Below are 144,179 nucleotides of genomic sequence, written 5' to 3'. Positions count from 1 at the left end.
ACTACTGTAGTACATGTCTGTTAGTAGTACTATTGTAATACATCACTGTTAGTCGCACTACTGTAATACATGTCTGTTAGTAGTACTACTGTAGTACATGTCTGTTAATAGTACTACTGTCGTACATGGGTGTTGGTAGTACTACTGTAGTACATGTCTGTGAGTAGTACTACTGTGGTACATGTCTGTTAGTAGTACGACTGTAGTACATGTCTATTAGTAGTACTACTGTAGTACATTTCTGTTAGTAGTAATACTGTAATACATGACTGTTAGTATTACTACTGTAGTGCATGTCTGTTAGTAGTAAAACTGTAATACATGTCTGTTAGTAGTACTACTGTAGTATGTGACTGTTAGTAGTTCTACTGTAGTCCATGTCTGTTAGTAGTACTACTGTAGTACATGCCTGTTTGTAGTACTACTGTATTACATGTCTGTTAGTAGTGCTACCGTTTTACATGTCTGTTACTAGTACTACCGTAGTAAATGTCTGTTAGTAGTACTACTGTGGTACATGACTTTTAGTAGTACTACTGTAGTACATGTGTGTTTGTAGTACTACTGTCGTACATGTCTGTTAGTAGTACTACTGTAATACATGAGTGTTAGTAGTCCTACTGTAGTACTGCTCTTTTAGTACTACTACTGTAGTAAATTTCTGTTAGTAGTACAATTGTAGTACTGCTCTGTTAGTGGTACTACTGTAGTACATGACTGTTAGTAGTCCTACTGTAGTATGTGACTGTTAGTAGTACTACTGTAGTACATGTATGTTAGTAGTCCTACATTAGTACATGTCTATTCGTAGTACTACTGTAGTACATGTCTGTTAGTAGTACTACTGTTGTACATGACTGTTAGTAGTACTACTTTAGTACATGTGTGTTAGTAGTACTACTGTAGTGCATGTCTGTTAGTAGTACTACTATAGTACATGTCTGTTAGTAGTACTACTGTAGTACATGTCTGTTTGTAGTACTATTGTAGTAACTGTCTGTTAGCAGTACTACTGTAGTAATTATATATTGGTAGTACTACTGTAGTGCATGTCTGTTAGTAGTACAACTGTAGTAAATGTCTTTTAGTAGTACTACTGTAGTAAATGTCTGTTAGTAGTACTACTATAGTACATGACTGTTAGTAGTACTACTGTAGTACATGTCTGTTAGTAGTACTACTGTACTACATGACTGTTAGTAGTAATACTGTAGTACATGTCTGTTAGTATTACTACTGTAGTAAATGGCTGTTAATAGTACTACTGTCGTACATGCCTGTCAGTAGTACTACTTTAGTACATGACTGTTAGTAGTACTACTGTAGTACAAGTTTGTTAGTAGTACTATTGTAGTACATGTCTGTTAATAGTACTACTGTAGTACTGCTCTGTTAGTAGTACTACTGTGGTACCTGACTGTTAATGGTAATACTGCAGTACATGTCTGTTAATAGTACTACTGTAGTACATGTCTGTTAATAGTACTACTGTACTACATGACTGTTAGTATTACTACTGTAGTATTGCTCTTTTAGTAGTACTACATTAGTACATGACTGTTAGTAGTACCACTGTAGCACATGACTATTAGTAGTACTACTTTAGTACATGTGTGTTAGTAGTACTACTGTAGTGCATGCCTTTTAGTAGTACTACTATAGTACATGTCTGTTAGTAGTACTACTGTAGTAAAGGACTGATAGCAGTACTACTGTAGTACATGTCTTTGAGTAGTACTACTGTGGTACATGTCTGTTAGTAGTACTACTGTAGTACGTGACTGTTAGTCTTACTACTGTAGTACATGTCTGTTAGTAGTCCTACATTTGTACATTAGTTAGTAGCACTACTGTAGTACATGTCTGTTAGTAGTACTACTGTGGTACATGTGTGCTAGTAGTACTACTGTAGTACATGTCTGTTAGTAGTACTACTGTAGTAATTATATGTTGGTAGTACTACTGTAGTGCATGTCTGTTAGTAGTACAACTGTAGTAAATGTCTTTTAGTAGTACTACTGTAGTACATGTCTGTTAGTAGTACAATTGTAGTACTGCTCTGTTAGTAGTACTACTGTACTACATGACTGTTAGTAGTAATACTGTAGTACATGTCTGTTAGTATTACTACTGTAGTAAATGGCTAGTAGTACTACTGTCGTACAAGCCTGTTAGTAGTACTACTTTAGTACATGACTGGTAGTAGTACTACTGTAGTACAAGTTTGTTAGTAGTACTATTGTAGTACATGTCTGTTAATAGTACTACTGTAGTTCTGCTCTGTTAGTAGTACTACTGTGGTACCTGACTGTCAATGGTAATACTGCAGTACATGTCTGTTAATAGTACTACTGTAGTACATGTCTGTTAATAGTACTACTGTACTACATGACTGTTAGTATTACTACTGTAGTATTGCTCTTTTAGTAGTACTACATTAGTACATGACTGTTAGTAGTACCACTGTAGCACATGACTGTTAGTAGTACTACTTTAGTACATGTGTGTTAGTAGTACTACTGTAGTGCATGCCTTTTAGTAGTACTACTATAGTACATGTCTGTTAGTAGTACTACTGTAGTAAATGACTGATAGCAGTACTACTGTAGTACATGTCTGTGAGTAGTACTACTGTGGTACATGTCTGTTAGTAGTACTACTGTAGTACGTGACTGTTAGTCTTACTACTGTAGTACATGTCTGTTAGTAGTCCTACATTTGTACATTAGTTAGTAGCACTACTGTAGTACATGTCTGTTAGTAGTACTACTGTGGTACATGTGTGCTAGTAGTACTACTGTAGTACATGTCTGTTAGTAGTACTACTGTAGTAATTATATGTTGGTAGTACTACTGTAGTGCATGTCTGTTAGTAGTACAACTGTAGTAAATGTCTTTTAGTAGTACTACTGTAGTACATGACTGTAAGTAGTCCTACTGTAGTACTGGTCTGTTAGTAGTACTACTGTAGTACATGTCTGTGAGTAGTACTACTGTGGTACATGTCTGTTAGTAGTACTACTGTAGTAATTGTCTGTTAGTAGTACTACTGTAGTACATGTCTGTTAGTACTACTATTGTAGTAACTGTCTGTTAGCAGTACTACTGTAGTACATGTCTGTTAGTAGTACTACTGTAGTACATGTCTGTTAGTACTACTATTGTAGTAACTGTCTGTTAGCAGTACTACTGTAGTACATGTCTGTTAGTAGTACCACTGTAGTAACTTTCTCTGAGTAGTACAACTTTAGTACGTGGCTGTTAGTAGTACTACTGTGGAACATGACTGTTAGTATTACTATTGTAGTACATGTCTGTTAGTAGTACTACTGTAGTATATGACTGTTAGTGGTACTACTGTAGTACATGACTGTTGGTAGTACAATGGTAGTACATGTCTGTTAGTATTACTACTGTCCTAAATGACTGTTAATAGTACTATTGTAGTACATGACTGTTAGTAGTACTACTGTAGTACATGTCTGTTCGTAGTACAACTGTAGTACATGACTGTTAGTAGTACTACATTAGTACATGTCTGTTAGTAGTACTACTGTTGTACATGACTGTTAGTAGTACTACTGTAGTACATGTCTGTTAGTAGTACTACCTTAGTACATGACTGTTAGTAGTACAACTGTAGTACTGCTCTGTCAGTAGTACTACTGTAGTCCATGACTGTTAGTAGTACTACTGCAGTACATGACTTTTAGTAGTACTACTGTAATACATGACTGTTAGTATTACTACTGTAGTGCATGTCTGTTAGTAGTACTACTGTAGTATGTGACTGTTAGTAGTACTACTGTAGTACATGTATGTTAGTAGTCCTACATTAGTACAAGTCTGTTAGTAGTACTACTGTAGTACATGTCTGTTAGTAGTACTACTGTAGTACATGACTGTTAGTAGTACTACTGTAGTCCATGTCTGTTAGTAGTACTACTGTAGTACATGCCTGTTTGTAGTACTACTGTAATACATGTCTGTTAGTAGTACTACCGTTTTACATGTCTGTTACTAGTACTACCGTAGTAAATGTCTGTTAGTAGTACTACTGTGGTACATGACTTTTAGTAGTACTACTGTAGTACATGTCTGTTAGTAGTACTACTGTAGTACATGTCTGTTTGTAGTACTACTGTAGTACATGTCTGTTAGTAGTACCACTGTAATACATGAGTGTTAGAAGTCCTACTGTAGTACTGCTCTGTTAATACTACTACTGTAGTACATGTCTGTTAGTAGTACAATTGTAGTACTGCTCTGTTAGTAGTACTACTGTAGTACATGACTGTTAGTAGTCCTACTTTAGTATGTGACTGTTAGTAGTACTACTGTAGTACATGTATGTTAGTAGTCCTACATTAGTACATGTCTATTCGTAGTACTACTGTAGTACATGTCTGTTAGTAGTACTACTGTTGTACATGACTGTTAGTAGTACTACTTTAGTACATGTGTGTTAGTAGTACTACTGTAGTGCATGCCTTTTAGTAGTACTACTATAGTACATGTCTGTAAGTAGTACTACTGTAGTAAATGACTGAAAGCAGTACTACTGTAGTACATGTCGGTGAGTAGTACTACTGTATTACGTGACTGTTAGTCTTACTACTGTAGTACATGTCTGTTAGTAGTCCTACATTTGTACATTAGTTAGTAGCACTACTGTAGTACATGTCTGTTAGTAGTACTACTGTGGTACATGTGTGCTAGCAGTACTACTGTAGTACATGTCTGTTAGTAGTACTACTGTAGTAATTATATGTTGGTAGTACTACTGTAGTACATGTATGTTAGTAGTCCTACATTTGTACATGTCTATTCGTAGTACTACTGTAGTACATGTCTGTTAGTAGTACTACTGTTGTACATGACTGTTAGTAGTACTACTTTAGTACATGTGTTTTAGTAGTACTACTGTAGTGCATGTCTGTTAGTAGTACTACTATAGTACATGTCTGTTAGTAGTACTACTGTAGTACATGTCTGTTAGTAGTACTATTGTAGTAACTGTCTGTTAGCAGTACTACTGTAGTACATGACTGTTAGTAGTACTATTGTAATACATGTCTGTTAGTAGTACTACTGTAGTATGTGACTGTTAGTAGTACTACTGTAGTCCATGTCTGTTAGTAGTACTACTGTGGTACATGTGTGCTAGCAGTACTACTGTAGTACATGTCTGTTAGTAGTACTACTGTAGTAATTATATGTTGGTAGTACTACTGTAGTACATGTATGTTAGTAGTCCTACATTAGTACATGTCTATTCGTAGTACTACTGTAGTACATGTCTGTTAGTAGTACTACTGTTGTACATGACTGTTAGTAGTACTACTTTAGTACATGTGTGTTAGTAGTACTACTGTAGTGCATGTCTGTTAGTAGTACTACTATAGTACATGTCTGTTAGTAGTACTACTGTAGTACATGTCTGTTAGTAGTACTATTGTAGTAACTGTCTGTTAGCAGTACTACTGTAGTCCATGTCTGTTAGTAGTACTACTGTAGTACATGCCTGTTTGCAGTACTACTGTAATACATGTCTGTTAGTAGTACTACCGTTTTACATGTCTGTTACTAGTACTACCGTAGTAAATGTCAGTTAGTAGTACTACTGTGGTGCATGACTTTTAGTAGTACTACTGTAGTACATGTCTGTTAGTAGTACTACTGTAGTACATGTCTGTTTGTAGTACTACTGTAGTACATGTCTGTTAGTAGTACTACTGTAATACATGAGTGTTAGTAGTACTATTGTAGTAACTGTCTGTTAGCAGTACTACTGTAGTACATGACTGTTAGTAGTACTACTGTAGTGCATGTCTGTTAGTAGTAAAACTGTAGTACATGTCTGTTAGTAGTACTACTGTAGTACATGTCTGATAGTAGTGCTACTGTAGTACATGACTAATAGTAGTACTACTGCAGTACATATCTGTTAGTAGTACCACTGTAGTACATGTCTGTTAGTAGTACTACTGCAGTACATGACTGTTAGTAGTACTACTGTAATACATGACTGTTAGTAGTACTACTGCAATACATGTCTGTTAGTAGCACTACTGTAGTACATGTCTGTTAGTAGTACTACTGTAGTACATGTTTGTTAGTAGTACTATTGTAGTACATGTCTGTTAATAGTACTACTGTAGTACTGCTCTGTTAGTAGTACTACTGTGGTACCTGACTGTTAATGGTAATACTGCAGTACATGTCTGTTAATAGTAATACTGTAGTACATGTCTGTTAATAGTACTACTGTACTACATGACTGTTAGTATTACTACTGTAGTACTGCTCTTTTAGTAGTACTACATTAGTACATGACTGTTAGTAGTGCCACTGTAGCACATGACTGTTAGTAGTACTACTTTAGTACATGTCTGCTAGTAGTGCTACTGTAGTACATGACAAAAAGTAGTACTACTGTAGTACATGTCTGTTAGTAGTACTACTGTAGTACATTTCGGTTAGTAGTACTATTGTAATACATGTCTGTTAGTAGTACTACTGTAATACATGTCTGTTAGTAGTACTGCCGTAGTACATGTCTGTTACTAGTACTACCGTAGTAAATGTCTGTTAGTAGTACTACTGTGGTACATGACTGTTAGTAGTACTACTGTAGTATGTGTCTGTTAGTAGTACTACTATAGTACATGTCTGTTTGTGGTACTACAGTAGTACATGTCTGTTAGTAGTACTACTGTAATACATGTCTGTTATTAGTACTACTGTAGTGCATGTCTGTTATTAGTACTACTGTAGTGCATGTCTGTTAGTAGTACTACTGTAGTACGTGGCTGTTAGTAGTACTACTGTAGTACATGACTGTTAGTTGTACTACTTTAGCACATGACTGTTAGTAGTACTACTGTAGTATGTGATTGTTAATAGTACTACTGTAGTACATGTCTGTTAGTAGTATTACATTAGTACATGTCTGTTAGTAGTACTACTGTAGTACATGACTGTTAGTAGTACTACTGTAGTACATGTCTGTGAGTAGTACTACATTAGTACATGACTGTTAGTAGTACTACTGTAGTACATGTCTGTTAGTAGTACTACTGCAGTACATGACTGTTAGTAGTACTACTGTAATACATGACTGTTAGTAGTACTACTGCAATACATGTCTGTTAGTAGCACTACTGTAGTACATGTCTGTTAGTAGTACTACTGTAGTACATGTTTGTTAGTAGTACTACTGTAGTACATGTCTGTTAATAGTACTACTGTAGTACTGCACTGTTAGTAGTACTACTGTAGTACCTGACTGTTAATGGTAATACTGCAGTACATGTCTGTTAGTAGTACTACTGTAATACATGACTGTTAGTAGTACTACTGTAGTCCATGTCTGTTATTAGTACTACTGTAGTGCATGTCTGTTAGTAGTACTACTGTAGTACGTGGCTGTTAGTAGTACTACTGTAGTACATGACTGTTAGTTGTACTACTTTAGCACATGACTGTTAGTAGTACTACTGTAGTATGTGACTGTTAATAGTACTACTGTAGTACATGTCTGTTAGTAGTATTACATTAGTACATGTCTGTTAGTAGTACTACTGTAGTACATGACTGTTAGTACTACTACTGTAGTACATGTCTGTGAGTAGTACTACATTAGTACATGACTGTTAGTAGTACTACTGTAGTACATGTCTGTTAGTAGTACTACTGCAGTACATGACTGTTAGTAGTACTACTGTAATACATGACTGATAGTAGTACTACTGCAATACATGTCTGTTAGTAGCACTACTGTAGTACATGTCTGTTAGTAGTACTACTGTAGTACATGTTTGTTAGTAGTACTATTGTAGTACATGTCTGTTAATAGTACTACTGTAGTACTGCACTGTTAGTAGTACTACTGTAGTACCTGACTGTTAATGGTAATACTGCAGTACATGTCTGTTAGTAGTACTACTGTAGTACATGTCTGTTAGTAGTACTTCTGTACTACATGACTGCTACTAGCGCTACTGTAGTACATGACTGTTAGTATTACTACTGTAGTAAATGGCTGTTAATAGTATTACTGTAGTACATGTCTGTTAGTAGTACTACTGTAGTACATGACTGTTAGTAGTACAACTGTAGTACATGTCTTTTAGTAGTACTACTGTAATACATGACTGTTAGTAGTACTACTGCAATACATGTCTGTTAGTAGTACTACTGCAATACATGTCTGTTAGTAGTACTACTGTAGTACATGTCTGTTAGTGATACTACTGTAGTACATGTCTGTTCGTAGTACAACTGTAGTACATGACTGTTAGTAGTACTACATTAGTACATGTCTGTTAGTAGTACTACTGTTGTACATGACTGTTAGTAGTACTACATTAGTACATGTCTGTTAGTAGTACTACTGTTGTACATGACTGTTAGTAGTACTACTGTAGTACATGTCTGTTAGTAGTGCTACTGTAGTACATGTCTTTTAGTAGTACTACTGTAGTACATGTCTGTTAGTAGTACTACTGTAGTACATGTCTGTTAGTAGTACAACTGTAGTACTGCTCTGTCAGTAGTACTACTGTAGTACATGACTGTTAGTAGTACTACTGTAGTAAATGTCTATTAGTAGTACTACTGTAGTACATGACTGATAGTAGTACTACTGTAGTACATGTCTGTTAGTAGTACTACTGTAGTCCATGACTGTTAGTAGTACTACTGCAGTACATGACTTTTAGTAGTACTACTGTAATACATGACTGTTAGTATTACTACTGTAGTGCATGTCTGTTAGTAGTACTACTGTAGTATGTGACTGTTAGTAGTACTACTGTAGTACATGTATGTTAGTAGTCCTACATTAGTACAAGTCTGTTAGTAGTACTACTGTAGTACATGTCTGTTAGTAGTACTACTGTAGTACATGACTGTTAGTAGTACTACTGTAGTCCATGTCTGTTAGTAGTACTACTGTAGTACATGCCTGTTTGTAGTACTACTGTAATACATGTCTGTTAGTAGTACTACCGTTTTACATGTCTGTTACTAGTACTACCGTAGTAAATGTCTGTTAGTAGTACTACTGTGGTACATGACTTTTAGTAGTACTACTGTAGTACATGTCTGTTAGTAGTACTACTGTAGTACATGTCTGTTTGTAGTACTACTGTAGTACATGTCTGTTAGTAGTACTACTGTAATACATGAGTGTTAGTAGTCCTACTGTAGTACTGCTCTGTTAATACTACTACTGTAGTACATGTCTGTTAGTAGTACAATTGTAGTACTGCTCTGTTAGTAGTACTACTATAGTACATGACTGTTAGTAGTCCTACTGTAGTATGTGACTGTTAGTAGTACTACTGTAGTACATGTATGTTAGTAGTCCTACATTAGTACATGTCTATTCGTAGTACTACTGTAGTACATGTCTGTTAGTAGTACTACTGTTGTACATGACTGTTAGTAGTACTACTTTAGTACATGTGTGTTAGTAGTACTACTGTAGTGCATGCCCTTTAGTAGTACTACTATAGTACATGTCTGTAAGTAGTACTACTGTAGTAAATGACTGAAAGCAGTACTACTGTAGTACATGTCGGTGAGTAGTACTACTGTGGTACATGTCTGTTAGTAGTACTACTGTAGTACGTGACTGTTAGTCTTACTACTGTAGTACATGTCTGTTAGTAGTCCTACATTTGCACATTAGTTAGTAGCACTACTGTAGTACATGTCTGTTAGTAGTACTACTGTGGTACATGTGTGCTAGCAGTACTACTGTAGTACATGTCTGTTAGTAGTACTACTGTAGTAATTATATGTTGGTAGTACTACTGTAGTACATGTATGTTAGTAGTCCTACATTAGTACATGTCTATTCGTAGTACTACTGTAGTACATGTCTGTTAGTAGTACTACTGTTGTACATGACTGTTAGTAGTACTACTTTAGTACATGTGTGTTAGTAGTACTACTGTAGTGCATGTCTGTTAGTAGTACTACTATAGTACATGTCTGTTAGTAGTACTACTGTAGTACATGTCTGTTAGTAGTACTATTGTAGTAACTGTCTGTTAGCAGTACTACTGTAGTACATGACTGTTAGTAGTACTATTGTAATACATGTCTGTTAGTAGTACTACTGTAGTATGTGACTGTTAGTAGTACTACTGTAGTCCATGTTTGTTAGTAGTACTACTGTAGTACATGCCTGTTTGCAGTACTACTGTAGTACATGACTGTTAGTAGTACTACTGTAGTGCATGTCTGTTAGTAGTAAAACTGTAGTACATGTCTGTTAGTAGTACTGCTGTAGTACATGTCTGATAGTAGTGCTACTGTAGTACATGACTAATAGTAGTACTACTGCAGTACATATCTGTTAGTAGTACCACTGTAGTACATGTCTGTTAGTAGTACTACTGCAGTACATGACTGTTAGTAGTACTACTGTAATACATGACTGTTAGTAGTACTACTGCAATACATGTCTGTTAGTAGCACTACTGTAGAACATGTCTGTTAGTAGTACTACTGTAGTACATGTTTGTTAGTAGTACTATTGTAGTACATGTCTGTTAATAGTACTACTGTAGTACTGCTCTGTTAGTAGTACTACTGTGGTACCAGACTGTTAATGGTAATACTGCAGTACATGTCTGTTAATAGTAATACTGTAGTACATGTCTGTTAAAAGTACTACTGTACTACATGACTGTTAGTATTACTACTGTAGTACTGCTCTTTTAGTAGTACTACATTAGTACATGACTGTTAGTAGTGCCACTGTAGCACATGACTGTTAGTAGTACTACTTTAGTACATGTGTGTTAGAAGTACTACTGTAGTGCATGCCTTTTAGTAGTACTACTGTAGTACATGTCTGTAAGTAGTACTACTGTAGTAAATGACTGATAGCAGTACTACTGTAGTACATGTCGGTGAGTAGTACAACTGTGGTACATGTCCACTAGTAGTGCTACTGTAGTACATGACAAAAAGTAGTACTACTGTAGTACATGTCTGTTAGTAGTACTACTGTAGTACATTTCGGTTAGTAGTACTATTGTAATACATGTCTGTTAGTAGTACTACTGTAATACATGTCTGTTAGTAGTACTACCGTAGTACATGTCTGTTACTAGTACTACCGTAGTAAATGTCTGTTAGTAATACTACTGTAGTACATGTCTGTTAGTAGTACTACTGTTGTACATGACTGTTAGTAGTACTACTTTAGTACATGTGTGTTAGTAGTACTACTGTAGTGCATGCCTTTTAGTAGTACTACTATAGTACATGTCTGTAAGTAGTACTACTGTAGTAAATGACTGAAAGCAGTACTACTGTAGTACATGTCGGTGAGTAGTACTACTGTGGTACATGTCTGTTAGTAGTACTACTGTATTACGTGACTGTTAGTCTTACTACTGTAGTACATGTCTGTTAGTAGTCCTACATTTGTACATTAGTTAGTAGCACTACTGTAGTACATGTCTGTCAGTAGTACTACTGTGGTACATGTGTGCTAGCAGTACTACTGTAGTACATGTCTGTTAGTAGTACTACTGTAGTAATTATATGTTGGTAGTACTACTGTAGTACATGTATGTTAATAGTCCTACATTAGTACATGTCTATTCGTAGTACTACTGTAGTACATGTCTGTTAGTAGTACTACTGTTGAACATGACTGTTAGTAGTACTACTTTAGTACATGTGTGTTAGTAGTACTACTGTAGTGCATGTCTGTTAGTAGTACTACTATAGTACATGTCTGTTAGTAGTACTACTGTAGTACATGTCTGTTAGTAGTACTATTGTAGTAACTGTCTGTTAGCAGTACTACTGTAGTACATGACTGTTAGTAGTACTATTGTAATACATGTCTGTTAGTAGTACTACTGTAGTATGTGACTGTTAGTAGTACTACTGTAGTCCATGTCTGCGAGTAGTACTACTGTAGTACATGCCTGTTTGCAGTACTACTGTAATACATGTCTGTTAGTAGTACTACCGTTTTACATGTCTGTTACTAGTACTACCGTAGTAAATGTCAGTTAGTAGTACTACTGTGGTACATGACTTTTAGTAGTACTACTGTAGTACATGTCTGTTAGTAGTACTACTGTAGTACATGTCTGTTTGTAGTACTACTGTAGTACATGTCTGTTAGTAGTACTACTGTAATACATGAGTGTTAGTAGTACTATTGTAGTAACTGTCTGTTAGCAGTACTACTGTAGTACATGACTGTTAGTAGTACTACTGTAGTGCATGTCTGTTAGTAGTAAAACTGTAGTACATGTCTGTTAGTAGTACTACTGTAGTACATGTCTGATAGTAGTGCTACTGTAGTACATGACTAATAGTAGTACTACTGCAGTACATATCTGTTAGTAGTACCACTGTAGTACATGTCTGTTAGTAGTACTACTGCAGTACATGACTGTTAGTAGTACTACTGTAATACATGACTGTTAGTAGTACTACTGCAATACATGTCTGTTAGTAGCACTACTGTAGAACATGTCTGTTAGTAGTACTACTGTAGTACATGTTTGTTAGTAGTACTATTGTAGTACATGTCTGTTAATAGTACTACTGTAGTACTGCTCTGTTAGTAGTACTACTGTGGTACCTGACTGTTAATGGTAATACTGCAGTACATGTCTGTTAATAGTAATACTGTAGTACATGTCTGTTAATAGTACTACTGTACTACATGACTGTTAGTATTACTACTGTAGTACTGCTCTTTTAGTAGTACTACATTAGTACATGACTGTTAGTAGTGCCACTGTAGCACATGACTGTTAGTAGTACTACTTTAGTACATGTGTGTTAGAAGTACTACTGTAGTGCATGCCTTTTAGTAGTACTACTGTAGTACATGTCTGTAAGTAGTACTACTGTAGTAAATGACTGATAGCAGTACTACTGTAGTACATGTCGGTGAGTAGTACTACTGTGGTACATGTCCACTAGTAGTGCTACTGTAGTACATGACAAAAAGTAGTACTACTGTAGTACATGTCTGTTAGTAGTACTACTGTAGTACATTTCGGTTAGTAGTACTATTGTAATACATGTCTGTTAGTAGTACTACCGTAGTACATGTCTGTTACTAGTACTACCGTAGTAAATGTCTGTTAGTAGTACTACTGTGGTACATGACTGTTAGTAGTACTACTGTAGTATGTGTCTGTTAGTAGTACTACTATAGTACATGTCTGTTTGTGGTACTACAGTAGTACATGTCTGTTAGTAGTACTACTGTAATACATGACTGTTAGTAGTACTACTGTAGTCCATGTCTGTTATTAGTACTACTGTAGTGCATGTCTGTTAGTAGTACTACTGTAGTACGTGGCTGTTAGTAGTACTACTGTAGTACATGACTGTTAGTTGTACTACTGTAGCACATGACTGTTAGTAGTACTACTGTAGTATGTGAATGTTAATAGTACTACTGTAGTACATGTCTGTTAGTAGTATTACATTAGTACATGTCTGTTAGTAGTACTACTGTAGTACATGACTGTTAGTAGTACTACTGTAGTACATGTCTGTGAGTAGTACTACATTAGTACATGACTGTTAGTAGTACTACTGTAGTACATGTCTGTTAGTAGTACTACTGCAGTACATGACTGTTAGTAGTACTACTGTAATACATGACTGTTAGTAGTACTACTGCAATACATGTCTGTTAGTAGCACTACTGTAGTACATGTCTGTTAGTAGTACTACTGTAGTACATGTTTGTTAGTAGTACTATTGTAGTACATGTCTGTTAATAGTACTACTGTAGTACTGCACTGTTAGTAGTACTACTGTAGTACCTGACTGTTAATGGTAATACTGCAGTACATGTCTGTTAGTAGTACTACTGTAGTACATGTCTGTTAGTAGTACTTCTGTACTACATGACTGCTACTAGTGCTACTGTAGTACATGACTGTTAGTATTACTACTGTAGTAAATGGCTGTTAATAGTATTACTGTAGTACATGTCTGTTAGTAGTACTACTGTAGTACATGACTGTTAGTAGTACTACTGTAGTGCATGTCTTTTAGTAGTACAACTGTAGTACATGTCTTTTAGTAGTACTACTGTAATACATGACTGTTAGTAGTACTACTGCAATACATGTCTGTTAGTAGTACTACTGCAATACATGTCTGTTAGTAGTACTACTGTAGTACATGTCTGTTAGTAATACTACTGTAGTACATGTCTGTGAGTAGTACTACTGTGGTACATGTCTGTTACTGGTACTACTGTAGTACGTGACTGTTAGTCTTACTACTGTAGTACATGTCTGTTAGTAGTCCCACATTTGTACATTAGTTAGTAGCACTACTGTAGTACATGTGTGTTAGTAGTACTACTGTAGTAATTATATGTTGGTAGTACTACTGTAGTGCATGTCTGTTAGTAGTACTACAGTAGTAAATGTCTGCTAGTAGTGCTACTGTGGTACATGACTGTTAGTAGCACTACTGTAGTACATGTCTGTTAGTAGTACTACTGTAGTACATGTCTGTTAGTAGTACTACTATAGTACATGACTGTTAGTAGTACTACTGTAGTACATGTCTGTTAGTAGTACTACTGTACTACATGACTGTTAGTAGTACTACTGTAGTACATGTCTGTTAGTATTACTACTGTATTAAATGGCTGTTAATAGTACTACTGTCGTACATGCCTGTTAGTAGTACTACTGTAGTACATGACTGATAGTAGTACTACTGTAGTACATGTTTGTTAGTAGTACTATTGTAGTACATGTCAGTTAATAGTACTACTGTAGTACTGCTCTGTTAGTAGTACTACTGTGGTACCTGACTGTTAATGGTAATACTGCAGTACATGTCTGTTAATAGTACTACTGTAGTACATGTCTGTTAATAGTACTACTGTACTACATGACTGTTAGTATTACTACTGTAGTATTGCTCTTTTAGTAGTACTACATTAGTACATGACTGTTAGTAGTACCACTGTAGCACATGACTGTTAGTAGTACTACTTTAGTACATGTGTGTTAGTAGTACTACTTTAGTGCATGCCTTTTAGTAGTACTACTGTAGAACATGTCTGTTAGTAGTACTATTGTAGTAACTGTCTGTTAGCAGTACTACTGTAGTACATGTCTGTGAGTAGTACAACTTTATTACGTGACTGTTAGTACTTCTACTGTGGAACATGACTGTTAGTAGGACTACTCTAGTAACTGTCTATTAGCAGTACTACTGTAGTACGTGACTGTTAGTTGTACTACTGTAGTACATGTCTGTTAATAGTCCTACATTAGTACATGTCTGTTAGTAGTACAACTGTAGTAAATGTCTATTAGTAGTACTACTGTAGTAAATGTCTGCTAGTAGTACTACTGTAGTACTGCTCTGTTAGTAGTACTACTGTAGTACATGTCTGTTAGTAGTACTACTGTAGTACATGTCTGTTAGTTGTACTACTGCAGTACATGTTTGTTAGTAGTACTGCTGTAGTACATGTCTGTTAGTGGTACTACTGTAGTACATGACTGTGAGTAGTACAACTTTAGTACGTGGCTGTTAGTAGTGCTACTGTGGAACATGACTGTTAGTATTACTACTGTAGTACATGTCTGTTAGTAGTACTACTGTAGTACATGACTGTTAGTAGTACTACTGTAGTACATGACTGTTAGTTGTACTACTGTAGCACATGACTGTTAGTAGTACTACTGTAGTATGTGACTGTTAATAGTACTACTGTAGTACATGTCTGTTAGTAGTATTACATTAGTACATGTCTGTTAGTAGTACTACTGTAGTACATGACTGTTAGTAGTACTACTGTAGTACATGTCTGTGAGTAGTACTACATTAGTACATGACTGTTAGTAGTACTACTGTAGTACATGTCTGTTAGTAGTACTACTGCAGTACATGACTGTTAGTAGTACTACTGTAATACATGACTGTTAGTAGTACTACTGCAATACATGTCTGTTAGTAGCACTACTGTAGTACATGTCTGTTAGTAGTACTACTGTAGTACATGTTTGTTAGTAGTACTATTGTAGTACATGTCTGTTAATAGTACTACTGTAGTACTGCACTGTTAGTAGTACTACTGTAGTACCTGACTGTTAATGGTAATACTGCAGTACATGTCTGTTAGTAGTACTACTGTAGTACATGTCTGTTAGTAGTACTTCTGTACTACATGACTGCTACTAGTGCTACTGTAGTACATGACTGTTAGTATTACTACTGTAGTACATGGCTGTTAATAGTATTACTGTAGTACATGTCTGTTAGTAGTACTACTGTAGTACATGACTGTTAGTAGTACTACTGTAGTGCATGTCTTTTAGTAGTACAACTGTAGTACATGTCTTTTAGTAGTACTACTGTAATACATGACTGTTAGTAGTACTACTGCAATACATGTCTGTTAGTAGTACTACTGCAATACATGTCTGTTAGTAGTACTACTGTAGTACATGTCTGTTAGTAATACTACTGTAGTACATGTCTGTGAGTAGTACTACTGTGGTACATGTCTGTTACTGGTACTACTGTAGTACGTGACTGTTAGTCTTACTACTGTAGTACATGTCTGTTAGTAGTCCCACATTTGTACATTAGTTAGTAGCACTACTGTAGTACATGTGTGTTAGTAGTACTACTGTAGTAATTATATGTTGGTAGTACTACTGTAGTGCATGTCTGTTAGTAGTATAACTGTAGTAAATGTCTTTTAGTAGTACTACAGTAGTAAATGTCTGCTAGTAGTGCTACTGTGGTACATGACTGTTAGTAGCACTACTGTAGTACATGTCTGTTAGTAGTACTACTGTAGTACATGTCTGTTAGTAGTACTACTATAGTACATGACTGTTAGTAGTACTACTGTAGTACATGTCTGTTAGTAGTACTACTGTACTACATGACTGTTAGTAGTACTACTGTAGTACATGTCTGTTAGTATTACTACTGTATTAAATGGCTGTTAATAGTACTACTGTCGTACATGCCTGTTAGTAGTACTACTGTAGTACATGACTGATAGTAGTACTACTGTAGTACATGTTTGTTAGTAGTACTATTGTAGTACATGTCAGTTAATAGTACTACTGTAGTACTGCTCTGTTAGTAGTACTACTGTGGTACCTGACTGTTAATGGTAATACTGCAGTACATGTCTGTTAATAGTACTACTGTAGTACATGTCTGTTAATAGTACTACTGTACTACATGACTGTTAGTATTACTACTGTAGTATTGCTCTTTTAGTAGTACTACATTAGTACATGACTGTTAGTAGTACCACTGTAGCACATGACTGTTAGTAGTACTACTTTAGTACATGTGTGTTAGTAGTACTACTTTAGTGCATGCCTTTTAGTAGTACTACTGTAGAACATGTCTGTTAGTAGTACTATTGTAGTAACTGTCTGTTAGCAGTACTACTGTAGTACATGTCTGTGAGTAGTACAACTTTATTACGTGACTGTTAGTACTTCTACTGTGGAACATGACTGTTAGTAGGACTACTCTAGTAACTGTCTATTAGCAGTACTACTGTAGTACGTGACTGTTAGTTGTACTACTGTAGTACATGTCTGTTAATAGTCCTACATTAGTACATGTCTGTTAGTAGTACAACTGTAGTAAATGTCTATTAGTAGTACTACTGTAGTAAATGTCTGCTAGTAGTACTACTGTAGTACTGCTCTGTTAGTAGTACTACTGTAGTACATGTCTGTTAGTAGTACTACTGTAGTACATGTCTGTTAGTTGTACTACTGCAGTACATGTTTGTTAGTAGTACTGCTGTAGTACATGTCTGTTAGTGGTACTACTGTAGTACATGACTGTGAGTAGTACAACTTTAGTACGTGGCTGTTAGTAGTGCTACTGTGGAACATGACTGTTAGTATTACTACTGTAGTACATGTCTGTTAGTAGTACTACTGTAGTACATGACTGTTAGTAGTAGTACTGTAGTACATGACTGTTAGTAGTACAAGTGTAGTACATGTCTGTTAGTATTACTACTGTACTAAATGACTGTTAATAGTACTACTGTAGTACATGACTGTTAGTAGTACTATTGTAATACATGTCTGTTAGTAGTACTACCGTAGTACATGTCTGTTAGTAGTACTACTGTAGTACATGTCTGTTAGTAGTACGACTGTAGTACATGACTGTTAGTAGTACAACTGTAGTACATGTCTGTTAGTTGTACTACTGTAGTACATGTCTGTTAGTAGTACTACTGTAGTACATGTCTGTTAGTAGTACAACTGTAGTACTGCTCTTTTAGTAGTACTTCTGTAGTACATGACTGTTAATAGTACTACTGCAGTACATGGCTGTTTGTAGTACTACTGTAGTACATGTCTGTTCGTAGTACTACTGTAGTACATGTCTGTTTGTAGTACTACTGTAGTACATGACTGTTAGTAGTACTGCTGTGGTACATGACTGGTAGTAGTACTACTGTAATACATGTCTGTTAGTAGTACTACTGCAGTACATGACTTTTAGCAGTACTACTGTAGTACATGTCTTTTAGCAGTACTACTGTAGTACATGTCTGTTAGCAGTACTACAGTAGTACTTGTCTGTTAGCAGTACTACTGTAGTACATGACTGTTAGCAGTACTACTGTAGTACATGTCTGTTAGCAGTACTACTGTAGTACATGTCTTTTAGCAGTACTACTGTAGTACATGACTGTTAGCAGTACTACTGTAGTACATGTCTTTTAGCAGTACTACTGTAGTACATGACTGTTAGCAGTACTACTATAGTACATGTCTGTTAGTAGTACTACTGTAGTACATGACAGTTAGCAGTACTACTGTAGTACATGACTGTTAGTAGTACTACTGTAGTACATGTCTGTTAGCAGTACTACTGTAGTACATGTCTGTTAGCAGTACTACTGTAGTACATGTCTTTTAGCAGTACTACTGTAGTACATGACTGTTAGCAGTACTACTGTAGTACATGTCTGTTAGTAGTACTACTGTAGTACATGACTGTTAGTATTACTACTGTAGTAAATGACTGTTAATAGTACTACTGTAGTACATGTCTGTTAGTAGTACTACTGCAGTACATAGCTGTTAGTAGTACTACTGTAGTACATGACTGTTAGCAGTACTACTGTAGTACATGTCTGTTAGCAGTACTACTGTAGTACATGACTGTTAGTAGTACAACTGTAGTACATGTCTGTTAGTTGTACTACTGTAGTACATGTCTGTTAGTAGTACTACTGTAGTACATGTCTGTTAGTAGTACAACTGTAGTACTGCTCTTTTAGTAGTACTTCTGTAGTACATGACTGTTAATAGTACTACTGCAGTACATGGCTGTTTGTAGTACTACTGTAGTACATGTCTGTTCGTAGTACTACTGTAGTACATGTCTGTTTGTAGTACTACTGTAGTACATGACTGTTAGTAGTACTGCTGTGGTACATGACTGGTAGTAGTACTACTGTAATACATGTCTGTTAGTAGTACTACTGCAGTACATAGCTGTTAGTAGTACTACTGTAGTACATGACTGTTAGTAGTACATGACTTTTAGTAGTACTATTGTAATACATGTCTGTTATTTGTACTACTGTAGTACATGTCTGTTAGCAGTACTACTGTAGTACGTGACTGTTAGTTGTACTACTGTAGTACATGTCTGTTAATAGTCCTACATTAGTACATGTCTATTAGTAGTACTACTGTAGTAAATGTCTGCTAGTAGTACTACTGTAGTACTGCTCTGTTAGTAGTACTACTGTAGTACATGTCTGTTAGTAGTACTACTGTAGTACATGTCTGTTAGTTGTACTACTGTAGTACATGTTTGTTAGTAGTACTGCTGTAGTACATGTCTGTTAGTGGTACTACTGTAGTACATGACTGTGAGTAGTACAACTTTAGTACGTGGCTGTTAGTAGTACTACTGTGGAACATGACTGTTAGTATTACTACTGTAGTACATGTCTGTTAGTAGTACTACTGTAGTACATGACTGTTAGTAGTACTACTGTAGTACATGACTGTTAGTAGTACAAGTGTAGTACATGTCTGTTAGTATTACTACTGTACTAAATGACTGTTAATAGTACTACTGTAGTACATGACTGTTAGTAGTACTATTGTAATACATGTCTGTTAGTAGTACTACCGTAGTACATGTCTGTTAGTAGTACTACTGTAGTACATGTCTGTTAGTAGTACGACTGTAGTACATGACTGTTAGTAGTACAACTGTAGTACATGTCTGTTAGTTGTACTACTGTAGTACATGTCTGTTAGTAGTACTACTGTAGTACATGTCTGTTAGTAGTACAACTGTAGTACTGCTCTTTTAGTAGTACTTCTGTAGTACATGACTGTTAATAGTACTACTGCAGTACATGGCTGTTTGTAGTACTACTGTAGTACATGTCTGTTCGTAGTACTACTGTAGTACATGTCTGTTTGTAGTACTACTGTAGTACATGACTGTTAGTAGTACTGCTGTGGTACATGACTGGTAGTAGTACTACTGTAATACATGTCTGTTAGTAGTACTACTGCAGTACATAGCTGTTAGTAGTACTACTGTAGTACATGACTGTTAGTAGTACATGACTTTTAGTAGTACTATTGTAATACATGTCTGTTATTTGTACTACTGTAGTACATGACTGTTAGCAGTACTACTGTAGTACATGACTGTTAGCAGTACTACTGTAGTACATGTCTTTTAGCAGTACTACTGTAGTACATGTCTGTTAGCAGTACTACAGTAGTACTTGTCTGTTAGCAGTACTACTGTAGTACATGACTGTTAGCAGTACTACTGTAGTACATGTCTGTTAGCAGTACTACTGTAGTACATGTCTTTTAGCAGTACTACTGTAGTACATGACTGTTAGCAGTACTACTGTAGTACATGTCTTTTAGCAGTACTACTGTAGTACATGACTGTTAGCAGTACTACTGTAGTACATGTCTGTTAGTAGTACTACTGTAGTACATGACAGTTAGCAGTACTACTGTAGTACATGACTGTTAGTAGTACTACTGTAGTACATGTCTGTTAGCAGTACTACTGTAGTACATGTCTGTTAGCAGTACTACTGTAGTACATGTCTGTTAGCAGTACTACTGTAGTACATGTCTTTTAGCAGTACTACTGTAGTACATGACTGTTAGCAGTACTACTGTAGTACATGTCTGTTAGTAGTACTACTGTAGTACATGACTGTTAGCAGTACTACTGTAGTAAATGACTGTTAATAGTACTACTGTAGTACAATGTCTGTTAGTAGTACTACTGTAGTACATGACTGTTAGTATTACTACTGTAGTAAATGACTGTTAATAGTACTACTGTAGTACATGTCTGTTAGTAGTACTACTGCAGTACATAGCTGTTAGTAGTACTACTGTAGTACATGACTGTTAGCAGTACTACTGTAGTACATGTCTGTTAGCAGTACTACTGTAGTACATGACTGTTAGCAGTACTACTGTAGTACATGTCTGTTAGCAGTACTACTGTAGTACATGCCTTTTAGCAGTACTACTGTAGTACATGACTGTTAGCAGTACTACTGTAGTACATGTCTGTTAGTAGTACTACTGTAGTACATGACTGTTAGCAGTACTACTGTAGTACATGACTGTTAGTAGTACTACTGTAGTACATGACTGTTAGTCGTACTACTGTAGTATATGACTGTTAGTAGTACTACTGTAGTACATGTCTTTTAGCAGTACTACTGTAGTAAATGACTGTTAATAGTACTACTGTAGTACATGTCTGTTAGTAGTACTACTGTAGTACATGACTGTTAGTATTACTACTGTAGTAAATGACTGTTAATAGTACTACTGTAGTACATGTCTGTTAGTAGTACTACTGCAGTACATAGCTGTTAGTAGTACTACTGTAGTACATGACTGTTAGTAGTACATGACTTTTAGTAGTACTATTGTAATACATGTCTGTTAGTAGTACTACTGTAGTACATGACAGTTAGCAGTACTACTGTAGTACATGACTGTTAGTAGTACTACTGTAGTACATGTCTGTTAGCAGTACTACTGTAGTACATGTCTGTTAGCAGTACTACTGTAGTACATGTCTGTTAGCAGTACTACTGTAGTACATGTCTTTTAGCAGTACTACTGTAGTACATGATTGTTAGCATGACTGTTAGTACATGCTAACAGTCATGTACTACTGTAGTACATGACTGTTAGCAGTACTACTGTAGTACATGTCTGTTAGCAGTACTACTGTAGTACATGTCTTTTAGCAGTACTACTGTAGTACATGACTGTTAGCAGTACTACTGTAGTACATGTCTGTTAGTAGTACTACTGTAGTACATGACTGTTAGCAGTACTACTGTAGTACATGACTGTTAGTAGTACTACTGTAGTACATGTCTGTTAGCAGTACTACTGTAGTACATGACTGTTAGCAGTACTACTGTAGTACATGTCTGTTAGCAGTACTACTGTAGTACATGTCTTTTAGCAGTACTACTGTAGTACATGACTGTTAGCAGTACTACTGTAGTACATGTCTGTTAGTAGTACTACTGTAGTACATGACTGTTAGCAGTACTACTGTAGTAAATGACTGTTAATAGTACTACTGTAGTACAATGTCTGTTAGTAGTACTACTGTAGTACATGACTGTTAGTATTACTACTGTAGTAAATGACTGTTAATAGTACTACTGTAGTACATGTCTGTTAGTAGTACTACTGCAGTACATAGCTGTTAGTAGTACTAATGTAGTACATGACTGTTAGCAGTACTACTGTAGTACATGTCTGTTAGCAGTACTACTGTAGTACATGCCTTTTAGCAGTACTACTGTAGTACATGACTGTTAGCAGTACTACTGTAGTACATGTCTGTTAGTAGCACTACTGTAGTACATGACTGTTAGCAGTACTACTGTAGTACATGACTGTTAGTAGTACTACTGTAGTACATGACTGTTAGTCGTACTACTATAGTATCTGACTGTTAGTAGTACTACTGTAGTACATGTCTTTTAGCAGTACTACTGTAGTAAATGACTGTTAATAGTACTACTGTAGTACATGTCTGTTAGTAGTACTACTGCAGTACATAGCTGTTAGTAGTACTACTGTAGTACATGACTGTTAGTAGTACATGACTTTTAGTTGTACTATTGTAATACATGTCTGTTAGTAGTACTACCGTAGTACATGTCTGTTAGCAGTACTACTGTAGTACATGTCTGTTAGCAGTACTACTGTAGTACATGACTGTTAGCAGTACTACTGTAGTACATGTCTGTTAGCAGTACTACTGTAGTACATGTCTTTTAGCAGTACTACTGTAGTACATGACTGTTAGCAGTACTACTGTAGTACATGTCTGTTAGTAGTACTACTGTAGTACATGACTGTTAGCAGTACTACTGTAGTATATGACTGTTAGTAGTACTACTGTAGTACATGACTGTTAGTCGTACTACTGTAGTATATGACTGTTAGTCGTACTACTGTAGTATATGACTGTTAGTAGTACTACCGTAGTACATGTCTGTTAGCAGTACTACTGTAGTACATGACTGTTAGCAGTACTACTGTAGTACATGACTGTGAGTAGTACTACTGTAGTAAATGTCTGTCTGACACGTGGGTTACAGCAAGCACCGTGCGTTTAAACAGAATTAAGACATTTCTTTTGAGGCGACTTTATTAAAATAAACAAATAAGCTGTAATATGTGGTGAAGTCGTAGAAGGGTATACTGGTTGCTGAAGAAAGCCGGTAAAAGTCCTGGTATGCGCCATACACTTGAAAAAAAAAAAAAAAAAGTCCCGGTCTGCAAAGGAATAGAATTTAAAAGTTACTTAAAAGTCACTTCAAGCGCTGATATGGAGACTTAAAGGTTAAAACACTAATTCATTTTGCCACGAGGGACTCTGCAGATCTAAGGCTCCACCAGAGGGCGCCAACTCCTCCCACAACTTCCCGCACCCTGTAAACATCCCCTCCGTTCAAAGCACAACACTTTGTAGGAAAGAAACATGCAAAGAAAAAAAAAGTAAACCACTGCAAGAAAAACCCACTCAACATGCACAGAAAAACCTGTTAAAACATCCAACATTAAAGGAAGGCAAGATATTACTGCTAGTGGAAGTCTTTAGGAGTGGCTTGTCCTTTGGCTGCAGCCAGAGCCAGCACGTTAAAACACATGAAAAAAAACTGGTACTGGTCGGACTGCCTCCCTCCGACCAGTGCAATTATAAAAAAAATTTTTTTTTTAAAAAGTCTATGACAAGCATGAGGGTGATTTCACTCCGCTTATAGGAACCCCTGATGACGCCACTGCTACAGAGGAATACGGCACCACAGCATTTCAGGGTCTCAACCCACATCACCGCCATCCTCCGTTGGCCCTTAGATGGTTGCGGGAAACTGTGGGGTGTAAAACAGCAGCAACAAGCTTTCAGCGATGGCCAACCTTGCTATTCAGCCATCAGGGCGACATGTCCCTTTAGAGTTCACAGCTGCAGGGACTAATGAGTCCACCGTACTCAGGCTTACACACACAGAACATACAATATGCCATCTTGTCAATCCCCCCCCCCCCCCCCCCCCCCCCCCCCCCCCGTGACATGTCTACCTGAATATTCAAATTGCATTATGAGCAGAGACATCCACAACCCCAATTTCACAATCAGTGATTCAGCGGGGAACCGAGTGTAATTTCTGTAGGGTGAAGGAACCTCCAAGCACTTGGCCAGTGTCGAGGATGGGGTTTATTTAGCAAAGTATCTTTTATTTCTAGTCTGACTAGTTGTATCCAACTTGAGATTAAGTGTCACATTGAGGTCTCCACCACACACCAATCCCTTCAATCTCAAAAGCTACTGTATTTAAAATGATTTATCGCTGTTCTGAGGTGCATATACACTAAGCATTTACTGTGGCGAGGGTAGAGGAGAGGACCGAGTTCAACAACGGTAACTAAGGGTGACTCCGTAGTACTTGGTCAACAAGGCCACAAATTCAATAAAAGTCTTGGACAGTGATTGTGGATTTCACAATAAGACATGGTTTATTCAAACACTCAAATAGTTAAAAGTCTCTAAATTCTGACACCTATAAAAAACCTATGAGTCAACAGCCTGGAGATGGGCACCAGGATGGGCCTGCAGATAGGGGAGCAACCTGCCAACACAAAACATACAAATGGCGAAGCAAAATCACCACCAGAAACAAATATAAAAAACTTAAACCATGCAAAATGTTTGAAGGCAGGTTGCCTTCAAACATTTTGAGCAGCAATGGTTAGATGTCGACGAAACCACAGCTGCAGAGAAGAATCTCTCCACTGGGTGAAGCAGGTCAGGTCCAATGCTTACTGTGAGCTAGACAAGAAAGCAGCACCGCCTAGGGACCTGGAGCAATGGCATGTGTGCGGTACACACCTCACCAGTATTCCTGAAAAGAGAGTTAATTAACTGGCATAATTCAAGTCAACTTTATTTGTACAGCGCAACTTCACAACAATGTTGTCACAGGGCACTTTACATACACATCATTTCGAGCCGATTCATACATATCCTATAATAGAAACCAACTGATTGCATCGAGTCATGACTTGGATCCAATCCTCCATCCTGAGCTGCACGAGGCGACAGTGGGAAGGAAAAAACTCCCCTTTAACAGGAAGAAAACCTCCGGCAGAACCCGGCTCAGGGAGGGCAGCCATCTGCCTCGACTGGTTGGGGTGGAGAGGACAGGAAAGACAGATCAACATGTACAACTGCACTTATTCAGGAAGACCTGCGGAAAAAAGGAGAAATATGTTAGAGACGGCAATATTGGCATATATTTATACATTAATATATTAGAGAAATAGAGCGAGGTACTTCTCAGTGCATCAGGTAACATCCCCATTGCTACATAAGTAATGGATGGCTAGACTACCCATAGCTATAAGAGCAATGAGCAAAACCTGGAACCTAATTTTTGTAATATTATGCAGGTGGAAGAAGGCCGTTCTAGAAACCTGTTTTACATGTGAGCTAAAAGACAAATCCTGGTCAATAATGACTCCAAGATTCCTCACAGTGGTACTGGAGGCCAGATTAATGCCATCCAGATTAATTACATAACTGGATAATTTAGTTCTAAGTTTTTCAGCCCGAAGATAACGACCTCTGTCTTGTCTGAGTTTAAAAGGAGAAAATTCAGAGTTATCCAGGTCTTGATGTCTGTAAGACATCTTTGTAATCTAAGAAACTGATTGGTTTCATCTGGCTTCATGGAGAGGTAGATCTGAGTGTCATCCGCATAGCAATGAAAATTTATACCATGCTGCCTGATGATATTTCCTAAGGGAAGCATGTATAATGTGAGAAGTATTGGTTCAAGTACAGAACCCTGAGGAACTCCATGACTTAGCCTGGTGTGTGAGGAAGACTCATCATTTACATTTACAAACTGAAATCTATCAGATAAATCTGACTGGAACCAGTCTAATGCGGTCCCTTTAATCCCAATAACATGTTCCAGCCTCTGTAGCAGAATATTGTGATCAATAGTGTCGAATGCAGAACTGAGATCTAAAAGAATGAGTCCAGACAGAAGTCCTTTATCTGAGGCCATGAGAAGATCATTAGACTTTCACCAGTGCTGTCTCTGTGCTATGATGAGCTCTAAATCCTGACTGGAACTCTTCAGATTGTTTCTGCTCAGATAGGAACATAGTTGGGTTGAAACTGAGAACTTTAGACCAGAAGGGGAGATTAGATATTGGTCTATAATTAGCTAAAACTCCTGGATCCAGAGTTGGTTTTTTAAGCAACAGTTTAATTACTGTCTTAAAATATTGAGGTACATATCCTATTAATAGAGATGTATTGATCAGGTCCAGTACGGATGTATTGATTCAGAAACATATTTGAATAATCTGGTTGGGATGGGGTCTAAAACACAGGCTGAAGGTTTAGATGAAGCCATTATGTTGGTTAACTCGGAGAGCTGTACAGGCAAGAAACGGTCCAAATGACAATCAGCTTCTAAAGACGTCTCTAAGGCTGCTGCAGATGAAATAGCACTAGTAGTGTTAAGGTTATTACTGATTTCCTTCCTGATAGAAACTATTTTGTTGACAAGGAAACTCATAAAGTCGTCACAGCTGAGGTTGAAAGGAATAGATGGCTCAACGGCACTATGGCTCTTAGTCGGTCTGGTTCCAGTGCTGAAGAGAAACCTGGGGTTGTTCTTCTTCTCCTCTATCAATGATGAATAATAAGCTGTTCTAGCCACACACAAGGCTTTTTATACACTATTAAACTTTCTTTCCAGACTATGAGACACTCTTCTAAGCCAGATGAACGCCATTTTCTTTCCAAACGTCTTGATGTCTGTTTTAAAGCTTGAAGCTGGGAATTAAACCACCGGGCCGCTTCTTCTGACTGGTTCTCTTCTTCTTTAGAGGTGCAACATTATCTAGTGTTATACGCATTAAAGCTGTTATTCTAGCAACACATTCATGGACCTGTGTTGGAGTAAAGCTTGGATGGGTGTTTCCTGTCAGGTTAACACATGGTGTTGGAGGAAATACTGCTGAAATAGACTTCTTAAATTTGTTAACAACACTATCTGACAAACATCGACTAGAATGAATTTTCTTCTCAGCCCTTGTGTAGTCAAGTAAAGTAAACTCAAAAGTTATTAAATGATCAGACAGAACAGGGTTATGAGGAAAAACTGTTAGTTGATACTTCTGATGCCACATGTCAGAAGAAGATCCAGAGTGTGACGATGAGAATGAGTCGGTCTGTGGACATTTTGGGAAAATCCAATTGGACTTAATATAGAGTTAAAGGCAATGGTTAAACTGTCCTGTTCATCATCAAGATGAATGTTAAAATCCCCCAGAACAATAACGTTATCAGTATTCAGCACTAAGTCTGATAAGAGGTCTGAGAAGTCAGTTAGGAACTGTGAGGAAGATCCAGGTGGACGGTAGACTACTACTAGGAGAAGTGGCTTCTCTCATTTCCATCTTGGGTGGGATAGACTAAGAGTCAGGTGTTCAAAGCTATTGGAACTATTTTTATGTTTAGGACTAATCAATAGTTCTGATTTAAAGATAGCTGCCAGACCTCCTCCTCGACCTGTAGTTCTGGGAACATGAACATTTAGACAATCTGGTGGAGTCGATTCATTAATACTAACATGATCCTCCTGCTGCAGCAGGTTTCCGTGAGACAGAATAGATCAATATGATGGGGGGGGGCAGATACCATCATTATGGGTTGTGGGGGGGCAGATACCATCATTATGGGTTTTGGGGAGGGCGGCGACATGTGAGACTACAACTCTGCTTCCTAGTCTCAGTCCTGAACAGTCATGGGTTTAACTGACTAATAAAATGATCCATGCTCCTAGAAATGAGAGCTGCTCCATCCACTGTGGGATGAATCCCGTCTCTCCTAATAAGACCAGGTTTTCCCCAGAAGCTTTTCCAGTTATCTATAAAGCCCACATTTTGTTCTGGGCACCACCTGGACAGCCAGCGGTTAAAGGATGACAAACGGCTAAACATTTCATCGCTGGTCAGGTCTGGCAGGGGTCCGGAGAAACTACGGAGTCTGACATGGTTTTAGCAAAGTCACACACTGAGGCAACGTTTACTTTGGTGATCTCTGATTGGTGTAACCGGGTGTCATTTACCCCAACATGAATAATAATCTGGAGTATTCTATGGAGCGCAATCTTACATTTCTCACAACTGAGTCTCCAATTATCAGAGTCGTTGGAGAAGAGTGTGACGGAGGCTTTACCCGAGGTGGTGGTGTTGATGTAGCGGGGCAGGCAGCGCGGCGGGTGGAGGTCCGTTTTGGAGCCAAGGTAAAGGACGGCACTGACCTGTGAGCCTAACTGCGGAGTTCCGGCACGGGGGCGGGGAAGCACCGTGGTACCGGTGAGCTTTAAACAAGCCTTGTAAATGTATGAGTATCCTACCTGGAGGCGAAGTGCAGCCTACCCACAGAAACAGATTCACAGCCAAACAGATGCTGGGAAGGTTTGATGGCCCAGCTCACCTGGCAGCCCAACGGCAACCACAGCTGACATTATTCTAAGCTTTTGTGACTGTCTTCACATTATAAAACAAAATGGTCCTCCTCCACAAGCCTCCGAAACAAAAAACAGATAAGAACAAGAACAATATACCTCATGAAAAGAAAAAGGGTTACAAACCAACTTAAATAAACAGTTACACGCTCTGGGACTCAAGTCCCAATAACTGACGGGGAAAGCCTTACGCTAACTCAGGGCCCCCTCCTAGAATTAGTGAATTCCTTGCCACAAGCTTCCCTCATCCCAGTTCGAGTAGATGCCTAACTGACATAGAGCAGTCACATTATTCTGGATGTATTATAACTTTAGCACAGTACAAAAATTAAATGGACTACACGCTAATTGTGCGTCCTGTTGTAGAAGCGAAGAGTACTTATTGTAGCTCCAGCAGATCTGACCGTGTTGCGCTGCAACTCCTGAAGCCTCTCGCGCACTCGTTTGACGGTGCCCTCATCATCACGCTGTTTGACGCGTTCTCATGGTGATGTACCGTCCATCTACCTCAAAGCCCCGACCCTGAAGATCACGGACGGCTTCTCTCAGGCTGTTGTAGGTCCGTGGGCTCGAGTCCCAGTGGACCCTTAACTTTGTATTGGGAGACTGAAATCGGATTCCTTTTCAAATCCTTGTAGACTTGATGCTTCTGTACCACCGCCGCCGTGTAGTCGTGGTCAGAGGCCAGAGATTTGTTCTGTATTGAGATTTACTTTTTCCACGCATTTTTCAGGACTGTCTCTTTGATTTGAAACTGAAGAAAGTTGACAACGATGGACCGGGGAGGCGCACCAGCTTAGGGAGTGGTGGGCTCGCTGTATTTGGACGTCTACTCCCTCATCAATAAGCTTTTCATTTCAGATTAAACTCTCAATAAACTGGATCATAGACTCTCCCTCCTCTCCCTCTGGGACTCCATAAATGCGCATATTTTTTCTTCTTGCTCTTGATTCCAAGCCTTTATTTTGTCAATAATTTTCTGCTGTTCTAAAAATGACATGTTGGCTGCAGAAGACCACGTTTCGCATGGTCTACTGCAGCCAACATGTCTCTAAACCCTGCAGGATCTCCTGGACCGGACTTGGACACCCCTCTCTTGCACCTTTCATGTGAGAAAATTACTTTTGAAGTCAGTTCTTCAAAGAGTTTTATTCATGTTAAATGTTGTTTAATACAGTCAGAGAAGTTACGTAGAGATGTGTCATATAGAACAGTTGCCAGCAGCTTCTCGGTTAAACTGCCAACCATTGTGGAGATGTTACACCTGGAGGCAGCTGAGGCTGCTTGGAGATTCCTGTCAGCACCGTTCCCAGCAATGTCCCTTTACAAACTGGAATTCTGTCTTTCATGACATTTAGGAGGAATTGGTTTTATATTTGGAATAAAGAAGATTTGCGAAGTCCGTCTCAGATCTCTGCTGAAATGGTTGGTATGTTACTGAGTTAATCATTAGTCCAGCAGTCTGTCCTCTTCTATTTCTTCTTCTGCTGTCACGCTGCCCGCTTCACTCCTGAAACACCAAGAAGAACGCAGAGTTCAGTGTCAGCTTCCGGACAGTTTGAATGGCTGCTGAAGACCTAACAACAAAACACACCACCCAGACAGAAAAGTGTTCAGAGGGGGGATGATGCACCGCAAAGGGCCTCAGGTTGGGACCCCCGCCTGAATGAGGAGGGGAGGCCTCCAGCAGGTGGGCTACAGACCAACCCCTGAACACCACATGTGACTTTCCAAACTGGAAAACAAAGTTTTATTTCATATTTGTTTATGTTTCTACTTTTCTCTACTGAAGAAAAGTTCAGTAGATGTAAATGCATGAAAAACCAGCCTGTATGGAACTTGCAGGATAACCTTTCCTTACTCTCAAAGTGTGAGGCTTCTTGCTTTTCTTCATTGATCTATTCTATTCTATTGTGATTTAGCAGATGGTTTTGTCCAAAGTGTAGAGCGTAACTGTGGAGATGGAGTGTAGGTCTGGATGAAGGAGTGAAGGTAGACAGGAGACTGAAGACGACCCGCTCCAGTAGTGTGGACATGAACGGCACCAGTGGGACCAGTCGGTAGTTTCCAACCTGGACTGGGTTGAGTGTGGGTTTCTTCAGCAGCGGGGTGACCCGAGCTTGCTGGAAGACAGAGGGAAAGACAGCGGATTCCAGAGAGGAGATGATAATATGGGTCACTGCAGATTGATTGGAGGTAAAATGCTCTGCAGGATGTCGGTAGGGACCGGATCCAGAGGACAGCTAATGGGAACAGATGTGGTTGAACACAGTCTCGGCACATTGGGCTGGGGGAACATTTTTCTTGTGGCGCTCTGAGAAGTACTGGCTGATTGGTTGGACATTTAAGGTGGGCGTGCTAAAGACAAGAAGGCAGGAAGCAGAAAGTTCCCGCTTCCACAGTTTGGCTGATGCAGGTAAAATGGATTGTTTTAATAAAACAGCTGATCATGATGCTGAGAAAATACAAACATTTTTACAACATGTGGCATTCAGGACATGGACCCAGCCAGATACACTCAATCAGAGCCAGGACCAAATATTTCTGATCAAGTCCAAAAGGACTTTTTCACTGCTAACCCTAACCCTAACCTGTTTATTCCTGCTAAATTCTATTCTGTTTTATTGTTTCTATGTAATATATCCAAATGTAAACTGTGGGCTGAAATGTGTTATTTCTACTCTGCGTGTGTGCTATACACAACTGTTTTTGTTAAACTTGTATGTTTAACATCATGCGGGATCTACAGAAATTGATCAGTAAGTGGGTCAGGAGATGTGGGAATTGAACCTGTCAGCCTGTATTAAGTAGCTGCTTCACCAGCTGAACTAAACCCCTACATGAACATTCAGCTCCAATAAAACTGATTGTCTTTTTCCGTCTGGTATTTTAGGTCCTCCTGTGCAACTGGTTTAGAGACCATGCTGCTCTGCTCTGTTGCCTCCACTATCAAAAGGTTTCCACAGAAACAGCTGTTAAACTTTCCATCTCCGAACCAGTTTCACCCAACAGCAGCTAGCTGCAGTTAGCTTCAGGGTAAACTCCCTTTACTTCACCCAACAGCAGCTAGCTGCAGTTAGCTTCAGGGTAAACTCCCTTTACTTCACCCAACAGCAGCTAGCTGCAGTTAGCTTCAGGGTAAACTCCCTTTACTTCACCCAACAGCAGCTAGCTGCAGTTAGCTTCAGGGTAAACTCCCTTTACTTCACCCAACAGCAGCTAGCTGCAGATAGCTTCATGGTAAACTCCCTTTATTTCACCCAACAGCAGCTAGCTGCAGATAGCTTCAGGGTAAACTCCCTTTACTTCACCCAACAGCAGCTAGCTGCAGTTAGCTTCAGGGTAAACTCCCTTTACTTCACCCAACAGCAGCTAGCTGCAGATAGCTTCAGGATAAACTCCCTTCACAGCGGCCACGAAGCAGACACAGGTCTCTGCTGGAACTAGTAAAGCTGTGTGGCATTTATGTCTAAAGCTTTTAGCAAAACATTCACTGCTAAACTGGAAGTTTCTCACAGCTAACTTCATCTGCTGGCGACGCAGCTAATGTGCTGTGTCTCCCTCATCTAGCTAGACCATTCTTAAAGAGGTCAAGCTGTTCTTTTTTACAAAGTTCAGTATACAACACAACATGTGTGCATTGACAACTAACTGGCCAGATCACTTTCTCAGCAATCAAGTTTTGGCCCACGGGTCACCAGTTAGCGACCGAGGGTGTAGATACATGGAGCATCCACCTGTATATACATGCTGTCTGCATTAAGAACGATGTATTACTGTAAAATCCACCAACAGGATGAAGGAAGCTATGATGAGGTCATGCTGTGCTGCTACATACTGCTTCTAGAACTCCCTGTACACACACTGCAGGAGGGATTTTAGCCTTTCTGTAGTTTTTCCCAGGCGTACACACACTGCAGGAGGGATTTAGGTCTTTCTGTAGTTTTCCCCCAGGTGTACACACACTGCAGGAGGGATTTTAGCCTTTCTGTAGTTTTTCCCAGGCGTACACACACTGCAGGAGGGATTTAGGTCTTTCTGTAGTTTTTCCCCAGGTGTACACACACTGCAGGAGGGATTTTAGCCTTTCTGTAGTTTTTCCCAGGCGTACACACACTGCAGGAGGGATTTAGGTCTTTCTGTAGTTTTTCCCCAGGTGTACACACACTGCAGGAGGGATTTTAGCCTTTCTGTAGTTTTTCCCAGGCGTACACACACTGCAGGAGGGATTTAGGTCTTTCTGTAGTTTTTCCCCAGGTGTACACACACTGCAGGAGGGATTTAGGTCTTTCTGTAGTTTTTCCCAGGCGTACACACACTGCAGGAGGGATTTAGGTCTTTCTGTAGTTTTTCCCCAGGTGTACACACACTGCAGGAGGGATTTAGGTCTTTCTGTAGTTTTTCCCAGGCGTACACACACTGCAGGAGGGATTTAGGTCTTTCTGTAGTTTTTCCCCAGGTGTACACACACTGCAGGAGGGATTTAGGTCTTTCTGTAGTTTTTCCCCAGGTGTACACACACTGCAGGAGGGATTTAGGTCTTTCTGTAGTTTTTCCCCAGGTGTACACACACTGCAGGAGGGATTTAGGTCTTTCTGTAGTTTTTCCCCAGGTGTACACACACTGCAGGAGGGATTTAGGTCTTTCTGTAGTTTTTCCCCAGGTGTACACACACTGCAGGAGGGATTTAGGTCTTTCTGTAGTTTTTCCCAGGTGTACACACACTGCAGGAGGGATTTAGGTCTTTCTGTAGTTTTTCCCCAGGTGTACACACACTGCAGGAGGGATTTAGGTCTTTCTGTAGTTTTTCCCAGGCGTACACACACTGCAGGAGGGATTTAGGTCTTTCTGTAGTTTTTCCCAGGCGTACACACACTGCAGGAGGGATTTAGGTCTTTCTGTAGTTTTTCCCCAGGTGTACACACACTGCAGGAGGGATTTAGGTCTTTCTGTAGTTTTTCCCCAGGTGTACACACACTGCAGGAGGGATTTAGGTCTTTCTGTAGTTTTTCCCCAGGTGTACACACACTGCAGGAGGGATTTAGGTCTTTCTGTAGTTTTTCCCCAGGTGTACACACACTGCAGGAGGGATTTTGGCCTTTCTGTAGTTTGTAACGTGTTACCTCAACAACGAAGGGTGAAATAAATTACAGGCCATCCCGAACCAAAGCTTCATCTTCCTTCGAGTTTTCCTTGCTTTTGCTCTGATGTAGAAGAATGTGTCATCTTTATAGAGAAATTTCCTGTTGTTGAAGCAGCAAGTGATAAAAATCTGGATCTCCACCAGAGAACATTGTTTCAGGAGATGTTTGATGCTTCTATTTGTTTGGGTTTGTTGTCACATCAGCTGTTGTAGGCCTGGTTGGCTTCAGGAAGCAGAACCTCCCATCTGCATCTCTTCAGCAGACAGTAATGTCCATCTTTTGGACAGAGGAGAGATGGTTTGTTCAACTTTAAACATTCTGAACAGAGGAGGTGGTCTCAGGTATCGCCTTCTCAGCTCCAACTATCTACACAGTGAAGCTGCTGGCCAAAAGCGTTTTGTTCCAACAGGGGAACGACCAATCAGGGAAGTATGTGACTGGTCCTTTAATCCTGGAACTCTCCACCAACTGGTTTGACCTGAAAAAGACTCGATGATGATGATGATGACGATGACAAAGCTGGAACCAAGAAGGAGTCCACCTGGCTTTAGAAAAGCAAACCTGAAGATGAATCGCTGCGGTTTGAATCAAGCTGAACAGATTGGGTGAAACTGTGTCTTAGTCAATACAAGACACATGTCCTCCCACCAGCTGCTGCTGTCTGACAGACGGGGGATGACTGTGTTTTTCCCTCCCTGTGTTGGAGCAGATGGCCGGGAGCGTCGGAGTGGGGGAATGTGTCGGACAGACTGCTGGGAATGTGTGTGTGTGCGCTTTCAGTTCGCGTGCCTTCCCGCTGCCCTCTGCCCTTCATGGCGCCAGCTCCACTTCCCCTCCACTCTAAACATCTGGTGTCTACCGCATTCAGCGCGCACACACACACACACACACACACACACACACACACACACACACACAGGCAGCAGGAAAACACTGCTGAACAGAAAATATTTCCTCCCAAACTTTCATCCACATGTGCTGCGTCCTGCTGCAGACTGCCAGATCCAGCTCATATCAGGACTAAAATCCAGCCATAACGTACACTAACCGTTCCTGGTTAGCATCATTAGTTATCTGGGTTTTTTTTCCCTTTATTTTCAACTTTATTTTTTCTTTTATTTTCAACAGCTTGAGGCAACAGAGGTTTACTGAAACATAAATGTAAATGAGTTAAGACATGCAGACGTGATGTTTTCATGCAGACGTTTTGTCTCCACGCAGAGGTGATGTTTCAACGCAGACATAATATTTCCACGCAGACATGTTTCCATGCAGACGTGATGTTTCCACGCAGACGTGATGTTTCCATGCAGACGTGATGTTTCCACGCAGACATAATATTTCAACGCAGACATGATGTTTCCCCGGTGACGTCATGTTTCCACGCAGACGTGATGTTTCCACGGTGACGTGATGTTTCCACGTAGATGTGATATTTCCACGCAGACATGTTGTTTCCACGCAGACGTAATATTTCCACGCAGACGTGATGTTTCCACGCAGACGTAATATTTCCACGCAGACGTGATGTTTCCACACAGACGTGATGTTTCCACGCAGACATGTTGTTTCCACGCAGCCGTAATATTTCCACGCAGACGTGATGTTTCCACGCAGACGTAATATTTCCACACAGACGTGATGTTTCCACGCAGACGTGATGTTTCCACACAGACGTGATGTTTCCACGCAGACATGTTGTTTCCACGCAGACGTAATATTTCCACGCAGACGTGATGTTTCCACGCAGACGTAATATTTCCACGCAGACGTGATGTTTCCACACAGACGTGATGTTTCCACGCAGACATGTTGTTTCCACGCAGCCGTAATATTTCCACGCAGACGTGATGTTTCCACGCAGACGTAATATTTCCACACAGACGTGATGTTTCCACACAGACGTGATGTTTCCACGCAGACGTGATGTTTCCACGCAGACGTGATATTTCCACGCAGACGTAATATTTCCACGCAGACGTGATGTTTCCACGCAAACGTAATATTTCCACACAAACGTAATGTTTCCACGCAGACGTGATGTTTCCACGCAGACGTAATATTTCCACGCAGACGTGATGTTTTCATGTAGATGTGATGTTTCCACGCAGACGTGATGTTTCCACGCAGACGTAATATTTCCACGCAGACGTGATGTTTTCATGTAGACGTGATGTTTCCACGCAGACGTAATATTTCAACGCAGACATGATGTTTCTCCGGTGACGTCATATTTCCACGAAGACGTGATGTTTCCACGGTGACGTGATGTTTCCACGCAGACGTGATGTTTCCAGACAGACCTGATATTTCCACGCAGACGTGATGTTTCCACGCAGACATGATGTTTCCACGCAGACGTAATATTTCCACGCAGACGTGATGTTTCCACGCAGACATGATGTTTCCATACAGACGTGATATTTCCACGCAGACGTGATGTTTCCACGCAGACGTAATATTTCCACGCAGACGTGATGTTTCCACGCAGACATAATATTTCCACGCAGACGTGATGTTTTCATGGAGACGTGATGTTTCCACGCAGACGTGATGTTTCCACACAGACGTGATGTTTCCACGCAGACGTGATGTTTCCACACAGACGTGATGTTTCCACGCAGACGTGATGTTTCCACGCAGACGTGATGTTTTCATGTAGACGTAATATTTCCACGCAGACGTGATATTTTCATGTAGACATGATGTTTTCATGTAGACGTGATGTTTCCACGCAGACGTAATATTTCCACGTAGACGTGATGTTTGCACGCAGACGTGATGTTTTCATGTAGACGTGATATTTCCACACAGACGTAATATTTCCACGTAGACGTGATATTTGCACGCAGACGTGATGTTTCCATGCAGACGTGATGTTTCCACGCAAACGTGATGTTTCCACACAGACGTGATGTTTCCACGTAGACGTGAAATTTCCACGCAGACATGTTTCCATGCAGACGTGATGTTTCCACGCAGACGTGATGTTTCCACACAGACGTAATATTTTCACGCAGACGTGATGTTTTCATGTAGATGTGATGTTTCCACGCAGACGTGATGTTTCCACGCAAACGTAATATTTCCACACAGACATAATATTTCCACGCAGACATGTTTCCACGCAGACATAATATTTCCACGCAGACGTGATGTTTCGCAGACATGATCTTTCCACGCAGACGTAAAATTTCCACGCAGACGTGATGTTTCCACACAGACGTGATGTTTCCACGCAGACGTGATGTTTCCACGCAGACGTAATATTTCCACACAGACGTGATGTTTCCACGCAGACATGTTGTTTCCACGCAGACGTAATATTTCCACGCAGACGTGATGTTTCCACGCAGACGTAATATTTCCACGCAGACGTGATGTTTCCACACAGACGTGATGTTTCCACGCAGACATGTTGTTTCCACGCAGCCGTAATATTTCCACGCAGACGTGATGTTTCCACGCAGACGTGATGTTTCCACGCAGACGTGATGTTTCCACGCAAACGTAATATTTACACGCAGACGTGATGTTTCCACGCAGACGTAATATTTCCACACAAACGTAATGTTTCCACGCAGACGTGATGTTTCCACGCAGACGTAATATTTCCACGCAGACGTGATGTTTTCATGTAGATGTGATGTTTCCACGCAGACGTGATGTTTCCACGCAGACGTAATATTTCCACGCAGACGTGATGTTTCCACGCAGACGTGATATTTCAACGCAGACATGATGTTTCTCCGGTGACGTCATATTTCCACGAAGACGTGATGTTTCCACGGTGACGTGATGTTTGCACGCAGACGTGATGTTTTCATGTAGACGTGATATTTCCACACAGACGTAATATTTCCACGTAGACGTGATATTTCCACGCAGACATGTTTCCATGCAGACGTGATGTTTCCACGCAGACGTGATGTTTCCACACAGACGTAATATTTTAACGCAGACGTGATGTTTTCATGTAGATGTGATGTTTCCACGCAGACGTGATGTTTCCACGCAGACGTGATGTTTCCACGCAGACGTAATATTTCCACGCAGACGTGATGTTTCCACGCAGACGTAATATTTCCACGCAGACGTGATGTTTCCACACAGACGTGATGTTTCCACGCAGACATGTTGTTTCCACGCAGCCGTAATATTTCCACGCAGACGTGATGTTTCCACGCAGACGTAATATTTCCACACAGACGTGATGTTTCCACACAGACGTGATGTTTCCACGCAGACGTGATGTTTCCACGCAGACGTGATATTTCCACGCAGACGTAATATTTCCACGCAGACGTGATGTTTCCACGCAAACGTAATATTTCCACACAAACGTAATGTTTCCACGCAGACGTGATGTTTCCACGCAGACGTAATATTTCCACGCAGACGTGATGTTTTCATGTAGATGTGATGTTTCCACGCAAACGTGATGTTTCCACGCAGACGTAATATTTCCACGCAGACGTGATATTTTAACGCAGACGTGATGTTTTCATGTAGATGTGATGTTTCCACGCAGACGTGATGTTTCCACGCAGACGTGATGTTTCCACGCAGACGTAATATTTCCACGTAGACGTGATATTTCCACGCAGACATGTTTCCATGCAGACGTGATGTTTCCACGCAGACGTGATGTTTCCACACAGACGTAATATTTTAACGCAGACGTGATGTTTTCATGTAGATGTGATGTTTCCACGCAGACGTGATGTTTCCACGCAGACGTGATGTTTCCACGCAGACGTAATATTTCCACGCAGACGTGATGTTTCCACGCAGACGTGATGTTTCCACGCAGACGTGATATTTCCACGCAGACATGTTTCCATGCAGACGTGATGTTTCCACACAGACGTAATATTTTCACGCAGACGTGATGTTTTCATGTAGATGTGATGTTTCCACGCAGACGTGATGTTTCCACGCAGACGTAATATTTCCACGCAGACGTGATGTTTTCATGTAGACGTGATGTTTCCACGCAGACGTAATATTTCCACGCAGACGTGATGTTTCCACGCAGACGTGATATTTCAACGCAGACATGATGTTTCTCCGGTGACGTCATATTTCCACGAAGACGTGATGTTTCCACGGTGACGTGATGTTTCCACGCAGACGTGATGTTTCCAGACAGACGTGATATTTCCACGCAGACGTGATGTTTCCACGCAGACGTAATATTTCCACGCAGACGTGATGTTTCCACGCAGACATAATATTTCCACGCAGACGTGATGTTTTCATGGAGACGTGATGTTTCCACGCAGACGTAATATTTCCACACAGACATAATATTTCCACGCAGACGTGATGTTTCCACGCAAACGTAATATTTCCACACAGACGTAATATTTCCACGCAGACGTGATATTTTCATGTAGACATGATGTTTTCATGTAGACGTGATGTTTCCACGCAGACGTAATATTTCCACGTAGACGTGATGTTTGCACGCAGACGTGATGTTTTCATGTAGACGTGATATTTCCACACAGACGTAATATTTCCACGTAGACGTGATATTTGCACGCAGACGTGATGTTTCCATGCAGACGTGATGTTTCCACGCAAACGTGATGTTTCCACACAGACGTGATGTTTCCACGTAGACGTGATATTTCCACGCAGACATGTTTCCATGCAGACGTGATGTTTCCACGCAGACGTGATGTTTCCACACAGACGTAATATTTTCACGCAGACGTGATGTTTTCATGTAGATGTGATGTTTCCACGCAGACGTGATGTTTCCACGCAGACGTAATATTTCCACGCAGACGTGATGTTTTCATGTAGACGTGATGTTTCCACGCAGACGTAATATTTCCACGCAGACGTGATGTTTCCACGCAGACGTGATATTTCAACGCAGACATGATGTTTCTCCGGTGACGTCATATTTCCACGAAGACGTGATGTTTCCACGGTGACGTGATGTTTCCACGCAGACGTGATGTTTCCAGACAGACCTGATATTTCCACGCAGACGTGATGTTTCCACGCAGACATGATGTTTCCACGCAGACGTAATATTTCCACGCAGACGTGATGTTTCCACGCAGACATGATGTTTCCACGCAGACGTAATATTTCCACGCAGACGTGATGTTTCCACGCAGACATGATGTTTCCACGCAGACGTGATATTTCCACGCAGACGTGATGTTTCCACGCAGACGTAATATTTCCACGCAGACGTGATGTTTCCACGCAGACATAATATTTCCACGCAGACGTGATGTTTTCATGGAGACGTGATGTTTCCACGCAGACGTGATGTTTCCACACAGACGTGATGTTTCCACGCAGACGTGATGTTTCCACGCAGACGTGATGTTTTCATGTAGACGTAATATTTCCACACAGACGTAATATTTCCACGCAGACGTGATGTTTTCATGTAGATGTGATGTTTCCACGCAGACGTGATGTTTCCACGCAAACGTAATATTTCCACACAGACATAATATTTCCACGCAGACGTGATGTTTCCACACAGACGTAATATTTCCACACAGACGTGATGTTTCCACGCAGACATGATGTTTCCACGCAGACGTAATATTTCCACGCAGACGTGATGTTTCCACGCAGACATAATATTTCCACGCAGACGTGATGTTTTCATGGAGACGTGATGTTTCCACGCAGACGTAATATTTCCACACAGACATAATATTTCCACGCAGACGTGATGTTTCCACGCAAACGTAATATTTCCACACAGACGTAATATTTCCACGCAGACGTGATGTTTTCATGTAGACGTGATATTTCCACACAGACGTAATATTTCCACGTAGACGTGATATTTGCACGCAGACGTGATGTTTCCATGCAGACGTGATGTTTCCACGCAAACGTGATGTTTCCACACAGACGTGATGTTTCCACGTAGACGTGATATTTCCACGCAGACATGTTTCCATGCAGACGTGATGTTTCCACGCAGACGTGATGTTTCCACACAGACGTAATATTTTCACGCAGACGTGATGTTTTCATGTAGATGTGATGTTTCCACGCAGACGTGATGTTTCCACGCAGACGTAATATTTCCACGCAGACGTGATGTTTTCATGTAGACGTGATGTTTCCACGCAGACGTAATATTTCCACGCAGACGTGATGTTTCCACGCAGACGTGATATTTCAACGCAGACATGATGTTTATCCGGTGACGTCATATTTCCACGAAGACGTGATGTTTCCACGGTGACGTGATGTTTCCACGCAGACGTGATGTTTCCAGACAGACCTGATATTTCCACGCAGACGTGATGTTTCCACGCAGACATGATGTTTCCACGCAGACGTAATATTTCCACGCAGACGTGATGTTTCCACGCAGACATGATGTTTCCACGCAGACGTAATATTTCCACGCAGACGTGATGTTTCCACGCAGACATGATGTTTCCACGCAGACGTGATATTTCCACGCAGACGTGATGTTTCCACGCAGACGTAATATTTCCACGCAGACGTGATGTTTCCACGCAGACATAATATTTCCACGCAGACGTGATGTTTTCATGGAGACGTGATGTTTCCACGCAGACGTGATGTTTCCACACAGACGTGATGTTTCCACGCAGACGTGATGTTTCCACACAGACGTGATGTTTCCACGCAGACGTGATGTTTCCACGCAGACGTGATGTTTTCATGTAGACGTAATATTTCCACACAGACGTAATATTTCCACGCAGACGTGATGTTTTCATGTAGATGTGATGTTTCCACGCAGACGTGATGTTTCCACGCAAACGTAATATTTCCACACAGACATAATATTTCCACGCAGACGTGATGTTTCCACACAGACGTAATATTTCCACGCAAACGTGATGTTTCCACGCAGACATGATGTTTCCACGCAGACGTAATATTTCCACGCAGACGTGATGTTTCCACGCAGACATGATGTTTCCATACAGACGTGATATTTCCACGCAGACGTGATGTTTCCACGCAGACGTAATATTTCCACGCAGACGTGATGTTTCCACGCAGACATAATATTTCCACGCAGACGTGATGTTTTCATGGAGACGTGATGTTTCCACGCAGACGTGATGTTTCCACACAGACGTGATGTTTCCACGCAGACGTGATGTTTCCACACAGACGTGATGTTTCCACGCAGACGTGATGTTTCCACGCAGACGTGATGTTTTCATGTAGACGTAATATTTCCACACAGACGTAATATTTCCACGCAGACGTGATGTTTTCATGTAGATGTGATGTTTCCACGCAGACGTGATGTTTCCACGCAAACGTAATATTTCCACACAGACATATTTCCACGCAGACGTGATGTTTCCACGCAAACGTAATATTTCCACACAGACGTAATATTTCCACGCAGACGTGATATTTTCATGTAGACATGATGTTTTCATGTAGACGTGATGTTTCCACGCAGACGTAATATTTCCACGTAGACGTGATGTTTGCACGCAGACGTGATGTTTTCATGTAGACGTGATATTTCCACACAGACGTAATATTTCCACGTAGACGTGATATTTGCACGCAGACGTGATGTTTCCAGACAGACCTGATATTTCCACGCAGACGTGATGTTTCCACGCAGACATGATGTTTCCACGCAGACGTAATATTTCCACGCAGACGTGATGTTTCCACACAGACGTGATGTTTCCACGCAGACATGTTGTTTCCACGCAGCCGTAATATTTCCACGCAGACGTGATGTTTCCACGCAGACGTAATATTTCCACACAGACGTGATGTTTCCACGCAGACGTGATGTTTCCACGCAGACGTGATGTTTCCACGCAAACGTAATATTTACACGCAGACGTGATGTTTCCACGCAAACGTAATATTTCCACACAAACGTAATGTTTCCACGCAGACGTGATGTTTCCACGCAGACGTAATATTTCCACGCAGACGTGATGTTTTCATGTAGATGTGATGTTTCCACGCAGACGTGATGTTTCCACGCAGACGTAATATTTCCACGCAGACGTGATGTTTCCAAGCAGACGTGATATTTCAACGCAGACATGATGTTTCTCCGGTGACGTCATATTTCCACGAAGACGTGATGTTTCCACGGTGACGTGATGTTTGCACGCAGACGTGATGTTTTCATGTAGACGTGATATTTCCACACAGACGTAATATTTCCACGTAGACGTGATATTTCCACGCAGACATGTTTCCATGCAGACGTGATGTTTCCACGCAGACGTGATGTTTCCACACAGACGTAATATTTTAACGCAGACGTGATGTTTTCATGTAGATGTGATGTTTCCACGCAGACGTGATGTTTCCACGCAGACGTGATGTTTCCACGCAGACGTAATATTTCCACGCAGACGTGATGTTTCCACGCAGACGTGATGTTTCCACGCAGACGTGATATTTCCACGCAGACATGTTTCCATGCAGACGTGATGTTTCCACACAGACGTAATATTTTCACGCAGACGTGATGTTTTCATGTAGATGTGATGTTTCCACGCAGACGTGATGTTTCCACGCAGACGTAATATTTCCACGCAGACGTGATGTTTTCATGTAGACGTGATGTTTCCACGCAGACGTAATATTTCCACGCAGACGTGATGTTTCCACGCAGACGTAATATTTCCACGCAGACGTGATGTTTCCACGCAGACGTGATATTTCAACGCAGACATGATGTTTCTCCGGTGACGTCATATTTCCACGAAGACGTGATGTTTCCACGGTGACGTGATGTTTCCACGCAGACGTGATGTTTCCAGACAGACGTGATATTTCCACGCAGACGTGATGTTTCCACGCAGACGTAATATTTCCACGCAGACGTGATGTTTCCACGCAGACATAATATTTCCACGCAGACGTGATGTTTTCATGGAGACGTGATGTTTCCACGCAGACGTAATATTTCCACACAGACATAATATTTCCACGCAGACGTGATGTTTCCACGCAAACGTAATATTTCCACACAGACGTAATATTTCCACGCAGACGTGATATTTTCATGTAGACATGATGTTTTCATGTAGACGTGATGTTTCCACGCAGACGTAATATTTCCACGTAGACGTGATGTTTGCACGCAGACGTGATGTTTTCATGTAGACGTGATATTTCCACACAGACGTAATATTTCCACGTAGACGTGATATTTGCACGCAGACGTGATGTTTCCATGCAGACGTGATGTTTCCACGCAAACGTGATGTTTCCACACAGACGTGATGTTTCCACGTAGACGTGATATTTCCACGCAGACATGTTTCCATGCAGACGTGATGTTTCCACGCAGACGTGATGTTTCCACACAGGTGTAATATTTTCACGCAGACGTGATGTTTTCATGTAGATGTGATGTTTCCACGCAGACGTGATGTTTCCACGCAGACGTAATATTTCCACGCAGACGTGATGTTTTCATGTAGACGTGATGTTTCCACGCAGACGTAATATTTCCACGCAGACGTGATGTTTCCACGCAGACGTGATATTTCAACGCAGACATGATGTTTCTCCGGTGACGTCATATTTCCACGAAGACGTGATGTTTCCACGGTGACGTGATGTTTCCACGCAGACGTGATGTTTCCAGACAGACCTGATATTTCCACGCAGACGTGATGTTTCCACGCAGACATGATGTTTCCACGCAGACGTAATATTTCCACGCAGACGTGATGTTTCCACGCAGACATGATGTTTCCACGCAGACGTAATATTTCCACGCAGACGTGATGTTTCCACGCAGACATGATGTTTCCACGCAGACGTGATATTTCCACGCAGACGTGATGTTTCCACGCAGACGTAATATTTCCACGCAGACGTGATGTTTCCACGGTGACGTGATGTTTCCACGTAGATGTGATATTTCCACGCAGACGTGATGTTTCCACACAGACGTGATGTTTCCACGCAGACATGTTGTTTCCACGCAGACGTAATATTTCCACGCAGACGTGATGTTTCCACGCAGACGTAATATTTCCACACAGACGTGATGTTTCCACGCAGACGTGATGTTTCCACGCAGACGTGATGTTTCCATTCAGATGTGATGTTTCCACGCAGACGTGATGTTTCCACGCAAACGTAATATTTCCACACAAACGTAATGTTTCCACGCAGACGTGATGTTTCCACGCAGACGTGATGTTTTCATGTAGATGTGATGTTTCCACGCAGACGTGATGTTTCCACGCAGACGTAATATTTCCACGCAGACGTGATGTTTTCATGTAGACGTGATGTTTCCACGCAGACGTGATGTTTCCACGCAGACGTAATATTTCCACGCAGACGTAATATTTCCACGCAGACGTGATATTTTCATGTAGACATGATGTTTTCATGTAGACGTGATGTTTCCACGCAGACGTAATATTTCCACGTAGACGTGATGTTTGCACGCAGACGTGATGTTTTCATGTAGACGTGATATTTCCACACAGACGTAATATTTCCACGTAGACGTGATATTTGCACGCAGACGTGATGTTTCCATGCAGACGTGATGTTTCCACGCAAACGTGATGTTTCCACACAGACGTGATGTTTCCACGTAGACGTGATATTTCCACGCAGACATGTTTCCATGCAGACGTGATGTTTCCACGCAGACGTGATGTTTCCACACAGACGTAATATTTTCACGCAGACGTGATGTTTTCATGTAGATGTGATGTTTCCACGCAGACGTGATGTTTCGCAGACATGATCTTTCCACGCAGACGTAAAATTTCCACGCAGACGTGATGTTTCCACACAGACGTGATGTTTCCACGGTGACGTGATGTTTCCACGTAGATGTGATATTTCCACGCAGACGTGATGTTTCCACACAGACGTAATATTTCCACGCAGACATGATCTTTCCACGCAGACGTAAAATTTCCACGCAGACGTGATGTTTCCACACAGACGTGATGTTTCCACGGTGACGTGATGTTTCCACGTAGATGTGATATTTCCACGCAGACGTGATGTTTCCACACAGACGTAATATTTCCACGCAGACGTGATGTTTCCACGCAGACGTAATATTTCCACACAGACGTGATGTTTCCACGCAGACGTGATGTTTCCACGCAGACGTGATATTTCCACGCAGACGTAATATTTCCACGCAGACGTGATGTTTCCACGCAGACATAATATTTCCACGCAGACGTGATGTTTTCATGGAGACGTGATGTTTCCACGCAGACGTGATGTTTCCACACAGACGTGATGTTTCCACGCAGACGTGATGTTTCCACACAGACGTGATGTTTCCACGCAGACGTAATATTTCCACGCAGACGTGATGTTTCCACGCAGACGTGATATTTCAACGCAGACATGATGTTTATCCGGTGACGTCATATTTCCACGAAGACGTGATGTTTCCACGGTGACGTGATGTTTCCACGCAGACGTGATGTTTCCAGACAGACCTGATATTTCCACGCAGACGTGATGTTTCCACGCAGACATGATGTTTCCACGCAGACGTAATATTTCCACGCAGACGTGATGTTTCCACGCAGACATGATGTTTCCACGCAGACGTAATATTTCCACGCAGACGTGATGTTTCCACGCAGACATGATGTTTCCACGCAGACGTGATATTTCCACGCAGACGTGATGTTTCCACGCAGACGTAATATTTCCACGCAGACGTGATGTTTCCACGCAGACATAATATTTCCACGCAGACGTGATGTTTTCATGGAGACGTGATGTTTCCACGCAGACGTGATGTTTCCACACAGACGTGATGTTTCCACGCAGACGTGATGTTTCCACACAGACGTGATGTTTCCACGCAGACGTGATGTTTCCACGCAGACGTGATGTTTTCATGTAGACGTAATATTTCCACACAGACGTAATATTTCCACGCAGACGTGATGTTTTCATGTAGATGTGATGTTTCCACGCAGACGTGATGTTTCCACGCAAACGTAATATTTCCACACAGACATAATATTTCCACGCAGACGTGATGTTTCCACACAGACGTAATATTTCCACGCAAACGTGATGTTTCCACGCAGACATGATGTTTCCACGCAGACGTAATATTTCCACGCAGACGTGATGTTTCCACGCAGACATGATGTTTCCATACAGACGTGATATTTCCACGCAGACGTGATGTTTCCACGCAGACGTAATATTTCCACGCAGACGTGATGTTTCCACGCAGACATAATATTTCCACGCAGACGTGATGTTTTCATGGAGACGTGATGTTTCCACGCAGACGTGATGTTTCCACACAGACGTGATGTTTCCACGCAGACGTGATGTTTCCACACAGACGTGATGTTTCCACGCAGACGTGATGTTTCCACGCAGACGTGATGTTTTCATGTAGACGTAATATTTCCACACAGACGTAATATTTCCACGCAGACGTGATGTTTTCATGTAGATGTGATGTTTCCACGCAGACGTGATGTTTCCACGCAAACGTAATATTTCCACACAGACATATTTCCACGCAGACGTGATGTTTCCACGCAAACGTAATATTTCCACACAGACGTAATATTTCCACGCAGACGTGATATTTTCATGTAGACATGATGTTTTCATGTAGACGTGATGTTTCCACGCAGACGTAATATTTCCACGTAGACGTGATGTTTGCACGCAGACGTGATGTTTTCATGTAGACGTGATATTTCCACACAGACGTAATATTTCCACGTAGACGTGATATTTGCACGCAGACGTGATGTTTCCAGACAGACCTGATATTTCCACGCAGACGTGATGTTTCCACGCAGACATGATGTTTCCACGCAGACGTAATATTTCCACGCAGACGTGATGTTTCCACACAGACGTGATGTTTCCACGCAGACATGTTGTTTCCACGCAGCCGTAATATTTCCACGCAGACGTGATGTTTCCACGCAGACGTAATATTTCCACACAGACGTGATGTTTCCACGCAGACGTGATGTTTCCACGCAGACGTGATGTTTCCACGCAAACGTAATATTTACACGCAGACGTGATGTTTCCACGCAAACGTAATATTTCCACACAAACGTAATGTTTCCACGCAGACGTGATGTTTCCACGCAGACGTAATATTTCCACGCAGACGTGATGTTTTCATGTAGATGTGATGTTTCCACGCAGACGTGATGTTTCCACGCAGACGTAATATTTCCACGCAGACGTGATGTTTCCACGCAGACGTGATATTTCAACGCAGACATGATGTTTCTCCGGTGACGTCATATTTCCACGAAGACGTGATGTTTCCACGGTGACGTGATGTTTGCACGCAGACGTGATGTTTTCATGTAGACGTGATATTTCCACACAGACGTAATATTTCCACGTAGACGTGATATTTCCACGCAGACATGTTTCCATGCAGACGTGATGTTTCCACGCAGACGTGATGTTTCCACACAGACGTAATATTTTAACGCAGACGTGATGTTTTCATGTAGATGTGATGTTTCCACGCAGACGTGATGTTTCCACGCAGACGTGATGTTTCCACGCAGACGTAATATTTCCACGCAGACGTGATGTTTCCACGCAGACGTGATGTTTCCACGCAGACGTGATATTTCCACGCAGACATGTTTCCATGCAGACGTGATGTTTCCACACAGACGTAATATTTTCACGCAGACGTGATGTTTTCATGTAGATGTGATGTTTCCACGCAGACGTGATGTTTCCACGCAGACGTAATATTTCCACGCAGACGTGATGTTTTCATGTAGACGTGATGTTTCCACGCAGACGTAATATTTCCACGCAGACGTGATGTTTCCACGCAGACGTAATATTTCCACGCAGACGTGATGTTTCCACGCAGACGTGATATTTCAACGCAGACATGATGTTTCTCCGGTGACGTCATATTTCCACGAAGACGTGATGTTTCCACGGTGACGTGATGTTTCCACGCAGACGTGATGTTTCCAGACAGACGTGATATTTCCACGCAGACGTGATGTTTCCACGCAGACGTAATATTTCCACGCAGACGTGATGTTTCCACGCAGACATAATATTTCCACGCAGACGTGATGTTTTCATGGAGACGTGATGTTTCCACGCAGACGTAATATTTCCACACAGACATAATATTTCCACGCAGACGTGATGTTTCCACGCAAACGTAATATTTCCACACAGACGTAATATTTCCACGCAGACGTGATATTTTCATGTAGACATGATGTTTTCATGTAGACGTGATGTTTCCACGCAGACGTAATATTTCCACGTAGACGTGATGTTTGCACGCAGACGTGATGTTTTCATGTAGACGTGATATTTCCACACAGACGTAATATTTCCACGTAGACGTGATATTTGCACGCAGACGTGATGTTTCCATGCAGACGTGATGTTTCCACGCAAACGTGATGTTTCCACACAGACGTGATGTTTCCACGTAGACGTGATATTTCCACGCAGACATGTTTCCATGCAGACGTGATGTTTCCACGCAGACGTGATGTTTCCACACAGGTGTAATATTTTCACGCAGACGTGATGTTTTCATGTAGATGTGATGTTTCCACGCAGACGTGATGTTTCCACGCAGACGTGATGTTTCCACGCAAACGTAATATTTCCACGCAGACGTGATGTTTCCACGCAAACGTAATATTTCCACACAAACGTAATGTTTCCACGCAGACGTGATGTTTCCACGCAGACGTAATATTTCCACGCAGACGTGATGTTTTCATGTAGATGTGATGTTTCCACGCAGACGTGATGTTTCCACGCAGACGTAATATTTCCACGCAGACGTGATGTTTCCACGCAGACGTGATATTTCAACGCAGACATGATGTTTCTCCGGTGACGTCATATTTCCACGAAGACGTGATGTTTCCACGGTGACGTGATGTTTGCACGCAGACGTGATGTTTTCATGTAGACGTGATATTTCCACACAGACGTAATATTTCCACGTAGACGTGATATTTCCACGCAGACATGTTTCCATGCAGACGTGATGTTTCCACGCAGACGTGATGTTTCCACACAGACGTAATATTTTAACGCAGACGTGATGTTTTCATGTAGATGTGATGTTTCCACGCAGACGTGATGTTTCCACGCAGACGTGATGTTTCCACGCAGACGTAATATTTCCACGCAGACGTGATGTTTCCACGCAGACGTGATGTTTCCACGCAGACGTGATATTTCCACGCAGACATGTTTCCATGCAGACGTGATGTTTCCACACAGACGTAATATTTTCACGCAGACGTGATGTTTTCATGTAGATGTGATGTTTCCACGCAGACGTGATGTTTCCACGCAGACGTAATATTTCCACGCAGACGTGATGTTTTCATGTAGACGTGATGTTTCCACGCAGACGTAATATTTCCACGCAGACGTGATGTTTCCACGCAGACGTAATATTTCCACGCAGACGTGATGTTTCCACGCAGACGTGATATTTCAACGCAGACATGATGTTTCTCCGGTGACGTCATATTTCCACGAAGACGTGATGTTTCCACGGTGACGTGATGTTTCCACGCAGACGTGATGTTTCCAGACAGACGTGATATTTCCACGCAGACGTGATGTTTCCACGCAGACGTAATATTTCCACGCAGACGTGATGTTTCCACGCAGACATAATATTTCCACGCAGACGTGATGTTTTCATGGAGACGTGATGTTTCCACGCAGACGTAATATTTCCACACAGACATAATATTTCCACGCAGACGTGATGTTTCCACGCAAACGTAATATTTCCACACAGACGTAATATTTCCACGCAGACGTGATATTTTCATGTAGACATGATGTTTTCATGTAGACGTGATGTTTCCACGCAGACGTAATATTTCCACGTAGACGTGATGTTTGCACGCAGACGTGATGTTTTCATGTAGACGTGATATTTCCACACAGACGTAATATTTCCACGTAGACGTGATATTTGCACGCAGACGTGATGTTTCCATGCAGACGTGATGTTTCCACGCAAACGTGATGTTTCCACACAGACGTGATGTTTCCACGTAGACGTGATATTTCCACGCAGACATGTTTCCATGCAGACGTGATGTTTCCACGCAGACGTGATGTTTCCACACAGGTGTAATATTTTCACGCAGACGTGATGTTTTCATGTAGATGTGATGTTTCCACGCAGACGTGATGTTTCCACGCAGACGTAATATTTCCACGCAGACGTGATGTTTTCATGTAGACGTGATGTTTCCACGCAGACGTAATATTTCCACGCAGACGTGATGTTTCCACGCAGACGTGATATTTCAACGCAGACATGATGTTTCTCCGGTGACGTCATATTTCCACGAAGACGTGATGTTTCCACGGTGACGTGATGTTTCCACGCAGACGTGATGTTTCCAGACAGACCTGATATTTCCACGCAGACGTGATGTTTCTCCGGTGACGTCATATTTCCACGAAGACGTGATGTTTCCACGGTGACGTGATGTTTGCACGCAGACGTGATGTTTTCATGTAGACGTGATATTTCCACACAGACGTAATATTTCCACGTAGACGTGATATTTCCACGCAGACATGTTTCCATGCAGACGTGATGTTTCCACGCAGACGTGATGTTTCCACACAGACGTAATATTTTAACGCAGACGTGATGTTTTCATGTAGATGTGATGTTTCCACGCAGACGTGATGTTTCCACGCAGACGTGATGTTTCCACGCAGACGTAATATTTCCACGCAGACGTGATGTTTCCACGCAGACGTGATGTTTCCACGCAGACGTGATATTTCCACGCAGACATGTTTCCATGCAGACGTGATGTTTCCACACAGACGTAATATTTTCACGCAGACGTGATGTTTTCATGTAGATGTGATGTTTCCACGCAGACGTGATGTTTCCACGCAGACGTAATATTTCCACGCAGACGTGATGTTTTCATGTAGACGTGATGTTTCCACGCAGACGTAATATTTCCACGCAGACGTGATGTTTCCACGCAGACGTAATATTTCCACGCAGACGTGATGTTTCCACGCAGACGTGATATTTCAACGCAGACATGATGTTTCTCCGGTGACGTCATATTTCCACGAAGACGTGATGTTTCCACGGTGACGTGATGTTTCCACGCAGACGTGATGTTTCCAGACAGACGTGATATTTCCACGCAGACGTGATGTTTCCACGCAGACGTAATATTTCCACGCAGACGTGATGTTTCCACGCAGACATAATATTTCCACGCAGACGTGATGTTTTCATGGAGACGTGATGTTTCCACGCAGACGTAATATTTCCACACAGACATAATATTTCCACGCAGACGTGATGTTTCCACGCAAACGTAATATTTCCACACAGACGTAATATTTCCACGCAGACGTGATATTTTCATGTAGACATGATGTTTTCATGTAGACGTGATGTTTCCACGCAGACGTAATATTTCCACGTAGACGTGATGTTTGCACGCAGACGTGATGTTTTCATGTAGACGTGATATTTCCACACAGACGTAATATTTCCACGTAGACGTGATATTTGCACGCAGACGTGATGTTTCCATGCAGACGTGATGTTTCCACGCAAACGTGATGTTTCCACACAGACGTGATGTTTCCACGTAGACGTGATATTTCCACGCAGACATGTTTCCATGCAGACGTAATATTTCCACGTAGACGTGATATTTGCACGCAGACGTGATGTTTCCATGCAGACGTGATGTTTCCACGCAAACGTGATGTTTCCACACAGACGTGATGTTTCCACGTAGACGTGATATTTCCACGCAGACATGTTTCCATGCAGACGTGATGTTTCCACGCAGACGTGATGTTTCCACACAGGTGTAATATTTTCACGCAGACGTGATGTTTTCATGTAGATGTGATGTTTCCACGCAGACGTGATGTTTCCACGCAGACGTAATATTTCCACGCAGACGTGATGTTTTCATGTAGACGTGATGTTTCCACGCAGACGTAATATTTCCACGCAGACGTGATGTTTCCACGCAGACGTGATATTTCAACGCAGACATGATGTTTCTCCGGTGACGTCATATTTCCACGAAGACGTGATGTTTCCACGGTGACGTGATGTTTCCACGCAGACGTGATGTTTCCAGACAGACCTGATATTTCCACGCAGACGTGATGTTTCCACGCAGACGTGATATTTCAACGCAGACATGATGTTTCTCCGGTGACGTCATATTTCCACGAAGACGTGATGTTTCCACGGTGACGTGATGTTTCCACGCAGACGTGATGTTTCCAGACAGACGTGATATTTCCACGCAGACGTGATGTTTCCACGCAGACGTAATATTTCCACGCAGACGTGATGTTTCCACGCAGACATAATATTTCCACGCAGACGTGATGTTTTCATGGAGACGTGATGTTTCCACGCAGACGTAATATTTCCACACAGACATAATATTTCCACGCAGACGTGATGTTTCCACGCAAACGTAATATTTCCACACAGACGTAATATTTCCACGCAGACGTGATATTTTCATGTAGACATGATGTTTTCATGTAGACGTGATGTTTCCACGCAGACGTAATATTTCCACGTAGACGTGATGTTTGCACGCAGACGTGATGTTTTCATGTAGACGTGATATTTCCACACAGACGTAATATTTCCACGTAGACGTGATATTTGCACGCAGACGTGATGTTTCCATGCAGACGTGATGTTTCCACGCAAACGTGATGTTTCCACACAGACGTGATGTTTCCACGTAGACGTGATATTTCCACGCAGACATGTTTCCATGCAGACGTAATATTTCCACGTAGACGTGATATTTGCACGCAGACGTGATGTTTCCATGCAGACGTGATGTTTCCACGCAAACGTGATGTTTCCACACAGACGTGATGTTTCCACGTAGACGTGATATTTCCACGCAGACATGTTTCCATGCAGACGTGATGTTTCCACGCAGACGTGATGTTTCCACACAGGTGTAATATTTTCACGCAGACGTGATGTTTTCATGTAGATGTGATGTTTCCACGCAGACGTGATGTTTCCACGCAGACGTAATATTTCCACGCAGACGTGATGTTTTCATGTAGACGTGATGTTTCCACGCAGACGTAATATTTCCACGCAGACGTGATGTTTCCACGCAGACGTGATATTTCAACGCAGACATGATGTTTCTCCGGTGACGTCATATTTCCACGAAGACGTGATGTTTCCACGGTGACGTGATGTTTCCACGCAGACGTGATGTTTCCAGACAGACCTGATATTTCCACGCAGACGTGATGTTTCCACGCAGACATGATGTTTCCACGCAGACGTAATATTTCCACGCAGACGTGATGTTTCCACGCAGACATGATGTTTCCACGCAGACGTAATATTTCCACGCAGACGTGATGTTTCCACGCAGACATGATGTTTCCACGCAGACGTGATATTTCCACGCAGACGTGATGTTTCCACGCAGACGTAATATTTCCACGCAGACGTGATGTTTCCACGGTGACGTGATGTTTCCACGTAGATGTGATATTTCCACGCAGACGTGATGTTTCCACACAGACGTGATGTTTCCACGCAGACATGTTGTTTCCACGCAGACGTAATATTTCCACGCAGACGTGATGTTTCCACGCAGACGTAATATTTCCACACAGACGTGATGTTTCCACGCAGACGTGATGTTTCCACGCAGACGTGATGTTTCCATTCAGATGTGATGTTTCCACGCAGACGTGATGTTTCCACGCAAACGTAATATTTCCACACAAACGTAATGTTTCCACGCAGACGTGATGTTTCCACGCAGACGTGATGTTTTCATGTAGATGTGATGTTTCCACGCAGACGTGATGTTTCCACGCAGACGTAATATTTCCACGCAGACGTGATGTTTTCATGTAGACGTGATGTTTCCACGCAGACGTGATGTTTCCACGCAGACGTAATATTTCCACGCAGACGTAATATTTCCACGCAGACGTGATATTTTCATGTAGACATGATGTTTTCATGTAGACGTGATGTTTCCACGCAGACGTAATATTTCCACGTAGACGTGATATTTGCACGCAGACGTGATGTTTCCATGCAGACGTGATGTTTCCACGCAAACGTGATGTTTCCACACAGACGTGATGTTTCCACGTAGACGTGATATTTCCACGCAGACATGTTTCCATGCAGACGTGATGTTTCCACGCAGACGTGATGTTTCCACACAGACGTAATATTTTCACGCAGACGTGATGTTTTCATGTAGATGTGATGTTTCCACGCAGACGTGATGTTTCGCAGACATGATCTTTCCACGCAGACGTAAAATTTCCACGCAGACGTGATGTTTCCACACAGACGTGATGTTTCCACGGTGACGTGATGTTTCCACGTAGATGTGATATTTCCACGCAGACGTGATGTTTCCACACAGACGTAATATTTCCACGCAGACGTGATGTTTCCACGCAGACGTAATATTTCCACACAGACGTGATGTTTCCACGCAGACGTGATGTTTCCACGCAGACGTGATATTTCCACGCAGACGTAATATTTCCACGCAGACGTGATGTTTCCATTCAGATGTGATGTTTCCACGCAGACGTAATATTTCCACGCAGACGTGATGTTTCCACGGTGACGTGATGTTTCCACGTAGATGTGATATTTCCACGCAGACGTGATGTTTCCACACAGACGTGATGTTTCCACGCAGACATGTTGTTTCCACGCAGACGTAATATTTCCACGCAGACGTGATGTTTCCACGCAGACGTAATATTTCCACACAGACGTGATGTTTCCACGCAGACGTGATGTTTCCACGCAGACGTGATGTTTCCATTCAGATGTGATGTTTCCACGCAGACGTGATGTTTCCACGCAAACGTAATATTTCCACACAAACGTAATGTTTCCACGCAGATGTGATGTTTCCACGCAGACGTGATGTTTCCACGCAAACGTAATATTTCCACACAAATGTAATGTTTCCACGCAGACGTGATGTTTCCACGCAGACGTAATATTTCCACGCAGACGTGATGTTTTCATGTAGATGTGATGTTTCCACGCAGACGTGATGTTTCCACGCAGACGTAATATTTCCACGCAGACGTGATGTTTTCATGTAGACGTGATGTTTCCACGCAGACGTAATATTTCCACGCAGACGTGATGTTTCCACGCAGACGTGATATTTCAACGCAGACATGATGTTTCTCCGGTGACGTCATATTTCCACGAAGACGTGATGTTTCCACGGTGACGTGATGTTTCCACGCAGACGTGATGTTTCCAGACAGACCTGATATTTCCACGCAGACGTGATGTTTCCAGACAGACGTGATATTTCCACACAGACGTAATGTTTCCACGCAGACGTGATGTTTCCACGCAGACATAATATTTCCACGCAGACGTGATGTTTTCATGTAGACGTGATGTTTCCACGCAGACGTGATGTTTCCACGCAGACGTGATATTTTAACGCAGACATGATGTTTCTCCGGTGACGTCATATTTCCACGAAGACGTGATGTTTCCACACAAACGTAATGTTTCCACGCAGACGTGATGTTTCCACGCAGACGTAATATTTCCACACAGACGTGATGTTTCCACGCAGACGTGATGTTTCCACGCAGACGTGATGTTTCCATTCAGATGTGATGTTTCCACGCAGACGTGATGTTTCCACGCAAACGTAATATTTCCACACAAACGTAATGTTTCCACGCAGACGTGATGTTTCCACGCAGACGTGATGTTTTCATGTAGATGTGATGTTTCCACGCAGACGTGATGTTTCCACGCAGACGTAATATTTCCACGCAGACGTGATGTTTTCATGTAGACGTGATGTTTCCACGCAGACGTGATGTTTCCACGCAGACGTAATATTTCCACGCAGACGTAATATTTCCACGCAGACGTGATATTTTCATGTAGACATGATGTTTTCATGTAGACGTGATGTTTCCACGCAGACGTAATATTTCCACGTAGACGTGATGTTTGCACGCAGACGTGATGTTTTCATGTAGACGTGATATTTCCACACAGACGTAATATTTCCACGTAGACGTGATATTTGCACGCAGACGTGATGTTTCCATGCAGACGTGATGTTTCCACGCAAACGTGATGTTTCCACACAGACGTGATGTTTCCACGTAGACGTGATATTTCCACGCAGACATGTTTCCATGCAGACGTGATGTTTCCACGCAGACGTGATGTTTCCACACAGACGTAATATTTTCACGCAGACGTGATGTTTTCATGTAGATGTGATGTTTCCACGCAGACGTGATGTTTCGCAGACATGATCTTTCCACGCAGACGTAAAATTTCCTCGCAGACGTGATGTTTCCACACAGACGTGATGTTTCCACGGTGACGTGATGTTTCCACGTAGATGTGATATTTCCACGCAGACGTGATGTTTCCACACAGACGTAATATTTCCACGCAGACGTGATGTTTCCACGCAGACGTAATATTTCCACACAGACGTGATGTTTCCACGCAGACGTGATGTTTCCACGCAGACGTGATATTTCCACGCAGACGTAATATTTCCACGCAGACGTGATGTTTCCATTCAGATGTGATGTTTCCACGCAGACGTGATGTTTCCACGCAAACGTAATATTTCCACACAAATGTAATGTTTCCACGCAGACGTGATGTTTCCACGCAGACGTAATATTTCCACGCAGACGTGATGTTTTCATGTAGATGTGATGTTTCCACGCAGACGTGATGTTTCCACGCAGACGTAATATTTCCACGCAGACGTGATGTTTTCATGTAGACGTGATGTTTCCACGCAGACGTAATATTTCCACGCAGACGTGATGTTTCCACGCAGACGTGATATTTCAACGCAGACATGATGTTTCTCCGGTGACGTCATATTTCCACGAAGACGTGATGTTTCCACGGTGACGTGATGTTTCCACGCAGACGTGATGTTTCCAGACAGACCTGATATTTCCACGCAGACGTGATGTTTCCAGACAGACGTGATATTTCCACACAGACGTAATGTTTCCACGCAGACGTGATGTTTCCACGCAGACATAATATTTCCACGCAGACGTGATGTTTTCATGTAGACGTGATGTTTCCACGCAGACGTGATGTTTCCACGCAGACGTGATGTTTCCATTCAGATGTGATGTTTCCACGCAGACGTGATGTTTCCACGCAAACGTAATATTTCCACACAAATGTAATGTTTCCACGCAGACGTGATGTTTCCACGCAGACGTAATATTTCCACGCAGACGTGATGTTTTCATGTAGATGTGATGTTTCCACGCAGACGTGATGTTTCCACGCAGACGTAATATTTCCACGCAGACGTGATGTTTTCATGTAGACGTGATGTTTCCACGCAGACGTAATATTTCCACGCAGACGTGATGTTTCCACGCAGACGTGATATTTCAACGCAGACATGATGTTTCTCCGGTGACGTCATATTTCCACGAAGACGTGATGTTTCCACGGTGACGTGATGTTTCCACGCAGACGTGATGTTTCCAGACAGACCTGATATTTCCACGCAGACGTGATGTTTCCAGACAGACGTGATATTTCCACACAGACGTAATGTTTCCACGCAGACGTGATGTTTCCACGCAGACATAATATTTCCACGCAGACGTGATGTTTTCATGTAGACGTGATGTTTCCACGCAGACGTGATGTTTCCACGCAGACGTGATATTTTAACGCAGACATGATGTTTCTCCGGTGACGTCATATTTCCACGAAGACGTGATGTTTCCACACAAACGTAATGTTTCCACGCAGACGTGATGTTTCCACGCAGACGTAATATTTCCACACAGACGTGATGTTTCCACGCAGACGTGATGTTTCCACGCAGACGTGATGTTTCCATTCAGATGTGATGTTTCCACGCAGACGTGATGTTTCCACGCAAACGTAATATTTCCACACAAACGTAATGTTTCCACGCAGACGTGATGTTTCCACGCAGACGTGATGTTTTCATGTAGATGTGATGTTTCCACGCAGACGTGATGTTTCCACGCAGACGTAATATTTCCACGCAGACGTGATGTTTTCATGTAGACGTGATGTTTCCACGCAGACGTGATGTTTCCACGCAGACGTAATATTTCCACGCAGACGTAATATTTCCACGCAGACGTGATATTTTCATGTAGACATGATGTTTTCATGTAGACGTGATGTTTCCACGCAGACGTAATATTTCCACGTAGACGTGATGTTTGCACGCAGACGTGATGTTTTCATGTAGACGTGATATTTCCACACAGACGTAATATTTCCACGTAGACGTGATATTTGCACGCAGACGTGATGTTTCCATGCAGACGTGATGTTTCCACGCAAACGTGATGTTTCCACACAGACGTGATGTTTCCACGTAGACGTGATATTTCCACGCAGACATGTTTCCATGCAGACGTGATGTTTCCACGCAGACGTGATGTTTCCACACAGACGTAATATTTTCACGCAGACGTGATGTTTTCATGTAGATGTGATGTTTCCACGCAGACGTGATGTTTCGCAGACATGATCTTTCCACGCAGACGTAAAATTTCCACGCAGACGTGATGTTTCCACACAGACGTGATGTTTCCACGGTGACGTGATGTTTCCACGTAGATGTGATATTTCCACGCAGACGTGATGTTTCCACACAGACGTAATATTTCCACGCAGACGTGATGTTTCCACGCAGACGTAATATTTCCACACAGACGTGATGTTTCCACGCAGACGTGATGTTTCCACGCAGACGTGATATTTCCACGCAGACGTAATATTTCCACGCAGACGTGATGTTTCCATTCAGATGTGATGTTTCCACGCAGACGTGATGTTTCCACGCAAACGTAATATTTCCACACAAATGTAATGTTTCCACGCAGACGTGATGTTTCCACGCAGACGTAATATTTCCACGCAGACGTGATGTTTTCATGTAGATGTGATGTTTCCACGCAGACGTGATGTTTCCACGCAGACGTAATATTTCCACGCAGACGTGATGTTTTCATGTAGACGTGATGTTTCCACGCAGACGTAATATTTCCACGCAGACGTGATGTTTCCACGCAGACGTGATATTTCAACGCAGACATGATGTTTCTCCGGTGACGTCATATTTCCACGAAGACGTGATGTTTCCACGGTGACGTGATGTTTCCACGCAGACGTGATGTTTCCAGACAGACCTGATATTTCCACGCAGACGTGATGTTTCCAGACAGACGTGATATTTCCACACAGACGTAATGTTTCCACGCAGACGTGATGTTTCCACGCAGACATAATATTTCCACGCAGACGTGATGTTTTCATGTAGACGTGATGTTTCCACGCAGACGTGATGTTTCCACGCAGACGTGATATTTCAACGCAGACATGATGTTTCTCCGGTGACATCATATTTCCACGAAGACGTGATGTTTCCAGACAGACGTGATATTTCCACGCAGACGTGATGTTTCCACGCAGACGTGATGTTTCCACACAGACGTAATATTTTCACGCAGACGTGATGTTTTCATGTAGATGTGATGTTTCCACGCAGACGTGATGTTTCCACGCAGACGTAATATTTCCACGCAGACGTGATGTTTTCATGTAGACGTGATGTTTCCACGCAGACGTAATATTTCCACGCAGACGTGATGTTTCCACGCAGACGTAATATTTCCACGCAGACGTGATGTTTTCATGTAGACGTGATGTTTCCACGCAGACGTAATATTTCCACGCAGACGTGATGTTTCCACGCAGACGTGATATTTCAACGCAGACATGATGTTTCTCCGGTGACGTCATATTTCCACGAAGACGTGATGTTTCCACGGTGACGTGATGTTTCCACGCAGACGTGATGTTTCCAGACAGACCTGATATTTCCACGCAGACGTGATGTTTCCACGCAGACATGATGTTTCCACGCAGACGTAATATTTCCACGCAGACGTGATGTTTCCACGCAGACATGATGTTTCCACGCAGACGTAATATTTCCACGCAGACGTGATGTTTCCACGCAGACGTAATATTTCCACGCAGACGTGATGTTTCCACGCAGACATAATATTTCCACGCAGACGTGATGTTTTCATGGAGACGTGATGTTTCCACGCAGACGTGATGTTTCCACACAGACGTGATGTTTCCACGCAGACGTGATGTTTCCACACAGACGTGATGTTTCCACGCAGACGTAATATTTCCACGCAGACGTGATGTTTTCATGTAGATGTGATGTTTCCACGCAGACGTGATGTTTCCACGCAAACGTAATATTTCCACACAGACATAATATTTCCACGCAGACGTGATGTTTCCACACAGACGTAATATTTTCACGCAGACGTGATGTTTTCATGTAGATGTGATGTTTCCACGCAGACGTGATGTTTCCACGCAAACGTAATATTTCCACACAGACATAATATTTCCACGCAGACATGTTTCCACGCAGACATAATATTTCCACGCAGACGTGATGTTTCGCAGACATGATCTTTCCACGCAGACGTAAAATTTCCACGCAGACGTGATGTTTCCACACAGACGTGATGTTTCCACGCAAACGTGATGTTTCCACACAGACGTGATGTTTCCACGTAGACGTGATATTTCCACGCAGACATGTTTCCATGCAGACGTGATGTTTCCACGCAGACGTGATGTTTCCACACAGACGTGATGTTTCCACGCAGACGTAATATTTCCACGCAGACGTGATGTTTCCACACAGACGTGATGTTTCCACGCAGACATGTTGTTTCCACACAGACGTAATATTTTCACGCAGACGTGATGTTTTCATGTAGATGTGATATTTCCACACAGACGTAATATTTCCACGTAGACGTGATATTTCCACGCAGACATGTTTCCATGCAGACGTGATTTTTCCACGCAGACGTGATGTTTCCACACAGACGTAATATTTTAACGCAGACGTGATGTTTTCATGTAGATGTGATGTTTCCACGCAGACGTGATGTTTCCACGCAAACGTAATATTTCCACACAGACATAATATTTCCACGCAGACATGATGTTTCCACGCAGACATAATATTTCCACGCAGACGTGATGTTTCGCAGACATGATCTTTCCACGCAGACGTAAAATTTCCACGCAGACGTGATGTTTCCACACAGACGTGATGTTTCCACGCAGACATGTTGTTTCCACGCAGACGTAATATTTCCACGCAGACGTGATGTTTCCACGCAGACGTAATATTTCCACGCAGACGTGATGTTTCCACGCAGACGTGATATTTCAACGCAGACATGATGTTTCTCCGGTGACATCATATTTCCACGAAGACGTGATGTTTCCAGACAGACGTGATATTTCCACGCAGACGTGATGTTTCCACGCAGACGTGATGTTTCCACACAGACGTAATATTTTCACGCAGACGTGATGTTTTCATGTAGATGTGATGTTTCCACGCAGACGTGATGTTTCCACGCAGACGTAATATTTCCACGCAGACGTGATGTTTTCATGTAGACGTGATGTTTCCACGCAGACGTAATATTTCCACGCAGACGTGATGTTTCCACGCAGACGTAATATTTCCACGCAGACGTGATGTTTTCATGTAGACGTGATGTTTCCACGCAGACGTAATATTTCCACGCAGACGTGATGTTTCCACGCAGACGTGATATTTTAACGCAGACATGATGTTTCTCCGGTGACGTCATATTTCCACGAAGACGTGATGTTTCCACACAAACGTAATGTTTCCACGCAGACGTGATGTTTCCACGCAGACGTAATATTTCCACACAGACGTGATGTTTCCACGCAGACGTGATGTTTCCACGCAGACGTGATGTTTCCATTCAGATGTGATGTTTCCACGCAGACGTGATGTTTCCACGCAAACGTAATATTTCCACACAAACGTAATGTTTCCACGCAGACGTGATGTTTCCACGCAGACGTGATGTTTTCATGTAGATGTGATGTTTCCACGCAGACGTGATGTTTCCACGCAGACGTAATATTTCCACGCAGACGTGATGTTTTCATGTAGACGTGATGTTTCCACGCAGACGTGATGTTTCCACGCAGACGTAATATTTCCACGCAGACGTAATATTTCCACGCAGACGTGATATTTTCATGTAGACATGATGTTTTCATGTAGACGTGATGTTTCCACGCAGACGTAATATTTCCACGTAGACGTGATGTTTGCACGCAGACGTGATGTTTTCATGTAGACGTGATATTTCCACACAGACGTAATATTTCCACGTAGACGTGATATTTGCACGCAGACGTGATGTTTCCATGCAGACGTGATGTTTCCACGCAAACGTGATGTTTCCACACAGACGTGATGTTTCCACGTAGACGTGATATTTCCACGCAGACATGTTTCCATGCAGACGTGATGTTTCCACGCAGACGTGATGTTTCCACACAGACGTAATATTTTCACGCAGACGTGATGTTTTCATGTAGATGTGATGTTTCCACGCAGACGTGATGTTTCGCAGACATGATCTTTCCACGCAGACGTAAAATTTCCACGCAGACGTGATGTTTCCACACAGACGTGATGTTTCCACGGTGACGTGATGTTTCCACGTAGATGTGATATTTCCACGCAGACGTGATGTTTCCACACAGACGTAATATTTCCACGCAGACGTGATGTTTCCACGCAGACGTAATATTTCCACACAGACGTGATGTTTCCACGCAGACGTGATGTTTCCACGCAGACGTGATATTTCCACGCAGACGTAATATTTCCACGCAGACGTGATGTTTCCATTCAGATGTGATGTTTCCACGCAGACGTGATGTTTCCACGCAAACGTAATATTTCCACACAAATGTAATGTTTCCACGCAGACGTGATGTTTCCACGCAGACGTAATATTTCCACGCAGACGTGATGTTTTCATGTAGATGTGATGTTTCCACGCAGACGTGATGTTTCCACGCAGACGTAATATTTCCACGCAGACGTGATGTTTTCATGTAGACGTGATGTTTCCACGCAGACGTAATATTTCCACGCAGACGTGATGTTTCCACGCAGACGTGATATTTCAACGCAGACATGATGTTTCTCCGGTGACGTCATATTTCCACGAAGACGTGATGTTTCCACGGTGACGTGATGTTTCCACGCAGACGTGATGTTTCCAGACAGACCTGATATTTCCACGCAGACGTGATGTTTCCAGACAGACGTGATATTTCCACACAGACGTAATGTTTCCACGCAGACGTGATGTTTCCACGCAGACATAATATTTCCACGCAGACGTGATGTTTTCATGTAGACGTGATGTTTCCACGCAGACGTGATGTTTCCACGCAGACGTGATATTTCAACGCAGACATGATGTTTCTCCGGTGACATCATATTTCCACGAAGACGTGATGTTTCCAGACAGACGTGATATTTCCACGCAGACGTGATGTTTCCACGCAGACGTGATGTTTCCACACAGACGTAATATTTTCACGCAGACGTGATGTTTTCATGTAGATGTGATGTTTCCACGCAGACGTGATGTTTCCACGCAGACGTAATATTTCCACGCAGACGTGATGTTTTCATGTAGACGTGATGTTTCCACGCAGACGTAATATTTCCACGCAGACGTGATGTTTCCACGCAGACGTAATATTTCCACGCAGACGTGATGTTTTCATGTAGACGTGATGTTTCCACGCAGACGTAATATTTCCACGCAGACGTGATGTTTCCACGCAGACGTGATATTTCAACGCAGACATGATGTTTCTCCGGTGACGTCATATTTCCACGAAGACGTGATGTTTCCACGGTGACGTGATGTTTCCACGCAGACGTGATGTTTCCAGACAGACCTGATATTTCCACGCAGACGTGATGTTTCCACGCAGACATGATGTTTCCACGCAGACGTAATATTTCCACGCAGACGTGATGTTTCCACGCAGACATGATGTTTCCACGCAGACGTAATATTTCCACGCAGACGTGATGTTTCCACGCAGACATGATGTTTCCACGCAGACGTGATATTTCCACGCAGACGTGATGTTTCCACGCAGACGTAATATTTCCACGCAGACGTGATGTTTCCACGCAGACATAATATTTCCACGCAGACGTGATGTTTTCATGGAGACGTGATGTTTCCACGCAGACGTGATGTTTCCACACAGACGTGATGTTTCCACGCAGACGTGATGTTTCCACACAGACGTGATGTTTCCACGCAGACGTGATGTTTCCACGCAGACGTGATGTTTTCATGTAGACGTAATATTTCCACACAGACGTAATATTTCCACGCAGACGTGATGTTTTCATGTAGATGTGATGTTTCCACGCAGACGTGATGTTTCCACGCAAACGTAATATTTCCACACAGACATAATATTTCCACGCAGACGTGATGTTTCCACACAGACGTAATATTTTCACGCAGACGTGATGTTTTCATGTAGATGTGATGTTTCCACGCAGACGTGATGTTTCCACGCAAACGTAATATTTCCACACAGACATAATATTTCCACGCAGACATGTTTCCACGCAGACATAATATTTCCACGCAGACGTGATGTTTCGCAGACATGATCTTTCCACGCAGACGTAAAATTTCCACGCAGACGTGATGTTTCCACACAGACGTGATGTTTCCACGCAAACGTGATGTTTCCACACAGACGTGATGTTTCCACGTAGACGTGATATTTCCACGCAGACATGTTTCCATGCAGACGTGATGTTTCCACGCAGACGTGATGTTTCCACACAGACGTGATGTTTCCACGCAGACGTAATATTTCCACACAGACGTGATGTTTCCACACAGACGTGATGTTTCCACGCAGACATGTTGTTTCCACACAGACGTAATATTTTCACGCAGACGTGATGTTTTCATGTAGACGTGATATTTCCACACAGACGTAATATTTCCACGTAGACGTGATATTTCCACGCAGACATGTTTCCATGCAGACGTGATTTTTCCACGCAGACGTGATGTTTCCACACAGACGTAATATTTTAACGCAGACGTGATGTTTTCATGTAGATGTGATGTTTCCACGCAGACGTGATGTTTCCACGCAAACGTAATATTTCCACACAGACATAATATTTCCACGCAGACATGATGTTTCCACGCAGACATAATATTTCCACGCAGACGTGATGTTTCGCAGACATGATCTTTCCACGCAGACGTAAAATTTCCACGCAGACGTGATGTTTCCACACAGACGTGATGTTTCCACGCAGACATGTTGTTTCCACGCAGACGTAATATTTCCACGCAGACGTGATGTTTCCACGCAGACGTAATATTTCCACGCAGACGTGATGTTTCCACACAGACGTGATGTTTCCACGCAGACATGTTGTTTCCACGTAGCCGTAATATTTCCACGCAGACGTGATGTTTCCACGCAGACGTAATATTTCCACACAGACGTGATGTTTCCACGGTGACGTGATGTTTCCACGTAGATGTGATATTTCCACGCAGACGTGATGTTTCCACACAGACGTGATGTTTCCACGCAGACATGTTGTTTCCACGCAGACGTAATATTTCCACACAGACTTGATGTTTCCACGCAGACGTAATATTTCCACACAGACGTGATGTTTCCACGCAGACGTGATGTTTCCACGCAGACGTGATGTTTCCATTCAGATGTGATGTTTCCACGCAGACGTGATGTTTCCACGCAAACGTAATATTTCCACACAAACGTAATGTTTCCACGCAGACGTGATGTTTCCACGCAGACGTGATGTTTTCATGTAGATGTGATGTTTCCACGCAGACGTGATGTTTCCACGCAGACGTGATGTTTCCACACAGACGTGATGTTTCCACGCAGACGTGATGTTTCCACACAGACGTGATGTTTCCACGCAGACGTGATGTTTCCACGCAGACGTGATGTTTTCATGTAGACGTAATATTTCCACACAGACGTAATATTTCCACGCAGACGTGATGTTTTCATGTAGATGTGATGTTTCCACGCAGACGTGATGTTTCCACGCAAACGTAATATTTCCACACAGACATAATATTTCCACGCAGACGTGATGTTTCCACACAGACGTAATATTTTCACGCAGACGTGATGTTTTCATGTAGATGTGATGTTTCCACGCAGACGTGATGTTTCCACGCAAACGTAATATTTCCACACAGACATAATATTTCCACGCAGACATGTTTCCACGCAGACATAATATTTCCACGCAGACGTGATGTTTCGCAGACATGATCTTTCCACGCAGACGTAAAATTTCCACGCAGACGTGATGTTTCCACACAGACGTGATGTTTCCACGCAAACGTGATGTTTCCACACAGACGTGATGTTTCCACGTAGACGTGATATTTCCACGCAGACATGTTTCCATGCAGACGTGATGTTTCCACGCAGACGTGATGTTTCCACACAGACGTGATGTTTCCACGCAGACGTAATATTTCCACACAGACGTGATGTTTCCACACAGACGTGATGTTTCCACGCAGACATGTTGTTTCCACACAGACGTAATATTTTCACGCAGACGTGATGTTTTCATGTAGACGTGATATTTCCACACAGACGTAATATTTCCACGTAGACGTGATATTTCCACGCAGACATGTTTCCATGCAGACGTGATTTTTCCACGCAGACGTGATGTTTCCACACAGACGTAATATTTTAACGCAGACGTGATGTTTTCATGTAGATGTGATGTTTCCACGCAGACGTGATGTTTCCACGCAAACGTAATATTTCCACACAGACATAATATTTCCACGCAGACATGATGTTTCCACGCAGACATAATATTTCCACGCAGACGTGATGTTTCGCAGACATGATCTTTCCACGCAGACGTAAAATTTCCACGCAGACGTGATGTTTCCACACAGACGTGATGTTTCCACGCAGACATGTTGTTTCCACGCAGACGTAATATTTCCACGCAGACGTGATGTTTCCACGCAGACGTAATATTTCCACGCAGACGTGATGTTTCCACACAGACGTGATGTTTCCACGCAGACATGTTGTTTCCACGTAGCCGTAATATTTCCACGCAGACGTGATGTTTCCACGCAGACGTAATATTTCCACACAGACGTGATGTTTCCACGGTGACGTGATGTTTCCACGTAGATGTGATATTTCCACGCAGACGTGATGTTTCCACACAGACGTGATGTTTCCACGCAGACATGTTGTTTCCACGCAGACGTAATATTTCCACACAGACTTGATGTTTCCACGCAGACGTAATATTTCCACACAGACGTGATGTTTCCACGCAGACGTGATGTTTCCACGCAGACGTGATGTTTCCATTCAGATGTGATGTTTCCACGCAGACGTGATGTTTCCACGCAAACGTAATATTTCCACACAAACGTAATGTTTCCACGCAGACGTGATGTTTCCACGCAGACGTGATGTTTTCATGTAGATGTGATGTTTCCACGCAGACGTGATGTTTCCACGCAGACGTAATATTTCCACGCAGACGTGATATTTTCATGTAGACATGATGTTTTCATGTAGACGTGATGTTTCCACGCAGACGTAATATTTCCACGTAGACGTGATGTTTGCACGCAGACGTGATGTTTTCATGTAGACGTGATATTTCCACACAGACGTAATATTTCCACGTAGACGTGATATTTGCACGCAGACGTGATGTTTCCATGCAGACGTGATGTTTCCACGCAAACGTGATGTTTCCACACAGACGTGATGTTTCCACGTAGACGTGATATTTCCACGCAGACATGTTTCCATGCAGACGTGATGTTTCCACGCAGACGTGATGTTTCCACACAGACGTAATATTTTCACGCAGACGTGATGTTTTCATGTAGATGTGATGTTTCCACACAGACGTGATGTTTCCACGGTGACGTGATGTTTCCACGTAGATGTGATATTTCCACGCAGACGTGATGTTTCCACACAGACGTAATATTTCCACGCAGACGTGAAGTTTCCACGCAGACGTAATATTTCCACACAGACGTGATGTTTCCACGCAGACGTGATGTTTCCACGCAGACGTGATATTTCCACGCAGACGTAATATTTCCACGCAGACGTGATGTTTCCATTCAGATGTGATGTTTCCACGCAGACGTGATGTTTCCACGCAAACGTAATATTTCCACACAAATGTAATGTTTCCACGCAGACGTGATGTTTCCACGCAGACGTAATATTTCCACGCAGACGTGATGTTTTCATGTAGATGTGATGTTTCCACGCAGACGTGATGTTTCCACGCAGACGTAATATTTCCACGCAGACGTGATGTTTTCATGTAGACGTGATGTTTCCACGCAGACGTAATATTTCCACGCAGACGTGATGTTTCCACGCAGACGTGATATTTCAACGCAGACATGATGTTTCTCCGGTGACGTCATATTTCCACGAAGACGTGATGTTTCCACGGTGACGTGATGTTTCCACGCAGACGTGATGTTTCCAGACAGACCTGATATTTCCACGCAGACGTGATGTTTCCAGACAGACGTGATATTTCCACACAGACGTAATGTTTCCACGCACACGTGATGTTTCCACGCAGACATAATATTTCCACGCAGACGTGATGTTTTCATGTAGACGTGATGTTTCCACGCAGACGTGATGTTTCCACGCAGACGTGATATTTCAACGCAGACATGATGTTTCTCCGGTGACATCATATTTCCACGAAGACGTGATGTTTCCAGACAGACGTGATATTTCCACGCAGACGTGATGTTTCCACGCAGACGTGATGTTTCCACACAGACGTAATATTTTCACGCAGACGTGATGTTTTCATGTAGATGTGATGTTTCCACGCAGACGTGATGTTTCCACGCAGACGTAATATTTCCACGCAGACGTGATGTTTTCATGTAGACGTGATGTTTCCACGCAGACGTAATATTTCCACGCAGACGTGATATTTCAACGCAGACATGATGTTTCTCCGGTGACGTCATATTTCCACGAAGACGTGATGTTTCCACGGTGACGTGATGTTTCCACGCAGACGTGATGTTTCCAGACAGACGTGATATTTCCACGCAGACGTGATGTTTCCACGCAGACGTAATATTTCCACGCAGACGTGATGTTTCCACGCAGACGTAATATTTCCACGCAGACGTGATGTTTCCACGCAGACATAATATTTCCACGCAGACGTGATGTTTTCATGGAGACGTGATGTTTCCACGCAGACGTGATGTTTCCACACAGACGTGATGTTTCCACGCAGACGTAATATTTCCACGCAGACGTGATGTTTTCATGGAGACGTGATGTTTCCACGCAGACGTGATGTTTCCACACAGACGTGATGTTTCCACGCAGACGTGATGTTTCCACACAGACGTGATGTTTCCACGCAGACGTGATGTTTCCACGCAGACGTGATGTTTTCATGTAGACGTAATATTTCCACACAGACGTAATATTTCCACGCAGACGTGATGTTTTCATGTAGATGTGATGTTTCCACGCAGACGTGATGTTTCCACGCAAACGTAATATTTCCACACAGACATAATATTTCCACGCAGACGTGATGTTTCCACGCAAACGTAATATTTCCACACAGACGTAATATTTCCACGCAGACGTGATATTTTCATGTAGACATGATGTTTTCATGTAGACGTGATGTTTCCACGCAGACGTAATATTTCCACGTAGACGTGATGTTTGCACGCAGACGTGATGTTTTCATGTAGACGTGATATTTCCACACAGACGTAATATTTCCACGTAGACGTGATATTTGCACGCAGACGTGATGTTTCCATGCAGACGTGATGTTTCCACGCAAACGTGATGTTTCCACACAGACGTGATGTTTCCACGTAGACGTGATATTTCCACGCAGACATGTTTCCATGCAGACGTGATGTTTCCACGCAAACGTGATGTTTCCACACAGACGTGATGTTTCCACGTAGACGTGATATTTCCACGCAGACATGTTTCCATGCAGACGTGATGTTTCCACGCAGACGTGATGTTTCCACACAGACGTGATGTTTCCACGCAGACGTAATATTTCCACGCAGACGTGATGTTTCCACACAGACGTGATGTTTCCACGCAGACATGTTGTTTCCACACAGACGTAATATTTTCACGCAGACGTGATGTTTTCATGTAGACGTGATATTTCCACACAGACGTAATATTTCCACGTAGACGTGATATTTCCACGCAGACATGTTTCCATGCAGACGTGATTTTTCCACGCAGACGTGATGTTTCCACACAGACGTAATATTTTAACGCAGACGTGATGTTTTCATGTAGATGTGATGTTTCCACGCAGACGTGATGTTTCCACGCAAACGTAATATTTCCACACAGACATAATATTTCCACGCAGACATGATGTTTCCACGCAGACATAATATTTCCACGCAGACGTGATGTTTCGCAGACATGATCTTTCCACGCAGACGTAAAATTTCCACGCAGACGTGATGTTTCCACACAGACGTGATGTTTCCACGCAGACATGTTGTTTCCACGCAGACGTAATATTTCCACGCAGACGTGATGTTTCCACGCAGACGTAATATTTCCACGCAGACGTGATGTTTCCACACAGACGTGATGTTTCCACGCAGACATGTTGTTTCCACGTAGCCGTAATATTTCCACGCAGACGTGATGTTTCCACGCAGACGTAATATTTCCACACAGACGTGATGTTTCCACGGTGACGTGATGTTTCCACGTAGATGTGATATTTCCACGCAGACGTGATGTTTCCACACAGACGTGATGTTTCCACGCAGACATGTTGTTTCCACGCAGACGTAATATTTCCACGCAGACGTGATGTTTCCACGCAGACGTAATATTTCCACACAGACGTGATGTTTCCACGCAGACGTGATGTTTCCACGCAGACGTGATGTTTCCATTCAGATGTGATGTTTCCACGCAGACGTGATGTTTCCACGCAAACGTAATATTTCCACACAAACGTAATGTTTCCACGCAGACGTGATGTTTCCACGCAGACGTGATGTTTTCATGTAGATGTGATGTTTCCACGCAGACGTGATGTTTCCACGCAGACGTAATATTTCCACGCAGACGTGATGTTTTCACGTAGACGTGATGTTTCCACGCAGACGTGATGTTTCCACGCAGACGTAATATTTCCACGCAGACGTAATATTTCCACGCAGACGTGATATTTTCATGTAGACATGATGTTTTCATGTAGACGTGATGTTTCCACGCAGACGTAATATTTCCACGTAGACGTGATGTTTGCACGCAGACGTGATGTTTTCATGTAGACGTGATATTTCCACACAGACGTAATATTTCCACGTAGACGTGATATTTGCACGCAGACGTGATGTTTCCATGCAGACGTGATGTTTCCACGCAAACGTGATGTTTCCACACAGACGTGATGTTTCCACGTAGACGTGATATTTCCACGCAGACATGTTTCCACGCAGACGTGATGTTTTCATGGAGACGTGATGTTTCCACGCAGACGTGATGTTTCCACACAGACGTGATGTTTCCACGCAGACGTGATGTTTCCACACAGACGTGATGTTTCCACGCAGACGTGATGTTTCCACGCAGACGTGATGTTTTCATGTAGACGTAATATTTCCACACAGACGTAATATTTCCACGCAGACGTGATGTTTCCACGCAAACGTAATATTTCCACACAGACATAATATTTCCACGCAGACGTGATGTTTCCACGCAAACGTAATATTTCCACACAGACATAATATTTCCACGCAGACGTGATGTTTCCACGCAAACGTAATATTTCCACACAGACGTAATATTTCCACGCAGACGTGATATTTTCATGTAGACATGATGTTTTCATGTAGACGTGATGTTTCCACGCAGACGTAATATTTCCACGTAGACGTGATGTTTGCACGCAGACGTGATGTTTTCATGTAGACGTGATATTTCCACACAGACGTAATATTTCCACGTAGACGTGATATTTGCACGCAGACGTGATGTTTCCATGCAGACGTGATGTTTCCACGCAAACGTGATGTTTCCACACAGACGTGATGTTTCCACGTAGACGTGATATTTCCACGCAGACATGTTTCCATGCAGACGTGATGTTTCCACGCAGACGTGATGTTTCCACACAGACGTGATGTTTCCACGCAGACGTAATATTTCCACGCAGACGTGATGTTTCCACGCAGACGTAATATTTCCACGCAGACGTGATGTTTCCACACAGACGTGATGTTTCCACGCAGACGTAATATTTCCACGCAGACGTGATGTTTCCACACAGATGTGATGTTTCCACGCAGACGTGATGTTTCCACGCAAACGTAATATTTCCACACAAACGTAATGTTTCCACGCAGACGTGATGTTTCCACGCAGACGTGATGTTTTCATGTAGATGTGATGTTTCCACGCAGACGTGATGTTTCCACGCAGACGTAATATTTCCACGCAGACGTGATGTTTTCATGTAGACGTGATGTTTCCACGCAGACGTGATGTTTCCACGCAGACGTAATATTTCCACGCAGACGTAATATTTCCACGCAGACGTGATATTTTCATGTAGACATGATGTTTTCATGTAGACGTGATGTTTCCACGCAGACGTAATATTTCCACGTAGACGTGATGTTTGCACGCAGACGTGATGTTTTCATGTAGACGTGATATTTCCACACAGACGTAATATTTCCACGTAGACGTGATATTTGCACGCAGACGTGATGTTTCCATGCAGACGTGATGTTTCCACGCAAACGTGATGTTTCCACACAGACGTGATGTTTCCACGTAGACGTGATATTTCCACGCAGACATGTTTCCATGCAGACGTGATGTTTCCACGCAGACGTGATGTTTCCACACAGACGTAATATTTTCACGCAGACGTGATGTTTTCATGTAGATGTGATGTTTCCACGCAGACGTGATGTTTCGCAGACATGATCTTTCCACGCAGACGTAAAATTTCCACGCAGACGTGATGTTTCCACACAGACGTGATGTTTCCACGGTGACGTGATGTTTCCACGTAGATGTGATATTTCCACGCAGACGTGATGTTTCCACACAGACGTAATATTTCCACGCAGACGTGAAGTTTCCACGCAGACGTAATATTTCCACACAGACGTGATGTTTCCACGCAGACGTGATGTTTCCACGCAGACGTGATATTTCCACGCAGACGTAATATTTCCACGCAGACGTGATGTTTCCATTCAGATGTGATGTTTCCACGCAGACGTGATGTTTCCACGCAAACGTAATATTTCCACACAAATGTAATGTTTCCACGCAGACGTGATGTTTCCACGCAGACGTAATATTTCCACGCAGACGTGATGTTTTCATGTAGATGTGATGTTTCCACGCAGACGTGATGTTTCCACGCAGACGTAATATTTCCACGCAGACGTGATGTTTTCATGTAGACGTGATGTTTCCACGCAGACGTAATATTTCCACGCAGACGTGATGTTTTCATGTAGACGTGATGTTTCCACGCAGACGTAATATTTCCACGCAGACGTGATGTTTCCACGCAGACGTGATATTTCAACGCAGACATGATGTTTCTCCGGTGACGTCATATTTCCACGAAGACGTGATGTTTCCACGGTGACGTGATGTTTCCACGCAGACGTGATGTTTCCAGACAGACCTGATATTTCCACGCAGACGTGATGTTTCCAGACAGACGTGATATTTCCACACAGACGTAATGTTTCCACGCACACGTGATGTTTCCACGCAGACATAATATTTCCACGCAGACGTGATGTTTTCATGTAGACGTGATGTTTCCACGCAGACGTGATGTTTCCACGCAGACGTGATATTTCAACGCAGACATGATGTTTCTCCGGTGACATCATATTTCCACGAAGACGTGATGTTTCCAGACAGACGTGATATTTCCACGCAGACGTGATGTTTCCACGCAGACGTGATGTTTCCACACAGACGTAATATTTTCACGCAGACGTGATGTTTTCATGTAGATGTGATGTTTCCACGCAGACGTGATGTTTCCACGCAGACGTAATATTTCCACGCAGACGTGATGTTTTCATGTAGACGTGATGTTTCCACGCAGACGTAATATTTCCACGCAGACGTGATATTTCAACGCAGACATGATGTTTCTCCGGTGACGTCATATTTCCACGAAGACGTGATGTTTCCACGGTGACGTGATGTTTCCACGCAGACGTGATGTTTCCAGACAGACGTGATATTTCCACGCAGACGTGATGTTTCCACGCAGACGTAATATTTCCACGCAGACGTGATGTTTCCACGCAGACGTAATATTTCCACGCAGACGTGATGTTTCCACGCAGACATAATATTTCCACGCAGACGTGATGTTTTCATGGAGACGTGATGTTTCCACGCAGACGTGATGTTTCCACACAGACGTGATGTTTCCACGCAGACGTAATATTTCCACGCAGACGTGATGTTTCCACGCAGACATAATATTTCCACGCAGACGTGATGTTTTCATGGAGACGTGATGTTTCCACGCAGACGTGATGTTTCCACACAGACGTGATGTTTCCACGCAGACGTGATGTTTCCACACAGACGTGATGTTTCCACGCAGACGTGATGTTTCCACGCAGACGTGATGTTTTCATGTAGACGTAATATTTCCACACAGACGTAATATTTCCACGCAGACGTGATGTTTTCATGTAGATGTGATGTTTCCACGCAGACGTGATGTTTCCACGCAAACGTAATATTTCCACACAGACATAATATTTCCACGCAGACGTGATGTTTCCACGCAAACGTAATATTTCCACACAGACGTAATATTTCCACGCAGACGTGATATTTTCATGTAGACATGATGTTTTCATGTAGACGTGATGTTTCCACGCAGACGTAATATTTCCACGTAGACGTGATGTTTGCACGCAGACGTGATGTTTTCATGTAGACGTGATATTTCCACACAGACGTAATATTTCCACGTAGACGTGATATTTGCACGCAGACGTGATGTTTCCATGCAGACGTGATGTTTCCACGCAAACGTGATGTTTCCACACAGACGTGATGTTTCCACGTAGACGTGATATTTCCACGCAGACATGTTTCCATGCAGACGTGATGTTTCCACGCAAACGTGATGTTTCCACACAGACGTGATGTTTCCACGTAGACGTGATATTTCCACGCAGACATGTTTCCATGCAGACGTGATGTTTCCACGCAGACGTGATGTTTCCACACAGACGTGATGTTTCCACGCAGACGTAATATTTCCACGCAGACGTGATGTTTCCACACAGACGTGATGTTTCCACGCAGACATGTTGTTTCCACACAGACGTAATATTTTCACGCAGACGTGATGTTTTCATGTAGACGTGATATTTCCACACAGACGTAATATTTCCACGTAGACGTGATATTTCCACGCAGACATGTTTCCATGCAGACGTGATTTTTCCACGCAGACGTGATGTTTCCACACAGACGTAATATTTTAACGCAGACGTGATGTTTTCATGTAGATGTGATGTTTCCACGCAGACGTGATGTTTCCACGCAAACGTAATATTTCCACACAGACATAATATTTCCACGCAGACATGATGTTTCCACGCAGACATAATATTTCCACGCAGACGTGATGTTTCGCAGACATGATCTTTCCACGCAGACGTAAAATTTCCACGCAGACGTGATGTTTCCACACAGACGTGATGTTTCCACGCAGACATGTTGTTTCCACGCAGACGTAATATTTCCACGCAGACGTGATGTTTCCACGCAGACGTAATATTTCCACGCAGACGTGATGTTTCCACACAGACGTGATGTTTCCACGCAGACATGTTGTTTCCACGTAGCCGTAATATTTCCACGCAGACGTGATGTTTCCACGCAGACGTAATATTTCCACACAGACGTGATGTTTCCACGGTGACGTGATGTTTCCACGTAGATGTGATATTTCCACGCAGACGTGATGTTTCCACACAGACGTGATGTTTCCACGCAGACATGTTGTTTCCACGCAGACGTAATATTTCCACGCAGACGTGATGTTTCCACGCAGACGTAATATTTCCACACAGACGTGATGTTTCCACGCAGACGTGATGTTTCCACGCAGACGTGATGTTTCCATTCAGATGTGATGTTTCCACGCAGACGTGATGTTTCCACGCAAACGTAATATTTCCACACAAACGTAATGTTTCCACGCAGACGTGATGTTTCCACGCAGACGTGATGTTTTCATGTAGATGTGATGTTTCCACGCAGACGTGATGTTTCCACGCAGACGTAATATTTCCACGCAGACGTGATGTTTTCACGTAGACGTGATGTTTCCACGCAGACGTGATGTTTCCACGCAGACGTAATATTTCCACGCAGACGTAATATTTCCACGCAGACGTGATATTTTCATGTAGACGTGATATTTCCACACAGACGTAATATTTCCACGTAGACGTGATATTTGCACGCAGACGTGATGTTTCCATGCAGACGTGATGTTTCCACGCAAACGTGATGTTTCCACACAGACGTGATGTTTCCACGTAGACGTGATATTTCCACGCAGACATGTTTCCACGCAGACGTGATGTTTTCATGGAGACGTGATGTTTCCACGCAGACGTGATGTTTCCACACAGACGTGATGTTTCCACGCAGACGTGATGTTTCCACACAGACGTGATGTTTCCACGCAGACGTGATGTTTCCACGCAGACGTGATGTTTTCATGTAGACGTAATATTTCCACACAGACGTAATATTTCCACGCAGACGTGATGTTTCCACGCAAACGTAATATTTCCACACAGACATAATATTTCCACGCAGACGTGATGTTTCCACGCAAACGTAATATTTCCACACAGACATAATATTTCCACGCAGACGTGATGTTTCCACGCAAACGTAATATTTCCACACAGACGTAATATTTCCACGCAGACGTGATATTTTCATGTAGACATGATGTTTTCATGTAGACGTGATGTTTCCACGCAGACGTAATATTTCCACGTAGACGTGATGTTTGCACGCAGACGTGATGTTTTCATGTAGACGTGATATTTCCACACAGACGTAATATTTCCACGTAGACGTGATATTTGCACGCAGACGTGATGTTTCCATGCAGACGTGATGTTTCCACGCAAACGTGATGTTTCCACACAGACGTGATGTTTCCACGTAGACGTGATATTTCCACGCAGACATGTTTCCATGCAGACGTGATGTTTCCACGCAGACGTGATGTTTCCACACAGACGTGATGTTTCCACGCAGACGTAATATTTCCACGCAGACGTGATGTTTCCACGCAGACATGTTGTTTCCACACAGACGTAATATTTTCACGCAGACGTGATGTTTTCATGTAGACGTGATATTTCCACACAGACGTAATATTTCCACGTAGACGTGATATTTCCACGCAGACATGTTTCCATGCAGACGTGATTTTTCCACGCAGACGTGATGTTTCCACACAGACGTAATATTTTAACGCAGACGTGATGTTTTCATGTAGATGTGATGTTTCCACGCAGACGTGATGTTTCCACGCAAACGTAATATTTCCACACAGACATAATATTTCCACGCAGACATGATGTTTCCACGCAGACATAATATTTCCACGCAGACGTGATGTTTCGCAGACATGATCTTTCCACGCAGACGTAAAATTTCCACGCAGACGTGATGTTTCCACACAGACGTGATGTTTCCACGCAGACGTGATGTTTTCATGTAGACATGATGTTTTCATGTAGACGTGATGTTTCCACGCAGACGTAATATTTCCACGTAGACGTGATGTTTTCATGTAGACGTGATGTTTTCACGCAGACGTGATGTTTCCACGCAGAAGTGATGTTTCCACGCAGACGTAATATTTCCACGCAGACGTGATGTTTCCACGCAGACGTAATATTTCCACGTAGACGTGATATTTGCACGCAGACGTGATGTTTTCATGTAGACGTGATATTTCCACGCAGACGTGATGTTTCCACGCAGACGTGATGTTTCCACGCAGACGTGATATTTCCACGCAGACATAATATTTCCACGCAGACGTGATGTTTCGCAGACATGATCTTTCCACGCAGACGTAAAATTTCCACGCAGACGTGATGTTTCCACACAGACGTGATGTTTCCACGCAGACATGTTGTTTCCACGCAGACGTAATATTTCCACGCAGACGTGATGTTTCCACGCAGACGTAATATTTCCACGCAGACGTGATGTTTCCACACAGACGTGATGTTTCCACGCAGACATGTTGTTTCCACGTAGCCGTAATATTTCCACGCAGACGTGATGTTTCCACGCAGACGTAATATTTCCACACAGACGTGATGTTTCCACGGTGACGTGATGTTTCCACGTAGATGTGATATTTCCACGCAGACGTGATGTTTCCACACAGACGTGATGTTTCCACGCAGACATGTTGTTTCCACGCAGACGTAATATTTCCACGCAGACGTGATGTTTCCACGCAGACGTAATATTTCCACACAGACGTGATGTTTCCACGCAGACGTGATGTTTCCACGCAGACGTGATGTTTCCATTCAGATGTGATGTTTCCACGCAGACGTGATGTTTCCACGCAAACGTAATATTTCCACACAAACGTAATGTTTCCACGCAGACGTGATGTTTCCACGCAGACGTGATGTTTTCATGTAGATGTGATGTTTCCACGCAGACGTGATGTTTCCACGCAGACGTAATATTTCCACGCAGACGTGATGTTTTCACGTAGACGTGATGTTTCCACGCAGACGTGATGTTTCCACGCAGACGTAATATTTCCACGCAGACGTAATATTTCCACGCAGACGTGATATTTTCATGTAGACGTGATATTTCCACACAGACGTAATATTTCCACGTAGACGTGATATTTGCACGCAGACGTGATGTTTCCATGCAGACGTGATGTTTCCACGCAAACGTGATGTTTCCACACAGACGTGATGTTTCCACGTAGACGTGATATTTCCACGCAGACATGTTTCCACGCAGACGTGATGTTTTCATGGAGACGTGATGTTTCCACGCAGACGTGATGTTTCCACACAGACGTGATGTTTCCACGCAGACGTGATGTTTCCACACAGACGTGATGTTTCCACGCAGACGTGATGTTTCCACGCAGACGTGATGTTTTCATGTAGACGTAATATTTCCACACAGACGTAATATTTCCACGCAGACGTGATGTTTCCACGCAAACGTAATATTTCCACACAGACATAATATTTCCACGCAGACGTGATGTTTCCACGCAAACGTAATATTTCCACACAGACATAATATTTCCACGCAGACGTGATGTTTCCACGCAAACGTAATATTTCCACACAGACGTAATATTTCCACGCAGACGTGATATTTTCATGTAGACATGATGTTTTCATGTAGACGTGATGTTTCCACGCAGACGTAATATTTCCACGTAGACGTGATGTTTGCACGCAGACGTGATGTTTTCATGTAGACGTGATATTTCCACACAGACGTAATATTTCCACGTAGACGTGATATTTGCACGCAGACGTGATGTTTCCATGCAGACGTGATGTTTCCACGCAAACGTGATGTTTCCACACAGACGTGATGTTTCCACGTAGACGTGATATTTCCACGCAGACATGTTTCCATGCAGACGTGATGTTTCCACGCAGACGTGATGTTTCCACACAGACGTGATGTTTCCACGCAGACGTAATATTTCCACGCAGACGTGATGTTTCCACACAGACGTGATGTTTCCACGCAGACGTAATATTTCCACGCAGACGTGATGTTTCCACACAGACGTGATGTTTCCACGCAGACATGTTGTTTCCACACAGACGTAATATTTTCACGCAGACGTGATGTTTTCATGTAGACGTGATATTTCCACACAGACGTAATATTTCCACGTAGACGTGATATTTCCACGCAGACATGTTTCCATGCAGACGTGATTTTTCCACGCAGACGTGATGTTTCCACACAGACGTAATATTTTAACGCAGACGTGATGTTTTCATGTAGATGTGATGTTTCCACGCAGACGTGATGTTTCCACGCAAACGTAATATTTCCACACAGACATAATATTTCCACGCAGACATGATGTTTCCACGCAGACATAATATTTCCACGCAGACGTGATGTTTCGCAGACATGATCTTTCCACGCAGACGTAAAATTTCCACGCAGACGTGATGTTTCCACACAGACGTGATGTTTCCACGCAGACGTGATGTTTTCATGTAGACATGATGTTTTCATGTAGACGTGATGTTTCCACGCAGACGTAATATTTCCACGTAGACGTGATGTTTTCATGTAGACGTGATGTTTTCACGCAGACGTGATGTTTCCACGCAGAAGTGATGTTTCCACGCAGACGTAATATTTCCACGCAGACGTGATGTTTCCACGCAGACGTAATATTTCCACGTAGACGTGATATTTGCACGCAGACGTGATGTTTTCATGTAGACGTGATATTTCCACGCAGACGTGATGTTTCCACGCAGACGTGATGTTTCCACGCAGACGTGATGTTTCCACGTAGACGTGATATTTCCACGCAGACATGTTTCCATGCAGACGTGATGTTTCCACGCAGACGTGATGTTTCCACGCAGACGTGTTGTTTCCACGCAAACGTAATATTTCCACGCAGACGTGATGTTTTCATGTAGACGTGATGTTTTCATGTAGACGTGATGTTTCCACGCAGACGTGATGTTTCCACGCAGACGTGATGTTTCCACGCAGACGTAATATTTCCACGCAGACGTGATATTTTCATGTAGACGTGATGTTTCCACGCAGACGTGATGTTTCCACGCAGACGTAATATTTCCACGCAGACGTGATATTTTCATGTAGACGTGATGTTTCCACGCAGACGTGATGTTTCCACGCAGACGTGATGTTTCCACGCAAACGTAATATTTCCATGCAGACGTAATATTTCCATGCAGACGTGATGTTTCCACGCAGACGTGATGTTTCCACGCAGACGTAATATTTCCACGCAGATGTGATGTTTTCATGTAGACGTAATATTTCCACACAGACGTAATATTTCCACGCAGACGTGATGTTTTCATCTAGATGTGATGTTTCCACGCAGACGTGATGTTTCCACGCAAACGTAATATTTCCACACAGACATAATATTTCCACGCAGACGTGATGTTTCCACGCAAACGTAATATTTCCACACAGACGTAATATTTCCACGCAGACGTGATGTTTTCATGTAGACATGATGTTTTCATGTAGACGTGATGTTTCCACGCAGACGTAATATTTCCACGTAGACGTGATGTTTTCATGTAGACGTGATGTTTTCACGCAGACGTGATGTTTCCACGCAGAAGTGATGTTTCCACGCAGACGTAATATTTCCACGCAGACGTGATGTTTCCACGCAGACGTAATATTTCCACGTAGACGTGATATTTGCACGCAGACGTGATGTTTTCATGTAGACGTGATATTTCCACGCAGACGTGATGTTTCCACGCAGACGTGATATTTCCACGCAGACATGTTTCCATGCAGACGTGATGTTTCCACGCAGACGTGATGTTTCCACGCAAACGTAATATTTCCACACAGACATAATATTTCCACGCAGACGTGATGTTTCCACGCAAACGTAATATTTCCACACAGACGTAATATTTCCACGCAGACGTGATGTTTTCATGTAGACATGATGTTTTCATGTAGACGTGATGTTTCCACGCAGACGTAATATTTCCACGTAGACGTGATGTTTTCATGTAGACGTGATGTTTTCACGCAGACGTGATGTTTCCACGCAGAAGTGATGTTTCCACGCAGACGTAATATTTCCACGCAGACGTGATGTTTCCACGCAGACGTAATATTTCCACGTAGACGTGATATTTGCACGCAGACGTGATGTTTTCATGTAGACGTGATATTTCCACGCAGACGTGATGTTTCCACGCAGACGTGATGTTTCCACGCAGACGTGATGTTTCCACGTAGACGTGATATTTCCACGCAGACATGTTTCCATGCAGACGTGATGTTTCCACGCAGACGTGATGTTTCCACGCAGACGTGTTGTTTCCACGCAAACGTAATATTTCCACGCAGACGTGATGTTTTCATGTAGACGTGATGTTTTCATGTAGACGTGATGTTTCCACGCAGACGTGATGTTTCCACGCAGACGTGATGTTTCCACGCAGACGTAATATTTCCACGCAGACGTGATATTTTCATGTAGACATGATGTTTTCATGTAGACGTGATGTTTCCACGCAGACGTAATATTTCCACGCAGACGTGATGTTTCCACGCAAACGTAATATTTCCATGCAGACGTGATGTTTCCACGCAGACGTGATGTTTCCACGCAGACGTAATATTTCCACGCAGACGTGATGTTTCCACGCAGACGTAATATTTCCACGCAGACGTAATATTTCCACGCAGATGTGATGTTTTCATGTAGACGTAATATTTCCACACAGACGTAATATTTCCACGCAGACGTGATGTTTTCATCTAGATGTGATGTTTCCACGCAGACGTAATATTTCCACGTAGACGTGATATTTGCACGCAGACGTGATGTTTCCATGCAGACGTGATGTTTCCACGCAGACGTGATGTTTCCACGCAGACGTGTTGTTTCCACGCAAACGTAATATTTCCACGCAGACGTGATGTTTTCATGTAGACGTGATGTTTTCATGTAGACGTGATGTTTCCACGCAGACGTGATGTTTCCACGCAGACGTGATGTTTCCACGCAGACGTAATATTTCCACGCAGACGTGATATTTTCATGTAGACATGATGTTTTCATGTAGACGTGATGTTTCCACGCAGACGTAATATTTCCACGCAGACGTGATGTTTCCACGCAGACATGATGTTTCCATACAGACGTGATATTTCCACGCAGACGTGATGTTTCCACGCAGACGTAATATTTCCACGCAGACGTGATGTTTCCACGCAGACATAATATTTCCACGCAGACGTGATGTTTTCATGTAGACGTGATGTTTCCACGCAGACGTGATGTTTCCACGCAGACGTAATATTTCCACGCAGACGTGATGTTTTCATGTAGACGTAATATTTCCACACAGACGTAATATTTCCACGCAGACGTGATGTTTTCATGCAAACGTAATATTTCCACACAGACATATTATTTCCACGCAGACGTGATGTTACCACGCAAACTTAATATTTCCACACAGACGTAATATTTCCACGCAGACGTGATGTTTTCATGTAGACGTGATATTTCCACGCAGACGTGATATTTGCACGCAGACGTGATGTTTCCATGCAGACGTGATGTTTTCATGTAGACGTGATGTTTCCACGCAGACGTAATATTTCCACGCAGACGTGATGTTTCCACGCAGACGTGATGTTTCCACACAGACGTGATATTTCAACGCAGACATGATGTTTCTCCGGTGACGTCATATTTCCACGAAGACGTGATGTTTCCACGGTGACGTGATGTTTCCACGCAGACGTGATGTTTCCAGACAGACCTGATATTTCCACGCAGACGTGATGTTTCCAGACAGACGTGATATTTCCACGCAGACGTGATGTTTCCACGCAGACGTAATATTTCCACGCAGATGTGATGTTTCCACGCAGACGTAATATTTCCACGTAGACGTGATATTTGCACGCAGACGTGATGTTTTCATGTAGACGTGATATTTCCACGCAGACGTGATGTTTCCACGCAGACGTGATGTTTCCACGCAGACGTGATGTTTCCACGTAGACGTGATATTTCCACGCAGACATGTTTCCATGCAGACGTGATGTTTCCACGCAGACGTGATGTTTCCACGCAAACGTAATATTTCCACGCAGACGTGATGTTTTCATGTAGACGTGATGTTTTCATGTAGACGTGATGTTTCCACGCAGACATGTTGTTTCCACGCAGACGTAATATTTCCACGCAGACGTGATGTTTCCACGCAGACGTAATATTTCCACGCAGACGTGATGTTTCCACACAGACGTGATGTTTCCACGCAGACATGTTGTTTCCACGTAGCCGTAATATTTCCACGCAGACGTGATGTTTCCACGCAAACGTAATATTTCCACACAGACGTAATATTTCCACGCAGACGTGATGTTTTCATGTAGACATGATGTTTTCATGTAGACGTGATGTTTCCACGCAGACGTAATATTTCCACGTAGACGTGATGTTTTCATGTAGACATGATGTTTTCACGCAGACGTGATGTTTCCACGCAGAAGTGATGTTTCCACGCAGACGTAATATTTCCACGCAGACGTGATGTTTCCACGCAGACGTAATATTTCCACGTAGACGTGATATTTGCACGCAGACGTGATGTTTTCATGTAGACGTGATATTTCCACGCAGACGTGATGTTTCCACGCAGACGTGATGTTTCCACGCAGACGTGATGTTTCCACGTAGACGTGATATTTCCACGCAGACATGTTTCCATGCAGACGTGATGTTTCCACGCAGACGTGATGTTTCCACGCAGACGTGTTGTTTCCACGCAAACGTAATATTTCCACGCAGACGTGATGTTTTCATGTAGACGTGATGTTTTCATGTAGACGTGATGTTTCCACGCAGACGTGATGTTTCCACGCAGACGTGATGTTTCCACGCAGACGTAATATTTCCACGCAGACGTGATATTTTCATGTAGACGTGATGTTTCCACGCAGACGTGATGTTTCCACGCAGACGTGATGTTTCCACGCAAACGTAATATTTCCATGCAGACGTAATATTTCCATGCAGACGTGATGTTTCCACGCAGACGTGATGTTTCCACGCAGACGTAATATTTCCACGCAGATGTGATGTTTTCATGTAGACGTAATATTTCCACACAGACGTAATATTTCCACGCAGACGTGATGTTTTCATCTAGATGTGATGTTTCCACGCAGACGTGATGTTTCCACGCAAACGTAATATTTCCACACAGACATAATATTTCCACGCAGACGTGATGTTTCCACGCAAACGTAATATTTCCACACAGACGTAATATTTCCACGCAGACGTGATGTTTTCATGTAGACATGATGTTTTCATGTAGACGTGATGTTTCCACGCAGACGTAATATTTCCACGTAGACGTGATGTTTTCATGTAGACGTGATGTTTTCACGCAGACGTGATGTTTCCACGCAGAAGTGATGTTTCCACGCAGACGTAATATTTCCACGCAGACGTGATGTTTCCACGCAGACGTAATATTTCCACGTAGACGTGATATTTGCACGCAGACGTGATGTTTTCATGTAGACGTGATATTTCCACGCAGACGTGATGTTTCCACGCAGACGTGATATTTCCACGCAGACATGTTTCCATGCAGACGTGATGTTTCCACGCAGACGTGATGTTTCCACGCAAACGTAATATTTCCACACAGACATAATATTTCCACGCAGACGTGATGTTTCCACGCAAACGTAATATTTCCACACAGACGTAATATTTCCACGCAGACGTGATGTTTTCATGTAGACATGATGTTTTCATGTAGACGTGATGTTTCCACGCAGACGTGATGTTTCCACGCAGACGTAATATTTCCACGTAGACGTGATGTTTTCATGTAGACGTGATGTTTTCACGCAGACGTGATGTTTCCACGCAGACGTAATATTTCCACGCAGACGTGATGTTTCCACGCAGACGTAATATTTCCACGTAGACGTGATATTTGCACGCAGACGTGATGTTTTCATGTAGACGTGATATTTCCACGCAGACGTGATGTTTCCACGCAGACGTGATGTTTCCACGCAGACGTGATGTTTCCACGTAGACGTGATATTTCCACGCAGACATGTTTCCATGCAGACGTGATGTTTCCACGCAGACGTGATGTTTCCACGCAGACGTGTTGTTTCCACGCAAACGTAATATTTCCACGCAGACGTGATATTTTCATGTAGACATGATGTTTTCATGTAGACGTGATGTTTCCACGCAGACGTAATATTTCCACGCAGACGTGATGTTTCCACGCAGACGTAATATTTCCACGCAGACGTAATATTTCCACGCAGATGTGATGTTTTCATGTAGACGTAATATTTCCACACAGACGTAATATTTCCACGCAGACGTGATGTTTTCATCTAGATGTGATGTTTCCACGCAGACGTAATATTTCCACGTAGACGTGATATTTGCACGCAGACGTGATGTTTCCATGCAGACGTGATGTTTCCACGCAGACGTGATGTTTCCACGCAGACGTGTTGTTTCCACGCAAACGTAATATTTCCACGCAGACGTGATGTTTTCATGTAGACGTGATGTTTTCATGTAGACGTGATGTTTCCACGCAGACGTGATGTTTCCACGCAGACGTGATGTTTCCACGCAGACGTAATATTTCCACGCAGACGTGATATTTTCATGTAGACATGATGTTTTCATGTAGACGTGATGTTTCCACGCAGACGTAATATTTCCACGCAGACGTGATGTTTCCACGCAGACATGATGTTTCCATACAGACGTGATATTTCCACGCAGACGTGATGTTTCCACGCAGACGTAATATTTCCACGCAGACGTGATGTTTCCACGCAGACATAATATTTCCACGCAGACGTGATGTTTTCATGTAGACGTGATGTTTCCACGCAGACGTGATGTTTCCACGCAGACGTAATATTTCCACGCAGACGTGATGTTTTCATGTAGACGTAATATTTCCACACAGACGTAATATTTCCACGCAGACGTGATGTTTTCATGCAAACGTAATATTTCCACACAGACATATTATTTCCACGCAGACGTGATGTTACCACGCAAACTTAATATTTCCACACAGACGTAATATTTCCACGCAGACGTGATATTTGCACGCAGACGTGATGTTTCCATGCAGACGTGATGTTTTCATGTAGACGTGATGTTTCCACGCAGACGTGATATTTGCACGCAGACGTGATGTTTCCATGCAGACGTGATGTTTTCATGTAGACGTGATGTTTCCACGCAGACGTAATATTTCCACGCAGACGTGATGTTTCCACGCAGACGTGATGTTTCCACACAGACGTGATATTTCAACGCAGACATGATGTTTCTCCGGTGACGTCATATTTCCACGAAGACGTGATGTTTCCACGGTGACGTGATGTTTCCACGCAGACGTGATGTTTCCAGACAGACCTGATATTTCCACGCAGACGTGATGTTTCCAGACAGACGTGATATTTCCACGCAGACGTGATGTTTCCACGCAGACGTAATATTTCCACGCAGATGTGATGTTTCCACGCAGACGTAATATTTCCACGTAGACGTGATATTTGCACGCAGACGTGATGTTTTCATGTAGACGTGATATTTCCACGCAGACGTGATGTTTCCACGCAGACGTGATGTTTCCACGCAGACGTGATGTTTCCACGTAGACGTGATATTTCCACGCAGACATGTTTCCATGCAGACGTGATGTTTCCACGCAGACGTGATGTTTCCACGCAAACGTAATATTTCCACGCAGACGTGATGTTTTCATGTAGACGTGATGTTTTCATGTAGACGTGATGTTTCCACGCAGACGTGATGTTTCCACGCAGACGTGATATTTCCACGCAGACATGTTTCCATGCAGACGTGATGTTTCCACGCAGACGTGATGTTTCCACGCAGACGTGATGTTTCCACGCAAACGTAATATTTCCACGCAGACGTGATGTTTTCATGTAGACGTGATGTTTTCACGTAGACGTGATGTTTCCACGCAGACGTGATGTTTCCACGCAAACGTAATATTTCCACGCAGACGTGATGTTTCCACGCAGACGTAATATTTCCACGCAGACGTAATATTTCCATGCAGACGTGATGTTTCCACGCAGATGTGATGTTTTCATGTAGACGTAATATTTCCACACAGACGTAATATTTCCACGCAGACGTGATGTTTTCATCTAGATGTGATGTTTCCACGCAGACGTAATATTTCCACGCAGACGTGATGTTTCCACGCAGACGTAATATTTCCACGTAGACGTGATATTTGCACGCAGACGTGATGTTTCCATGCAGACGTGATGTTTCCACGCAGACGTGATGTTTCCACGCAGACGTGTTGTTTCCACGCAAACGTAATATTTCCACGCAGACGTGATGTTTTCATGTAGACGTGATGTTTCCACGCAGACGTGATGTTTCCACGCAGACGTGATGTTTCCACGCAGACGTAATATTTCCACGCAGACGTGATATTTTCATGTAGACATGATGTTTTCATGTAGACGTGATGTTTCCACGCAGACGTAATATTTCCACGCAGACGTGATGTTTCCACGCAGACATGATGTTTCCATACAGACGTGATATTTCCACGCAGACGTGATGTTTCCACGCAGACGTAATATTTCCACGCAGACGTGATGTTTCCACGCAGACATGATGTTTCCATACAGACGTGATATTTCCACGCAGACGTGATGTTTCCACGCAGACGTAATATTTCCACGCAGACGTGATGTTTCCACGCAGACATAATATTTCCACGCAGACGTGATGTTTTCATGTAGACGTGATGTTTCCACGCAGACGTGATGTTTCCACGCAGACGTAATATTTCCACGCAGACGTGATGTTTTCATGTAGACGTAATATTTCCACACAGACGTAATATTTCCACGCAGACGTGATGTTTTCATGCAAACGTAATATTTCCACACAGACATATTATTTCCACGCAGACGTGATGTTACCACGCAAACTTAATATTTCCACACAGACGTAATATTTCCACGCAGACGTGATGTTTTCATGTAGACGTGATATTTCCACGCAGACGTGATGTTTCCACGCAGACGTGATGTTTCCACGCAAACGTAATATTTCCACACAGACGTAATATTTCCACGTAGACGTGATATTTGCACGCAGACGTGATGTTTCCACGCAGACGTGATGTTTTCATGTAGACGTGATGTTTCCACGCAGACGTAATATTTCCACGCAGACGTGATGTTTTCATCTAGATGTGATGTTTCCACGCAGACGTAATATTTCCACGTAGACGTGATATTTGCACGCAGACGTGATGTTTCCATGCAGACGTGATGTTTCCACGCAGACGTGATGTTTCCACGCAGACGTGTTGTTTCCACGCAAACGTAATATTTCCACGCAGACGTGATGTTTTCATGTAGACGTGATGTTTTCATGTAGACGTGATGTTTCCACGCAGACGTGATGTTTCCACGCAGACGTGATGTTTCCACGCAGACGTAATATTTCCACGCAGACGTGATATTTTCATGTAGACATGATGTTTTCATGTAGACGTGATGTTTCCACGCAGACGTAATATTTCCACGCAGACGTGATGTTTCCACGCAGACATGATGTTTCCATACAGACGTGATATTTCCACGCAGACGTGATGTTTCCACGCAGACGTAATATTTCCACGCAGACGTGATGTTTCCACGCAGACGTGATGTTTTCATGTAGACGTAATATTTCCACACAGACGTAATATTTCCACGCAGACGTGATGTTTTCATGCAAACGTAATATTTCCACACAGACATATTATTTCCACGCAGACGTGATGTTACCACGCAAACTTAATATTTCCACACAGACGTAATATTTCCACGCAGACGTGATGTTTTCATGTAGACGTGATATTTCCACGCAGACGTGATGTTTCCACGCAGACGTGATGTTTCCACGCAAACGTAATATTTCCACACAGACGTAATATTTCCACGTAGACGTGATATTTGCACGCAGACGTGATGTTTCCATGCAGACGTGATGTTTTCATGTAGACGTGATGTTTCCACGCAGACGTAATATTTCCACGCAGACGTGATGTTTCCACGCAGACGTGATGTTTCCACACAGACGTGATATTTCAACGCAGACATGATGTTTCTCCGGTGACGTCATATTTCCACGAAGACGTGATGTTTCCACGGTGACGTGATGTTTCCACGCAGACGTGATGTTTCCAGACAGACCTGATATTTCCACGCAGACGTGATGTTTCCAGACAGACGTGATATTTCCACGCAGACGTGATGTTTCCACGCAGACGTAATATTTCCACGCAGATGTGATGTTTCCACGCAGACGTAATATTTCCACGTAGACGTGATATTTGCACGCAGACGTGATGTTTTCATGTAGACGTGATATTTCCACGCAGACGTGATGTTTCCACGCAGACGTGATGTTTCCACGCAGACGTGATGTTTCCACGTAGACGTGATATTTCCACGCAGACATGTTTCCATGCAGACGTGATGTTTCCACGCAGACGTGATGTTTCCACGCAAACGTAATATTTCCACGCAGACGTGATGTTTTCATGTAGACGTGATGTTTTCATGTAGACGTGATGTTTCCACGCAGACGTGATGTTTCCACGCAGACGTGATATTTCCACGCAGACATGTTTCCATGCAGACGTGATGTTTCCACGCAGACGTGATGTTTCCACGCAGACGTGATGTTTCCACGCAAACGTGATGTTTTCATGTAGACGTGATGTTTTCACGTAGACGTGATGTTTCCACGCAGACGTGATGTTTCCACGCAAACGTAATATTTCCACGCAGACGTGATGTTTCCACGCAGACGTAATATTTCCACGCAGACGTAATATTTCCATGCAGACGTGATGTTTCCACGCAGATGTGATGTTTTCATGTAGACGTAATATTTCCACACAGACGTAATATTTCCACGCAGACGTGATGTTTTCATCTAGATGTGATGTTTCCACGCAGACGTAATATTTCCACGCAGACGTGATGTTTCCACGCAGACGTAATATTTCCACGTAGACGTAATATTTGCACGCAGACGTGATGTTTCCATGCAGACGTGATGTTTCCACGCAGACGTGATGTTTCCACGCAGACGTGTTGTTTCCACGCAAACGTAATATTTCCACGCAGACGTGATGTTTTCATGTAGACGTGATGTTTCCACGCAGACGTGATGTTTCCACGCAGACGTGATGTTTCCACGCAGACGTAATATTTCCACGCAGACGTGATATTTTCATGTAGACATGATGTTTTCATGTAGACGTGATGTTTCCACGCAGACGTAATATTTCCACGCAGACGTGATGTTTCCACGCAGACATGATGTTTCCATACAGACGTGATATTTCCACGCAGACGTGATGTTTCCACGCAGACGTAATATTTCCACGCAGACGTGATGTTTCCACGCAGACATGATGTTTCCATACAGACGTGATATTTCCACGCAGACGTGATGTTTCCACGCAGACGTAATATTTCCACGCAGACGTGATGTTTCCACGCAGACATAATATTTCCACGCAGACGTGATGTTTTCATGTAGACGTGATGTTTCCACGCAGACGTAATATTTCCACGCAGACGTGATATTTTCATGTAGACATGATGTTTTCATGTAGACGTGATGTTTCCACGCAGACGTAATATTTCCACGCAGACGTGATGTTTCCACGCAGACATGATGTTTCCATACAGACGTGATATTTCCACGCAGACGTGATGTTTCCACGCAGACGTAATATTTCCACGCAGACGTGATGTTTCCACGCAGACATGATGTTTCCATACAGACGTGATATTTCCACGCAGACGTGATGTTTCCACGCAGACGTAATATTTCCACGCAGACGTGATGTTTCCACGCAGACATAATATTTCCACGCAGACGTGATGTTTTCATGTAGACGTGATGTTTCCACGCAGACGTGATGTTTCCATGCAGACGTAATATTTCCACGCAGACGTGATGTTTTCATGCAAACGTAATATTTCCACACAGACATATTATTTCCACGCAGACGTGATGTTACCACGCAAACTTAATATTTCCACACAGACGTAATATTTCCACGCAGACGTGATGTTTTCATGTAGACGTGATATTTCCACGCAGACGTGATGTTTCCACGCAGACGTGATGTTTCCACGCAAACGTAATATTTCCACACAGACGTAATATTTCCACGTAGACGTGATATTTGCACGCAGACGTGATGTTTCCATGCAGACGTGATGTTTTCATGTAGACGTGATGTTTCCACGCAGACGTAATATTTCCACGCAGACGTGATGTTTCCACGCAGACGTGATGTTTCCACACAGACGTGATATTTCAACGCAGACATGATGTTTCTCCGGTGACGTCATATTTCCACGAAGACGTGATGTTTCCACGGTGACGTGATGTTTCCACGCAGACGTGATGTTTCCAGACAGACCTGATATTTCCACGCAGACGTGATGTTTCCAGACAGACGTGATATTTCCACGCAGACGTGATGTTTCCACGCAGACGTAATATTTCCACGCAGATGTGATGTTTCCACGCAGACGTAATATTTCCACGTAGACGTGATATTTGCACGCAGACGTGATGTTTTCATGTAGACGTGATATTTCCACGCAGACGTGATGTTTCCACGCAGACGTGATGTTTCCACGCAGACGTGATGTTTCCACGTAGACGTGATATTTCCACGCAGACATGTTTCCATGCAGACGTGATGTTTCCACGCAGACGTGATGTTTCCACGCAAACGTAATATTTCCACGCAGACGTGATGTTTTCATGTAGACGTGATGTTTTCATGTAGACGTGATGTTTCCACGCAGACGTGATGTTTCCACGCAGACGTGATATTTCCACGCAGACATGTTTCCATGCAGACGTGATGTTTCCACGCAGACGTGATGTTTCCACGCAGACGTGATGTTTCCACGCAAACGTAATATTTCCACGCAGACGTGATGTTTTCATGTAGACGTGATGTTTTCACGTAGACGTGATGTTTCCACGCAGACGTGATGTTTCCACGCAAACGTAATATTTCCACGCAGACGTAATATTTCCACGCAGACGTAATATTTCCACGCAGACGTGATGTTTTCATGTAGACGTGATATTTCCACGCAGACGTGATGTTTCCACGCAGACGTGATGTTTCCACGCAAACGTAATATTTCCACACAGACGTAATATTTCCACGTAGACGTGATATTTGCACGCAGACGTGATGTTTCCATGCAGACGTGATGTTTTCATGTAGACGTGATGTTTCCACGCAGACGTAATATTTCCACGCAGACGTGATGTTTCCACGCAGACGTGATGTTTCCACACAGACGTGATATTTCAACGCAGACATGATGTTTCTCCGGTGACGTCATATTTCCACGAAGACGTGATGTTTCCACGGTGACGTGATGTTTCCACGCAGACGTGATGTTTCCACGCAGACGTGTTGTTTTCATGTAGACGTGATGTTTTCATGTAGACGTGATGTTTCCACGCAGACGTGATGTTTCCACGCAGACGTGATGTTTCCACGCAGACGTAATATTTCCACGCAGACGTGATATTTTCATGTAGACATGATGTTTTCATGTAGACGTGATGTTTCCACGCAGACGTAATATTTCCACGCAGACGTGATGTTTCCACGCAGACATAATATTTCCACGCAGACATGATGTTTCCATACAGACGTGATATTTCCACGCAGACGTGATGTTTCCACGCAGACGTAATATTTCCACGCAGACGTGATGTTTCCACGCAGACATAATATTTCCACGCAGACGTGATGTTTTCATGTAGACGTGATGTTTCCACGCAGACGTGATGTTTCCACGCAGACGTGATGTTTCCACGCAGACGTAATATTTCCACGCAGACGTGATGTTTCCACGCAGACGTAATATTTCCACGTAGACGTGATATTTGCACGTAGACGTGATGTTTTCATGTAGACGTGATGTTTTCACGCAGACGTGATGTTTCCACGCAGAAGTGATGTTTCCACGCAGACGTAATATTTCCACGCAGACGTGATGTTTCCACGCAGACGTAATATTTCCACGTAGACGTGATATTTGCACGCAGACGTGATGTTTTCATGTAGACGTGATATTTCCACGCAGACGTGATGTTTCCACGCAGACGTGATGTTTCCACGCAGACGTGATGTTTCCACGTAGACGTGATATTTCCACGCAGACATGATGTTTCCATACAGACGTGATATTTCCACGCAGACGTGATGTTTCCACGCAGACGTAATATTTCCACGCAGACGTGATGTTTCCACGCAGACATAATATTTCCACGCAGACGTGATGTTTTCATGTAGACGTGATGTTTCCACGCAGACGTGATGTTTCCACGCAGACGTGATGTTTCCACGCAGACGTAATATTTCCACGCAGACGTGATGTTTTCACGCAGACGTGATGTTTCCACGCAGAAGTGATGTTTCCACGCAGACGTAATATTTCCACGCAGACGTGATGTTTCCACGCAGACGTAATATTTCCACGTAGACGTGATATTTGCACGCAGACGTGATGTTTTCATGTAGACGTGATATTTCCACGCAGACGTGATGTTTCCACGCAGACGTGATGTTTCCACGCAGACGTGATGTTTCCACGTAGACGTGATATTTCCACGCAGACATGTTTCCATGCAGACGTGTTGTTTCCACGCAGACGTGATGTTTCCACGCAGACGTGTTGTTTCCACGCAAACGTAATATTTCCACGCAGACGTGATGTTTTCATGTAGACGTGATGTTTTCATGTAGACGTGATGTTTCCACGCAGACGTGATGTTTCCACGCAGACGTGATGTTTCCACGCAGACGTAATATTTCCACGCAGACGTGATATTTTCATGTAGACATGATGTTTTCATGTAGACGTGATGTTTCCACACAGACGTAATATTTCCACGCAGACGTGATGTTTCCACGCAAACGTAATATTTCCATGCAGACGTGATGTTTCCACGCAGACGTGATGTTTCCACGCAGACGTAATATTTCCACGCAGACGTGATGTTTCCACGCAGACGTAATATTTCCACGCAGACGTAATATTTCCACGCAGATGTGATGTTTTCATGTAGACGTAATATTTCCACACAGACGTGATGTTTCCACGCAGACGTGATGTTTTCATCTAGATGTGATGTTTCCACGCAGACGTAATATTTCCACGCAGACGTGATGTTTCCACGCAGACGTAATATTTCCACGTAGACGTGATATTTGCACGCAGACGTGATGTTTCCATGCAGACGTGATGTTTCCACGCAGACGTGATGTTTCCACGCAGACGTGTTGTTTCCACGCAAACGTAATATTTCCACGCAGACGTGATGTTTTCATGTAGACGTGATGTTTTCATGTAGACGTGATGTTTCCACGCAGACGTGATGTTTCCACGCAGACGTGATGTTTCCACGCAGACGTAATATTTCCACGCAGACGTGATATTTTCATGTAGACATGATGTTTTCATGTAGACGTGATGTTTCCACGCAGACGTGATGTTTCCACGCAGACATAATATTTCCACGCAGACGTGATGTTTTCATGTAGACGTGATGTTTCCACGCAGACGTGATGTTTCCACGCAGACGTAATATTTCCACGCAGACGTGATGTTTTCATGTAGACGTAATATTTCCACACAGACGTAATATTTCCACGCAGACGTGATGTTTTCATGCAAACGTAATATTTCCACACAGACATATTATTTCCACGCAGACGTGATGTTACCACGCAAACTTAATATTTCCACACAGACGTAATATTTCCACGCAGACGTGATGTTTTCATGTAGACGTGATATTTCCACGCAGACGTGATGTTTCCACGCAGACGTGATGTTTCCACGCAAACGTAATATTTCCACACAGACGTAATATTTCCACGTAGACGTGATATTTGCACGCAGACGTGATGTTTTCATGTAGACGTGATGTTTCCACGCAGACGTAATATTTCCACGCAGACGTGATGTTTCCACGCAGACGTGATGTTTCCACACAGACGTGATATTTCAACGCAGACATGATGTTTCTCCGGTGACGTCATATTTCCACGAAGACGTGATGTTTCCACGGTGACGTGATGTTTCCACGCAGACGTGATGTTTCCACGTAGACGTGATATTTCCACGCAGACATGTTTCCATGCAGACGTGATGTTTCCACGCAGACGTGATGTTTCCACGCAGACGTAATATTTCCACGCAGACGTAATATTTCCACGCAGATGTGATGTTTTCATGTAGACGTAATATTTCCACACAGACGTAATATTTCCACGCAGACGTGATGTTTTCATCTAGATGTGATGTTTCCAGGCAGACGTAATATTTCCACGCAGACGTGATGTTTCCACGCAGACGTAATATTTCCACGTAGACGTGATATTTGCACGCAGACGTGATGTTTCCATGCAGACGTGATGTTTCCACGCAGACGTGATGTTTCCACGCAGACGTGTTGTTTCCACGCAAACGTAATATTTCCACGCAGACGTGATGTTTTCATGTAGACGTGATGTTTTCATGTAGACGTGATGTTTCCACGCAGACGTGATGTTTCCACGCAGACGTGATGTTTCCACGCAGACGTAATATTTCCACGCAGACGTGATATTTTCATGTAGACATGATGTTTTCATGTAGACGTGATGTTTCCACGCAGACGTAATATTTCCACGCAGACGTGATGTTTTCATGTAGACGTAATATTTCCACACAGACGTAATATTTCCACGCAGACGTGATGTTTTCATGCAAACGTAATATTTCCACACAGACATATTATTTCCACGCAGACGTGATGTTACCACGCAAACTTAATATTTCCACACAGACGTAATATTTCCACGCAGACGTGATGTTTTCATGTAGACGTGATATTTCCACGCAGACGTGATGTTTCCACGCAGACGTGATGTTTCCACGCAAACGTAATATTTCCACACAGACGTAATATTTCCACGTAGACGTGATATTTGCACGCAGACGTGATGTTTCCATGCAGACGTGATGTTTTCATGTAGACGTGATGTTTCCACGCAGACGTAATATTTCCACGCAGACGTGATGTTTCCACGCAGACGTGATGTTTCCACACAGACGTGATATTTCAACGCAGACATGATGTTTCTCCGGTGACGTCATATTTCCACGAAGACGTGATGTTTCCACGGTGACGTGATGTTTCCACGCAGACGTGATGTTTCCAGACAGACCTGATATTTCCACGCAGACGTGATGTTTCCAGACAGACGTGATATTTCCACGCAGACGTGATGTTTCCACGCAGACGTAATATTTCCACGCAGATGTGATGTTTCCACGCAGACGTGATGTTTCCACGTAGACGTGATATTTCCACGCAGACATGTTTCCATGCAGACGTGATGTTTCCACGCAGACGTGATGTTTCCACGCAGACGTGATGTTTCCACGCAAACGTAATATTTCCACGCAGACGTGATGTTTTCATGTAGACGTGATGTTTTCATGTAGACGTGATGTTTCCACGCAGACGTGATGTTTCCACGCAGACGTGATGTTTCCACGCAGACGTGATATTTCCACGCAGACATGTTTCCATGCAGACGTGATGTTTCCACGCAGACGTGATGTTTCCACGCAGACGTGATGTTTCCACGCAAACGTAATATTTCCACGCAGACGTGATGTTTTCATGTAGACGTGATGTTTTCATGTAGACGTGATGTTTCCACGCAGACGTGATGTTTCCACGCAGACGTGATGTTTCCACGCAGACGTGATATTTCCACGCAGACATGTTTCCATGCAGACGTGATGTTTCCACGCAGACGTGATGTTTCCACGCAGACGTGATGTTTCCACGCAAACGTAATATTTCCACGCAGACGTGATGTTTTCATGTAGACGTGATGTTTTCATGTAGATGTGATGTTTCCACGCAGACGTGATGTTTCCACGCAAACGTAATATTTCCACACAGACATAATATTTCCACGCAGACGTGATGTTTTCATGCAAACGTAATATTTCCACACAGACATATTATTTCCACGCAGACGTGATGTTACCACGCAAACTTAATATTTCCACACAGACGTAATATTTCCACGCAGACGTGATGTTTTCATGTAGACGTGATATTTCCACGCAGACGTGATGTTTCCACGCAGACGTGATGTTTCCACGCAAACGTAATATTTCCACACAGACGTAATATTTCCACGTAGACGTGATATTTGCACGCAGACGTGATGTTTCCATGCAGACGTGATGTTTTCATGTAGACGTGATGTTTCCACGCAGACGTAATATTTCCACGTAGACGTGATATTTGCACGCAGACGTGATGTTTCCATGCAGACGTGATGTTTCCACGCAGACGTGATGTTTCCACGCAGACGTGTTGTTTCCACGCAAACGTAATATTTCCACGCAGACGTGATGTTTTCATGTAGACGTGATGTTTTCATGTAGACGTGATGTTTCCACGCAGACGTGATGTTTCCACGCAGACGTGATGTTTCCACGCAGACGTAATATTTCCACGCAGACGTGATATTTTCATGTAGACATGATGTTTTCATGTAGACGTGATGTTTCCACGCAGACGTAATATTTCCACGCAGACGTGATGTTTTCATGTAGACGTAATATTTCCACACAGACGTAATATTTCCACGCAGACGTGATGTTTTCATGCAAACGTAATATTTCCACACAGACATATTATTTCCACGCAGACGTGATGTTACCACGCAAACTTAATATTTCCACACAGACGTAATATTTCCACGCAGACGTGATGTTTTCATGTAGACGTGATATTTCCACGCAGACGTGATGTTTCCACGCAGACGTGATGTTTCCACGCAAACGTAATATTTCCACACAGACGTAATATTTCCACGTAGACGTGATATTTGCACGCAGACGTGATGTTTCCATGCAGACGTGATGTTTTCATGTAGACGTGATGTTTCCACGCAGACGTAATATTTCCACGCAGACGTGATGTTTCCACGCAGACGTGATGTTTCCACACAGACGTGATATTTCAACGCAGACATGATGTTTCTCCGGTGACGTCATATTTCCACGAAGACGTGATGTTTCCACGGTGACGTGATGTTTCCACGCAGACGTGATGTTTCCAGACAGACCTGATATTTCCACGCAGACGTGATGTTTCCAGACAGACGTGATATTTCCACGCAGACGTGATGTTTCCACGCAGACGTAATATTTCCACGCAGATGTGATGTTTCCACGCAGACGTGATGTTTCCACGTAGACGTGATATTTCCACGCAGACATGTTTCCATGCAGACGTGATGTTTCCACGCAGACGTGATGTTTCCACGCAGACGTGATGTTTCCACGCAAACGTAATATTTCCACGCAGACGTGATGTTTTCATGTAGACGTGATGTTTTCATGTAGACGTGATGTTTCCACGCAGACGTGATGTTTCCACGCAGACGTGATGTTTCCACGCAGACGTGATATTTCCACGCAGACATGTTTCCATGCAGACGTGATGTTTCCACGCAGACGTGATGTTTCCACGCAGACGTGATGTTTCCACGCAAACGTAATATTTCCACGCAGACGTGATGTTTTCATGTAGACGTGATGTTTTCATGTAGACGTGATGTTTCCACGCAGACGTGATGTTTCCACGCAAACGTAATATTTCCACGCAGACGTGATGTTTCCACGCAGACGTAATATTTCCACGCAGACGTAATATTTCCATGCAGACGTGATGTTTCCACGCAGATGTGATGTTTTCATGTAGACGTAATATTTCCACACAGACGTAATATTTCCACGCAGACGTGATGTTTTCATCTAGATGTGATGTTTCCACGCAGACGTAATATTTCCACGCAGACGTGATGTTTCCACGCAGACGTAATATTTCCACGTAGACGTGATATTTGCACGCAGACGTGATGTTTCCATGCAGACGTGATGTTTCCACGCAGACGTGATGTTTCCACGCAGACGTGTTGTTTCCACGCAAACGTAATATTTCCACGCAGACGTGATGTTTTCATGTAGACGTGATGTTTTCATGTAGACGTGATGTTTCCACGCAGACGTGATGTTTCCACGCAGACGTAATATTTCCACGCAGACGTGATATTTTCATGTAGACATGATGTTTTCATGTAGACATGATGTTTCCACGCAGACGTAATATTTCCACGCAGACGTGATGTTTCCACGCAGACATGATGTTTCCATACAGACGTGATATTTCCACGCAGACGTGATGTTTCCACGCAGACGTAATATTTCCACGCAAACTTAATATTTCCACACAGACGTAATATTTCCACGCAGACGTGATGTTTTCATGTAGACGTGATATTTCCACGCAGACGTGATGTTTCCACGCAGACGTGATGTTTCCACGCAAACGTAATATTTCCACACAGACGTAATATTTCCACGTAGACGTGATATTTGCACGCAGACGTGATGTTTTCATGTAGACGTGATGTTTCCACGCAGACGTAATATTTCCACGCAGACGTGATGTTTCCACGCAGACGTGATGTTTCCACACAGACGTGATATTTCAACGCAGACATGATGTTTCTCCGGTGACGTCATATTTCCACGAAGACGTGATGTTTCCACGGTGACGTGATGTTTCCACGCAGACGTGATGTTTCCACGTAGACGTGATATTTCCACGCAGACATGTTTCCATGCAGACGTGATGTTTCCACGCAGACGTGATGTTTCCACGCAGACGTAATATTTCCACGCAGACGTAATATTTCCACGCAGATGTGATGTTTTCATGTAGACGTAATATTTCCACACAGACGTAATATTTCCACGCAGACGTGATGTTTTCATCTAGATGTGATGTTTCCAGGCAGACGTAATATTTCCACGCAGACGTGATGTTTCCACGCAGACGTAATATTTCCACGTAGACGTGATATTTGCACGCAGACGTGATGTTTCCATGCAGACGTGATGTTTCCACGCAGACGTGATGTTTCCACGCAGACGTGTTGTTTCCACGCAAACGTAATATTTCCACGCAGACGTGATGTTTTCATGTAGACGTGATGTTTTCATGTAGACGTGATGTTTCCACGCAGACGTGATGTTTCCACGCAGACGTGATGTTTCCACGCAGACGTAATATTTCCACGCAGACGTGATATTTTCATGTAGACATGATGTTTTCATGTAGACGTGATGTTTCCACGCAGACGTAATATTTCCACGCAGACGTGATGTTTTCATGTAGACGTAATATTTCCACACAGACGTAATATTTCCACGCAGACGTGATGTTTTCATGCAAACGTAATATTTCCACACAGACATATTATTTCCACGCAGACGTGATGTTACCACGCAAACTTAATATTTCCACACAGACGTAATATTTCCACGCAGACGTGATGTTTTCATGTAGACGTGATATTTCCACGCAGACGTGATGTTTCCACGCAGACGTGATGTTTCCACGCAAACGTAATATTTCCACACAGACGTAATATTTCCACGTAGACGTGATATTTGCACGCAGACGTGATGTTTCCATGCAGACGTGATGTTTTCATGTAGACGTGATGTTTCCACGCAGACGTAATATTTCCACGCAGACGTGATGTTTCCACGCAGACGTGATGTTTCCACACAGACGTGATATTTCAACGCAGACATGATGTTTCTCCGGTGACGTCATATTTCCACGAAGACGTGATGTTTCCACGGTGACGTGATGTTTCCACGCAGACGTGATGTTTCCAGACAGACCTGATATTTCCACGCAGACGTGATGTTTCCAGACAGACGTGATATTTCCACGCAGACGTGATGTTTCCACGCAGACGTAATATTTCCACGCAGATGTGATGTTTCCACGCAGACGTGATGTTTCCACGTAGACGTGATATTTCCACGCAGACATGTTTCCATGCAGACGTGATGTTTCCACGCAGACGTGATGTTTCCACGCAGACGTGATGTTTCCACGCAAACGTAATATTTCCACGCAGACGTGATGTTTTCATGTAGACGTGATGTTTTCATGTAGACGTGATGTTTCCACGCAGACGTGATGTTTCCACGCAGACGTGATGTTTCCACGCAGACGTGATATTTCCACGCAGACATGTTTCCATGCAGACGTGATGTTTCCACGCAGACGTGATGTTTCCACGCAGACGTGATGTTTCCACGCAAACGTAATATTTCCACGCAGACGTGATGTTTTCATGTAGACGTGATGTTTTCATGTAGACGTGATGTTTCCACGCAGACGTGATGTTTCCACGCAAACGTAATATTTCCACGCAGACGTGATGTTTCCACGCAGACGTAATATTTCCACGCAGACGTAATATTTCCATGCAGACGTGATGTTTCCACGCAGATGTGATGTTTTCATGTAGACGTAATATTTCCACACAGACGTAATATTTCCACGCAGACGTGATGTTTTCATCTAGATGTGATGTTTCCACGCAGACGTAATATTTCCACGCAGACGTGATGTTTCCACGCAGACGTAATATTTCCACGTAGACGTGATATTTGCACGCAGACGTGATGTTTCCATGCAGACGTGATGTTTCCACGCAGACGTGATGTTTCCACGCAGACGTGTTGTTTCCACGCAAACGTAATATTTCCACGCAGACGTGATGTTTTCATGTAGACGTGATGTTTTCATGTAGACGTGATGTTTCCACGCAGACCTGATGTTTCCACGCAGACGTAATATTTCCACGCAGACGTGATATTTTCATGTAGACATGATGTTTTCACGTAGACATGATGTTTCCACGCAGACGTAATATTTCCACGCAGACGTGATGTTTCCACGCAGACATGATGTTTCCATACAGACGTGATATTTCCACGCAGACGTGATGTTTCCACGCAGACGTAATATTTCCACGCAGACGTGATGTTTCCACGCAGACATAATATTTCCACGCAGACGTGATGTTTTCATGTAGACGTGATGTTTCCACGCAGACGTGATGTTTCCACGCAGACGTAATATTTCCACGCAGACGTGATGTTTTCATGTAGACGTAATATTTCCACACAGACGTAATATTTCCACGCAGACGTGATGTTTTCATGCAAACGTAATATTTCCACACAGACATATTATTTCCACGCAGACGTGATGTTACCACGCAAACTTAATATTTCCACACAGACGTAATATTTCCACGCAGACGTGATGTTTTCATGTAGACGTGATATTTCCACGTAGACGTGATATTTGCACGCAGACGTGATGTTTCCATGCAGACGTGATGTTTTCATGTAGACGTGATGTTTCCACGCAGACGTAATATTTCCACGCAGACGTGATGTTTCCACGCAGACGTGATGTTTCCACACAGACGTGATATTTCAACGCAGACATGATGTTTCTCCGGTGACGTCATATTTCCACGAAGACGTGATGTTTCCACGGTGACGTGATGTTTCCACGCAGACGTGATGTTTCCAGACAGACCTGATATTTCCACGCAGACGTGATGTTTCCAGACAGACGTGATATTTCCACGCAGACGTGATGTTTCCACGCAGACGTAATATTTCCACGCAGATGTGATGTTTCCACGCAGACGTAATATTTCCACGTAGACGTGATATTTGCACGCAGACGTGATGTTTTCATGTAGACGTGATATTTCCACGCAGACGTGATGTTTCCACGCAGACGTGATGTTTCCACGCAGACGTGATGTTTCCACGTAGACGTGATATTTCCACGCAGACATGTTTCCAAGCAGACGTGATGTTTCCACGCAGACGTGATGTTTCCACGCAGACGTGATGTTTCCACGCAAACGTAATATTTCCACGCAGACGTGATGTTTTCATGTAGACGTGATGTTTTCATGTAGACGTGATGTTTCCACGCAGACGTGATGTTTCCACGCAGACGTGATGTTTCCACGCAGACGTGATATTTCCACGCAGACATGTTTCCATGCAGACGTGATGTTTCCACGCAGACGTGATGTTTCCACGCAGACGTGATGTTTCCACGCAAACGTAATATTTCCACGCAGACGTGATGTTTTCATGTAGACGTGATGTTTTCATGTAGATGTGATGTTTCCACGCAGACGTGATGTTTCCACGCAAACGTAATATTTCCACACAGACATAATATTTCCACGCAGACGTGATGTTTTCATGCAAACGTAATATTTCCACACAGACATATTATTTCCACGCAGACGTGATGTTACCACGCAAACTTAATATTTCCACACAGACGTAATATTTCCACGCAGACGTGATGTTTTCATGTAGACGTGATATTTCCACGCAGACGTGATGTTTCCACGCAGACGTGATGTTTCCACGCAAACGTAATATTTCCACACAGACGTAATATTTCCACGTAGACGTGATATTTGCACGCAGACGTGATGTTTCCATGCAGACGTGATGTTTTCATGTAGACGTGATGTTTCCACGCAGACGTAATATTTCCACGTAGACGTGATATTTGCACGCAGACGTGATGTTTCCATGCAGACGTGATGTTTCCACGCAGACGTGATGTTTCCACGCAGACGTGTTGTTTCCACGCAAACGTAATATTTCCACGCAGACGTGATGTTTTCATGTAGACGTGATGTTTTCATGTAGACGTGATGTTTCCACGCAGACGTGATGTTTCCACGCAGACGTGATGTTTCCACGCAGACGTAATATTTCCACGCAGACGTGATATTTTCATGTAGACATGATGTTTTCATGTAGACGTGATGTTTCCACGCAGACGTAATATTTCCACGCAGACGTGATGTTTTCATGTAGACGTAATATTTCCACACAGACGTAATATTTCCACGCAGACGTGATGTTTTCATGCAAACGTAATATTTCCACACAGACATATTATTTCCACGCAGACGTGATGTTACCACGCAAACTTAATATTTCCACACAGACGTAATATTTCCACGCAGACGTGATGTTTTCATGTAGACGTGATATTTCCACGCAGACGTGATGTTTCCACGCAGACGTGATGTTTCCACGCAAACGTAATATTTCCACACAGACGTAATATTTCCACGTAGACGTGATATTTGCACGCAGACGTGATGTTTCCATGCAGACGTGATGTTTTCATGTAGACGTGATGTTTCCACGCAGACGTAATATTTCCACGCAGACGTGATGTTTCCACGCAGACGTGATGTTTCCACACAGACGTGATATTTCAACGCAGACATGATGTTTCTCCGGTGACGTCATATTTCCACGAAGACGTGATGTTTCCACGGTGACGTGATGTTTCCACGCAGACGTGATGTTTCCAGACAGACCTGATATTTCCACGCAGACGTGATGTTTCCAGACAGACGTGATATTTCCACGCAGACGTGATGTTTCCACGCAGACGTAATATTTCCACGCAGATGTGATGTTTCCACGCAGACGTGATGTTTCCACGTAGACGTGATATTTCCACGCAGACATGTTTCCATGCAGACGTGATGTTTCCACGCAGACGTGATGTTTCCACGCAGACGTGATGTTTCCACGCAAACGTAATATTTCCACGCAGACGTGATGTTTTCATGTAGACGTGATGTTTTCATGTAGACGTGATGTTTCCACGCAGACGTGATGTTTCCACGCAGACGTGATGTTTCCACGCAGACGTGATGTTTCCACGCAAACGTAATATTTCCACGCAGACGTAATATTTCCATGCAGACGTGATGTTTCCACGCAGATGTGATGTTTTCATGTAGACGTAATATTTCCACACAGACGTAATATTTCCACGCAGACGTGATGTTTTCATCTAGATGTGATGTTTCCACGCAGACGTAATATTTCCACGCAGACGTGATGTTTCCACGCAGACGTAATATTTCCACGTAGACGTGATATTTGCACGCAGACGTGATGTTTCCATGCAGACGTGATGTTTCCACGCAGACGTGATGTTTCCACGCAGACGTGTTGTTTCCACGCAAACGTAATATTTCCACGCAGACGTGATGTTTTCATGTAGACGTGATGTTTTCATGTAGACGTGATGTTTCCACGCAGACGTGATGTTTCCACGCAGACGTAATATTTCCACGCAGACGTGATATTTTCATGTAGACATGATGTTTTCATGTAGACATGATGTTTCCACGCAGACGTAATATTTCCACGCAGACGTGATGTTTCCACGCAGACATGATGTTTCCATACAGACGTGATATTTCCACGCAGACGTGATGTTTCCACGCAGACGTAATATTTCCACGCAAACTTAATATTTCCACACAGACGTAATATTTCCACGCAGACGTGATGTTTTCATGTAGACGTGATATTTCCACGCAGACGTGATGTTTCCACGCAGACGTGATGTTTCCACGCAAACGTAATATTTCCACACAGACGTAATATTTCCACGTAGACGTGATATTTGCACGCAGACGTGATGTTTCCATGCAGACGTGATGTTTTCATGTAGACGTGATGTTTCCACGCAGACGTAATATTTCCACGTAGACGTGATATTTGCACGCAGACGTGATGTTTCCATGCAGACGTGATGTTTCCACGCAGACGTGATGTTTCCACGCAGACGTGTTGTTTCCACGCAAACGTAATATTTCCACGCAGACGTGATGTTTTCATGTAGACGTGATGTTTTCATGTAGACGTGATGTTTCCACGCAGACGTGATGTTTCCACGCAGACGTGATGTTTCCACGCAGACGTAATATTTCCACGCAGACGTGATATTTTCATGTAGACATGATGTTTTCATGTAGACGTGATGTTTCCACGCAGACGTAATATTTCCACGCAGACGTGATGTTTTCATGTAGACGTAATATTTCCACACAGACGTAATATTTCCACGCAGACGTGATGTTTTCATGCAAACGTAATATTTCCACACAGACATATTATTTCCACGCAGACGTGATGTTACCACGCAAACTTAATATTTCCACACAGACGTAATATTTCCACGCAGACGTGATGTTTTCATGTAGACGTGATATTTCCACGCAGACGTGATGTTTCCACGCAGACGTGATGTTTCCACGCAAACGTAATATTTCCACACAGACGTAATATTTCCACGTAGACGTGATATTTGCACGCAGACGTGATGTTTCCATGCAGACGTGATGTTTTCATGTAGACGTGATGTTTCCACGCAGACGTAATATTTCCACGCAGACGTGATGTTTCCACGCAGACGTGATGTTTCCACACAGACGTGATATTTCAACGCAGACATGATGTTTCTCCGGTGACGTCATATTTCCACGAAGACGTGATGTTTCCACGGTGACGTGATGTTTCCACGCAGACGTGATGTTTCCAGACAGACCTGATATTTCCACGCAGACGTGATGTTTCCAGACAGACGTGATATTTCCACGCAGACGTGATGTTTCCACGCAGACGTAATATTTCCACGCAGATGTGATGTTTCCACGCAGACGTAATATTTCCACGTAGACGTGATATTTGCACGCAGACGTGATGTTTTCATGTAGACGTGATATTTCCACGCAGACGTGATGTTTCCACGCAGACGTGATGTTTCCACGCAGACGTGATGTTTCCACGTAGACGTGATATTTCCACGCAGACATGTTTCCAAGCAGACGTGATGTTTCCACGCAGACGTGATGTTTCCACACAGACGTGATATTTCAACGCAGACATGATGTTTCTCCGGTGACGTCATATTTCCACGAAGACGTGATGTTTCCACGGTGACGTGATGTTTCCACGCAGACGTGATGTTTCCAGACAGACCTGATATTTCCACGCAGACGTGATGTTTCCAGACAGACGTGATATTTCCACGCAGACGTGATGTTTCCACGCAGACGTAATATTTCCACGCAGATGTGATGTTTCCACGCAGACGTGATGTTTCCACGTAGACGTGATATTTCCACGCAGATGTGATGTTTCCACGCAGACGTGATGTTTCCACGTAGACGTGATATTTCCACGCAGACATGTTTCCATGCAGACGTGATGTTTCCACGCAGACGTGATGTTTCCACGCAGACGTGATGTTTCCACGCAAACGTAATATTTCCACGCAGACGTGATGTTTTCATGTAGACGTGATGTTTTCATGTAGACGTGATGTTTCCACGCAGACGTGATGTTTCCACGCAGACGTGATGTTTCCACGCAGACGTGATATTTCCACGCAGACATGTTTCCATGCAGACGTGATGTTTCCACGCAGACGTGATGTTTCCACGCAGACGTGATGTTTCCACGCAAACGTAATATTTCCACGCAGACGTGATGTTTTCATGTAGACGTGATGTTTTCATGTAGACGTGATGTTTCCACGCAGACGTGATGTTTCCACGCAAACGTAATATTTCCACGCAGACGTGATGTTCCCACGCAGACGTAATATTTCCACGCAGACGTAATATTTCCATGCAGACGTGATGTTTCCACGCAGATGTGATGTTTTCATGTAGACGTAATATTTCCACACAGACGTAATATTTCCACGCAGACGTGATGTTTTCATCTAGATGTGATGTTTCCACGCAGACGTAATATTTCCACGCAGACGTGATGTTTCCACGCAGACGTAATATTTCCACGTAGACGTGATATTTGCACGCAGACGTGATGTTTCCATGCAGACGTGATGTTTCCACGCAGACGTGATGTTTCCACGCAGACGTGTTGTTTCCACGCAAACGTAATATTTCCACGCAGACGTGATGTTTTCATGTAGACGTGATGTTTTCATGTAGACGTGATGTTTCCACGCAGACGTGATGTTTCCACGCAGACGTAATATTTCCACGCAGACGTGATATTTTCATGTAGACATGATGTTTTCATGTAGACATGATGTTTCCACGCAGACGTAATATTTCCACGCAGACGTGATGTTTCCACGCAGACATGATGTTTCCATACAGACGTGATATTTCCACGCAGACGTGATGTTTCCACGCAGACGTAATATTTCCACGCAGACGTGATGTTTCCACGCAGACATAATATTTCCACGCAGACGTGATGTTTTCATGTAGACGTGATGTTTCCACGCAGACGTGATGTTTCCACGCAGACGTAATATTTCCACGCAGACGTGATGTTTTCATGTAGACGTAATATTTCCACACAGACGTAATATTTCCACGCAGACGTGATGTTTTCATGCAAACGTAATATTTCCACACAGACATATTATTTCCACGCAGACGTGATGTTACCACGCAAACTTAATATTTCCACACAGACGTAATATTTCCACGCAGACGTGATGTTTTCATGTAGACGTGATATTTCCACGCAGACGTGATGTTTCCACGCAGACGTGATGTTTCCACGCAAACGTAATATTTCCACACAGACGTAATATTTCCACGTAGACGTGATATTTGCACGCAGACGTGATGTTTCCATGCAGACGTGATGTTTTCATGTAGACGTGATGTTTCCACGCAGACGTAATATTTCCACGCAGACGTGATGTTTCCACGCAGACGTGATGTTTCCACACAGACGTGATATTTCAACGCAGACATGATGTTTCTCCGGTGACGTCATATTTCCACGAAGACGTGATGTTTCCACGGTGACGTGATGTTTCCACGCAGACGTGATGTTTCCAGACAGACCTGATATTTCCACGCAGACGTGATGTTTCCAGACAGACGTGATATTTCCACGCAGACGTGATGTTTCCACGCAGACGTAATATTTCCACGCAGATGTGATGTTTCCACGCAGACGTAATATTTCCACGTAGACGTGATATTTGCACGCAGACGTGATGTTTTCATGTAGACGTGATATTTCCACGCAGACGTGATGTTTCCACGCAGACGTGATGTTTCCACGCAGACGTGATGTTTCCACGTAGACGTGATATTTCCACGCAGACATGTTTCCAAGCAGACGTGATGTTTTCATGCAAACGTAATATTTCCACACAGACATATTATTTCCACGCAGACGTGATGTTACCACGCAAACTTAATATTTCCACACAGACGTAATATTTCCACGCAGACGTGATGTTTTCATGTAGACGTGATATTTCCACGCAGACGTGATGTTTCCACGCAGACGTGATGTTTCCACGCAAACGTAATATTTCCACACAGACGTAATATTTCCACGTAGACGTGATATTTGCACGCAGACGTGATGTTTCCATGCAGACGTGATGTTTTCATGTAGACGTGATGTTTCCACGCAGACGTAATATTTCCACGCAGACGTGATGTTTCCACGCAGACGTGATGTTTCCACACAGACGTGATATTTCAACGCAGACATGATGTTTCTCCGGTGACGTCATATTTCCACGAAGACGTGATGTTTCCACGGTGACGTGATGTTTCCACGCAGACGTGATGTTTCCAGACAGACCTGATATTTCCACGCAGACGTGATGTTTCCAGACAGACGTGATATTTCCACGCAGACGTGATGTTTCCACGCAGACGTAATATTTCCACGCAGATGTGATGTTTCCACGCAGACGTAATATTTCCACGTAGACGTGATATTTGCACGCAGACGTGATGTTTTCATGTAGACGTGATATTTCCACGCAGACGTGATGTTTCCACGCAGACGTGATGTTTCCACGCAGACGTGATGTTTCCACGTAGACGTGATATTTCCACGCAGACATGTTTCCAAGCAGACGTGATGTTTCCACGCAGACGTGATGTTTCCACGCAGACGTGATGTTTCCACGCAGACGTAATATTTCCACGCAGATGTGATGTTTCCACGCAGACGTAATATTTCCACGTAGACGTGATATTTGCACGCAGACGTGATGTTTTCATGTAGACGTGATATTTCCACGCAGACGTGATGTTTCCACGCAGACGTGATGTTTCCACGCAGACGTGATGTTTCCACGTAGACGTGATATTTCCACGCAGACATGTTTCCAAGCAGACGTGATGTTTCCACGCAGACGTGATGTTTCCACGCAGACGTGATGTTTCCACGCAGACGTGATATTTCCACGCAGACATGTTTCCATGCAGACGTGATGTTTCCACGCAGACGTGATGTTTCCACGCAGACGTGATGTTTCCACGCAAACGTAATATTTCCACGCAGACGTGATGTTTTCATGTAGACGTGATGTTTTCATGTAGATGTGATGTTTCCACGCAGACGTGATGTTTCCACGCAAACGTAATATTTCCACACAGACATAATATTTCCACGCAGACGTGATGTTTTCATGCAAACGTAATATTTCCACACAGACATATTATTTCCACGCAGACGTGATGTTACCACGCAAACTTAATATTTCCACACAGACGTAATATTTCCACGCAGACGTGATGTTTTCATGTAGACGTGATATTTCCACGCAGACGTGATGTTTCCACGCAGACGTGATGTTTCCACGCAAACGTAATATTTCCACACAGACGTAATATTTCCACGTAGACGTGATATTTGCACGCAGACGTGATGTTTCCATGCAGACGTGATGTTTTCATGTAGACGTGATGTTTCCACGCAGACGTAATATTTCCACGCAGACGTGATGTTTCCACGCAGACGTGATGTTTCCACACAGACGTGATATTTCAACGCAGACATGATGTTTCTCCGGTGACGTCATATTTCCACGAAGACGTGATGTTTCCACGGTGACGTGATGTTTCCACGCAGACGTGATGTTTCCAGACAGACCTGATATTTCCACGCAGACGTGATGTTTCCAGACAGACGTGATATTTCCACGCAGACGTGATGTTTCCACGCAGACGTAATATTTCCACGCAGATGTGATGTTTCCACGCAGACGTAATATTTCCACGTAGACGTGATATTTGCACGCAGACGTGATGTTTTCATGTAGACGTGATATTTCCACGCAGACGTGATGTTTCCACGCAGACGTGATGTTTCCACGCAGACGTGATGTTTCCACGCAGACGTGATATTTCCACGCAGACATGTTTCCATGCAGACGTGATGTTTCCACGCAGACGTGATGTTTCCACGCAGACGTGATGTTTCCACGCAAACGTAATATTTCCACGCAGACGTGATGTTTTCATGTAGACGTGATGTTTTCATGTAGACGTGATGTTTCCACGCAGACGTGATGTTTCCACGCAAACGTAATATTTCCACGCAGACGTGATGTTTCCACGCAGACGTAATATTTCCACGCAGACGTAATATTTCCATGCAGACGTGATGTTTCCACGCAGACGTGATGTTTCCACGCAGACGTAATATTTCCACGCAGATGTGATGTTTTCATGTAGACGTAATATTTCCACACAGACGTAATATTTCCACGCAGACGTGATGTTTTCATGTAGATGTGATGTTTCCACGCAGACGTGATGTTTCCACGCAAACGTAATATTTCCACACAGACATAATATTTCCACGCAGACGTGATGTTTCCACGCAAACGTAATATTTCCACACAGACGTAATATTTCCACGCAGACGTGATGTTTTCATGTAGACATGATGTTTTCATGTAGACGTGATGTTTCCACGCAGACGTAATATTTCCACGTAGACGTGATGTTTGCTCGCAGACGTGATGTTTTCATGTAGACGTGATATTTCCACGCAGACATGATGCTTCCACGCAGACGTGATGTTTCCACGTAGACGTGATGTTTGCACGCAGACGTGATGTTTCCATGCAGACGTGATGTTTCCACGCAAACGTGATGTTTCCACACAGACGTGATGTTTCCACGTAGACGTGATATTTCCACGCAGACGTGATGTTTCCACGCAGACGTAATATTTCCACGCAGATGTGATGTTTCCACGCAGACGTAATATTTCCACGTAGACGTGATATTTGCACGCAGACGTGATGTTTTCATGTAGACGTGATTTTTCCACGCAGACGTGATGTTTCCACGCAGACGTGATGTTTCCACGCAGACGTGATGTTTCCACGTAGACGTGATATTTCCACGCAGACATGTTTCCAAGCAGACGTGATGTTTCCACGCAGACGTGATGTTTCCACGCAGACGTGATGTTTCCACGCAGACGTGATGTTTCCACACAGACGTGATATTTCAACGCAGACATGATGTTTCTCCGGTGACGTCATATTTCCACGAAGACGTGATGTTTCCACGGTGACGTGATGTTTCCACGCAGACGTGATGTTTCCAGACAGACCTGATATTTCCACGCAGACGTGATGTTTCCAGACAGACGTGATATTTCCACGCAGACGTGATGTTTCCACGCAGACGTAATATTTCCACGCAGATGTGATGTTTCCACGCAGACGTAATATTTCCACGTAGACGTGATGTTTCCAAGCAGACGTGATGTTTCCACGCAGACGTGATGTTTCCACGCAGACGTGATGTTTCCACGCAAACGTAATATTTCCACGCAGACGTGATGTTTTCATGTAGACGTGATGTTTTCATGTAGACGTGATGTTTCCACGCAGACGTGATGTTTCCACGCAGACGTGATGTTTCCACGCAGACGTGATATTTCCACGCAGACATGTTTCCATGCAGACGTGATGTTTCCACGCAGACGTGATGTTTCCACGCAGACGTGATGTTTCCACGCAAACGTAATATTTCCACGCAGACGTGATGTTTTCATGTAGACGTGATGTTTTCATGTAGACGTGATGTTTCCACGCAGACGTGATGTTTCCACGCAAACGTAATATTTCCACGCAGACGTGATGTTTCCACGCAGACGTAATATTTCCACGCAGACGTAATATTTCCATGCAGACGTGATGTTTCCACGCAGACGTAATATTTCCATGCAGACGTGATGTTTCCACGCAGACGTAATATTTCCACGCAGACGTAATATTTCCATGCAGACGTGATGTTTCCACGCAGACGTGATGTTTCCACGCAGACGTAATATTTCCACGCAGATGTGATGTTTTCATGTAGACGTAATATTTCCACACAGACGTAATATTTCCACGCAGACGTGATGTTTTCATGTAGATGTGATGTTTCCACGCAGACGTGATGTTTCCACGCAAACGTAATATTTCCACACAGACATAATATTTCCACGCAGACGTGATGTTTCCACGCAAACGTAATATTTCCACACAGACGTAATATTTCCACGCAGACGTGATGTTTTCATGTAGACATGATGTTTTCATGTAGACGTGATGTTTCCACGCAGACGTAATATTTCCACGTAGACGTGATGTTTGCTCGCAGACGTGATGTTTTCATGTAGACGTGATATTTCCACGCAGACATGATGCTTCCACGCAGACGTGATGTTTCCACGTAGACGTGATGTTTGCACGCAGACGTGATGTTTCCATGCAGACGTGATGTTTCCACGCAAACGTGATGTTTCCACACAGACGTGATGTTTCCACGTAGACGTGATATTTCCACGCAGACGTGATGTTTCCACGCAGACGTAATATTTCCACGCAGATGTGATGTTTCCACGCAGACGTAATATTTCCACGTAGACGTGATATTTGCACGCAGACGTGATGTTTTCATGTAGACGTGATTTTTCCACGCAGACGTGATGTTTCCACGCAGACGTGATGTTTCCACGCAGACGTGATGTTTCCACGTAGACGTGATATTTCCACGCAGACATGTTTCCAAGCAGACGTGATGTTTCCACGCAGACGTGATGTTTCCACGCAGACGTGATGTTTCCACGCAAACGTAATATTTCCACGCAGACGTGATGTTTTCATGTAGACGTGATGTTTTCATGTAGACGTGATGTTTCCACGCAGACGTGATGTTTCCACGCAGACGTGATGTTTCCACGCAGACGTGATATTTCCACGCAGACATGTTTCCATGCAGACGTGATGTTTCCACGCAGACGTGATGTTTCCACGCAGACGTGATGTTTCCACGCAAACGTAATATTTCCACGCAGACGTAATATTTCCATGCAGACGTGATGTTTCCACACAGACGTGATGTTTCCACGCAGACGTGATGTTTCCACGCAAACGTAATATTTCCACGCAGACGTGATGTTTTCATGTAGACGTGATGTTTTCATGTAGACGTGATGTTTCCACGCAGACGTGATGTTTCCACGCAGACGTGATGTTTCCACGCAGACGTGATATTTCCACGCAGACATGTTTCCATGCAGACGTGATGTTTCCACGCAGACGTGATGTTTCCACGCAGACGTGATGTTTCCACGCAAACGTAATATTTCCACGCAGACGTGATGTTTCCACGCAGACGTAATATTTCCACGCAGACGTAATATTTCCATGCAGACGTGATGTTTCCACACAGACGTGATGTTTCCACGCAGACGTGATGTTTCCACGCAGACGTGATGTTTTCATGTAGACGTAATATTTCCACACAGACGTAATATTTCCACGCAGACGTGATGTTTTCATGTAGATGTGATGTTTCCACGCAGACGTGATGTTTCCACGCAAACGTAATATTTCCACACAGACATAATATTTCCACGCAGACGTGATGTTTCCACGCAGACGTGATGTTTTCATGTAGACGTGATGTTTTCATGTAGACGTGATGTTTCCACGCAGACGTGATGTTTCCACGCAGACGTGATGTTTCCACGCAGACGTGATATTTCCACGCAGACATGTTTCCATGCAGACGTGATGTTTCCACGCAGACGTGATGTTTCCACGCAGACGTGATGTTTCCACGCAAACGTAATATTTCCACGCAGACGTGATGTTTCCACGCAGACGTAATATTTCCACGCAGACGTAATATTTCCATGCAGACGTGATGTTTCCACACAGACGTGATGTTTCCACGCAGACGTGATGTTTCCACGCAGACGTGATGTTTTCATGTAGACGTAATATTTCCACACAGACGTAATATTTCCACGCAGACGTGATGTTTTCATGTAGATGTGATGTTTCCACGCAGACGTGATGTTTCCACGCAAACGTAATATTTCCACACAGACATAATATTTCCACGCAGACGTGATGTTTCCACGCAAACGTAATATTTCCACACAGACGTAATATTTCCACGCAGACGTGATGTTTTCATGTAGACATGATGTTTTCATGTAGACGTGATGTTTCCACGCAGACGTAATATTTCCACGTAGACGTGATGTTTGCTCGCAGACGTGATGTTTTCATGTAGACGTGATATTTCCACGCAGACATGATGCTTCCACGCAGACGTGATGTTTCCACGTAGACGTGATGTTTGCACGCAGACGTGATGTTTCCATGCAGACGTGATGTTTCCACGCAAACGTGATGTTTCCACACAGACGTGATGTTTCCACGTAGACGTGATATTTCCACGCAGACATGTTTCCACGCAGACGTGATGTTTCCACGCAGACGTGATATTTCCACGCAGACATAATATTTCCACGCAGACGTGATGTTTTCATGTAGACGTGATGTTTCCACGCAGACATGATGCTTCCACGCAGACGTGATGTTTCCACGTAGACGTGATGTTTGCACGCAGACGTGATGTTTCCATGCAGACGTGATGTTTCCACGCAAACGTAATATTTCCACGCAGACGTGATGTTTCCACACAGACGTGATGTTTCCACACAGACGTGATGTTTCCACACAGACGTGATGTTTCCACGCAGACGTAATATTTCCACGCAGACGTGATGTTTTCATGTAGACGTAATATTTCGACACAGACGTAATATTTCCACGCAGACGTAATATTTCCACGCAGACGTGATGTTTTCATGTAGACGTGATGTTTCCACGCAGACATGATGTTTTCATGTAGACGTGATGTTTCCACGCAGACATGATGTTTTCATGTAGACGTGATGTTTCCACGCAGACGTAATATTTCCACGCAGACGTGATGTTTCCACGCAGACGTGATATTTCAACGCAGACATGATGTTTCTCCGGTGACGTCATATTTCCACGAAGATGTGATGTTTCCACGGTGACGTGATGTTTCCACGCAGACGTGATGTTTCCAGACAGACCTGATATTTCCACGCAGACGTGATGTTTCCAGACAGACGTGATATTTCCACGCAGACGTGATGTTTCCACGCAGACGTAATATTTCCACGCAGACGTGATGTTTCCACGCAGACATGATGTTTCCATACAGACGTGATATTTCCACGCAGACGTGATGTTTCCACGCAGACGTGATGTTTCCACGCAGACGTGATGTTTCCACTCAGACGTAATATTTCCACGCAGACGTGATGTTTTCATGTAGACGTAATATTTCCACACAGACGTAATATTTCCACGCAGACGTGATGTTTTCACGCAAACGTAATATTTCCACACAGACATATTATTTCCACGCAGACGTGATGTTACCACGCAGACGTGATGTTTCCACGCAAACGTAATATTTCCACACAGACGTAATATTTCCACGTAGACGTGATATTTGCACGCAGACGTGATGTTTCCACGCAGACATATTTCCACGCAGACGTGATGTTTTCATGTAGACGTAATATTTCCACACAGACGTAATATTTCCACGCAGACGTGATGTTTCCATGCAAACGTAATATTTCCACGCAGACGTAATATTTCCACGCAGACCTAATATTTCCACGCAGACGTGATGTTTCCACGCAGACGTGATGTTTCCACGCAGACGTGATATTTCAACGCAGACATGATGTTTCTCCGGTGACGTCATATTTCCACGAAGACGTGATGTTTCCACGGTGACGTGATGTTTCCACGCAGACGTGATGTTTCCAGACAGACCTGATATTTCCACGCAGACGTGATGTTTCCAGACAGACGTGATATTTCCACGCAGACGTGATGTTTCCACGCAGACGTAATATTTCCACGCAGACGTGATGTTTCCACGCAGACGTAATATTTCCACGTACACGTAATATTTCCACGTAGACGTGATATTTGCACGCAGACGTGATGTTTTCATGTAGACGTGATATTTCCACGCAGACGTGATGTTTCCACGCAGACGTGATGTTTCCACGCAAACGTAATATTTCCACACAGACGTAATATTTCCACGTAGACGTGATATTTGCACGCAGACGTGATTTTTCCATGCAGACGTGATGTTTCCACGCAAACGTGATGTTTCCACACAGACGTGATGTTTCCACGCAAACGTGATGTTTCCACACAGACGTGATGTTTCCACGTAGACGTGATATTTCCACGCAGACATGTTTCCATGCAGACGTGATGTTTCCACGCAGACGTGATGTTTCCACGCAAACGTAATATTTCGACGCAGACGTGATGTTTTCATGTAGACGTGATGTTTTCATGTAGACGTGATGTTTCCACGCAGACGTGATGTTTCCACGCAGACGTAATATTTCCACGCAGACGTGATGTTTCCACGCAGATGTGATATTTCAACGCAGACATGATGTTTCTCCGGTGACGTCATATTTCCACGCAGATGTGATGTTTCCACGCGGATGTGATGTTTCCACGCAGACATGATGTTTCCATACAGACGTGATATTTCCACGCAGACGTGATGTTTCCACGCAGACGTAATATTTCCACGCAGACGTGATGTTTCCACGCAGACATAATATTTCCACGCAGACGTGATGTTTTCATGTAGACGTGATGTTTCCACGCAGACGTGATGTTTCCACACAGACATATTATTTCCACGCAGACGTGATGTTACCACGCAAACTTAATATTTCCACACAGACGTAATATTTCCACGCAGACGTGATGTTTCCACGTAGACGTGATATTTCCACGCAGACATGTTTCCAAGCAGACGTGATGTTTCCACGCAGACGTGATGTTTCCACGCAGACGTGATGTTTCCACGCAAACGTAATATTTCCACGCAGACGTGATGTTTTCATGTAGACGTGATGTTTTCATGTAGACGTGATGTTTCCACGCAGACGTGATGTTTCCACGCAGACATAATATTTCCACGCAGACGTGATGTTTTCATGTAGACGTGATGTTTCCACGCAGACGTGATGTTTCCACACAGACATATTATTTCCACGCAGACGTGATGTTACCACGCAAACTTAATATTTCCACACAGACGTAATATTTCCACGCAGACGTGATGTTTCCACGTAGACGTGATATTTCCACGCAGACATGTTTCCAAGCAGACGTGATGTTTCCACGCAGACGTGATGTTTCCACGCAGACGTGATGTTTCCACGCAAACGTAATATTTCCACGCAGACGTGATGTTTTCATGTAGACGTGATGTTTTCATGTAGACGTGATGTTTCCACGCAGACGTGATGTTTCCACGCAGACGTGATGTTTCCACGCAGACGTGATATTTCCACGCAGACATGTTTCCATGCAGACGTGATGTTTCCACGCAGACGTGATGTTTCCACGCAGACGTGATGTTTCCACGCAAACGTAATATTTCCACGCAGACGTGATGTTTTCATGTAGACGTGATGTTTTCATGTAGACGTGATGTTTCCACGCAGACGTGATGTTTCCACGCAAACGTAATATTTCCACGCAGACGTGATGTTTCCACGCAGACGTAATATTTCCACGCAGACGTAATATTTCCATGCAGACGTGATGTTTCCACGCAGACGTGATGTTTCCACGCAGACGTAATATTTCCACGCAGATGTGATGTTTTCATGTAGACGTAATATTTCCACACAGACGTAATATTTCCACGCAGACGTGATGTTTTCATGTAGATGTGATGTTTCCACGCAGACGTGATGTTTCCACGCAAACGTAATATTTCCACACAGACATAATATTTCCACGCAGACGTGATGTTTCCACGCAAACGTAATATTTCCACACAGACGTAATATTTCCACGCAGACGTGATGTTTTCATGTAGACATGATGTTTTCATGTAGACGTGATGTTTCCACGCAGACGTAATATTTCCACGCAGACGTGATGTTTCCACGCAGACGTGATATTTCAACGCAGACATGATGTTTCTCCGGTGACGTCATATTTCCACGAAGATGTGATGTTTCCACGGTGACGTGATGTTTCCACGCAGACGTGATGTTTCCAGACAGACCTGATATTTCCACGCAGACGTGATGTTTCCAGACAGACGTGATATTTCCACGCAGACGTGATGTTTCCACGCAGACGTAATATTTACACGCAGACGTGATGTTTCCACGCAGACATAATATTTCCACGCAGACGTGATGTTTTCATGTAGACGTGATGTTTCCACGCAGACGTGATGTTTCCACACAGACATATTATTTCCACGCAGACGTGATGTTACCACGCAAACTTAATATTTCCACACAGACGTAATATTTCCACGCAGACGTGATGTTTTCATGTAGACGTGATATTTCCACGCAGACGTGATGTTTCCACGCAGACGTGATGTTTCCACGCAGACGTGATGTTTCCACGTAGACGTGATATTTCCACGCAGACATGTTTCCAAGCAGACGTGATGTTTCCACGCAGACGTGATGTTTCCACGCAGACGTGATGTTTCCACGCAAACGTAATATTTCCACGCAGACGTGATGTTTTCATGTAGACGTGATGTTTTCATGTAGACGTGATGTTTCCACGCAGACGTGATGTTTCCACGCAGACATAATATTTCCACGCAGACGTGATGTTTTCATGTAGACGTGATGTTTCCACGCAGACGTGATGTTTCCACACAGACATATTATTTCCACGCAGACGTGATGTTACCACGCAAACTTAATATTTCCACACAGACGTAATATTTCCACGCAGACGTGATGTTTCCACGTAGACGTGATATTTCCACGCAGACATGTTTCCAAGCAGACGTGATGTTTCCACGCAGACGTGATGTTTCCACGCAGACGTGATGTTTCCACGCAAACGTAATATTTCCACGCAGACGTGATGTTTTCATGTAGACGTGATGTTTTCATGTAGACGTGATGTTTCCACGCAGACGTGATGTTTCCACGCAGACGTGATGTTTCCACGCAGACGTGATATTTCCACGCAGACATGTTTCCATGCAGACGTGATGTTTCCACGCAGACGTGATGTTTCCACGCAGACGTGATGTTTCCACGCAAACGTAATATTTCCACGCAGACGTGATGTTTTCATGTAGACGTGATGTTTTCATGTAGACGTGATGTTTCCACGCAGACGTGATGTTTCCACGCAAACGTAATATTTCCACGCAGACGTGATGTTTCCACGCAGACGTAATATTTCCACGCAGACGTAATATTTCCATGCAGACGTGATGTTTCCACGCAGACGTGATGTTTCCACGCAGACGTAATATTTCCACGCAGATGTGATGTTTTCATGTAGACGTAATATTTCCACACAGACGTAATATTTCCACGCAGACGTGATGTTTTCATGTAGATGTGATGTTTCCACGCAGACGTGATGTTTCCACGCAAACGTAATATTTCCACACAGACATAATATTTCCACGCAGACGTGATGTTTCCACGCAAACGTAATATTTCCACACAGACGTAATATTTCCACGCAGACGTGATGTTTTCATGTAGACATGATGTTTTCATGTAGACGTGATGTTTCCACGCAGACGTAATATTTCCACGCAGACGTGATGTTTCCACGCAGACGTGATATTTCAACGCAGACATGATGTTTCTCCGGTGACGTCATATTTCCACGAAGATGTGATGTTTCCACGGTGACGTGATGTTTCCACGCAGACGTGATGTTTCCAGACAGACCTGATATTTCCACGCAGACGTGATGTTTCCAGACAGACGTGATATTTCCACGCAGACGTGATGTTTCCACGCAGACGTAATATTTACACGCAGACGTGATGTTTCCACGCAGACATAATATTTCCACGCAGACGTGATGTTTTCATGTAGACGTGATGTTTCCACGCAGACGTGATGTTTCCACACAGACATATTATTTCCACGCAGACGTGATGTTACCACGCAAACTTAATATTTCCACACAGACGTAATATTTCCACGCAGACGTGATGTTTTCATGTAGACGTGATATTTCCACGCAGACGTGATGTTTCCACGCAGACGTGATGTTTCCACGCAGACGTGATGTTTCCACGTAGACGTGATATTTCCACGCAGACATGTTTCCAAGCAGACGTGATGTTTCCACGCAGACGTGATGTTTCCACGCAGACGTGATGTTTCCACGCAAACGTAATATTTCCACGCAGACGTGATGTTTTCATGTAGACGTGATGTTTTCATGTAGACGTGATGTTTCCACGCAGACGTGATGTTTCCACGCAGACGTGATGTTTCCACGCAGACATGTTTCCATGCAGACGTGATGTTTCCACGCAGACGTGATGTTTCCACGCAGACGTGATGTTTCCACGCAAACGTAATATTTCCACGCAGACGTGATGTTTTCATGTAGACGTGATGTTTTCATGTAGACGTGATGTTTCCACGCAGACGTGATGTTTCCACGCAAACGTAATATTTCCACGCAGACGTGATGTTTCCACGCAGACGTAATATTTCCACGCAGACGTAATATTTCCATGCAGACGTGATGTTTCCACGCAGACGTGATGTTTCCACGCAGACGTAATATTTCCACGCAGATGTGATGTTTTCATGTAGACGTAATATTTCCACACAGACGTAATATTTCCACGCAGACGTGATGTTTTCATGTAGATGTGATGTTTCCACGCAGACGTGATGTTTCCACGCAAACGTAATATTTCCATGCAGACGTGATGTTTCCACGCAGACGTGATGTTTCTACGCAGACGTAATATTTCCACGCAGATGTGATGTTTTCATGTAGACGTAATATTTCCACACAGACGTAATATTTCCACGCAGACGTGATGTTTTCACGCAAACGTAATATTTCCACACAGACATATTATTTCCACGCAGACGTGATGTTACCACGCAAACTTAATATTTCCACACAGACGTAATATTTCCACGCAGACGTGATGTTTTCATGTAGACATGATGTTTTCATGTAGACGTGATGTTTCCACGCAGACGTAATATTTCCACGCAGACGTGATGTTTCCACGCAGACGTGATATTTCAACGCAGACATGATGTTTCTCCGGTGACGTCATATTTCCACGAAGATGTGATGTTTCCACGGTGACGTGATGTTTCCACGCAGACGTGATGTTTCCAGACAGACCTGATATTTCCACGCAGACGTGATGTTTCCAGACAGACGTGATATTTCCACGCAGACGTGATGTTTCCACGCAGACGTAATATTTACACGCAGACGTGATGTTTCCACGCAGACATGATGTTTCCATACAGACGTGATATTTCCACGCAGACGTGATGTTTCCACGCAGACGTAATATTTCCACGCAGACGTGATGTTTCCACGCAGACATAATATTTCCACGCAGACGTGATGTTTTCATGTAGACGTGATGTTTCCACGCAGACGTGATGTTTCCACTCAGACGTAATATTTCCACGCAGACGTGATGTTTTCATGTAGACGTAATATTTCCACACAGACGTAATATTTCCACGCAGACGTGATGTTTTCACGCAAACGTAATATTTCCACACAGACATATTATTTCCACGCAGACGTGATGTTACCACGCAAACTTAATATTTCCACACAGACGTAATATTTCCACGCAGACGTGATGTTTTCATGTAGACGTGATATTTCCACGCAGACGTGATGTTTCCACGCAGACGTGATGTTTCCACGCAAACGTAATATTTCCACACAGACGTAATATTTCCACGTAGACGTGATATTTGCACGCAGACGTGATGTTTCCACGCAGACATATTTCCACGCAGACGTGATGTTTTCATGTAGACGTAATATTTCCACACAGACGTAATATTTCCACGCAGACGTGATGTTTTCATGCAAACGTAATATTTCCACACAGACATATTATTTCCACGCAGACGTGATGTTACCACGCAAACTTAATATTTCCACACAGACGTAATATTTCCACGCAGACGTGATGTTTTCATGTAGACGTGATATTTCCACGCAGACGTGATGTTTCCACGCAGACGTGATGTTTCCATGCAAACGTGATGTTTCCACGCAGACGTGATGTTTCCACACAGACGTAACATTTCCACGCAGACATGATGTTTCCACGCAGACGTAACATTTCCACGCAGACGTGATGTTTCCACGCAGACATGATGTTTCCATGCAGACGTAACATTTCCACGCAGATGTGATGTTTCCACGCAGACATATTTCCACGCAGACGTGATGTTTCCACGCAGACGTAATATTTCCACGCAGACGTGATGTTTCCACGCAGACGTAATATTTCCACGCAGACGTAATATTTCCATGCAGACGTGATGTTTCCACGCAGACGTGATGTTTCTACGCAGACGTAATATTTCCACGCAGATGTGATGTTTTCATGTAGACGTAATATTTCCACACAGACGTAATATTTCCATGCAGACGTGATGTTTTCATGTAGATGTGATGTTTCCACGCAGACGTGATGTTTCCACGCAGACGTGATGTTTCCACGTAGACGTGATATTTCCACGCAGACATGTTTCCATGCAGACGTGATGTTTCCACGCAGACGTGATGTTTCCACGCAAACGTAATATTTCCATGCAGACGTGATGTTTTCATGTAGACGTGATGTTTTCATGTAGACGTGATGTTTCCACGCAGACGTAATATTTCCACGCAGACGTAATATTTCCATGCAGACGTGATGTTTCCACGCAGACGTGATGTTTCTAAGCAGACGTAATATTTCCACGCAGATGTGATGTTTTCATGTAGACGTAATATTTCCACACAGACGTAATATTTCCATGCAGACGTGATGTTTTCATGTAGATGTGATGTTTCCACGCAGACGTGATGTTTCCACGCAAACGTAATATTTCCACACAGACATAATATTTCCACGCAGACGTGATGTTTCCACGCAAACGTAATATTTCCACACAGACGTAATATTTCCACGCAGACGTGATGTTTTCATGTAGACATGATGTTTTCATGTAGACGTGATGTTTCCACGCAGACGTAATATTTCCACGTAGACGTGATGTTTGCTCGCAGACGTGATGTTTTCATGTAGACGTGATATTTCCACGCAGACATGATGCTTCCACGCAGACGTGATGTTTCCACGTAGACGTGATGTTTGCACGCAGACGTGATGTTTCCATGCAGACGTGATGTTTCCACGCAAACGTGATGTTTCCACACAGACGTGATGTTTCCATGTAGACGTGATATTTCCACGCAGACATGTTTCCACGCAGACGTGATGTTTCCACGCAGACGTAATATTTCCACGTAGACGTGATATTTCCACGCAGACGTGATGTTTCCACGCAGACGTGATGTTTCCACGTACACGTGATATTTCCATGCAGACGTGATGTTTCCACGCAGACGTGATGTTTCCACGCAGACGTAATATTTCCACGCAGATGTGATGTTTTCATGTAGACGTAATATTTCCACACAGACGTAATATTTCCACGCAGACGTGATGTTTTCATGTAGATGTGATGTTTCCACGCAGACGTGATGTTTCCACGCAAACGTAATATTTCCACACAGACATAATATTTCCACGCAGACGTGATGTTTCCACGCAAACGTAATATTTCCACACAGACGTAATATTTCCACGCAGACGTGATGTTTTCATGTAGACATGATGTTTTCATGTAGACGTGATGTTTCCACGCAGACGTAATATTTCCACGCAGACGTGATGTTTCCACGCAGAGGTGATATTTCAACGCAGACATGATGTTTCTCCGGTGACGTCATATTTCCACGAAGATGTGATGTTTCCACGGTGACGTGATGTTTCCACGCAGACGTGATGTTTCCAGACAGACCTGATATTTCCACGCAGACGTGATGTTTCCAGACAGACGTGATATTTCCACGCAGACGTGATGTTTCCACGCAGACGTAATATTTACACGCAGACGTGATGTTTCCACGCAGACATGATGTTTCCATACAGACGTGATGTTTCCACGCAGACGTGATGTTTCCACTCAGACGTAATATTTCCACGCAGACGTGATGTTTTCATGTAGACGTAATATTTCCACACAGACGTAATATTTCCACGCAGACGTGATGTTTTCACGCAAACGTAATATTTCCACACAGACATATTATTTCCACGCAGACGTGATGTTACCACGCAAACTTAATATTTCCACACAGACGTAATATTTCCACGCAGACGTGATGTTTTCATGTAGACATGATGTTTTCATGTAGACGTGATGTTTCCACGCAGACGTAATATTTCCACGCAGACGTGATGTTTCCACGCAGACGTGATATTTCAACGCAGACATGATGTTTCTCCGGTGACGTCATATTTCCACGAAGATGTGATGTTTCCACGGTGACGTGATGTTTCCACGCAGACGTGATGTTTCCAGACAGACCTGATATTTCCACGCAGACGTGATGTTTCCAGACAGACGTGATATTTCCACGCAGACGTGATGTTTCCACGCAGACGTAATATTTACACGCAGACGTGATGTTTCCACGCAGACATGATGTTTCCATACAGACGTGATATTTCCACGCAGACGTGATGTTTCCACGCAGACGTAATATTTCCACGCAGACGTGATGTTTCCACGCAGACATAATATTTCCACGCAGACGTGATGTTTTCATGTAGACGTGATGTTTCCACGCAGACGTGATGTTTCCACTCAGACGTAATATTTCCACGCAGACGTGATGTTTTCATGTAGACGTAATATTTCCACACAGACGTAATATTTCCACGCAGACGTGATGTTTTCACGCAAACGTAATATTTCCACACAGACATATTATTTCCACGCAGACGTGATGTTACCACGCAAACTTAATATTTCCACACAGACGTAATATTTCCACGCAGACGTGATGTTTTCATGTAGACGTGATATTTCCACGCAGACGTGATGTTTCCACGCAGACGTGATGTTTCCACGCAAACGTAATATTTCCACACAGACGTAATATTTCCACGTAGACGTGATATTTGCACGCAGACGTGATGTTTCCACGCAGACATATTTCCACGCAGACGTGATGTTTTCATGTAGACGTAATATTTCCACACAGACGTAATATTTCCACGCAGACGTGATGTTTTCATGCAAACGTAATATTTCCACACAGACATATTATTTCCACGCAGACGTGATGTTACCACGCAAACTTAATATTTCCACACAGACGTAATATTTCCACGCAGACGTGATGTTTTCATGTAGACGTGATATTTCCACGCAGACGTGATGTTTCCACGCAGACGTGATGTTTCCATGCAAACGTGATGTTTCCACGCAGACGTGATGTTTCCACACAGACGTAACATTTCCACGCAGACGTGATGTTTCCACGCAGACGTAACATTTCCACGCAGACGTGATGTTTCCACGCAGACATGATGTTTCCATGCAGACGTAACATTTCCACGCAGATGTGATGTTTCCACGCAGACATATTTCCACGCAGACGTGATGTTTCCACGCAGACGTAATATTTCCACGCAGACGTGATGTTTCCACGCAGACGTAATATTTCCACGCAGACGTAATATTTCCATGCAGACGTGATGTTTCCACGCAGACGTGATGTTTCTACGCAGACGTAATATTTCCACGCAGATGTGATGTTTTCATGTAGACGTAATATTTCCACACAGACGTAATATTTCCATGCAGATGTGATGTTTTCATGTAGATGTGATGTTTCCACGCAGACGTGATGTTTCCACGCAGACGTGATGTTTCCACGTAGACGTGATATTTCCACGCAGACATGTTTCCATGCAGACGTGATGTTTCCACGCAGACGTGATGTTTCCACGCAAACGTAATATTTCCATGCAGACGTGATGTTTTCATGTAGACGTGATGTTTTCATGTAGACGTGATGTTTCCACGCAGACGTAATATTTCCACGCAGACGTAATATTTCCATGCAGACGTGATGTTTCCACGCAGACGTGATGTTTCTACGCAGACGTAATATTTCCACGCAGATGTGATGTTTTCATGTAGACGTAATATTTCCACACAGACGTAATATTTCCATGCAGACGTGATGTTTTCATGTAGATGTGATGTTTCCACGCAGACGTGATGTTTCCACGCAAACGTAATATTTCCACACAGACATAATATTTCCACGCAGACGTGATGTTTCCACGCAAACGTAATATTTCCACACAGACGTAATATTTCCACGCAGACGTGATGTTTTCATGTAGACATGATGTTTTCATGTAGACGTGATGTTTCCACGCAGACGTAATATTTCCACGTAGACGTGATGTTTCCACGTAGACGTGATGTTTGCACGCAGACGTGATGTTTCCATGCAGACGTGATGTTTCCACGCAAACGTGATGTTTCCACACAGACGTGATGTTTCCATGTAGACGTGATATTTCCACGCAGACATGTTTCCACGCAGACGTGATGTTTCCACGCAGACGTAATATTTCCACGTAGACGTGATATTTCCACGCAGACGTGATGTTTCCACGCAGACGTAATATTTCCACGTAGACGTGATATTTCCACGCAGACGTGATGTTTCCACGCAGACGTGATGTTTCCACGTACACGTGATATTTCCACGCAGACGTGATGTTTCCACGCAAACGTGATGTTTCCACACAGACGTGATGTTTCCACGTAGACGTGATATTTCCACGCAGACATGTTTCCACGCAGACGTGATGTTTCCACGCAGACGTAATATTTCCACGTAGACGTGATATTTCCACGCAGACGTGATGTTTCCACGCAGACGTGATGTTTCCACGTACACGTGATATTTCCACGCAGATGTGATGTTTCCACACAGACGTGATGTTTCCACGCAGACGTGATGTTTTCATGTAGACGTAATATTTCCACGCAGACGTAATATTTCCACGCAGACATAATATTTCCACGCAGACGTGATGTTTTCATGTAGACGTGATGTTTCCACGCAGACGTAATATTTCCACGCAGACGTGATGTTTCCACACAGACGTGATGTTTCCACGCAGACGTGATGTTTCCACGCAGACGTAATATTTCCACGTAGACGTGATGTTTTCATGTAGACGTAATATTTCGACACAGACGCAATATTTCCACGCAGACGTAATATTTCCACGCAGACGTGATGTTTTCATGTAGACGTGATGTTTCCACGCAGACGTGATGTTTTCATGTAGACGTGATGTTTCCACGCAGACGTGATGTTTTCATGTAGACGTGATATTTCCACGCAGACATGATGCTTCCACGCAGACGTGATGTTTCCACGTAGACGTGATGTTTGCACGCAGACGTGATGTTTCCATGCAGACGTGATGTTTCCACGCAAACGTGATGTTTCCACACAGACGTGATGTTTCCATGTAGACGTGATATTTCCACGCAGACATGTTTCCACGCAGACGTGATGTTTCCACGCAGACGTAATATTTCCACGTAGACGTGATATTTCCACGCAGACGTGATGTTTCCACGCAGACGTGATGTTTCCACGTACACGTGATATTTCCACGCAGACGTGATGTTTCCACGCAAACGTGATGTTTCCACACAGACGTGATGTTTCCACGTAGACGTGATATTTCCACGCAGACATGTTTCCACGCAGACGTGATGTTTCCACGCAGACGTAATATTTCCACGTAGACGTGATATTTCCACGCAGACGTGATGTTTCCACGCAGACGTGATGTTTCCACGTACACGTGATATTTCCACGCAGATGTGATGTTTCCACACAGACGTGATGTTTCCACGCAGACGTGATGTTTTCATGTAGACGTAATATTTCCACGCAGACGTAATATTTCCACGCAGACATAATATTTCCACGCAGACGTGATGTTTTCATGTAGACGTGATGTTTCCACGCAGACGTAATATTTCCACGCAGACGTGATGTTTCCACACAGACGTGATGTTTCCACGCAGACGTGATGTTTCCACGCAGACGTAATATTTCCACGCAGACGTGATGTTTTCATGTAGACGTAATATTTCGACACAGACGCAATATTTCCACGCAGACGTAATATTTCCACGCAGACGTGATGTTTTCATGTAGACGTGATGTTTCCACGCAGACGTGATGTTTTCATGTAGACGTGATGTTTCCACGCAGACGTGATGTTTTCATGTAGACGTGATATTTCCACGCAGACATGATGCTTCCACGCAGACGTGATGTTTCCACGTAGACGTGATGTTTGCACGCAGACGTGATGTTTCCATGCAGACGTGATGTTTCCACGCAAACGTGATGTTTCCACACAGACGTGATGTTTCCATGTAGACGTGATATTTCCACGCAGACATGTTTCCACGCAGACGTGATGTTTCCACGCAGACGTAATATTTCCACGTAGACGTGATATTTCCACGCAGACGTGATGTTTCCACGCAGACGTGATGTTTCCACGTACACGTGATATTTCCACGCAGACGTGATGTTTCCACGCAAACGTGATGTTTCCACACAGACGTGATGTTTCCACGTAGACGTGATATTTCCACGCAGACATGTTTCCACGCAGACGTGATGTTTCCACGCAGACGTAATATTTCCACGTAGACGTGATATTTCCACGCAGACGTGATGTTTCCACGCAGACGTGATGTTTCCACGTACACGTGATATTTCCACGCAGACGTGATGTTTCCACACAGACGTGATGTTTCCACGCAGACGTGATGTTTTCATGTAGACGTAATATTTCCACGCAGACGTAATATTTCCACGCAGACATAATATTTCCACGCAGACGTGATGTTTTCATGTAGACGTGATGTTTCCACGCAGACGTAATATTTCCACGCAGACGTGATGTTTCCACACAGACGTGATGTTTCCACGCAGACGTGATGTTTCCACGCAGACGTAATATTTCCACGCAGACGTGATGTTTTCATGTAGACGTAATATTTCGACACAGACGCAATATTTCCACGCAGACGTAATATTTCCACGCAGACGTGATGTTTTCATGTAGACGTGATGTTTCCACGCAGACGTGATGTTTTCATGTAGACGTGATGTTTCCACGCAGACGTGATGTTTTCATGTAGACGTGATGTTTCCACGCAGACGTGATGTTTTCATGTAGACGTGATGTTTCCACGGAGACGTAATATTTCCACGCAGACGTGATGTTTTCATGTAGACATGATGTTTTTATGTAGACGTGATGTTTCCACGCAGACGTGATGTTTCCCCGGTGACGTCATGTTTCCACGCAGACGTGATGTTTCCACGCAGACGTGATGTTTCCACGTAGACGTGATATTTCCACGCAGACATGATGCTTCCACGGAGACATGATGTTTCCATGCAGACGTGACGTTTGCTGCCTGAGATTAAAAGTCTCGGCTTCCACAAAAAGAAACAATAGAAAAGTGTCAGAGTTTTAAGGTTTCAAGTTTGAGGTTTCTTCATTGAGTTGTTTTTTTTTTTTTAAGAAAGGTAAAAAGAAATCGCCCAGTTCTACGATTGACTGACCTTTGCAGGTGTACCTGCCTCTCACCTGCTTACTGCTGGGATAGTTCCCAGCCTCCCTGCAACCCTGAATTGGAACTGTAAGAACTGTAATAAATGAATGAGTGAATGAAATTTACCAGTAATGGTTTGGACCCCTGCCTCCTAAAAATGATCCCTGAAGACCAAACCGGTTTTATTCGAGGTAGGCAGCTGTTCTCTAATATCTGCAGGCTACTAAATGTACTTCTCTCTAAACCCAGCACAGAAGAGGAGTTGGTAATCTCTATGAGAGGGCTTTCACCAGGTGGAGTGGGAATATTTGTTTTCAGTTCTTCATAGATTTGATTTTGGTCAAAAAATTCATTTTATGGATCCGACTGTTATCCAACAACCCTGTAGCCTCTATCATCACCAAATCTATGTGGTGTAAACCACTCTCCCCTTTGCAAGGCTGTCACCAGGGCTGCTCCTTTCACCCTTGCTTTTTGCCTTCACTGTCCCTTCCCCTTAAAAATCTATCCTTTTTCTCAGGAAGAACTAGAAACGAACTCAAACCAAAGGTGTGTCTCTATGCTGACGACTTGTTGCTGTATGTTTCACTGCTTTGCAACTGTCTGAATAGGGTTTTAGATCTGCTACAAACTTTCAGCTCCTTCTCAGTCCACAAGTTAAGCATTAATAAGACTAAATGTTTTCCACTTAATAATGCAGTAAGATCAATCCCAGTTCAAACGCAAACTTTTGTTTCTCTTCCAGTGTCTATCGGTGTTTCTCCCTAAGTTCTTCTTCAAAGACCAGGACTGACCATGGTAAGATATTCTGTTCTGCAGAGACCAAGAGAAACTGGTGGTTTCGCTTTCCCCAACTTTATTACATTCTGCTGGACTGCTAATATTAAAAAAGTTTACATGTGGTATAAATGTCCCGATACTGACTGGTGCAAGAAAGAGGCTTGCTCCGACAGATGGACTGGTCTACAGACGGACTGGTCTACAGACGGACTGGTCTACAGACGGACTGGTCTACAGACTGACCGGTCTACAGACGGACTGGTCTACAGATGGACTGGTCTATAGACGGACTGGTCTATAGACAGACTGGTCTACAGACTGACTGGTCTACAGACTGACCGGTCTACAGACGGACTGGTCTACAGATGGACTGGTCTACAGATGGACTGGTCTATAGACAGACTGGTCTATAGACAGACTGGTCTACAGACTGACTGGTCTACAGACAGACTGGTCTATAGACTGACTGGTCTACAGACAGACTGGTCTATAGACTGACTGGTCTACAGACTGACTGGTCTACAGACAGACTGGTCTACAGACTGACTGGTCTACAGACAGACTGGTCTACAGACAGACCGGTCTACAGACTGACCGGTCTACAGACAGACTGGTCAACAGACAGACTGGTCTACAAACAGACTGGTCGACAGACTGACTGGTCTATAGACAGACTGGTCTACAGACTGACTGGTCTACAGACTGACTGGTCTACAGACAGACTGGTCTACAGACAGACCGGTCTACAGACTGACCGGTCTACAGACAGACTGGTCAACAGACTGACCGGTCTACAGACAGACTGGTCAACAGACGGACTGGTCTACAAACAGACTGGTCGACAGACTGACTGGTCTATAGACTGACTGGTCTACAGACTGACTGGTCTACAGACTGACTGGTCTACAGACAGACTGGTCTACAGACTGACTGGTCTACAGACAGACTGGTCTACAGACAGACCGGTCTACAGACTGACCGGTCTACAGACAGACTGGTCAACAGACAGACTGGTCTACAAACAGACTGGTCGACAGACTGACTGGTCTATAGACAGACTGGTCTACAGACTGACTGGTCTACAGACAGACTGGTCTACAGACTGACTGGTCTACAGACTGACCGGTCTACAGACTGACCGGTCTACAGACAGACTGGTCTACAGACTGACCGGTCTACAAACAGACTGGTCTACAGACTGACTGGTCTACAGACAGACTGGTCTACAGACAGACTGGTCTAAAGACTGACTGGTCTACAGACAGACTGGTCGACAGACTGACTGGTCTACAGACTGACTGGTCTACAGACAGACTGGTCTACAGACTGACCGGTCTACAGACAGACTGGTCTACAGACTGACTGGTCTACAGACAGACTGGTCGACAGACTGACTGGTCTACAGACAGACTGGTCTACAGACTGACTGGTCTACAGACAGACTGGTCTACAGACAGACTGGTCGACAGACTGACTGGTCTACAGACTGACTGGTCTACAGACAGACTGGTCTACAGACAGACTGGTCTAAAGACTGACTGGTCTACAGACAGACTGGTCTACAGACAGACTGGTCGACAGACTGACTGGTCTACAGACTGACTGGTCTACAGACTGACTGGTCTACAGACAGACTGGTCTACAGACTGACTGGTCGACAGACTGACTGGTCTACAGACAGACTGGTCTACAGACTGACCGGTCTACAGACAGACTGGTCTACAGACTGACTGGTCGACAGACTGACTGGTCTACAGACTGACTGGTCTACAGACAGACTGGTCTACAGACAGACTGGTCGACAGACAGACTGGTCGACAGACAGACTGGTCTACAGACAGACTGGTCTACAGACTGACTGGTCTACAGACAGACTGGTCTAAAGACTGACTGGTCGACAGACAGACTGGTCTACAGACTGACTGGTCTACAGACAGACTGGTCTACAGACTGACCGGTCTACAGACAGACTGGTCTACAGACAGACTGGTCTGCTGTGATGGTTGTCTGAGGATACAGATACTTGTTACTGTATGTTTGTCTTTGGCTTCTGTCTTTATAAAGTTTGTCATTCCCATCTGGGCTCTTGTGGATTTTACAGCCTCACCTTCCTCTTCTTGCTCCGGCCCTCAGCCTGCAGGGTTCGGGTACACTGCTCCACACACTGGGAGAAGCTGACACTGCTGTGGTCTGAACTGTAGTCCAGCTCTGCTAACTGGGCCAGAGACAGGATGTAATTACAGGCTATCCGCAGAATAGCCAGTTTGGAGAGCTTCTGTCCATACGAGTAACAAGGCACCTAGATGGACACAGAAGAGGGATGGAACCATTAGTTAGTATTAACACACATGCGCGATCTGTCAGGAGGCAACTCTAAGGCTTAATCTTACTCCTCAAACTGATTGGACACAAACAACCCAGTCATGTGTCCCTCCACTCCCCGGTGGCCAATCAGCAAATACTGCACTGACTGAACTGCTCCGTATCAGATTAACTGAACTAGACTGAACTAGACCGAGTCCCCAACCGGACAGAGTCCCCAGTCAGATCGAGTCCCCAGTCGGACAGAGTCCCCAGTCAGACCGAGTCCCCAACCGGACAGAGTCCCCAGTCAGATCGAGTCCCCAGTCGGACCGAGTCCCCAGTCGGACCGAGTCCCCAACCGGACAGAGTCCCCAGTCAGATCGAGTCCCCAGTCGGACAGAGTCCCCAGTCAGACCGAGTCCCCAACCGGACAGAGTCCCCAGTCAGATCGAGTCCCCAGTCGGACCGAGTCCCCAGTCGGATCGAGTCCCCAGTCGGACAGAGTCCCCAGTCGGACCGAGTCCCCAGTCAGATCGAGTCCCCAGTCGGACCGAGTCCCCAGTCGGATCGAGTCCCCAACCGGACCGAGTCCCCAGTTGGACTGAGTCCCCAGTCGGACCGAGTCTCCAACCGGACAGGGTCCCCAGTCGGACCGAGTCCCCAGTCAGATCGAGTCCCCAACCGGACCGAGTCCCCAGTCGGACCGAGTCCCCAGTCGGACAGAGTCCCCAGTCAGACCGAGTCCCCAGTCGGACAGAGTCCCCAGTCGGACCGAGTCCCCAACCGGACAGAGTCCCCAGTCGGATCGAGTCCCCAACCGGACAGAGTCCCCAGTCGGACCGAGTCCCCAACCGGACAGAGTCCCCAGTCGGACCGAGTCCCCAGTCAGATCGAGTCCCCAGTCGGACCGAGTCCCCAGTCAGACCGAGTCCCCAGTCGGATTGAGTCCCCAGTCGGATCGAGTCCCCAACCGGACAGAGTCCCCAGTCGGACCGAGTCCCCAGTCAGATCGAGTCCCCAGTCGGACCGAGTCCCCAGTCGGATCGAGTCCCCAACCGGACAGAGTCCCCAGTCGGATTGAGTCCATAGTCGGACCGAGTCTCCAACCGGACAGGGTCCCCAGTCGGACCAAGTCCCCAGTCAGATCGAGTCCCCAGTTGGACCGAGTCCCCAGTCGGACCGAGTCCCCAGTCGGACCGAGTCCCCAGTCAGACCGAGTCCCCAGTCGGACAGAGTCCCCAGTCAGATCGAGTCCCGTCGGACCGAGTCCCCAGTCGGACCGAGTCCCCAACCGGACAGAGTCCCCAGTCGGACCGAGTCTCCAACCGGACAGGGTCCCCAGTCGGACCGAGTCCGTAGTCGGACCGAGTCTCCAACCGGACAGAGTCCCCAGTCGGACCGAGTCCCCAACCGGACAGAGTCCCCAGTCGGACCGAGTCCCCAGTCGGACAGAGTCCCCAGTCGGATCGAGTCCCCAACCGGACAGAGTCCCCAGTCGGACCGAGTCCCCAACCGGACAGAGTCCCCAGTCGGACCGAGTCCCCAGTCGGACAGAGTCCCCAGTCGGACCGAGTCCCCAACAGGACAGAGTCCCCAGTCGGATCGAGTCCCCAACCGGACAGAGTCCCCAACCGGACAGAGTCCCCAGTCGGACCGAGTCCCCAGTCGGATCGAATCCCCAACCGGACAGAGTCCCCAGTCAGATCGAGTTCCCAGTCGGACCGAGTTCCCAGTCGGACCGAGTCCCCAGTCGGACCAAGTCCCCAGTCAGACAGAGTCCCCAGTTGGACCGAGTACCCAGTCGGACCGAGTCTCCAACCGGACAGGGTCCCCAGTCGGACCGAGTCCCCAGTCAGATCGAGTCCCCAGTCGAACCGAGTCCCCAGTCGGATCGAGTCCCCAACCGGACCGAGTCCCCAGTCGGACCGAGTCCGTAGTCGGACCGAGTCTCCAACCGGACACGGTCCCCAGTCGGACCGAGTCCCCAGTCAGATCGAGTCCCCAACCAGACAGAGTCCATAGTCGGACCGAGTCTCCAACCGGACAGGGTCCCCAGTCGGACCAAGTCCCCAGTCAGATCGAGTCCCCAACCAGACAGAGTCCATAGTCGGACCGAGTCTCCAACCGGACAGGGTCCCCAGTCGGACAGAGTCCCCAGTCAGATCGAGTCCCCAACCAGACAGAGTCCATAGTCGGACCGAGTCTCCAACCGGACAGGGTCCCCAGTCGGACAGAGTCCCCAGCCGGATCGAGTCCGTAGTCGGACAGAGTCCCCAGTTGGACCGAGTCCGTAGTCGGACCGAGTCTCCAACCGGACAGAGTCCCCAGTCGGACCGAGTCCCCAGTCGGACCGAGTCCCCAACCGGACAGAGTCCCCAGTCGGACAGAGTCCCCAGTCGGACCGAGTCCCCAGTCGGACCGAGTCCCCAGTCGGATCGAGTCCCCAGTCGGACCGAGTCCCCAGTCGGACCGAGTCCCCAGTCGGACCGAGTCCCCAACCGGACAGAGTCCCCAGTCGGACAGAGTCCCCAGTCGGACAGAGTCCCCAGTTGGACAGAGTCCCCAGTTGGACAGAGTCCCCAGGTGGACCGAGTCCCCCAGTCAGATCGAGTCCCCAACCGGACAGAGTCCCCAGTCGGATCGAGTCCCCAACCGGACAGAGTCCCCAGTCGGACCGAGTCCCCAGTCGGATCGAGTCCCCAGTCGGGCAGAGTCCCCAGTCGGATCGAGTCCGTAGTCGGACAGAGTCCCCAGTCGGACAGAGTCCCAGTCGGACCGAGTCCCCAGTCGGATCGAGTCCGTAGTCGGACAGAGTCCCCAGTCGGACCGAGTCCCCAGTCGGACAGAGTCCCCAGTCGGACCGAGTCCCCAGTCGGACCGAGTCCCCAGTCGGATCGAGTCCCCAGTCGGACCGAGTCCCCAGTCGGACCGAGTCCCCAGTCGGATCGAGTCCCCAACCGGACAGAGTACCCAGTCGGACCGAGTCCCCAACCGGACAGAGTCCCCAGTCGGACCGAGTCCCCAGTCGGACAGAGTCCCCAGTCGGACCGAGTCCCCAGTCGGACCGAGTCCCCAGTCGGATCGAGTCCCCAACCGGACAGAGTACCCAGTCGGACCAAGTCCCCAGTCGGACAGAGTCCCCAGTCGGACCGAGTCCCCAGTTGGACAGAGTCCCCAGTTGGACAGAGTCCCCCAGTCAGATCGAGTCCCCAGTCGGACCGAGTCCCCAGTCGGATCGAGTCCCCAACCGGACCGAGTCCCCAACCGGACCGAGTCCCTAGTCGGACCGAGTCCGTAGTCGGACCGAGTCTCCAACCGGACCGAGTCCCCAACCGGACCGAGTCCCCAACCGGACCGAGTCCCCAGTCAGACCAAGTCCCCAGTCGGATCGAGTCCGTAGTCGGACAGAGTCCCCAGTCGGACCGAGTCCCCAGTCGGACCGAGTCCCCAGTGGGACCGAGTCCCCAGTCGGACCGAGTCCCCAGTCGGATCGAGTCCCCAGTCGGACCGAGTCCCCAGTCGGACCGAGTCCCCAACCGGACAGAGTCCCCAGTCGGACAGAGTCCCCAGTCGGACCGAGTCCCCAGTTGGACAGAGTCCCCAGTTGGACAGAGTCCCCAGTTGGACAGAGTCCCCCAGTCAGATCGAGTCCCCAACCGGACAGAGTCCCCAGTCGGATCGAGTCCCCAACCGGACAGAGTCCCCAGTCGGACCGAGTCCCCAGTCGGATCGAGTCCCCAGTCGGGCAGAGTCCCCAGTCGGATCGAGTCCGTAGTCGGACAGAGTCCCCAGTCGGACAGAGTCCCAGTCGGACCGAGTCCCCAGTCGGATCGAGTCCGTAGTCGGACAGAGTCCCCAGTCGGACCGAGTCTCCAACCGGACCGAGTCCCCAACCGGACCGAGTCCCCAACCGGACCGAGTCCCCAGTCGGACCGAGTCCCCAGTTGGACCGAGTCCCCAGTCAGACCAAGTCCCCAGTCGGACCGAGTCCCCAGTCGGACAGAGTCCCCAGTCGGATCGAGTCCCCAACCGGACAGAGTCGCCAGTCGGATCGAGTCCCCAACCGGACAGAGTCCCCAACTGGACCAGGTCCCCAATCAAACAGAGTCCCCAGTCGGACCGAGTCCCCAGTCGGACAGAGTCCCCAGTCGGACCGAGTCCCCAGTTGGACAGATTCCCCAGTCAGACCAAGTCCCCAGTCGGACCGAGTCCCCAGTCGGATCGAGTCCCCAGCCGGACCGAGTCCTCAACCAGACCAAGTCCTCAACCAGACAGAGTCCCCAGTCGGATCGAGTCCCCAGTTGGACCGAGTCCCCAACCGGACTAAGTCCCCAGGCGGACAGGGTCCCGAGTTGGACCGGGTCTGGCGGCCTTTCCTTCTAGGAATGCATTTAGAGTCTTTTGACCTTTTTGTAAAGCTTGTAAATAGGTGTCCACTATGGTGACCACTGTGCAGGAAAGGGTTAAAAAAATTGATTGTTGGCATCAAATGGGAGATCGGATTGGCTGTGGAAATGAAAGATTTCATAAATGTGTGCAACATTCTGACCTGTTTCCTCAGGGCCTCAAACGCAGCGCTGATGGTGTGGACACGGGTCCTCTCCCTGGCGTTGGCGAGAAGCCGCCTGGTCTGCTGGACGGCTTTCACCTCCGGTAGACGTCCCCGGGCATCAGCAGACATCCCAACTCGCTTTTTGGGAGACTCCTAGGAAATAAAGGCCAAATAGCATCAGTATCATTACTATAATATTATTGTTATGAATTTATTTTCTTTAGAAGAATATTAACCATCTGCGAGGAGACATGGACGTCCAACTGGGCTGGACTCTGGGAGGACTGGGACACTCGGGGAATGGACACAGCTGCAGTCTGTCCTGTCTCCACACAGAACTCCTGATGCCCAGGAGAACTCTGTCCACCAGTGGACAAACCAGTGGACAAACCAGTGGACAGACTGGTGTTGAGGCCCAGTTTGAGTCTGTTGGACAGGGGCTGAGAGATGGAGGTGGGCCAGTGGGAGATCTCATGGTTGGATAGCGGGGACAAAGGGGACTGGGACAGTCTGGAACTGATGGCTGGGACATTGATTCCAATCCTCATGTCTATGGCACCACTGTGGCCCGGAGCCACGGCGTCTCCCGGTAACCCTGACATCACTTCCGGTGGTATGAGCAGCTGCCGCTGCAGAGGAGCCATCTTGCTGACGTTGTGGACCTCCATGCGGGACTCATCTGCGGTGTTGACGTGGGACATGTCCACGGTGAAGAGCTTCATCCTGTCGCTGTCAGGAGCCGGGAAAAGTCTTTTAGGCTCACGCGACTTCCTCTTGAACTTCTTCAGTTCTGGATCAGTGGAGCTAGTCCAGGTCCCGCCGAGTGTCAGAGGTCTCTTCATCTTCAGCTGCCTGTAAGCTGGATCAGGCCCAGACCCGGATCAGAACTCAGAACCAGACCCGGATCAGAACTCAGACCCAGACCTCGATCAGACCAGGATCAGACCAGGATCTCTGACCCAGACCCGGATCAGAACTCAGACCCAGACCTCGATCAGACCAGGATCAGACCAGGATCTCTGACCCAGACCAGGATCAGAACTCTGACCCAGACCTCGATCAGACCAGGATCAGACCAGGATCTCTGACCCAGACCAGGATCAGAACTCTGACCCAGACCAGGATCAGAACTCAGACCCAGAACTTGATCAGACCAGGATCAGAACTCTGACCCAGACCTGGATCAGACCAGGATCAGAACTCTGACCCAGACCAGGATCAGACCAGGATCAGAACTCTGACCCAGACCAGGATCAGACCAGGATCAGAACTCTGACCCAGACCTGGATCAGACCAGGATCAGAACTCTGACCCAGACCAGGATCAGACCAGGATCAGAACTCTGACCCAGACCTGGATCAGACCAGGATCAGAACTCTGACCCAGACCAGGATCAGACCAGGATCAGAACTCTGACCCAGACCTGGATCAGACCAGGATCAGAACTCTGACCCAGACCTGGATCAGACCAGGATCAGAACTCTGACCCAGACCAGGATCAGAACTCTGACCCACCACAAGCAGTGTCTGCCGTCTCTGCCACACCCGCTGGAACCTCACAGGAAGTCCTCAGCCTTTCCTCTGACCTGCAGCTTCTCTGAGGCTCCTCTCTGGAGATCACTGGCTCTGCTGCTGGACCACCATCACCTGCTCCACAGACGTCCTTCTTCAGAAGGAGGAGGTTCCTCCTGCAGATGGAGGCGTCTCCTCCTGCAGATGGGTCCTCCTGCAGAAGGAGGTTAGGGTCTGGGAGGAGCAGTGTGAGTCTGGCTCCAGTCTGTCTGCATAGCTGCGCTGTGAATAACCCGCACTGATACACACAGATCTGCTTCAGCTGCTGCACGCACGCGCGCACACACAAACCCTGTCTGGTCTTAAGCAAGTTTATCAAACTGAAAAATAAGACACATGTCCACAAACACGAACCGGACCGGTTCAGATACCATCCGAATCTCAGCAGAGTCCTGCCGCCGTCCTGCGGTTCCGGTCCATTTTTTCAGACACAAGTTGTGGATCCGACCTGGGATGCAGAAATGAGGGAGGTGGTTCCGGACACTGCTCAGGATAAGCTGCTAGTTGGGTTCGGATCCTCTGTGTCCGTCTTCCTGACTGGAACTGGAACCGCGCGCGCAGCTTCCACGGAATCTGCAGAGAAGCAGCGTGGAGGGTCCCGGTCCCACAGCTCCACTGGCGTCTGACTGGCTGGGCTGGTCTCACACACACACACACACACACACACACACACGCGGGGGCGGGTTAGGGTTCTGGACCGGAGCCTACCTGTGGCTGCTCCAGCAGCGCCTCCTATTGGCTGCTTCTGCCCACAGACAGGACTGAAGGGAAGACAGACACCAAAAGAAAAGTGGAATTCTGACATTCAGAGACATAGCAGGTGTTTTAGGTTGTTCTGCAGGAAACCAAATCTGTTCGGTTGTTTCAAACTTTACTGAAAGTTTCATTATTACTGACGAGATAAATATATATATATATATATATATATATATATATATATATATATATATATATATATATATATATATATATATATATATATATATATATATATGCAGATACATGTCAGAAAATTAGAATGTTATGAAAAAGTTCAATATTTTCCGTCCCTCATTCAGAATGTGAAACCCACATATTATATAGAGGTATTACACATAGAGTGAAACATTTCAAATATTTATTTCTAGAAATGTTGATGATTGTGGTTTATAGATAATGAAAACACAGAAAATTACAATATTACATAAGATTCAGAAAACCCAGTGGAGCAACACCAGCAGATGACATGGCTCCCAAACCATCACTGACTGTGGAAACTTCACTCTGGACTTCTAGCAACATGGATTCTGGGCCCCTCCACTCTTCCTCCAGACTCTGGGACCTTGGTTTCCACATGAAATGCAGAATCTGCTTCCATCTGAGAATCAGTCCTTTTCCTCCGTAGCCCAGGTGAGATGCTTCTGTCGGTGTCTCTGGTTCAGCAGTGGCTTGACACGAGGAATGGGACATTCCTAGCCCATGTCTAGGATCCGTCTGTGTGTTACCAGTTAGATGGGTCATGTCACTGGTCTGTTGATAGACATGTCAAATTAGTGGTCTGTTACCAGGTAGATGTGTTACATTAATGGTTTGTTACCATTTAGACGGGTCTATTAGTGGTTACAAGTATCACATTAGTTATCTGTTACAAGTTAGATGTGTCACATTAATAGTCTGTTATCAGTTTGACATGTCATGTAACTGGTTTGTTACCATTTGGACATGTCATATTAGTCATCTGCTACCAGTTGGACATGTCATGGTAATGGTCTGTAACCAGCTGGACATGTCCTGTTACTGGTTTCTTAACAGTTGGAGATGTCACATTAGTTGTCTGTTACCAGTTGGAGATGTCATGTTACCGGTGTGTTACCATTTCAACATGTCATGTTACTGGTCTGTTACCATTTGGATGTGTCATGTTACTGCTCTGTTACCAGTTGGACATGTCATATTACTGGTCTTTTACCAATTGAACATGTTACGAAAGTGATCTTTTACCATTTACACATGTGATATTAGTGGTCTCTTACCAGTTCA

General features: G+C 44.2%; 1 protein-coding gene across 2 annotated transcripts; it reads right to left on the bottom strand.

Moving 5' to 3' along the window:
* Positions 1-30,280: 30,280 nt before the first annotated feature.
* On the bottom strand, positions 30,281-141,814 carry LOC306763742 (uncharacterized protein). Of its 2 annotated transcripts, XM_079250637.1 has the most exons (5): positions 140,825-141,814; positions 140,586-140,741; positions 135,840-136,031; positions 31,101-31,269; positions 30,281-30,656 (listed from the first exon to the last, which is right to left on the bottom strand). In XM_079250637.1, the coding sequence occupies exons 1-5, from the start codon at positions 141,428-141,430 to the stop codon at positions 30,637-30,639; spliced, it is 1,143 nt and encodes a 380-aa protein (XP_079106763.1). In that variant the 5' UTR covers positions 141,431-141,814; the 3' UTR covers positions 30,281-30,636. The 2 variants fall into 2 exon arrangements, with proteins under 2 accessions (XP_079106763.1, XP_079106764.1); XM_079250638.1 differs by lacking the exon at positions 31,101-31,269 and having other exon boundaries at positions 140,825-141,807.
* Between the last annotated feature and the right edge of the window lie 2,365 nt (positions 141,815-144,179).

The sequence above is a fragment of the Telmatherina bonti genome (assembly GCF_933228915.1).
Source record: "Telmatherina bonti genome assembly, contig: SUPER_12_unloc_1, whole genome shotgun sequence".
Lineage (NCBI taxonomy): Eukaryota > Metazoa > Chordata > Actinopteri > Atheriniformes > Telmatherinidae > Telmatherina > Telmatherina bonti.
Note: the sequence above shows the minus strand (reverse complement) of the source record. Positions and strands in the feature narration are given on the sequence as shown.

Coding starts and splice junctions, on each gene's coding strand:
- LOC306763742 (XM_079250637.1), bottom strand. CDS start 141,430: ATGAAGAGACCTCTGACACTCGGCGGGACCTGGACTAGCTCCACTGAT. Junction 31,270..135,839: donor GCCGGAGCAAGAAGAGGAAG/GTGAGGCTGTAA, acceptor TCTGTCTTCCAG/CAAGCTCGGGTCACCCCGCT. Junction 30,657..31,100: donor ACCTACACTCCATCTCCACA/GTTACGCTCTAC, acceptor TTGGTGTTTCAG/GAGTGAAGCGGGCAGCGTGA.